The following is a 142,043-nucleotide window of genomic DNA, read 5'->3' on the forward strand; positions in this document are numbered from 1 at the left end:
CTCAGATGATGAAACCTAGCCTATTAGACTCCATTCCCCAGATTTCACTCCATGAGAGTTTCCTCTTTTCAACATTCTCCCAATTCATCCAGCGACCCTGCTTGGCCAGCGCTACGGCTCTGGCACGTCTGGCTGCTTCCTCCTGTCGACGCACCTGCTCCAACACCATAGTTTGATGTTCGGTTACAGACACTTGTTGCCACAGAGGTGTTACCACTCCAAGACCAAACCCTCCTCTGCCCTGTTGGACGTACCACCACTCCAGGCTCTTGATGGACTTCTCTGAGACTGTTGGGATTGGTTCTCCACTGATATAGAACTGCTCGGCTGTCAGTTTTCCTTTTCTGATGGAGATGCTGCGATATTTGCTTGGCTTAAACTCTATTCATGCCCATTGGATGTTTTCCTGGAGCTTCTGTAGTAATCGCCTAGTACATGTTTTTGTTGTTGTAATGATGGTCATGTCGTCCATGTAGGCTCTAATGGGAGGAAGAGGAAGTCCACTCTTGAGTCTCCCACCTCCCACTACCCACCGAGATGCCCACATGACCAAATCCATTGCCATCATAAATGCCAGAGGGGAAATCATGCAGCCTCCCATAACTCCAATTCCCAGGTGCTGCCAGGCTGTGGTGGTGTTCTCAGCTGTGACACAGTTACTGTTACTTAGATCAAACAGCTGCAAATCATGTTTTCCCACAATGGTTATCCTTAATTCTATAGTATTCTTGCATAAATATGTTTGTCTGTTTTTTCTTTTAATATTTACAGCCATCTTTATGAAGTTGTACAAAACCACATTATTAAGATCATATAACACAATTTTCACTTTTGCATGTACTCCAAATGGCCTAAAACACACTTTTCTCACCCAAAAGAAAACATTTCTTCAAGTGTTTTCTTTAGTCTCAGGTGACTGCACGTTTCCCCAGCCTTATAAGAAGTCACCTGGATGAGTGACGAAACGTTTCACTACACTACATCCAGATGAACAGAATCAACCTTTCGGGAAAATGAAAAGTATTTTTTCCAATCATAAAACAAAAAACATCAAGCACCATTGTTTATGCACATGTTGATCATTTGGTTGGTGGATCACAAAACTAACTAAATACTTGCTGTTAATTTTTAAGATAGTGGAATGGCAGGTTTTCACTTTTTATGTCAAGGCCACTCGAGCAGTTTGGACTCAAGTGCAGGACTCTTTACCTAAAGGTTCAACAGGTTTATTTACGGCAAGCAAAGATGAAGAATTCAAACACAATGTCAGTGTTAATAAAAGCCTCAGTTCCAGAAAGGCAGGTTATTCCACAGATGCAATTACTCAACAGAGTCTCTCTCATCAAACTCAAGTTTTCAGATCCTAGTACCTTAAGTAGTGATAGTGGAGTCAAGGATGGGAACTGAGAATAAGTCCTGGCCCTGAACACAGACAACACAAACATAAACGTGAACAGACAGAGGAGAGGAGAGATAAAGGATGTCGTGTAAAATAAATATTTGACCACCTACAACCAGCCAAAGTTCTGGTTCCCACAAACTTGGCACACAGATTGGAGTCGATCAGCCTCACTCACTCTTTTCTGACTTCTGGTTTTTCACTAGTGTTTGCATTGGATCAGAGTCAGTATCACTACTGGTTGCATGAGGTGATACCTGGAGCCTACAGAGGTTGCACAGGTGGTCCAGCTCCTCCAGGAGGAGACATGACTATGTGCCATTGACAGTAGGTTTGTTCACACTTTGTTTCCCAGCAAGATCATGGAGGAGATTCCAGGAGACCTGTAGTCACTCTAGGAGAGCTGGACAGGACTATCGAAGGTCTTGAACCCATCAATATGACCAGTATCTGCTAGAGCCCTACAAAATGACCTCCAGCACGCCGGTTTTGTGAATGTCTCTGACCAAACAATCAGAAACAGATTTTAAGAGAGTGTCCTGAGGGCTCAACATCCTCTAGTGGGTCCTATGCCTGTTACGGTTGAACCTGACTGGCATTTTCCATTAAATACCAAAATTGGCATATGGCGCCAGGTGTTTTTCACAGATGAGATCAAGTTAACCCTGAGGACATGTGACAGACGTTAAACAGTCTGCAGAAGCTGGGGAGAACATCCATCCATCCGAGTCATCCATGGATGTTTGTTTATTTGTTGTTGTCTACAACAACAACAACAAATTCAAAAAGGGTAAACTTGGGTAAACCTCCAGAGTCGTAGCACTCTGTTGGAGAAGTAGGTGGTCAAAATATATTTGAGATTATAAAAGGTCTTATGAGTTGAAACTTTGTATTTAAAAAAGTTCACCTAATGTAGCTGTGATTCAAATGCCAAAATAATTCTATAGACCTATGAACTTTGTACACACCAAAGCTGTTTTTTGCCTTCCGTTCACTATGAACGGGCGTGTATTTCGGGTTTATGCATGCCCAAATGTTTAAAAGAATGTGAAGTATGAGCACAGGCTAACTCACTTTCAGCAGCTATGTTGTTACACTGTGTAAAAACAGCTGTAGTAGGGAAACCAGGGAAGACTTAGTTATGCTCTGCAGTTTGTTGCAGGTCAATACATGTTGGCAAAACAACATGCAGACATTACTCAAACAGCTGATAAGTGACATGTTTGCTTATGTGCCTCCACAATGTTTGCACAATTCAGCTTTCCAGAATTCTTCAATCCAATGGAGTTTGTAGCTGCTGTACAGAGCAAAGTACAGCACAACATAGTAGGTTTTGTAATAGCGTGCCTCTAAATGCCAGGTATTTCAGATGTCAGGGAAAACAGCAGTTGACAGCTATCCGCCATGCCTGCAACACACCGGGCTTTTGCTCTCATCTCTCTGCTGTCCTTCAGCGCAGCAGCACCAACAGTAGACGACTGCAATCAGCTGACCCAGCCTCTGCAAGCTAACGAGCTTCACCAGGTACAGGTCTCTTCACCTCTAACCTCAGCTGTCTTTCTCCCTGACAATATGACAAATAGGCCCAGAGTTGTTTTGTCAGTTACAGAGTTATTCTAACTTTGGCTCTTCACACCTTCCCAATGGATTTAGGTTGAAGAAAAATATCAATTACAGCCTGTTTTAAGAAATACCTTCTTTTCATGGGCTCAAATGTGGTGGGATGATTGATTCAAACCATGTTTTGTGAACACTGGCATTTGAATATGGAAGCTTTGGCTCTAAACAAAATAATGTAGTCAAAGGAACGGTCGCAAAAAACTGAGCTATCAGACTGTGTGGGATGTTTCAGGAAGTGGACCCAAACCCAGATGTTGGGCACAGACTAACAATCAGCAGTTATAGTGACAAGATATTGCTGCAGACAATGATGCCTCTGCACACGGTACATGTGTCAGTGCGATAACACGATTGGTCCCCATGTGCTCAGATGTGGCTAATGATTCGAAGTTTAACCAGATTAACCTAATTTGACAGGCAGCATTTTATTCATGATGATATTGTAGTGTTGTATACATTTGAGACCCAAAAAGTGAGACAATGTAGAAAAGTGGCTGTTATTTCACAACAGCTAATGCAATATCTTTTCCTCTTTTTAATTATTTAATTTCATTAAAAGCAGCTTTTGTTTGCAGTTTCATAAGAAAACAGTTGCAGTGACATACAGAGGTAAAATACCAAAAATTGTATCCATATTCAAACCTTTCTGAACCTAACTGTAAGTTCTTTCACCCTGAACAGATCCTGGGTAGGTGGATCTTTATTCAGGGGCTTGCCAGTAACGGTAGCTTGGGAGACAGTTTGAGGTTTGTGGAAAGTACGTGGATGGTGCTGAATACAACATCAGACAGTCGGACCCTGCAGGCAGAGATAGCTGGCCGAGTGGTTCAACAGCTGGACGAGTCTGTTCAGCCACAGTAAGTATTTTTAAGTATTTTTCCCCATTTTTGCCTATTCTCTAATCTGGAGGGGGAGCCAGTAAATATTCAGACAGCAGTGGTGATCCTGGCAAAAGCAAATGGCCATAGGTCAAAAACTGGTCGAGGCAGACAACTCGATGATGACACTGTTTCAACGGAAACATGAGACACTGGAGAAGAAAATCCAAACCTACATGGGCTTCTTTTAAAAAAGTGATATATCTCCTATATCTATGCCAATACCAATACATTTAACTTACCTATATTTTTAATTTACAGAGACTACAAAGACTAAAATTACATGTTTTTTGCATATTGAGCTAATTCTTTATATTTTGACATTAGAGTTCCAAAGATGGAGGACGCCTCCATCCCGACCAATTCCCAGGGACCTGAGCTTTCTTCAAACCCTAGCTCCCACCATGTCAGCAGTTCCACACCCCATCTGGTCATGAAGTAAGCCATACTTCTAAAATTGATAAGAGAGAATTAAACCCTACATTCATCACTTACTAGTCAAAGAGAACAACAACCACTTTTTATTTATGTACTCTAGTGTGGGATCTCAGGCCAAAGTCTGCTGCACACAGGCAACCACACTCAAAGGAACTGCAATGTTGCCTTTGTCGTTCATCTACATACGTCTGTTCCTTTGTGAATCGCTAACATCTGTTCAGAACTGAATTCCCAGAGTTTTTCATCAATGTCACATTTCTGGAGGGATTTTTTTTAGGGTGTTCTGAGGCAGGTAGGTGATATGTGTCATACACATAGTTGAGTTGTTGTTGTTTGTGCATAGCTTCATCATAGCTACCATAGCCACCACAAGTCAGGAGAAAATTGAGGTAAGACAGCTGTTCTCTTAGTAGACGCAGGTAGCTGAACAGTAGATTGTTTAATTAAAAACCCACTGTGTGCACAGAGGCAAAACTATAAAAACTGTGTCTATTCTTCACCTGTTTCTCAACTCTCACTCAGAGATCTGCATTTACACTGTTTTATTCTGGCTAGTTACTCGCTACCTCGTGCTGCGTCAACAGGTCTGCTGGTTTTTTAACCTCAAATTTCACATCCTCATTTTATGTTTGACAGAGTTTTAGTAGACAAAGCTGAAAGGCTTGGACATGAATTGAGCTGCGGTTTGGGGAAGGCCTCGAAGGGGACTGGCGACGGCTCCCGGGCCTGGCAGATCCCCATGTACTAAATAGAAGAGAAGAAGTTAAAGAATTGAAAAGGCAAGGGAGGGTGTGGCACGTAAACGAGAATGAACAGCTTGTAGAACTGGGGGAACACATTTAGATAAGAACTGGAAGGAGCATGTTTGGAGGTGTGGTCCCACCCCTGAAATTCCAATACTTCCAATTTGCTATACTGTTGGTAGAAAGCTGGTTGATATTGAAATGAACTGATTGCAACTTTATATATAAACTAGTCTACTGTTGTTGCATTAAGCAATTTTTGTATATTCTTCAAAAATTTCATTTAATCAGAAAGTGAAACTCTTGAGATTAACAGTATCTATAGTAAGAGCAGTGGCAGAAGAAACCAGAACTCCCAGTGAACACCCACACAAGCAAACCCTACACAGAGAGGTCTACTCTGGGGGTAACCCAGGAACAGCAACAGCAATGGTGGTCATTGCTGAGCCACCATGCAGCCCTCATTTGTGTTGATTAAAAAATGCCACAGATTACTCTGTTTAGAACTCAGTCTTCTAATATTAAAGTCAAATCGGGTTTGAAAGTGTCGGTCAAGGATGCATTCAGATGGGAAAAACTTCATCGGGCCAGGTGTGCAAGTCAGTATTCCTTTTGGTGTCTCATTATCAATCCAGATGAAATTTTAATGTTGCCATTTTCCACTTCTTCTGCTTGATCATTGTTTTAGGGAGGATCGCTGCCTCAGGAATGTTCAGAACATGTCCCTAGTTGATGGCAAAGACTTAGAGTTCTACAGTAAGTTGCTTCAGTGAATAACATACAGTATGTACACGTGTAATCAGATCAGTTACATCTGTCACTCAGGTCTGTGGGGTTTGTCACAGTACAATTTGCATGCTCAGTTTATCAGAATTGTTATCCTCCCATCATGAATGCTTGTGTTTTGTTGCACAGTGAAAATTGCCAGTTCCTATCACAGGTTCCTGCAGACCTGCCCTGACTGTCTGCTCATGCATACCTACTATAAAGTAGCCAGTCACCAAATGTTCTACTTGTTTGGTAAGTATGAGCAGTGATGGAGCATTTACTAAAAGAACTGACAAGTAAAACAGTAAAATATTTACTTGATGGACTATTAATTGTATATTTTAACTGTAATTAACGAGTGAACAGCATTTCACTGTTGTAGTCATCTGACAATTCTTTGACTATTTTAAAGGGTGGAAGGGTGGACTACTTTGGCATTCAACTCATCATTCCTTTTAGTATCTCGCTGTCATACTTGTGAAGAAGTAAGAAAAGAATATAAAAATCCCCAAACCAATGAGAAATTAGTTGTAGAGCCCAGTATGGATTTTCACAAATGGATTTTTCTACAACAAGGTAATCATTTTAATATTCATCAAATAGAATATAATTGTTTTCCATCTAAATTGTAGCCATGTTTGAATACAAAGTAGCTTGAATTCTGGACTGGACTGGGACAAAAAGTTATCCCGCGCGTTTTGACTAGAGAACCACAAAGCCATAAAACCTCTGAATGAAAACAAACGCTGTTGTGACAGTGATGTACACTGTCTTGTTGGTATATATGTATGATTTCTATACATTTTACATCAGATGATGTAAAAAACAACAAAACAACCATCACTTTGGTTGCTTTGAGAATAATAGATTGCTGAATATACATTAGAGCTAAAGAGACTGTATTTTAGGGTGGCTTGCAAAATTATAATATAGAGCTTGCTAGTGTGTAAGAATACAAACAGAAAAGGCCTGGAATGTGAACAATGAACTGGGAAGAATTAACCCCCACCCCCAGGAAAGAAGCAAGAGTTACTGCAAGAGTTACTGAGGGTGAGGGGCAGACAAATAACAAAAGGGCACTACCTTAAAAGGAGATGGGGGTCAGGGTGTCAGCACCCCTGGCTGCTGTACCAGTGTTTTTCCATTGTGGGGGTGTTTACTATAGAGATTGACAGACCACGTGACTTTCAACCGTTGCTTTGTGGGTACCCGTGGCAACAAAATCAAAACACTGCATCAAGCGCTAGTATTTCCAGCACCGGTAATCATTAATTCTGTGGTTTTAATCCCTACTTGCATTTTACTTGCCCCAAAAACAGTTATGTACAAAACGACAGAGAACACGGCAGGTCCATACAAAGGCAAAAAAAAAAAGGACGAGGAAAAACTCAAAGGAGTAAAAGGGTGAGACCAGGGGTGGGCAATCTCAGTCCTCAGGGCCGGTGTCCCTGCAGGTTTTAGATCTCGCCTTGGGTCAACACACCTGAATCACATGATTAGTTCGTTACCAGGCCTCTGGAGAACTTCAGGACATGTTGAGGAGCTAATTTAGCCATTTAAATCAGCTGTGTTGGTTCGAGGACACATCTAAAACCTGCAGGGACACCGGCCCTCGTGGACTGAGATTGCCCACCCCTGGGTCAGACCCATACGAGCATACAGAGTGGAGTAAGGACGTTAGCGTGCTGCCCAACTTTTATCACGGACATATTTATTATTATATGGTCCTAAGTGTGAGTGCATACACTCACAAGATGTTTATTAACTTCAGATCCCTGCAACAAGCCCAGGTCCAGTTTACTTTGGTGATTTGGACGATTCCATTTCACAGCTGTTGTTACATTTTTTTCCTTTATCTCCTGTACAGGCCAACGCGTCTATTTGTCGTTTCAGGTTGTAGTATTACACAACATTTTCAGATCTAAAAGAAATAAAATGAGTGTTTCGTAATTCATTCAATTTATTGTCTTTATTTTTAACTGGCATTATTGTTTCATTCTATTATAGAATCTTACAAGAAAGAGGCAAAATTGTATTCCATCATGCTTTATTAGCTGCTTTAGTGAAAAACAAATCAACAATGCAAAAAAAAAAACCATTGCAAAACAACATACTGGAAAACAGTTATTCATCACTTGATTGCATCAATACAACCCTTGGGCACATATATGCAGACTTTTCGTGGCTGTTTTGATATCGCTCTCTCTCTTAACCGATCAAATCTGGCTGTGGTAGCAGCTTTAAACTCAGTCTGACCCAGGGTGATAGAGGTGCCCAGTCTGGATCCCATTCCAGCATTTTGTAGGCTGGTTTTCCTACAAAACACAACAAACATTAGCCCACAAAGCCACAGTGAACAAAGCAGCATAGCGCAACAAATTCAATTCAAATCAATATAAGACTTATTTGTAACCTACATCAACAATTATGTTATGATAAATTACGTAATAACTACAACAGAAGACGTACCTTTGTGGAAATGCTTGGAGCAGACTAACATGTGAGCTGGAGTGTTCTGGAACGTTATATTTGGTCTTCGAATGGCTGCAATCCAGGTCATCCGTCGGCTCTTTGTTACTTCGGAAACATGGCTTGAAAAATTTCTCTTCCACGATGTAATCCGATAAAAGCCGATCTCTTTACCCGTCGGCTTCCCATGGCTGTCATGCGACTGGCTATTGCAGTTAATAATACAACACCTTCTTGCCATTTTTTGTGTTTCTTTTTATCGCTGTGTGACTGTTTTCATGTGAAAGCCTGCGTGCGCTTGTACCGCTTGCCACTCGTTCCCAGAATCCTTTGCGGTTTTACCCATGAATGACGTCACATTTTCAATCTCTATAGGAGGAGGATACCAGAGACTAAAACTGTAGCTGTTGTGTTGAATTCTTGAGATCAGCCTTTAGAATAGGACTGCTAACAAAAGGATTGTGTGAAACTTGGAAACATCTCTGCGTGATCTCTACCAAGACAAAAGGATCAGAGAGAGCGGCGTTGTCTCCCACAGAATGAGAATAAGAAATGTACTTCTTTGTTCCCCCCTTTCCCTGTTAATGCCCTACCTGCCCCCCTGGCATAACTTTGCTAGACCCGCCCCTGCACAGTTACCAGCTGTCAGCTACATAGAAAAGGATCCTGGTGTTATTTGTCTCTCAGAAACAGTTCATAACTTCCCTTCAACTCATTCATGTCACCTAAAAGGTAAACCTGTTTCTCCATCACCTGTTCAGCTCTGATGATTCAGTAAGGACATCTCCTGGTTTCATCTGCATGTTTCCCTCCAGCAAACATCAGCTGATACTAGACAGTAATATTAAATCAATTAAATAAATTATTTAATAAATAAATTAAATAAACAACTTATCAAGCTTAAACGTGCTGCTGTTTATCCGCTGGTTTCCTCTTTCTGGCGCAAAGTGGGCGATAAACAAACAAGAGAGACGGGACTTGCGACAGAAAAGCCAATCAGCTGATCATTGATCAGTTTTTGAAGTAGCAGTAATTGAAGTAGCAGCAGGAGAGGAAGAGGAGAGAGTGAGAGAAGAAGAAGCTGTGCAGCGGAAACACAGATTAACTCCAGCTTTGTGTCTTTTTTTCATTCTAGCTGAAGTACTGCTCCTTTTCACCTCAATAGCATTTTCTTCTGTTTGTCTGTGATAAGACTGCTTTCAGAGCCGTTGCCCAAGCAAGGGGGAGGGTGTATCCGACCTCCTCGGCTGTAAATTGTCCAGCCCAGAGTCAATCATGACCAACTGGCCAATCGACCACCTTTCATTGTTTATACCGTTACAAAAACCCATAAAAACTAAAAATGACCATCCCCCTTTGTGCCCAATACTCAGTCACAGTACTTCAAAAACACAATTACATTCCATTTCTTTTAAAAGTTTCCTGTGTCATTTTTTTTTAATTTAGCAAAATTCAATTCACTTTTATTTATATAGCACCAAATTGCAACAATAGTTGTCTCAACGCACTTAAAAGAGTGTGAGAAAAGGACAAACAAAAGGGTTTTTTACACCTGGCCGTGCAGACTGCCCTCCATGTGCTATACAAACTGAGTACTGGCAAATACATTTACCTAACATGTCTTGCTTCTGTTTGTTGTTATTTCATAAAATTGTTATACAACACATCTATGTTAATTGTAGCAGGTTTATATTGTAACAGAAATTGTAACATTTAAGTAACCAGGAGGCTAACTGAAGCTGTCAAATAAGTGCAACATAGAGTAAACTCTTTTAAGTAGTGGAGGTAGTGCTTCAAGGAGGCAGCTGCCCGATCACACAAAACAAACAAAATACACTTTAGGAGTCAACCATCCTCGAACACTAGTGTGAACACAATATATTCTAATGGTGCTTTTCCTGCTGTTGTTCTCTGCAGGGAGGAACAAGACCGTGACAGCTTCTGATTTAGAGACCTTCAGAAAACAAGGTGAATGCCTCAGGTTTCCCACGACACCAAAGTTTAACTACGACCCTAACAATGGTAAGCACCACGTGTCGTCTACATTGAAACAGAATATGAAATGAATCTGCTACATAACTTAAATGCAGTAGATCGCCCAGTGAGTAAGTTACCACACACTGAAAATGGTTATTCCTGAGCTTGTTTGGAAGGTGAGGTGCTGGAAGATGAGGGCCTAATCATTTTTTGGCTGAAAGAAATCATTTCATACATCATGAACAATTTCTCAGTTTGTGATGTAATCTGTCTTCTTGGGTAGGCAGGTGAAGTGTGAGGAAGTAAAACTTAACATAAGGAGGTCTACAATGAAAAAGCCCAATACAATATAAGCTTTGTTAGATTATTCGGTAGCTGTAACTCAGGAAGTACAGCATGTCATCTAATAAGTGGAAGGTTTTTTTTTGGTTCAGACCCTGGTTGCTCTAATCAGTATGCAATGTATCCTTGGTGAAGAAACTAAATGCTCTCCAATACATGAGGGATGCATCCAGTGATGGATATTGTATAAAGGGATATTGTACAAAGTGCTTAAGTAGAGATTATATATAAGAATCTGTCCATGCATTAGGATAATAAATAAAATAATTCTAAACATTTATTGTTGATTTATTGTGATGGGCAGCAGATTCCAGATTCCTCTAGCAGTCCAAAGACATGCTGTCAGTGGGGTTAGTTTAATTGGTGATTCTATATTCCCCATAGGTCTAAATGGTTGTCTTTCTCTAAGCGTTAGCCCTGCGCCAGGCTAGTGATGTGTCCAGGGTCTACCCCACCTCTTGTCCTGTGACAGCTGGAATAGGCTCCCTGTGACCCTGATAAGGATAAGCGGAAGAGAATTGATGGATGATTTATTGTGTTGCAGCTGAAAATAACATGCTAGCCAGTTAGCACATAGGCTTAAGGTTCAATGGGGTAGTTTAGCTCAGGCAGTAGAGCAGGTTATCTACTAATTACAAGGATGGTGGCTTGAGCCATGCCTGCTCCAGTCTGCATCCTTGGACAAGATGCTAACTCTCTGATGGATCCGTTGGTGTTATAAAGTAATTATACAGAAAAAACAGAAAGAAAGCGAATGAGACAAGTTCTATAAAGTGCTTTGAGCGCTCAGGTATAGTAGAAAAGTGCTATATAAAAAACCAGGTACATGATAATAATGTACACTTTTATTGATCCCCGTGGGGAAATTCTTCTCTGCATTTAACCCATTCACTCAGTGAAGCAGTGGGCAGCCACCAGTGCGGCGCCCAGGGAGCAGTGTGTGGGGATGGTGTCTTGCTCAGGGCTACCTCAAGGTAGCCGTTCGGGGGATTCAAACCCCTGACTTTCCGATCATGGGGCAACTGCTTTACCTACTGAGCTATCCCCTGCCCCCATGCCAGCCTGTTGTGGTGGTCTCGACGGAGCAACCAGCCAGAGAGACCAACTCCACCACCTTTAATTGTAGCTAATGACAATAGTCTGCACTCCAACAACTCCAACCAGAGTTGGAGTTCACGGGCAGCAAGAAAGACTTACCAAATAAATTGCTTGCACATGAAAAACATAACATCCCAATTATTTGATCGTTCCCTTGAAATGTGCACACAAACGCATGTTGATCTTTATACCGACCTCCACTGCAAACAGAATGCAAATCTGATAGTTACAGTACATTATAGTGAGTCACTGTGACATCCAGTCGGCCCTCTGGTAAGTCACACATCTTGGGAATCATGTTGAAGGACAGGCAGTGAAAAACACAGTGAATGGAGCTGAAGCTCTCCGGGTAGCAGAATTAATGGCCGACTAGCGAAGATTTGTTTTACTCCCACATTTCTTAATGCACTTCAGTTTTCTCACACACCACTCTGGACCCTGCTTGTCCCCAATCCAAGCCAATATTGCTAATATATGCTGTAGCAGTATCTGGTAATAGAAGATGAAAGTTAAAGAAAAAACATATATAAACGCTTCAGGACACCTACACCAGGAGATGCCAGACTAGAACAGCACAGATACTGAAGGACCCGTCCCATCCTGGCAACAAACTGTTACAAGCTTCTATCCCCAAGCCATCCGGGCCCTAAACCAACCCCCCCCCCCCCCCCCCCCCCCCCCCCCCACACACACACACACACACACACCCGCCCTCTCACATCATCTATAATTGACTGAGACAGGACTCTCTTCCAGACTCTTTAAACCCATTGGCACAATGTACGTTTCAAATTCTTTAATTTTAAATATGTTTATATTGTCTGTTCTGTAAAATAGTCAGATTGTCTATTCCTATTTAATTCACTTTATGTACAGAATTCACTTGCTTGCTGCATACATGCTACTACTGCACATTCACCTAATGTATATATTATATATATAATGTCCTTCCTCTACCCCCCCCCCCCCCCCCCATTTTTGCACAAGTCAAGGAGCGTGTCAGGTTACATTTCACTGTGTGTTATACTTGTATAAGTATGCATGTGACAAATAAAGAACCTTGAACCTTGAACATGAAGTAAGACAGACTACAACAAACTTATCTTTGCACATTTCGCAATGTTAATGACTCCAAAGTTCATCTCATCACAAGAATCTGTGCCGTTGTAGTTAAAGTAAGACAGGATGAGAAACAATAGAATTTACAGCTACTGCCAGCTATTGTGTAAGAACATGGCCCCTTGGAGAGAAAGGTAATCTACATATTTAGCATTTAATGGAGGGTAAAGGACACTTGGAGGTGGGGAGGACCTAAGGATTTGCATTTGATGTCACTTCTCCAGAACGATCAGTTTATCTTACTATTCCTGTTTGTCTGTGAATCTTTCTTCCCTTTACAGAACTGTGTCCTGTGGAGGAAAAGAAGTCAGAATCCACACCTCAACAAAACCTCCACTAACAGAGTTCTTAATAACACTGCCACTGCTATCGTCAAACTTACGCTGTTGATTGGTTTTTACTCATGATTTAATTGAGAGAAATTTGAGAAGTTTGAATGTCCAAACTGTTAAGTGCTTTTCTAAAAAATTTTGGTTCAGGTTTTGACCCGCCTACTAGACTCTATGTGATTCCTGATAGCTTAGCCAACATGAATGGGACAGGAAATTTATGTTTACTTCAGTGTCATATCCATCCATCCACCCATCCGAAGCTTGGATGGTCAGCTTGATATCTAAAAAACTGAGTTAATTATAAACAAGTGTTTATCTTGGTAGATTTTATGCACTGATTAAAGTTTTTTTTTAAAAAAAGGCATTTAATGCTATTTTAACCCAAATTTACACCATTAGTCAACTGCATAAACCACTTTCATAAGGGAGGAATGGTTTGCACACTTGATCAATGCTCACCCATTGGCTGGGAGCCAGAGAGGGATCTACTCTGGTTACTATGACTAGTAACCTGACAATCAAGCTGAAAGCATATGCTGCTTTACTGTCCATTTAGACTGTAATGGGTTATTTTGTTATACATCACAAAATAACCATGATGTAAACTGTCTTCACTAATACCTGAAACCAGAAAATCAAATAATAAACTCCAAATAAATGATAAAATCTGAAAAGTGTTTCTGACATCAGTGGTCATGGAAGCCAAAGGTCAAGACAACTGGCCGTTTCTTTGGAACGACAGCAGTTGCACCACATTGGTCATTACAAATACTTCAAATTTATACATGATTTTTTCCTGATATTCTAACCATGTGTTTGGTCAAAATATTTTGAGACAAGAATCTGTCAGAACTTTTGTAATTATATTTCTCTCTTATTGTGTTTTGTTTCACCAGTGCATGTGTGATTTTTTTCCCCCTGTGCATTTCCAAACCGATGGTTAAAGTGGCCGGTATTGTCAACTAACTCTTCTGGCTCTCTTGCTTCTTTCGTGTTTGGCATTTTTTACCATTATTTTTTAAAAATATCAAGAGCTAATAGAAATCAGATGAGTAAACAGCAGAGAGCAATCAGGATCATCTGTTTATCAAGACACTGGATCATCCTCCAAATTAAGGCCGTTACTGGTGCCGACTGCAGCCCCATCGTATTCAAAGGCCTCGTCTCTTTGAACGCCACAGAACTGACCGTTTGGACTTTGCAAGAGAGAAAGAAAGTTTTATTCTCTGATGAGAAAAAATGTAACCTTGATGGTCCTGATGGTTTCCAATGTTACTGGCATGACAAGTAGATATTTTCTATGCTCCACAGTGGAGGGGGCACCATAATGGTCTGGGGTGCTTTTTCCTTCAGTGGAACAATAAAGTTTAAGGAGGTGCAGGGGCGTCAAACAGCTGCTGGCTATTTTCCAGATGTTGCAGAGAGCATCCGTTATGACTGAGGGCCCTCGTCTGCGTGGTAACGACTGGATGTTTTTTTTAACAGGACAACGCTACACAGTGTTGGGAAAGTTACTTTTAAAATGTACTCCACTACAGATCACAGAATACATGGCCCAAAATATATTTTATAACGTATTCCGTTAGTTACTCAATGAGAGTAACGTATTCTAAATACTTTGGATTACTTAATATATTGTCATGCTTTTTACAACTACTTTTTTCTTAAATAAATCTACTACATCATGTGTATTTTTTATGTCATGTGTAATTTTCATTGCAAAGAGTAATCGCAGTTAAATTAAGAGGGGATAGAGCTGTGATGTCATCAAGTACACTGCCGTTCCAATTGTAGAACGATCGTGCTGCGTTCTCGGGAAGTCTGGACTCCCGTGTGAACTTAGGAAGTCCAGAGTAGTGAGAATATCCTGTGGTATGAGGTCCAGTTAATAGCATTCTCCTGTTCTAACTGCTTCAGACATCTATCACCCTCTTCCTGTAAACCAGGGGTCCCCAATCCCAGTCCGCGAGGGCCGGTGTCCTGCAGGGTTTAGATCTCACCCTGGGTCAACACACGTGAATCAAATGATTAGTTCATTACCAGGCCTCTGGAGAACTTCAAGACATGTTGAGGAGGTAATTTAGCCATTTAAATCAGCTGTGATGGATCAAGGACACATCTAAAACCTGCAGGGACACCGGCCCTTGTGGACTGGGATTGGGGACTCCTGCTGTAAGCACTTCCTGGGTCTCTTTTCAGGGCCTCATAAATATTTTTGTCGTTGAGCAGTGACAAAATTTTCTCATCATAGTCTGTATGTTTTAGCAAAACTGTGCACCTAGCCTTGTCCGCCGGAAGGATGAGAATGCTGTTGCCATTACCAAGCGATGTAATGAAAACCTTTTTTTTCTTGATTTAATGAATTTAAAAAATGAAAGCAAACTAGTGACAAAGATACTTGGACAGGTTGTCATATTATAGAACTATAGAAAATAGAGATGCAGGCTACCCAGGTGAACACTGTGGCCGAATATAGTACTGAAGCAATAGGAATGTAATATCTAAAAGCTCTGTGCTCATCTGAGCCTTACGGCTAACTGAATTAAATGTACAGTCGAGGCATGCAGTATGCTCACAACTTTTATGTATTCAGTATGTGGGTCGGAGTGAATGTGGACAGACAAAAAATACTACTACTGAGTTTACTTTTGTCTGTACGTCATATTTATGATTAAAAACAAATGTAATCAAATTAGATATTGATATTTTCATATGGGAATTGATCCTGCAACATGAAATGCTGATATTGGAAGTATTGATATTTCAGGACCGCTCCTCACATCACTACCTCTCAGTCAGTGAGTGAGACGGTGGACAGCGGTGAGGAGAGTGCAAGTACATTGCAAAAACACATAAATATGACTGACAACTGTAAACGAAGCAGCATCTGGCTGCAGTTTAAAGAAGCAGCAGGTACTCACGAAGAGGAGAAACCGAATCAGCTGAGGCATTTGATTTTTCTGAATGTAGAACTGCACTGAGGACAGACTGTCTGGCTGCTGAGTTTGGTTCTGTTTCTGTTCTGTGGATTTGTTTGCAGATTTGTTTTTCTGTTGAACTGAAATTAAAAGTTTGTTTAAAATACTAAACAAAAGTAAGAATGCCTGCTTTTGTAACAGAACAAATAAACAAAATTAGGCAATTATAAGGCTTCTCATAAAAACACTAAATGCAAAAGGGTTTATCAACACACAAAGTATTCATATTAGCCTAGTAAAGCTAAAATATGAGGCTACAGATGATAATAAATTAGGAGCCATTTGGGAGCCAAAAGAGCCGGATCTCTGAAAAGAGCTAAACTTCCCATCAGTAGTCAGTAAGCCGCAACAACCACATGTCACGTTCGCCACTGACAGAAAATGGGAGTAAACACGTTTTTAAAACTTTAAGAACTTATTTCTTAAATCCAGCTCCCCACACGGTGTTACATCTATGTCAGTTATGTGTAGCATTGCATGTCCCCTTTAACCCTAAGGAGATCCTTAAATATCCTAATGACAAAAACTGGCAGCTTCCCAAAAAGTGCTATAAAAATGTTATATATTAATATTGTTTTCCACTTTAAATGAGTCAGTTTTTTTAAAACTACTTCTGCCTAAGACATTCATATCAAGTATAATTATATTTTGGGGTTTTGACCCTTTGAAGCTGCACATAGCTTCTGTTTACATAGCTGCACTGTTTTTTAACCGAAAACCCCCCAAATAACTAAAATATTTTCCATAAAATACATTTCAAGAAATATTTCATTGCTATTATAGATTGGCACCAACATTGATTTTGATTCAACATTATTTGTTTTCACTTTTTTTGCAGTAAATGTAATAATCATAACCTATAATGGTATATGATGTTTTTCACTTTTTCCACACTAAATGTTTATTACCTTGCGTTCTAAAATAAAATAAAAAATAACGTAAATAAAAATACAAGATCAGTTTGAACTAGAAAAACATTTATTTTAGAAAGACAAACATGAACATTTATGTTGTTGGGGATGGGGAGAAGGCGACAGAGAGAGAGAGAGAGAGAGAGAGAGAGGTAGTATGTGTCTGGGTGTGAGAGTCCTGCTCAGGCGGAGCAGTTGTTGCAAATGGACACACTGTGGTCCTTGCATGTATACTTCTCACATTTGCAGCAGGTGTTGACAATTCTTCTCCTTTTTTCTTTGCAAAGTTCGCACTGCCTCCTGCCCTTACATTTAATGATGGGAGAGGGGCCTGCAGCCGCTGCAGTCATTTGTGTGACTACTGCTGCAGCGGCTGATGAGCGGGGAAGGCGCTCTCTCTTTACAATGTGCGGGTTCACCAGCATTTCTCCCACTTCTTCAATGAAGAGCCTCCGTTTGTATCCTTTCTGCTTCTGCCAGGATGGCTCGATTGATGTCCACAGGACGTAGGCATTGTAAAGTGAAACATCGAGGAGGTTGTGGAAGAGGGCCAGTGGCCAATAATTTGTTCTCCTCCTGCAGGAGTAGGTGCCAACAACCTAACAAAACAAAAAAACATAAAACATAAAACTTACATATATTTCAGACAAGAATATATGAGCAAGAATGAATAAATATGTGCGTAACTGGTGCGTAATGACACCTACCTGATCAAGTTTGTCGACACCTCCTTTGCATTTGTTGTAATCTTGGATTATGACGGGCTTTCTCTTCCCTTCAGTGCTCACGTCTGGACGGCGGTGTTTTGTGCTTAGTAGCAGCACATTCTTGCCTCGTCGGGCCGTGTAAGACACAAGTGTGCGGGTCTTCGTAAAAGCGAAGATGGAGGAGAAGAGCGCTCTCTTTTTTGCCTGGAGCAAATGAGGTGGAAGCTCAGGCTTGTTTTGGCGAATTGTGCCAACCAGGGCCATTTTCCTCTTGAGTAGCTCATCTGCCAGTGCACAGGAAGTGAAAAAATTATCACAGGTGACGACGTGTCCCTGGAGCCCCTCTGTCATGTCCAGGACCACCCTCATCCCCTGGTTGACTTCAACACGATCTGGAGCTGGTTTGCCCGTGTACACCTGCAGTCTCCAGGCGTAGGATGTTTTGACATCACAGGCTGCCCAAATCTTGATACCATATTTGGCTGGCTTTTTTGGCATGTACTGCCTGAAGCTGCACCTGCCTTTGAACGAGACGAGTTGTTCATCCACACAGAGATCTCTGTCTGGGCTGAACAGCATCTCCAGGCGGTGCGTCCACATATTCCAGACTTTGCGGAAGGGAGCCAACTTGTCAACACGGCGTGGGGGGCGGGATAGCTTGTCATCGAACCGCAGTGCTCTGCTGATGTGTTGAAACCTCTTCTGGGACATCGTAGCCCGGAAAATGCTCCGTCCCCATTTCTCACTCCAGAGGCTGATCGTTGATTCATGTTTTGACCTGTAAACACCGGACAAAACGAGCAGCCCCACATAAGCCCGAAATTCCTCTGCGTCTATATCTCGCCAGCCTGGGATTTTGCGTTTCCCATGCAGGTTTGTCATGGACACAATATGCTGCACGATTTCATCCGTTAGCAACAGTGCGAAGCTGGATATGGGGTCAACGATTCGGGAGGTGGCATAGCGTGTAGGTCCCGGGATCAGACCAGTGGCTGCTGGGATGTAGCGGAACGTCTCAGCGTCTGTGGGAGACCAAGATATTTTTCCATTTTTTGAAGTCCATGCTGTTTCATCCATTTCCCGTCCGTTTTCATCTTCAGCCGCTGCTGTTTCATCCATTTTCTCTCCGCTTTCATCTTCATCCGAGTCGGAACTGGACCCCAGCTGCTCTGTTTCTGCCTCCGATACCTCCTCCGCCTCCTCGTCCCAGATTCCACGGGGGATAACGCGGAGCTATCCTCGTACTCAGAGTTCATGATCACTGGATATCACGGATATTTAAATATATTTGCTTATGCAGCCAGGAGATCGTTCCTCTCACATTCACTTTTGCAAGCACATGCAGGACTGAACCGATCCAAAACTCTATCCGGTTAGTGGTGACGCATGGACCCTGCTTCCGGTCAGTCCAACTAACGTAAAGCTACAAACATCTCTACTGTTTAGGCTACGTCCACACGTACACTGGTATTTTTGAAAACGGAGATTTTCCGTTTTCGTTTTTAAAAAAAATCCCGTCCACACGTGCAGTTTTGAAAAAAATATCTCCGTCCACATGTAAACACCCCGCCCCCCCCCAAAAAAACAAAGGCAAACGCTGTAAGGAGCACGCCAAAGCAACAGGTGGCGATATAATCCTAACCGTGTAGAAATATTGGCCAATGAGAAGTCTTGAAGCCAGGGCTTGAACGCATAAACAAAGAGGGCAGAACTTTTTTTTCTTCCAACTTTATTTCAAGAAGAACAATAACAACAAATATAAAACATCAAGGAGAGAATGTGCAATAGACTGCAAAAAAGAGAGAGGGGTGCGAGACATTGAATAATCAAACAAAGACATTAAACATATTACAAATATTGATGGTTTTTAAAGCTTTTTTGGTGTGAGAAGAAAGGATTGTATTCACATAGAGTTCAACTTCTTTCCAGAAGGTGAAAAGTGTGGCTTCTTACTTGAGAACTAAAAAGCATTCGAGTCTTTCCTGCATTCACTTTTGCAAGCACATGCAGGACTGAACCGATCCAAAATTCTATCCGGTTAGTGGTGACGCATGGACCCTGCTTCCGGTCAGTCCAACTAACGTAAAGCTACAAACATCTCTACTGTTTAGGCTACGTCCACACGTACACTGGTATTTTTGAAAACAGAGATTTTCCGTTTTTGTTTTTTTTTAAAAATCCCGTCCACACGTGCAGTTTTGAAAAAAATATCTCCGTCCTTCTTTTTTCTTTGCCTGTCCCGTTTGGTTCTTTTGCCATCAGAATTATTGTCTAAAGGCCAAGAAAGATGCCCAACGGATTTACTTTACCAAATGGACCATCCGAGCCTTGCCGTATTGGTCCATTTGATTGACCTTTGTTTTTATTGTTTATTTTATTTTCACTTGTTACACACGGGACAGACATGACTCGGGGAAAGAAAAGGGAGAAAGAAAGAGAGGTAGGGGAAGAAAAACAGCAGGGAAGAGGAACGGTGATAAAGGGCAAAAATCAAAAACCAAAGAAACAAATAGACAAAAAATACATATATCAATCACCTGGATCACCTGTTGAGAAAGAAAAAAGAGAAAACAAGCAAAAAAACAGAGCAATATAATAAACAACATCATCGTGATAATCTATGTGAATATAACAGTAAATACTAAATATTGAATATTATTGTGCAGCACGTAAGATTTACAGCGCACAGTGTGCTTTGAGGTAGCGGCCAAAAAAGGTGTAGTTTGTGTCTGTGAGCACCCGTGACAATCTGCTAGAGGGTGTGGGGGGCCATAGCCCGTCCTCCAGGGCATGAAGCAGGTATGGAGGAGATCCAGGCTCCAGACATCCAGAGGCCCTCAGAGCACAAGAGACCAAGGAAGACCAATGGAGGGGCAGCCGCGCCACTATCCCGGAAAGAGCTGAGGAGAGCCCCAGATGAGGGGTCACTCAGCAGCCGCGGAGCAGAAGCCAGAGGGAGTTGCAGTGATGTGCCCGTGAGCTCCGCCGGCAGCCAGCTGTGCCAGAGTGGACTGGGCCCCGAAGCCCCAGGCTCCAGGCCCGACAAGCAGCCACCAGGAGTGAGCCGGTGTGTACCTGAACGCCCATCCCCGGACACCGAGAACCACCAATATCATTGTTGGCGATTTCAACATTCATGTGGATGACTCAACAAACAGTACCACTAAGGAGTTCCTGAGCATTATGGACTCTTTCAACTTTGTTCAGCATGTAGCAGGGCCTACTCATAGGGCTGGGCACACTTTGGACTTGGTCTTCACCTGTGGTGTTTCCCTTGACCACATGAACTTAAATGAAGTTGTTTTTAGCGACCATAAGTCAGTCTCTTTTACTGTATCTGTTAATTCAGAGTCCCATCCTCAAGGTTCTATTAGGCGCAGGCGCTTTATTGACGACTCTACAATTTCTGAGTTTTCCTCTCTTTTTAACTTTAAAAGTTCTTCTAATGAGGTTGAGCTTTTAACTAATTCTTTTAATGAACACTGTCTTGCCATTTTAAATCAGGTTGCTCCTTTCAAAAGCAGTTATTGCTCTCTTAATTCCCGCACACCGTGGTTAAATAATCAGACTCGTGGTCTTCGACGCTCCTATCGAAAAGCAGAGCGCCTGTGGAAGTCCACTGGTCTGACTGTCCATCGTGAGCACTTTAAAGAACTACTTTACCTATATAATGAGTCAGTCAAAGAGGCCAGATCCTCTTACTTCAATAATCTTATAAATCGTCATAAAAATAATTCAAGAATTCTATTTGATACCATCAACAGTATTGTTTCTCCTCCAACCCAGCATGCTCTGCTGCTTTCTGATGAAGATTGTAATACTTTTCTTAATTACTTTGTAAATAAGGTGATGGACTTGAAATCCAAAATTTCCTCAAGTGCCTCCCCTTATGAAGACACCCCCTGCTGTCTTGGATCATTTACCTCCTTTTCTCCAATCACACTAAATGACTTAATTATAGTTTTAGGTAAAATGAAATCCTCTTCGTGCTCTGTGGATATATTACCTCACTCTGTCCTGTCTGGGTCTATCACCAGCATTGGTCCCACATTACTATCCATCATCAACAGTTCACTGAGGCAAGGCTGTGTTCCATCTTATTTTAAACATGCTGTGGTAACTCCTCTGTTAAAAAAACAGAACCTTGATCCTAGCTCTGCAAGTAATTACCGACCTATTTCAAAATTGCCATTTTTAAGTAAATTACTTGAAAAAATTGTTGAAAATCAGTTCAGGTCTCTATTATGTAAATTACACATCCTTGACCCTTTTCAGTCTGGCTTTCAAAAGCAGCACTCTACAGAGACCGCTCTCCTAAGAGTCTATAATGATCTATTAATGGCATCTGACGCAGGGAATTGTTCTGTGATCATCTTGCTTGATCTTAGTGCAGCCTTTGACACCATCGATCAAAAAATCCTACTCAACAGGCTCAAGGTTTTGGCTGGTGTATCTGGCTCTGCCCTAGACTGGTTTTCTTCCTACTTATCAGACAGGACCTTTTCTGTTAGGACTGACAGGTTCACCTCTGACATTGCTGCCCTGACCTGTGGTGTCCCACAGGGTTCAGTTTTAGGTCCATTACTATTTTCTTTTTATATGCTTCCTTTAGCTGGTATCATTCAATCTTTTAGCGACCTGTCTTATCATTTTTATGCTGATGACATTCAGCTCCATATGTCCTTTAAGCCTCATCAGCTGGATAGGCTGTCCACCCTAGTCCAGTGCTTAACCCAGGTTTCTGATTGGCTTTCAAGCAACTACCTTGTTCTAAATACTAACAAAACCGAGACCATGATCATAGCTCCTCCTGAGCTACATTCTAAAATCAGTCAGGTTCTTGCCTCCTTCTGTCCATCTGTCAAGTCAAATATTCGAAATCTCGGAGTAATATTTGACTCTTCTCTGGGCCTCGACTCTCATGTAAAATCTTTGTCTCGTTCCTGTTTCTATCATTTAAGAAACATATCTAAACTGCGACATATGGTTTCTTCAGCTGAACTGCAAAAACTAATTCATGCATTTGTGTCATCACGCCTAGATTATTGTAATTCCCTGTTTACTAGCTTGGATAAATCATCTCTCTCTCGCCTTCAGGCAATACAAAACGCAGCAGCCAGACTATTAACTCGTTCTACCAAACGTGTTCACATCACTCCCATCTTATATTCTTTACATTGGCTCCCAATAGAGTTTAGAATTCGCTTTAAAATTCTTGTTTTAACATATAGAGCACTAAATGGCCAGGCCCCAGATTATTTATCCAAGCTTCTTATAAAATACACTGCTGCTCGTCATCTCCGCTCACAGACTCAAAGTCTCTTAGTTGTTCCCCGTACACGACTGAAGACAAAAGGGGACAGAGCCTTTCAGTCTGTTGTACCAAGGCTGTGGAACAGTTTACCACTACAGTTACGTTTGCTTGACTCTGTGGATTGTTTTAAAAAACAGTTAAAAACTTTTCTGTTTAAACAAGCCTTTTGTTGATCTCTTCATATTTTATATTTTTTACATTATTTACATTTGATCTTTTATATTGTGTACATTGTCTATCGATTTTATTGTTTATTTTAATATTTATGTACAGCGCTTTGTGATTGTCTATCTGCGAAAAGCGCTTAATAAATAAAGTTTACTTACTTACTTACTTACTTACTGATGTCTAAGGGCGTCTGCCACTGGCAGGGGGAGTGGTGGGGGGAGATAGTCCTCCATACCTTGGAGTACCTGAGATGTCCCCAGAGAGGTGGCGTCTGATACCCAACCTGACATATAGACACAGACATACAGGCACACACAGATACAAACATCCATTCCCACCCTCATGCTCTCATATGCAATTACTCAACACTCACCCAACATGGAGTCAGACATAAATAGACACTGTACACACAATCACACTCCCCAAGCGTACTCTAAGCCCCAGGTCTAGGTACCCTTGCCCCTAGAGGGGGAAACTGCACCCAGATCTAGGTAGTGTTACCCTTTTCCCTGGGGTGGAGAGAAGCAGACCACCCCGACTCCGCAGCAGCAGGGAGGTCCCACATTCCAGACCCCAATCGGACGGCCAACTCCTCCTCCCAGCCCCCCCACCCCAACAGGCAACAGAGAACGGGGATGTGTGAAGACTCCAAACCTCCCTCCACCCGCTCAATGGTCAATGGTCACTTTATTGTCCCTAACGGGAAATTGATTTGCAGTATGTCCGTACAAACAAACAAACAGACAACCAACACATCACATACACTCACCAAAATAATATAATATAAGCCTGATAAAACAACCTAGATTTTTCATCAAAAAAGTGCAATGTGCAATGGCAACAACACTTATGGTTTAGTGTTATTAACTATGATAATAGCACTAGGTACAAAAGACAGTCTATGTCTCTTTGTCTTCACTGCAGGCACTTTATAACGACGACCCGATGGAAGCAGTTGAAAATCATTAAAGAGACGATGATCTGAACACAACAGGACAGAGTTTGCCTTCCTCAGCACCTGCCTGTTATAAAAGTCCACAAGCTGGACCTGAGGCCTCCCTGAAATTTTACCAGCCACTTTAACCAGGTTGTTAAGTCTGGTCTTATTATTCAGGGACATATTACCGTACCAAGCAATGATACAGAAGGTTAAAACAGATTCAATAAAACTTTTATAAAAAAGAGTCATCATTTCAGATGAAACATTAAAACCTCTCAACCTCCTTAAAAAGTACAATCTTTGTTGAACCTTTTTCACTGTAGCAGCAAGATGTGACTCAAAGGACAGAGCCTTATCAAGAACAACCCCCAAACACTTATAACTGTCCACCAGTTCAATGGCCGCACCATTTACCACTGTTAGCGCAGGATGGGGCGATGTCTTCCTGAAGTCAATAACCATGTCCTTGGTTTTTAAGGTGTTAATCATTAAGAATGACTGATCACACCACGAAACAAACTCATCCACAACAGGCCCATGGGAATCCTCTTCACCATGAAGGAGGCTTACAATGACTGTGTCATCTGCATATTTAATGAAATGCCTGTTGGCCTGTGTACTGCGACAGTCATTAGTGTACAAAATATACAGTAGAGGAGAGAGACAGCAACCTTGTGGTGAGCCAGTAGAAGAGTTCAGCTGTTTGGAAAAACAGCCGTTTACCCTCACACACTGAGATCTGTCAGTTAAAAAGTCTAAAATCCAACCAACGAGATTAAAATCAAGTTTAAACTGGTTAAGAAGCTTATCAACTAAAAGATGTGGCTGGATAGTATTAAAAGCTGAAGAAAAATCAATAAATAAGAGCCGAGCATGAGCTTTGGCGCCATCAAGATGGCGATAAAGGTAGTTCAACAGAGTGACCACTGCATCATCAACACCTCTACAAGGCCTGTATGCAAATTGTAGTGGATCTATAAGCTTCTCTACTTGCTGCAGGATCTCCTTCCTGACAAGTTTTTCAAAGGACTTCATCACTAAGGATGTTCATATGTAGTGTTGATGCATGTGTGTTCTAAGACACATTTAAGTATGCTAACCATGTGTTTGGTCAAAATTAATTTGAGACAAGAATCTGTCAGAACTTTTGTAATTATATTTCTCTCTTATTGTGTTTTGTTTCACCAGTGCATGTGTGATTTTTTTCCCCCTGTGCATTTCCAAACCGATGGTTAAAGTGGCCGGTATTGTCAACTAACTCTTCTGGCTCTCTTGCTTCTTGCCGTAGCGTGTTTGGCATTTTTTACCATTATTTTTTAAAAATATCAAGAGCTAATAGAAATCAGATGATTAAACAGCAGAGAGCAATCAGGAAATCAGGATGGAAAGTAAAACTTAGGACTGATACAAACATTAACACTGAAACCTAAAGAACGATGAAGGAACAGCCTACAGGAACATATCAAACATGACCATAAGAAGACTCGCAACACACGAAGACAGAGATGAAACACTGACAGAAAAACTTAGACAGACAGAACTAACTACAGTCCCGATCAAAAGTTTAAAATCACTTGAAAAATGGCAACAACAAAAAATCATATTTTGTATGGATGGATCTTAACATTTATTGAAAACAACGCTTAAACTGAGACAGGCTGTTTCACAGCGGATCAAAAGTTTAGGACCACGTGCCTTTAAAAGGCCAAATCTTTGCAAACGTGTGGATTCATTGTCATTTTCTGTCAGGTAGTCTCACTGTGGTCAGGTTGTTGAACTGCATAAGCGGTGTCTCTCGCAGCGCACCATCGCTGCTGAGGTGGGACGCAGTAAGACGGTCATTTGGAATGTCTTAAATGATCCTGGAGGTTATGGAACAAGTCAAGTGAAAGACCCCAAAAAATTTTCACCAGCACTGACCCGGAGGATCCAGTTGGCTGTTTACCCTGGGTCAACACACCTGAATCAAATGATTAGTTCATTACCAGGCCTCTGGAGAACTTCAAGACATGTTGGCCATTTCTCAATTCTCAAGTACGCGAGTACGTACTCGCCGAGAACACACGGGAGTACGTACCCGCCGAGAACACACAGGAGTACGTACCCGCCGAGAACGTGAGCACGGACTCGCGATATGTACAATTGGAACACCTGCATACGTGATGATGTCACAGGTCACTGAAACACTGAAATAAACCAAACATTAACATTTAGAAGTGATCTAAGTGACTTATATATCATTTTTAACCTCAGTAGTGAAACCTCTATTAATAAAAATAGTGTACATGTACATACGTGTACATACCTTAATGAAAACAAGCAGGTGAGATGTTAGAACGATGTTATTTCTATTTTAGTGGAAACGATGTGCCGGGAGTCCGCTGTTGAGTTTTGGACGAAATGCATTCTGGGATATATAGCTGTACCAAGTCCACACCGATGCATGCTCGATAAAACGGGCGGAGCGAGAACACATCCGGGACTTTTTTGCGTTCTCGGTTTGATGCGTACTTCGAATTGGAACAGTACTTGGTCTCCGACTGATGACGTATCACGAGTACACGAGAACGCAAGTACGCACAAGTACGCATATTGAGAAACGCCCATGTTGAGGAGGTAATTTAGCCATTTAAATCAGCTGTGATGGTTCAAGGACACATCTAAAACCTGCAGGGACACCGGCCCTTGTGGACTGGGATTGGGGACTCCTGCTGTAAGCACTTCCTGGGTCTCTTTTCAGGGCCTCATAAATATTTTTGTCGTTGAGCAGTGACAAAATTTTCTCATCATAGTCTGTATGTTTTAGCAAAACTGTGCACCTAGCCTTGTCCGCCGGAAGGATGAGAATGCTGTTGCCATTACCAAGCGATGTAATGAAAACCTTTTTTTTCTTGATTTAATGAATTTAAAAAATGAAAGCAAACTAGTGACAAAGATACTTGGACAGGTTGTCATATTATAGAACTATAGAAAATAGAGATGCAGGCTACCCAGGTGAACACTGTGGCCGAATATAGTACTGAAGCAATAGGAATGTAATATCTAAAAGCTCTGTGCTCATCTGAGCCTTACGGCTAACTGAATTAAATGTACAGTCGAGGCATGCAGTATGCTCACAACTTTTATGTATTCAGTATGTGGGTCGGAGTGAATGTGGACAGACAAAAAATACTACTACTGAGTTTACTTTTGTCTGTACGTCATATTTATGATTAAAAACAAATGTAATCAAATTAGATATTGATATTTTCATATGGGAATTGATCCTGCAACATGAAATGCTGATATTGGAAGTATTGATATTTCAGGACCGCTCCTCACATCACTACCTCTCAGTCAGTGAGTGAGACGGTGGACAGCGGTGAGGAGAGTGCAAGTACATTGCAAAAACACATAAATATGACTGACAACTGTAAACGAAGCAGCATCTGGCTGCAGTTTAAAGAAGCAGCAGGTACTCACGAAGAGGAGAAACCGAATCAGCTGAGGCATTTGATTTTTCTGAATGTAGAACTGCACTGAGGACAGACTGTCTGGCTGCTGAGTTTGGTTCTGTTTCTGTTCTGTGGATTTGTTTGCAGATTTGTTTTTCTGTTGAACTGAAATTAAAAGTTTGTTTAAAATACTAAACAAAAGTAAGAATGCCTGCTTTTGTAACAGAACAAATAAACAAAATTAGGCAATTATAAGGCTTCTCATAAAAACACTAAATGCAAAAGGGTTTATCAACACACAAAGTATTCATATTAGCCTAGTAAAGCTAAAATATGAGGCTACAGATGATAATAAATTAGGAGCCATTTGGGAGCCAAAAGAGCCGGATCTCTGAAAAGAGCTAAACTTCCCATCAGTAGTCAGTAAGCCGCAACAACCACATGTCACGTTCGCCACTGACAGAAAATGGCAGTAAACATGTTTTTAAAACTTTAAGAACTTATTTCTTAAATCCAGCTCCCCACACGGTGTTACATCTATGTCAGTTATGTGTAGCATTGCATGTCCCCTTTAACCCTAAGGAGATCCTTAAATATCCTAATGACAAAAACTGGCAGCTTCCCAAAAAGTGCTATAAAAATGTTATATATTAATATTGTTTTCCACTTTAAATGAGTCAGTTTTTTTAAAACTACTTCTGCCTAAGACATTCATATCAAGTATAATTATATTTTGGGGGTTTTGACCCTTTGAAGCTGCACATAGCTTCTGTTTACATAGCTGCACTGTTTTTTAACCGAAAACCCCCCAAATAACTAAAATATTTTCCATAAAATACATTTCAAGAAATATTTCATTGCTATTATAGATTGGCACCAACGTTGATTTTGATTCAACATTATTTGTTTTCACTTTTTTTGCAGTAAATGTAATAATCATAACCTATAATGGTATATGATGTTTTTCACTTTTTCCACACTAAATGTTTATTACCTTGCGTTCTAAAATAAAATAAAAAATAACGTAAATAAAAATACAAGATCAGTTTGAACTAGAAAAACATTTATTTTAGAAAGACAAACATGAACATTTATGTTGTTGGGGATGGGGAGAAGGCGACAGAGAGAGAGAGAGAGAGAGAGAGAGGTAGTATGTGTCTGGGTGTGAGAGTCCTGCTCAGGCGGAGCAGTTGTTGCAAATGGACACACTGTGGTCCTTGCATGTATACTTCTCACATTTGCAGCAGGTGTTGACAATTCTTCTCCTTTTTTCTTTGCAAAGTTCGCACTGCCTCCTGCCCTTACATTTAATGATGGGAGAGGGGCCTGCAGCCGCTGCAGTCATTTGTGTGACTACTGCTGCAGCGGCTGATGAGCGGGGAAGGCGCTCTCTCTTTACAATGTGCGGGTTCACCAGCATTTCTCCCACTTCTTCAATGAAGAGCCTCCGTTTGTATCCTTTCTGCTTCTGCCAGGATGGCTCGATTGATGTCCACAGGACGTAGGCATTGTAAAGTGAAACATCGAGGAGGTTGTGGAAGAGGGCCAGTGGCCAATAATTTGTTCTCCTCCTGCAGGAGTAGGTGCCAACAACCTAACAAAACAAAAAAACATAAAACATAAAACTTACATATATTTCAGACAAGAATATATGAGCAAGAATGAATAAATATGTGCGTAACTGGTGCGTAATGACACCTACCTGATCAAGTTTGTCGACACCTCCTTTGCATTTGTTGTAATCTTGGATTATGACGGGCTTTCTCTTCCCTTCAGTGCTCACGTCTGGACGGCGGTGTTTTGTGCTTAGTAGCAGCACATTCTTGCCTCGTCGGGCCGTGTAAGACACAAGTGTGCGGGTCTTCGTAAAAGCGAAGATGGAGGAGAAGAGCGCTCTCTTTTTTGCCTGGAGCAAATGAGGTGGAAGCTCAGGCTTGTTTTGGCGAATTGTGCCAACCAGGGCCATTTTCCTCTTGAGTAGCTCATCTGCCAGTGCACAGGAAGTGAAAAAATTATCACAGGTGACGACGTGTCCCTGGAGCCCCTCTGTCATGTCCAGGACCACCCTCATCCCCTGGTTGACTTCAACACGATCTGGAGCTGGTTTGCCCGTGTACACCTGCAGTCTCCAGGCGTAGGATGTTTTGACATCACAGGCTGCCCAAATCTTGATACCATATTTGGCTGGCTTTTTTGGCATGTACTGCCTGAAGCTGCACCTGCCTTTGAACGAGACGAGTTGTTCATCCACACAGAGATCTCTGTCTGGGCTGAACAGCATCTCCAGGCGGTGCGTCCACATATTCCAGACTTTGCGGAAGGGAGCCAACTTGTCAACACGGCGTGGGGGGCGGGATAGCTTGTCATCGAACCGCAGTGCTCTGCTGATGTGTTGAAACCTCTTCTGGGACATCGTAGCCCGGAAAATGCTCCGTCCCCATTTCTCACTCCAGAGGCTGATCGTTGATTCATGTTTTGACCTGTAAACACCGGACAAAACGAGCAGCCCCACATAAGCCCGAAATTCCTCTGCGTCTATATCTCGCCAGCCTGGGATTTTGCGTTTCCCATGCAGGTTTGTCATGGACACAATATGCTGCACGATTTCATCCGTTAGCAACAGTGCGAAGCTGGATATGGGGTCAACGATTCGGGAGGTGGCATAGCGTGTAGGTCCCGGGATCAGACCAGTGGCTGCTGGGATGTAGCGGAACGTCTCAGCGTCTGTGGGAGACCAAGATATTTTTCCATTTTTTGAAGTCCATGCTGTTTCATCCATTTCCCGTCCGTTTTCATCTTCAGCCGCTGCTGTTTCATCCATTTTCTCTCCGCTTTCATCTTCATCCGAGTCGGAACTGGACCCCAGCTGCTCTGTTTCTGCCTCCGATACCTCCTCCGCCTCCTCGTCCCCAGATTCCACGGGGGATAACGCGGAGCTATCCTCGTACTCAGAGTTCATGATCACTGGATATCACGGATATTTAAATATATTTGCTTATGCAGCCAGGAGATCGTTCCTCTCACATTCACTTTTGCAAGCACATGCAGGACTGAACCGATCCAAAACTCTATCCGGTTAGTGGTGACGCATGGACCCTGCTTCCGGTCAGTCCAACTAACGTAAAGCTACAAACATCTCTACTGTTTAGGCTACGTCCACACGTACACTGGTATTTTTGAAAACGGAGATTTTCCGTTTTCGTTTTTAAAAAAAATCCCGTCCACACGTGCAGTTTTGAAAAAAATATCTCCGTCCACATGTAAACACCCCCGCCCCCCCCCAAAAAAACAAAGGCAAACGCTGTAAGGAGCACGCCAAAGCAACAGGTGGCGATATAATCCTAACCGTGTAGAAATATTGGCCAATGAGAAGTCTTGAAGCCAGGGCTTGAACGCATAAACAAAGAGGGCAGAACTTTTTTTTCTTCCAACTTTATTTCAAGAAGAACAATAACAACAAATATAAAACATCAAGGAGAGAATGTGCAATAGACTGCAAAAAAGAGAGAGGGGTGCGAGACATTGAATAATCAAACAAAGACATTAAACATATTACAAATATTGATGGTTTTTAAAGCTTTTTTGGTGTGAGAAGAAAGGATTGTATTCACATAGAGTTCAACTTCTTTCCAGAAGGTGAAAAGTGTGGCTTCTTACTTGAGAACTAAAAAGCATTCGAGTCTTTCCTACTAAAGTCAGTATAACCAAATAGCACATTTTGGTAAAAAAGCACAAAATCTGATAAGACATCGCATAGAAGCAGAACTGAGTCGTACATGTGGACAAACAGTGAGGTGGAATCATTCCTCAATATCACACTGGAATATGAAAAAGCAAAAAACAAGAAAACGTGGACTGGGAGACTTGTCAGGGGAAGTAAGGTTAGCCTACCATCAGGGCTGGACTTGGACAAAAAATCGGCCCGGGCATTTTGACTAGAGCCCACCAGGTATTATAAGAAAAACCATAAAGCCTTTGAATGAAAACAAATGCTGTTGTCACAGTGATGTAAACTTTCTTGTTGGTATATATGTATCAGTCTAATAAACTTAAACCTTCACCATCCTCCCTATTCTGGTATTCTAAACAGTACCCGAAAGTAGACTGCTTGGTCGAGTTAACCTCCTGAACTTTCTACAACAAATGGTGAAAACCTGAAATTAAGACAGAGAAGACTAGAGGTGAGACATGATCATTACTGATTACTGATGACAGATTTAGATATATTTTCATAAACCATTCATTTGCCACATCAATAAACAGCATGGCAGGGCAAAATATTTTTTCTAACATAGCAACCTTTAAAAAGTGAAAGGAGACAGAAAGACAGATGAGAAAGAAAAACGTAATTGACTTTTTGATGGCATTTTACACACAGTAGGTACAGTATCTAGAAAATGTGGGAAAATACTGGCATCATATACAGTACTAAACTACTTCTGAAGAAATTATGATGGGACCCTAAAAAAATACTATGTACAATAATGGATTTCTATACATTTTACATCAGATGAAAACGTTTGTTGTAAGATTCAGAGTGATAAACAAACAAGAGAGAAAAGCCGATCAGCTGATCACTGATCAGTTTCATGATTGAAGTAGAAACAGGAGAGAGAGGGGGAGAGACTGAGAGGAGAAGAGGCAGCTGTGCAGCAAAGACACAATAACTCCAGCTTTGTGTCTTTTTCATTGTAGCTGAAATACGGGACAAACTGTGCTCCTTTTCACCTCAATACCAAACGCGCAATATTTTCTCTGTATACGAGACGATTCCGTTTTTTAGGGGACAGTTGGAAACTCTAATAACTAACCTTATAAATAAGATAAAACAAGTTCAACATCAATAAAATCATAGCACCTGCCCAGCAGTATAGAAACGAGTTATTGTAACTGACTGTAAAAAGTCAGCATAACGAAAATAAACTCCACCTAAACTTGGTTTATATCTGACCCAGATAGACTGCAGGTCATAACTTCTTACATGAAGTTCAGTTCACCGCCTCGGGTCTCTGCTCCTCCTGCCTTTCCGTCATCCACCTGCCAGCGTGTTGCATCTGCTGGCCTCCACCACTTGCTAATGTTACTGAATCTGTAGAAGCGCCGCCATAGCCAACACCAAACAATTGAGTTATTTTTACACATCTCCCTTCATCTGGCCAATGCACCACCTTTCAGTGTTTATACCATTACGGAAAAAAACGAAGAAAAAAAACCCCATCGGCCCATGAAAACGAAAAATCACCATCGGCCCACCGGGCATGGCCAGTCCAGCTATGCCTACCATACATGTATAAATGAATGCCCTACTGTATTTCAGTAGCCCAATTATAGATGCCTTTAGCACCTTAAGTTTGACCTAGTAATGATACAGCTCAGCTTCATTTCTTTAACTACTGTGTAGCTTAACCTATACGAAATCATCATAATGACAGATTTATATTCATCTGAATCTGCAGTGTAACTGTGTTGGTGTTGAGTCCCTACCTCAAGAATGTTGTAGAGTTTAAAATATAGGAAAAGAGAACACTTAACCTAAAATATTTAAGTGTAGCACTTAAGTAAATATTAATCTTGGTATTCCACCACTGATTTATTTTTGTCATTTATTGTGGTTAATTTGTTTTTCATTATTTTATTCTACCTTTTGTCAAGGCAAAACTCAAGGGCCACAGACAGGACAGACTTAAAAGAAGACTTTCAACTGAAACACATTTGCATAATGTTGCAGAGGTGAACATACAGATGAAGGGAAGAATTCTGGATATGATGGAGACATCTGAGAGGCGAGCTTCTGAACATCACAGTAAATTACAAGTCACTCTTGAGAGACAAGTTCAGTTGCAGATGGATTTTTACTGATAAGACAAGTCATGCATCCACCACCACAACCTTTCAACCTGCCACCACACCATGGTGGGCACATCTATGCATGTGCACCACCACCACACACTGTACCTGGCTCATTTCCACCCAACAGTACCATAACTGAGCGGCCAAGCAGCACACCCTACCCACCCCTACCTTTGCAGGGGACAGGGCAATTTTCCTTCACACGAGCACTTTTGGAGGATGATATTTGAAATAATCTGCATCATTACTTATGCTGGGCAATAAATAACTTATGTTGGAAGCTTTTTGGGCTGCATCTGTACGTTTAATTTATCATTTAATTTCATTATGCCTTATGTTATAATGTTGAAAATATGTTTTGTTTTTTTGCATTTTAAGAATGCTCAACTGTTGGCATGTTAAATGTTTTCCATTAGCTGTTATGCAGCTCAAATGTTTTCTGTTCAAAACAGCACTTTGACTTTGACTTAAGTGTAAGAGGTCTTCCTTGTGCTCCCACAAAACCTTCTTTTATCCTACTTCTGAGAAGGGTTTTTTTTTTAAACACAGCTACTTTTGTGTAAGTTTTCAAGTGCCTTCTTCATTACAAATGTTAATAACTAAAGACAGTATTTCAGATTTTGTCTCACTGAGTTTATTCAGCAAGGAAATAAACTGAAAATTTTACATGGGTGATAAAATACATACAACACAAAAAAAAAATGTCTTATTCCCTGTAAATAACATTTAGCTTATGCAAGTGTGCCACTGTCTTTTGGAACATGTTCACAGGGGCGTAATTTCCAGGGGGGGTTAGGGGGCTTATGACTCCCCCGAATAATCAGACCAAACCAATATAACCCCTTCAATAAAATTATGAATTATCTTGCATAAATAGGCTGTTGATTTTCTTTACTCATTTCAGTTATTACCAGCAAAATAGTTGCGTGTTTAATCATCTGTGAATTTACCCAAATTTATTTACTTATTTAGACAGAGATCTTGACCCCCGCAATGTTCAGCACAAAGTTACGCCGATGCCTGTTCAGGATCACAGTGCACAGATTGTGAAGTGTCACATACCCTGACTTACAATTTCTGTAGATATGACAGTGTCCTACAATAGAACAGAAACCTTTTTTATGGATGAGGAATTCAGTAAGGACTCTCCTGACCCTCTTCCCTTCTGATGTCATGCAATCAGCTCTGTGGTAAGTCTATGTGGCTAGCTGGTTGTCCTTTTCCTGCTGAATTACTTCAATGGCTGTAATCTATCATGTCCCTGTTGGCCTCACAGTAGTTGTGGAGGACAAAACAGACGTAAATGACAAGGGGAAGGTCATTCAGATTAATGTACGCAATGCTCCAAACTGTGCTTTCAGTCTGCCCAAAGCACATCCAATGAGCATTCGAGCTCGAATGGTCATTAAATAAAATGATCAGCCACAAATTTATCAAAAATGAAAGAATTTAGACAGTTTTTTATTCTCAGTGATGGCGTACTGTGTGTTTGGAGTTTAGATCCGGAAATTAAATCAATTTCTTTTCTATCCTTTTGCAAAACTAATAGAGGTAACAGTTCATATTGCACAAGTGTAGCAGAGTGGCGCAGCGGAAGCGTGCTGGGCCCATAACCCAGAGGTCGATGGATCGAAACCATCCTCTGCTATCTATTTTTTTCCCCTTTTTCTACCTTCAAGGTTTCTTATGTAATTAATTGATCCCAATCTTTATGTTTTTCCCACACAGTTCATGGATGATTCCGTGTCCCTTTTTAGTGATTACAGGTTTCTTATATGAAGTTCATTTTTAGATTATTTCTCACTGGACATGAACCTCACATAAAATACAATCTCGCGAGAGGCCACGTTGTTTGGACTACGTTGAACGTGTCATCGCAGGTAGGCTGCGGATAGGAGTGTTTATAGGGATGCACTCGTTTAGAGACAAAGATCAGTGTGTACATTGACATTTTCTAAAGATGGCTCACGCAGCAGCTGCTCTTCTCGTCCTGTAACCGCCTGAGATCAGACTGAGCAGTAACTGTCACCTAGCTGCAGCTGCAGCGGAGCCTGATAACTGACAGCTAGTGGACACTGAGCCCAGTGTCGTCCAGCTCGTCGCTGTGATATGGCGGAGAGCGGGTCGTCAGCTGAATTCTCCAGCTCCCTGACGAGCTCCAGTCTTCCACCGCCCAGGACCCGCATCTTCAAAATCATCGTGATCGGGGACTCCGGGGTCGGGAAGACCTGTCTCACTTACCGCTTTTGTGCCGGCAAGTTCCCCGAGAAGACCGAGGCCACGATCGGTGTGGACTTCAGGGAGAGACTGGTCGAGATTGACGGCGAAAATATCAAGGTGTGTACTGCAGAGGAGCTTCATTGTTACACATCCAGTTCCTCAGGGTGTCTTGGCTGGACTGCAAGGTTCAAAGACAACACAAAACGGTGTATGCTATATGGTGATTGACAGCTAGTGGCAGGTCTTATCAGTGGGCCTCAGATCAGGTCCACTGCAGCAGCAAAACCAAGACAAAGTCGAGACAAGACCGAGACAAAAAAGTCTTTAAACTGCAGCCAGATGCTGCTTCATTTACGGGTGTCAGGCATATTTATGTGTTTTTGCGATGCACTCGCACAGCCCTCCTCACCGCTGTCTACTGTCTCACTCACTGAGAGGACAGACAGATGCTCCACTTGACTGTCGCGTCTCTCACCCTCTCTGTTTTTCACATAATGATATTATCCTATATCCTCGCATGTGATTGGCCACAATATGGAGGGATTGGAGCATAGCTGAGCCACTGTGTTGTTAGAGCTGATGCTTTTGCGCATTACAGATTATCGAACGTTACATTGTGTGTCATGGATACTGTTGACTCTAAACCACTATGTCGATCTGAGACAGCAAGACTGAGACAGCGAGACCAAGACAAGACCACGTAAAAGTGGTCTCGAGACTAAGTCTGGTCTCGAGACATCCAACTCTACTATAAGGTCATTAAGATAAGATGGGGCCTGATTATTTAAGACCTTGTATGTGAGGAGCAGGATTTTGAATTCAATTCTGGATTTAACAGGAAGCCAATGAAGGGAAGCCAAAACAGGAGAAATCTGCTCTCTCTTTCTAGTCCCTGTCAGGACTCTTGCTGCAGCATTTTGGATCAGCTGAAGGCTTTTCAGGGAGTTTTTAGGACATCCTGATAATAATGAATTACAGTAGTCCAGCCTGGAAGTAATAAATGCATGAACTAGTTTTTCAGCATCACTCTGAGACAGGATATTTCTAACTTTCGAGATGTTGGTGCATATATTACACACATGGAAGAAAGCAGTCTTACGTATTTGTTTAAGGTTTGTTTGAAGGATATATCCTGGTCAAAAATGATTACAAGGTTCCTCAATGTTACTGGAGGCCAAGGTAATGCCATCCAGAGTAAGAATCTGGTTAGATACCATATTTCTAAGATTTTTAGGAGCAAGTACAATAACCTCAGTTTGATCTGATTTTAGAAGTGGTGCCACTGACTAGCCAATATTTGGTATGCAGTCTGTTCAGATCACCTGGGTGGCATGGAACCCAAACTGAGAAGGTACTAAAAAGGTATCTTGTACCGGGTACTACCAGCTAATGGAAAACCCTAACAACAGAGTCGAGTCGAGCCCACCGGAGTAGGTACTAGTGGAAAATGGCTATAGAGAAGCATTACACAGTCACTGACCAGGCAGGAAGACAAGCGTTGCATTGTATTGTTACTTATGGATTTAGCTTGATTTTATGACTTTACCACAGCTTGGGTAAAGTCCCAATTCTGACTACCGAGGTAATGGTGTGTGTGAAACAGAGTGCATTGTTACTCTGAGTCCAGGCTGCAACATGGAAGCATCACAAACATCGAACCAGCTGCACAAATCGATCAGCTGCTCAGTCTGTTCTTTCTGTGTATGGTGTGTATGTATAAAATAATATTAATCGAGTTGAGTAAAATGTTCAGTCAATTGTGATTCTAGTTTTTTTTACTGCACTCTGCTGCCTCAACAGTTTGGTCCACACCATGTTGATTTTTTCTGTACAGCTGTGAGCCTGTAAAGAAGGAAGGTTGCTGTTGCTAGCTTTGCTAACATTAGCCACTCTATACAAACTAATCTGCTTTCAGTAATATTTACAAAGTGCCACTCATTTCTACAACATTTAAAACATGACTTGATTATCAAAGATTTTAATTTCGAAATGGCTCCTAAATCCACTCAAATGTATGTTTGTGTGGCCAATGTTTAACCTCGCCTATTCCACTGCGCTCACTTTAGAACAATGTACCACTTAGTCTGACTTTTTTTGGGGGGGGGTGTCTTAATAAGAGAAAGAACTTTGAACATATTTAGACCAGAGGGTGGAGCACAGGTGTTTCAGTTCACTAGCTGCATCAATGATCTGCACAGATATTTGGATTTCTGTGCTGCATAAATGTAATCATAAAGGGCTTCATTTGTCATGGCTGCACAATTGCAGGCACTGCATTACAGGAGTGCCAGCGACACATACGTCATCATAGGAAATAATACAATAAGAACAGCAGCTGTGGCATCTCCAGTTGGCAGCTAATTCAGTTAACTGGCATTGTACAGTACATTATTAAAATATGAATAATCTGCCCATTAACAGTGACAGCCACATTTCAAGACTGACTCTTCCCTAATCTCTAATACTGATGCACAGATCATGAGACCTGCAACAATGTAGAAACAGTGTGTCAGTGTTGTGTTTGTAATGGTTTTTGGCTGACAGTCGTGACACAATAATATGGATAAAAACACAGTACTAGTTTGGACTGTTCTAACTAAAACCACTTTGAGCGGTCAGTAAGATTAGAAAAACGGTATAATAATAATAATCTTATTATAATAATGAATGCAATTTGTGAGTAAATGTCATCACTGCTTGTCTTCTGGCAGGATTTCACTTCTATATTGTCTCGTACAGATCCAGCTGTGGGACACTGCAGGCCAGGAGCGTTTCAGGAAGTCCATGGTGCAGCACTACTACCGCAACGTGCACGCTGTTGTCTTTGTCTATGACATCACCAACGCTGCCAGCTTCCACAGCCTCCCTGCCTGGATCGAAGAGTGCAAGCAGCACGCACTGGGCACAGAGGTACCCAGGATCTTAGTCGGAAACAAGTGTGACCTCCAAGACTCCGTGCAAGTAAACACAGACTTGGCTCAACAGTTCGCAGACGCCCACTCGATGCCACTGTTTGAGACATCTGCAAAGAATCCCAACAGCCAAGGAGACGGAAACAATGGAAATAGTGACCACGTCGAGGCTATTTTCATGACAGTCGCCCATAAGCTAAAGTCTCAGAAGCCCCTGGTGCTCAGCCAGCCCCCTGAGGCATCAGGGGGAACCATCAACCTAAACAGGGGGCGGGATGATGGGGGGGACGGGACCAGGAGCTGGGGCTGCACCAGCTGCTGAGATAGGCTAACAGAGAGGATAGAAGGAGACGAGCTCGGCCCGAGGCGGCTGATGGCCGATGAGGTTGGAGGCAGATGGTGCAGAGCAAAGAACAGATGTCAAAAAAGAGAAAATTATTCTAAAAAATGGCTTCACAATCAGAAAAACACAGATGAATGTCTCCAGTAGAGGATATATTAGTTCACTGCTTGTGCTTAACTGACTTATAACCATTTGAGGCAGTATGTGACGTCTAGGATTGGCAGGGTTCATGGAAATGAACTGTGCCAATGAATGATTGGAAAACTGGGGCCAAAAATCTGATATTAAATCAGTAATTATTCTTTTAACTCCTTCAGCAGAGGCAGATATGTAGGGTCAAAATAACAGAGCACTTTACAAAGTAATGCACTACGAGCCATTTAATTAGACTGTATGTTAGAAGAGCGGTGTCACTGTGGTATGATGTTTGTAGACTGCATTATGTTAAAGGTGTTGGTCATGTTATCTCTGCCCCCCTCTTGGGTGTAATACTCTGCAGGTGGCTGGTTTTAGTTGTCTCATTAATGGCTCCCTGTGAAGTTTACATCTAAATAGTATTTTCACTCTTTGTTTATGTTGAGTGCAAATATGCAGATGCAGTATTCTGAATATTTCACATGGGATCTGGTCTTCCCAGTCCACGGTCTACGTTTCTGTTCTGGGACACCATCAGACTAACTTTGCTCAAGTAACACTACATTTAATTCTTTATTCCTGGGACTTTGAATTTCCAATGGATCCCCTTTGTTCATACGCTTTCTTCTGATTGGTCGCCCTCCAAAAGCTGAGGGTGTTTTTGCTGAACTGCTTGCTTTCTTAGCTTGTTATCCCCATTAATGCTGAAGTTAATTATAAGAACCAGAAACAGGCGTATGCTAGCTGAGTGTGCAGACCGTTAAAAACAGCAGCTACTACTATGAGTTGAAAACTTCACAGGGTGCCTTTAAATCCTGTTGCTTTTACTCCAGTGATTCAAAAACTGCCAATGGAAGTCCACTTATATTAATATTCTGTGTGTAACTAAGTCATAACGAAATACTAAAGTGGAATGAAATGCATGGAGGGAACAATATCCACATTATTGACTTTTTATGGAAAAAGTTAAGTTTTGTCCACTCACTTTTGGGCTGATGTATTGAGTTATGGACAACCTTTCTTTTTCCTCCCACTATATGAACTTTATTATTATTATTATTATTATTATGCCGATGCATTTGCATCAGTTGAGGGTTTAAAGAAGGACTGACTATAAAGTCGTTAACAAATAATGCAAAAAAACGAGAACATCACTAAACACTGAACAATGGTTACGTGGATTCCTGGTCTGTGGCCTGGAGTTTGTTTAATGTTAAGAGTAGATGGAAACTAAAGAAGTATGATCATTTCAATGACAGTTTTACAGAGTGGTTTCTTAAAGTTAAAGACAAATATTAGCTATTTGTCAATTATTAGGACAACCTGCTCCCAGACCCTCCTGTATCAAGTACTAATCAAGTACATGTACTTGACACATGAGTGATTAGTACAACACTAATGTGTCTATTATGACCATTTCATCACATCTTTTTCAGCCAAACAATAAAAAGCTTTGACATCAAGGTCAGGCCCTGGTACTGGCATCACACCTAGTGAACCACCCTCTGTTTCAGCTCATTTTTCCTTTTACAGCTGAAGCTGTTTCAGAGAAAACGATATTAATCCACTTCCCACTGTTCCTCCTAACCGTGGGAGAAACTGCTAAGGTGTTTTCAGTGGATGTACAGTCATTGCTAAACACAGCTACCAGTAGATATACTTGGTACTTAATGTCCTGATAAATGTCTCAGGAAAGCACAAAAATATTCACATAATTACGAGACAGAACAAATTTGTTTTGAGCAAAATCTTTGCTAATAGATTGTTTGTAGACTTAGCATTAGCGGACAGTTAACGAACGGTATTATCTTTCGCACCTTTACTGAAAAACTGTGCCAATAAAATGCGAGCGTGGAAAAACTGGAAATAAATAAATGATCAAGTCTTTTTCATGTTAGGCCTTAATATAGCTCCTCATAATTGGAGCTAAAATATCCAGGAAATGATGGCTACCATCTAGCTGCTAATCTAGTTTGCTGATTTCCTCTGTTTTTGTTTCACTTCTGAACAGTGGGAGGAACTGGTAAGGTGTTTTCTAGGTATGTACAGTCTGTGTGCAGCAGTTGTTATTATTAGGCCTTCAAACAAACCTTTGTATACTGCAATAGAGTACCACAGGAAACAGTCTCAAAAGCTAGCATCGTTTCACTCTATATTCTCCTGTCTGTTTTTTGTTTTTGAATGGATTTGCTTCCTGAAACAAGATCTGTAGTTTTACTATAACATAAAAACTGGGAGTAAATACCCTGCTCATGAGCACTGACATTGTGGTTTAGCTAAGAAGTGGTTAAATGGCATTGCAGAAGTTGTCAGGATCATAAAATGTAACAGGAGCTAAGCAGTGGGGATGCTAAAATGATTTGCTGATAAATTTTATTAAGATATCGATAACTCTTGAAAAAACCTTTGGCTTTTTGAGACATTTTAGATTGATGCTAATTTTCCAAGATGCCCCACAAAAATATGGCGCTATTGCTTTTCCAATTCCTAATGTTGTCTGTAATTCAGGCGCAATGACATAAGGAATGTGCTCAGTCATTCAAAAGGGAACCTTTAGGGAAATACTGGTTAAAACTTTTTGTTTGCCTGCTTCTTTTTATGTGTAGGGCACAATTCTGCATAGTTGGCCAATCAGATGATTAAAACAAATGCCTCTCATTCAAAAGTAAAAGCTTTCTATTAAGTATGTATCAAGGTGGTGGTGGTGGCCTAAGATGCCAGCCATCATCCACCCACGATGCATTCCACAGATCCCCTCCCAGGTCATTAAGCCCTTACTCACACCTTTGTCTGTGTGACCATAACAACTCACAGGATGGTGGGGAGGTGATGAAGGATTGACACCTTGGCTAGCGTGACCTAGAGGTGTGAATCCACTCTGAAACCACCTCCAAGAGGACAGTTCATCAAAGGGTTAAATACCCGGGACACTCAATTTTTAAATAGTTTTTTCTTTACAAAAAAAGGAAAAAGTCACTATCAGGCAAATTGTTATTGTAGACATTGCACTGACCTTGGATTTCCCTACTTCATAGTGTGTCGCTCAGGTGTCTTTCACATGTGGAGTGATGTCTACATCCGCTACTTAGATTACACGTAAGCTTGTGATACAATATTAAGCATGTCTGGCAGCATTCTACAATAAATGCCATCTTTCCCTCCACAAGCAGCGACGGCCCCTTGGCTGGTGTCCATAGAGTAATTTTGTGGCTTTGTCTGAGTTTGTGCATGTCTGACCACAGCTGGTCCTGTGGCTATTCTGCCAATCACCTACAGGTTTTCCTTAAGGCGTCTTAATACACAGACAGTAAATGAAAACACCGCTTTCTCTCAGGACTTGCTGTTCACAGCCCAAGCATCTGTGGAGCCTGTCAGCGATGTGACTGGAATGGAGGGTGGGCACTGTGTGGGTTTTAATTGTTGTGGGCTCGGCTGCAGCTTTTTTCTGTTCGCAAAGTGTCCTTTGTTTTTATTTCAAGTCCGCCTTCACACTGGGCTCTACTGTAACTTCCTTTGGTTTACCTTTGTTCTTTTAAGCCGCTGGACAGGATTGCTGTATAACTTACTGTAAATGGGCCGAAAGAAATGAATAAATTAAATCCATTAAACTGTGGTGGAGAAAAAGGGAGATCCTGGCAGTGGTTTTATGTGTAACCTTGCAATAAACTACCCACAGTGTTTCAATATGTGGAGTCAGCTCTCCAACAGCTCAGTCCAGTTTTTATTTAATGCATACATATTACATAAATTAAGTCAGAGCAAAAGTCATTCACACAGAGTAAAAAGAATTAAACATGAAAGTACTGACACGATGCACACACAGGTATTCAGGCTTTGGCAAGTTTAAATGAGTCTGACTGTAGGGGCCATTAACCAAAAGACACTGTAAAAAGTCCAGTTTTTCAAGACTTGGCAGCTTGAGCTTCACCGGAATTATGTAATTCCTCCTCTGTCTGTGCTCAGAAGTAAACCCATAGACTTTAGCTTTAAATATAATGAACCTGCAGTCAGAAGGAAGCAAGCAGGAGTATTAAGTCCCCAACAGGCATGCGTCTCAGGTCAGTCTGCTGTATGGGGGCAGGTTGGAGGAACATTCCTCTTCTGGATCGTCTTTGTGAGTTGTTTGAGCTGGAGAGTTAAACAGCCTGTTGTCTCCTCCTGCTGGACACATATGAGAACTACATTACAGGACTGCTGAGAGTTGGACAACAAAAAACAGAAATATGGGCGAGACTTGGGTCCCCTGACTTTGTGGTGCATAAAGGCACAACTAGCTAAGTGGTGGGATGTTTATTAGAAGTCTCTGGATCATAATGGTGGCCCACTCGGCCTATGTTGTTTGGCATCAGACAAAAAGATGCTGTTGTTTTGGAGATTAGACTCAAGCCCCTCCCACAATGCTTCATGTGACAAGTACAAGAAAACAGATTAATGAATGTGTTTCAGAGGAAGAGTGCTCATGCTACTTCCTTTTAACACTAGAGACCAATCAGCCACACTGCTACACAAACTTGACAGAGCAGCACACTAACGTGGATGACCTGTGAACTTTGAACCTGCTGCTTCATTGTACATGATTGTCTCATTCTCTGTGTCAGAGGCTTCATGGTGAGATTATCACCAAACAATGATAACAAAGAAAGGAATTTCAGACACTACTCAGGAAAAATACCAACACACACTTTACTTAATATGGTGGATTTCACCATATTAAACTTATACTTTATATGCTGGGTTTACCTTGAATATTATTGAGAAAATCACGGGATCCACGGGAGGACCAGTTTTCGACTGACATTTAACATTTAAAACTTACTCTGCAAGGTGCACATCTCAGTGTCCCCGGGATCACACTGAGGAACCAGGCTCTCCTGAAAACAAACACACACACACACACACACACACACACACACACAGCTTCATTTGATTTTTGTAAACACGCAGCGGCATGTGTGCATCTCGTTTGCAGATAATGTCATTGTTACCACCTAGGATACTTTGGAAAAAGTCGTGAACAGAGCGAAGTGAAATCGGAACATCCAGGTGTGGCCTCATGAGAACACCCACTGTGATTGTGTCACACTGGTTAGTAAAGTTTGTTTTTTTTAAAGACGTCATCAGCTTAGTTTTATGAAACTGGACCCAACTAAGAAATGAAGACACACTGCATTTATATATCGCAGCAACCTGACAACCACAAGGCCCGCCCTTAATCATATCTGGCCTTAATTGCCTTGTTTACTCCAACTGGAACCATTATTTTGAAAATAATCATGAGATAAGATAGGCTTTATTAGTCCCACAGTTAGGAAATTCACAGCACTTAAACTAAGACGTTAAACTAATCAGAGAGCGCTTGTTGACGTCGCACAATCAATAAACCAGCTCAGACAGCTGGGCCATTTTCCTATAAATATTTACGATCACTGACCGCTTCATTAGGTACACCTGTGCAAAGCCCTTTTGATGTAAATGTAAAGTGAGCTGCACTTCCTTGTTGATGCCAGAGATCAGAGCCAGACTATTTCAATCTGATACTCAAATAAGCACTCGTTATGACCAAGGTGTGGAGAAGTGAATCTCAGAAGGCACAGCCTTGTTGAACTTTGAATCAAATGAGCTAAAGCAGAAGACGACACTTGGTGCTACTCCTGTGAGCTGATCAGGTCACAGTGACTCACCAAAATGTTATCAACTGTGGTCTGATGGTCTCTATTTCTGCTGCAGCGTTCAGATGGTAGGCATAAACAGCATAAAGCACGGCTCCATCCTGGCATTCAGCAGCACCTCAGGATGCTGGTGGCACTTGTTATGGTGGAGACACTTTTGGAGACTTGTTATAAATGAAGCTGACCATGTCGTCTTTCAGTGTGCTCATCTTCTGATGGCTGCACAGCGTCACAAAGCTCAAATCTATAGCAACTGCTGCAACTGTCAGTACGGACCAAAATCTGCAGCATCTAGTCTGGAAACATGCTGAGCCATGAACAACTGGGGGTCCAACCTGGTACTAGCAAGCTGTAACTAACTTTTTAGGCTAATGTTAGCAGCTCCTTACTGAATGTGGACAAATTTCCGATCCTACGAAAACAACTAGAAGTAGCTTTTATTTGTTTGTTTGTTTAAATCTGTGTGCCAAACACATTTAGTCCTGAGCTCCAGACCTGTTCCTTTGTCCAAGTATGTTTGCACCATAAAAATCTTCTGCACGTGTTATATGTTCATATTTTCTTTATCATAGTTTAAAAACCAGAGTCATCTTCCTCTAATACTCAGATTTTTAATCCAAGGGTTATCATGTTGCTTTAATCTTTGCATTCTCAAATGAAATCAGGACTTTCATGGTTCTTGTTCTTGCAAGAGGCAGCGTTCTTTTCACTTAGAGTTAATTTGACCTTTACGTGTTTTTTGTTCATTCTAAATAAATAATTTGAGATGAAATCATGTTATGCTTTTTTACTATGCTGTCCTTACCAGTCCAGTTCTGGCATCATAGCAGGCACACAAGGGGATGCTGCGACAGCCCATGTAGCCGATGACAGAGGAGAAAACCAGGCTGATGGCGCAGGTTAGCAGGATTGTGGCGTTGGCGCCCTTCACCATCCGATGAAGCACAAACGTCTGTGCATGGAGAGGAAAAATGTTACAGCCATGAATGTTAAAAAGTAGTGTAATAAAAAAAATTAAAAAAAAACATGGGGGGAGATCAGAGTGAAAAACTCCAATTTGTAAAATTGAAAGAGTAGTTGTCAAACAGCTAACAGATCATCTGCAGAGGAATGGCTTATTTGAAGAGTTTCAGTCAGGTTTCAGAGCTCATCACAGCACAGAAACAGCTTTAGTGAAGGTTACAAATGATCTTCTTATGGCCTCTGACAGTGGACTCATCTCTGTGCTTGTCCTGCTAGACCTCAGTGCTGGGTTCGATACTGTCGACCATAATATCCTATTAGAGCGATTAGAACATGCTGTAGGTATTACAGGTACTGTGCTGCAGTGGTTTGTATCATATCTATCTAATAGACTCCAATTTGTTCAAGTAAATGGAGAGTCCTCTTCACACACTAAGGTCAATTATGGTGTTCCACAGGGTTCAGTGCTAGGACCAATTCTTTTTACATTATACATGCTTCCCTTAGGCAGCATCATTAGAAGACATAGTATAAATTTTCACTGCTATGCAGATGACACCCACCCAAATCTTAGAAATATGGTATCTAACCAGATTCTTACTCTGGATGGCATTACCTTGGCCTTCAGTAACACTGTGAGGAACCTTGGAGTCATTTTTGACCAGGACATGTCCTTCAGCGCACATATTAAACAAATATGTAAGACTGCTTTCTTCCATTAGCACTTCGCTCTCACTCTGCAGGCCTACTTGTTGTTCCTAGAGTATTTAAAAGTAGAATGGGAGGCAGAGCCTTCAGTTTTCAGGCCCCTCTTCTGTGGAACCAGCTTCCAGTTTGGATTCAGGAGACAGACACTATCTCCACTTTCAAGATTAGGCTTCAAACTTTCCTTTTTGCTAAAGCATATAGTTAGGGCTGGACCAGGTGACCCTGAATCCTCCCTTAGTTATGCTGCAATAGACGTAGGCTGCCGGGGATTCCCATGATGCATTGAGTTTTTCCCTTTCCAGTCACCTTTCTCACTCACTATGTGTTAATAGACCTCTCTGCATCGAATCATATCTGTTATTAATCTCTGTCTCTCTTCCACAGCATGTCTTTATCCTGTTTTCTTCTTTCACCCCAACCAATCACAGCAGATGGCCCCGCCCCTCCCTGAGCCTGGTTCTGCCGGAGGTTTCTTCCTGTTAAAAGGGAGTTTTTCCTTCCCACTGTCGCCAAAGTGCTTGCTCATAGGGGGTCATATGATTCTTGGGTTTTTCTCTGTATCTACTGTACAATATAAAGCGCCTTGAGGCGACTGCTGTTGTGATTTGGCGCTATATAAATAAAATTGAATCTCAGCAAACTACCAAAAACAAATAGAAAACTGGAAAGCCACAAGACATTTTTGTGTGTCATCAACTTCCATAACTGTGGATAAGTCTGCATATATACAGTCGTACAAGGAGGGCGCATAAAAAAACATCAGGATGTGACAGACAGGCAGCAGTGACGTCCCACATCCTTTGCAGCAACACCAGCTCACACATCAATGCTTCATCCTAATGTTCGCAATACTGTGAATCAGCTGGCCAGAAGTGCTGCAGATGTGAGTCGATGTCTGATCAGGACAACACATAGCAAGCTTTCCCTCCCTCTCTCTAATAGACAATGTTGGAAATCACACTAACAGACCAGAGATGACCACATCCTCGGTAACGATTGTCGATGAGGGATGACGAAGTGTGAACTGGTGCTGCGGTTTGGGGGGGCATGAAAATGAGAACAGCAGATATTGGAGAAGGGGGGGGCTTAGCCTGAGACCGGAGGGGGCGTGAAGGAGGAGTGGTCCCGCTCCTGAAATTCAGATGATATCTCCACAACATTGGAATTTGATTCGTTTGTCCTGTTGAACAACATTAATGTGTCAGGACATTCAGAAAGGTTATGCTAGGTTCCTGCACAAGTAACTGTGCAGGAGATGCATGTGAGCAGTGTCAAATCTACAATAATTTGAGACCTGTTACTTCTTATTTACTACAACTGACTTTGTCAGGAAGTGAGTCACTGATAAAAATAGCGATCGTGTGTGTGCTGGTTACCACTTGAGGACTGTTGTGGTGATGGAAGACCTCTTTATCCTCCTGCCCATAGGTGAGGGTCAGACAGGAGTAACTTGATATGATGATTGCAGCCAAAACAGACAGGCCTGAGGCCACCACCATCACACTCACCTGAGGACAGACACACAAGTTCAGCCAAAGAAAGAAGACTCCGTGCATATGTGTGTACAACTACCTTTTAATGAAGCCCAGTTTGAGTTTCAAACCATTGGAGAAAGGACATTTTTAGAAAGTGAATACAGTTCGTACACCGCTCCAAAGAGCTGTATGAGTTTTGTATTGGTTTAGAATTAGGTGTAGGGTGGGGTATCGGTTTGTTAGAGTTAGATTAGAGAACATGTTGTGTGAAGAGGAAAATAAATTAAGTACAGCTTTCTCTATCCATAATAAACTTTCTTCTTCCACAGAGGATCATCTGCCTCTACCTCACCTGGTGCCTTGCATCCTTGACCATCATAATCCAAATAATTTATTTTTAGTCCAAAGCCCTGATGATGGACTGAATAGGAACCTGCTGGTGGCAGATTTAATATGTAAACATTAGCAGGTTGGGAGGTGAGGAAAGGCCCAAATCCAAGTTTTAACCAGGGGTCCTTAAAAGGTTATTCATTCACAGGGATGCTAAAGTAAGATCTGTCACACACACAGTTGTATGTGTGTAAAGTTTCATGGGCCTTATTCAGAGCGCAGTGTGTGGGGGACAAACATAAAAATTGTGGCCAGGCGTCAAATAACAGATTAGTCCAGCAAAGGTGCACGCTGGCCTTTAATGTGAATGTGAGGGATGCACCAATACCTGCCTTTATTCATGAAATTTTTTAAATTGTGATCCCAATTCTGAATTTACTCCTCCTAGTTTGCGGATTTTTTTTTTAAATTTTCTTGTTAGTTGTGTTCCTTATTATTTTTGTTTGTTTTTGTTTGTTTTTTCAGAGAAACAGACATGTTCATTCTAAAAGTACTGCTGATGTCACTATCATTTAAGAATAAATGGCAACCATCACACTGACCAGTACTGGTTTCTTCCTCTGGGAGGCAAACAGCGCCAGCACACCTGGAGAGGCCATGATCTAAAAAGAGTGACACAGTTTAAAATGCAGAGAGAAAGTCTTCAACCGACTGTTCATGCGGGAATCCCCCGTGTATTTCTCACGGAGAGAACTCCAGCCTCGTTGCCTAAATCTTTGATGAAAACAGTGCTTAGTATTAAGAAAAGTGATGGCAAAACAATGATCCTAGCAGACTGCGGGACATCTAAGTGACGAAACCCGTTTAGTTTCCCTTATACCCGAACAGTCAGGTGTCCGTATGGGTTTGTGTTATACTGAATGCCCGTTAGTCTCACCAGTCCTCCCCACAGCGGCGTCCTGGTGGTACTCAGCGGAGTGTCCTTGCGAAAAACAGCGTCCATGAACCCACAGACCACACAGAGACCAGCACAAGCCACCTGGAGGATACCGAGGCCGAGCACGCCCTTCTGGTTAAAGATAAAGTACCTGTATCGGTCCATGTCCGAGTGCTAACCCGACGCAAAGCCCCCTGAAGTCCTTCGTGTGCCAACTGTGGTCAGAAGAAAAGTGGAGCTGTGTTACGGTGGAAACCTGAAGTTACTTTTATGCTCGCAGCGGTTTTCTTAGATTTTCGTGTCAGAAACATGAGTCCCGTTACCGACACCTGTGTGTGAACATTAAAACGTCGTTGTTGTTATCGTCCAACGGCCCTTTTATCGGGTAAAGTGAATCTTCCGGGCAGCTGACGGATCTCGATGTTGGTTCAGCAGGTAGGAAGTTTATCCATTAACCTGTGCCCGGCGGCAGGTGGAGAGCAGGAAGGGATTTCCGAGTCCAGAGTCTGACCGTGGGCAGCCAAGTCCCACCCCTCACTGCAGGTTTAACACTCACACTGTGGAAGCTCCTGACCTTAAATCCAGCCCGGTCCCTTCTGCGTGGAGTGTCCGTGCTCTCCACAGTCCAAGACTTTCGTGGTTTCAGGCTAAATGGTGATACTAACCTGTTAGCCCTGCGACCCGCCCGCAACGATGGGCAAAACAAGGAACGAAAATGGATGGACTCTGAAAACAGCGAACCTCTCAGCTGTGTGGATTTTTGAGCCATGATAATCAATTAAGTCGAAAACACATGTTGCATAGAAGCAGCTAGGTTTCCCCCTGAAATAAAACTTTCCTGATTTACCCTTTTCTGTTCAAAAAAAAAAAAAAAAAAGGCAACATCTTGATCTATGCCTCATCTCTGTCAGGTTAAATGTGTATTAAGTATTTGTTATTGCACAAGTGGATTTGTGGAGAGAAGTTTACAGAACATTGTTTTGCTGTAAAAAGCTGTTCTTGTACAGCGTGAGTGCGGGTTTACAAGTAAACCTTAGTTATCTCTAAGATCGCGATCTTAGAGATTTTGCTTCGTGTTAGGATATGTACACCTAATCCACACGAACCAAACGTTTAGGATTCAAACGGTCTTTCTATTCTTGCGTCTGTATGTCAGGTACACCGCTCTTATTACAAGTACAGAAGTAAACTGAATCACACAAACCTAGAGTACAGGAATGAAAATATGGAGCTGGATATGACGAGAATATTGAAGCTATGATTTACTTTCAAGTTTACCAAGTAGCCTCCTTGACATCTGAAACCAGACCTCTGAAAACTTTTCTTTAATGACTGTATTTGTGTTTTTCTAAACAATAAAAATATTAATGATAGTGCTGTTTTGGGCTGATGAGATAAATCAGGACAATAGGAATGCTGTCTATGAGCTCAAGCTTAGTAGAAGACGGCTGACACAGGATAATGAGCACATGAGTAAAAAGAGGATAAGAACTCGTCATTAGTCTATCCTCATCATTTTATAAATCAGCAGCGATGTTATGAGGGTTGTTGCTGCTACAGGAGATTCTGCCAATTAAAAATCAAAACAAAAACAGTCAAAACTTTCCATTCTTATGTGATAAGATGATGATGCATGCAGACTGGGTTTCCTTACCTTGTACTTTTATTTCTGAGAGCATATGCACACAGATAGTTTGGTTAGAAAAGTGAAACAAGCTCACAGGTGAGTAATGGCAGACATTCCATTATTTTCTCCCAAAGTTCTTAGATTAGAAACTCCCTTTACAAAGCTCAGGGAATACAGTACCTAACCACTTTCAGATCTTAGAAATAAATTAGCCACTGCAATGTTTATCCTGTATGGCAAGTAAACAGATCTGTCAAGTTACACTTTATGAAATGTTTGGATTGGGATAGGTAAATTAGTGCAAATGAAGTGTGGGCTGAACAGTTTGAAACAGATGACACAAATACTGTGGGGTGCAAATAGTGGTGTTTGGAGGGGAGCTCTGTTGGGTAAACAGCAGCTAGAAGACACGTAGAGATGAGTGAGGATTCAGATAGTGGAAACTGAAGGAAGTCATCATTGCACAGAAATCTTGACTTTAGTGATGGTGTGTGTGATGAAGAGGATGTCAGACAGCGCGGCAACTCCAGCCACAGATGCGTCTCCTCTAATATCATTTGGTTTCTTGCATAGTTCTTGTGTTTCTTTGGCCTGAGAGAGGCCTCCAATCATCCTGAATTGCTCAAGTAGTATTCCATTTGAATACTAAACTTGGTAACTTTGCAAATATTTCTCTAATATCAATTGCCACAATGCTCCAGCAGTCTTGTAAGGTGGTAGCACAGGTAGAGGGGAACGTTTTCATTGTCCAGAGGTATTCATCTGCAATCTCACTGTCCAGTAGGAGCCCCTCCTCTCTGCTCAAATGCCTCTAGCTCTCGCTTGTACCAATCAGGAGCCTCTGGACCATTTTTTCCCGTTGGCTGGTGATCGTAACCGTAGGCGACCGTTAGCTCCTCATCTTTTTGCACAGCCCTCAAGGTTCGGATGCACTTGATTGGCCCGAAACGAGGATGGACAAACCTGTGCACACCCAGGATAAACACACATGCGCAAAGTCAGGCAAGAAACACTACTTTGTGATTTCATTGTGAGATATGCTACAGTGAGGTCTGTCATGGTACCACAAGTTACATGCTTAGTATATAACTGGGTCTTGGGACAAATCTTTGGAACATTTTTGGTGTAGGAAAGGTGATATAAGACAGGGCCAGAGGCAGGGTGTACCATAGTCCTATTAGAATCACCCACTGCTCTAAGTGGCAGTGACTGAAAGTGTTGTTTAAAATAGTTTAACATCTTACAAATTTACTAAAGCTATCAAGTTAACTAATAGGGCTCAGCCATATTATACCGTTCACGGTAATACCGGTACAATGTTAGGCAATGATAAGAAAATGAAACATCGCGATAGAATGAAACGTGCATGCGCAGTGCCTTTGTTTTCATACGCACATGGCCGAAAAAGCATGGCAGCGACGGAGAATGAGAAGGGGGAAAGCGGATTGTTGAGTGAAACGGATGAACCAGAATTGGTTTGTAAAAATGGTGCCACTTCAGTGATGTGGAACTGGTTTGGTGTTTGTCCATCAGATACACAACAAAACACTTTTTTTTTTTGTAGAACATGCAAGCTGGTGTTCCAGATCAACTGGCGTTTAGATCAACTGGCGTTGGTCGAACAGATGTGTGGCAGTCTTGCGTTTCAGGAGCTGCTACCGACAAACCAGCAAAAAAACCGCCAAATGTGTCATCTGTGACACTTGTGAGGTTATCTCACAAGTGTAAAAAAACAAAACAAAAAACAACTATTTTCTTTAGAGCAAAAAAGAGCAAAAAAATTCTAAAGGGAACATTTATTTATTTTTATTTTATTTTATTGGTATTTTCCTTAAATGTGTCAAATATATATTTTCTCATCTAAATGTCCACTGAGCTTTGAGCCAGGGGGCGGTAAAGCGCCTTAACATTGGTTGCCAACCAAGAAGAAGAAGAAGAAGCTGTGAGCCAGGAGGGAGGGGGTGAGTGAGTGAGTGATTCGTTCAACTCGTTTGAGCTGTGAGCCAGGAGGGAGGGGGTTAGTGAGTCCTGAGTGATTCGCTTATGCTATGATTCAGCACAGCAAGGGAGGGGGTGAGTAACTCAAATGTGCTGTTAGCATGCTAGCTGAACGATGCTACTGTGAACTGAGGAGCTAATATCTTGATGTGAGCTTCTTCTCAGGGTTTTTTCTTCCAGTTCAGAGCAGAAATGTTTTTGTTAAGAAACTGGCTGTTGTTTTTTTCCCCACAATTTTGATTATAAGCTAGATCTATTTCTACTAATGGAATTAGTTTGCTAACAGCAACAGGGATGAGTCAGTGAGTCAGTTGTGCTTGTGAATCATGATTCACGAGTCAGTAAAGTGATTCTCGAGTATTGTACGATTCGTTCACGAATCGAACATCACTAGTCCTAAACTCCATCCTCTTCAGGTCCCAAAGTCAAACAAACACTGCGGCATCACTGAGAGTTTAAAACTGTCTAAATTCTTTCATCTTTAATAAAACGATCAGCATTGCTGCTTTACCAGGTGTAACTATGAGGTTTAACATCCAGGCATCCATGAAAACAGAATTTATTACATTTAACGGAGTTAGAAGTTAGCAGGAAGTTAGCGAGAGTTAGCTCACTAGTTTCGCTAGTTACCTAAGCATGATATAGCATGTTCTGACTGAGAGATTTCCGAAAACAATTCAAACGTACAGCTCTGCTATCACTTCCAACATAAATGAAGACAGAAAACTAAACAGCAGTGACGTTTGTAGGGTTACTGAAGTTGGGCTAGCTGGTATATAATGATGTGCTACGTGATCGCTAGCGACACAGCTATGTTAGCATAACATAAACAGTGAAGCTGGAGGATGAACGCTAACACTTTTCTACTCGATTAAAGTTAATGTGAAGGTTCCTGATGGTTAGGGACAAATGCAATCGCATGGCAGGATGCTGTAAACGGACCAAACTTCAGTCAGGAGAACAACTGAGGTAATCCATCCACAATACGAGGTTAGTCATTAATATACTGCAACAACATGGGAATAGAGCAGCTGTGATGGAATACAGCATTAATGAATCAGTGGTACAGAAGTGGAGGAAGCAAGAAAAATGAGTTGAATAAAGTTTGATTTATCTGACTGCTTTGTTTCACTTAATGTGTCTTATAATCCCGTGCACCTTATGGTCCGAAAAATACGTATTTGACTTTTTTATTTGGCACACTGCTGTTTAATGTTGCAAAGCACCTCTTTTGAACTTCAGTGGATATTATACATGGTTATGCTCAGGATATGTCAGCCCATTTCTACTGGAAATGCCTTTTGGTTAAACTTTCAGCAAGGAATTTGCATTTGCACTGTTAAATTTTTATATAGCTTTAATGCACATAAAAAACAGCTGCTTGTTGAAGTGAAAATAAATGGATGGGCTTTTTTGTGCTAGTAAAGTTGTGGAGTTGTATTTTTTCTCGCAGAAATTATATCCTCAGTTATATCGTTATCATATTTTCAAATGTATATCGTGATATATATTTTTGGCCATATCGCCCTGCTCTATTAACTAAAGTAAACAGGTGCCTGAATTTATTCTCAAAGCATCTAACTTTGTGTTTTAGAGACTTCTACATTGTGCTCTCAGATGGTGCAGCAGGCTAACGCAGGCTAATACAAGGATAGAATAGATGGAGCTTCCACATGAATTGTACAACAGTTATTCTATTGAATGGGATGGCAAACAATGCTGTAAGCACCTGCTCCTGGAAAGAAACCTTGCTGCTTTACAAAGAAAAACATGTAAATAAATAAATAAATGTGTGCATGATGAGAGTAATGATGGTTGATTGATGATCCTGAACACAGTGTTTACTCTACACAGATGAGATAATAGCTGCTAATGCTAATATTTGCCAGGTACTTTATAGAGCTTATAAAAACAGCTACTGGTTTAACTTTGCAACTTGACAGCGCTCACATGCTAAGTTAGCTTTTTGTCATTTGAAGCTCAGTAAAATAAAATAAACAAAAGCGCAATCAAATCACTACATGTCGCTAGTTCAGTCTAGCTCAGTGGTTCTCAGTTCTGACAGGTGGGGCACAAGTTACCTGGCAGAAAAGTCATGCTGAACTAACTTTTATGGCAGAACAAAGAAATTTGCAGCAGTTATGTTAATAATATGCGCATCCACTGAAAGCTGCAGCCGCGTGTGCAAGTCGACAGCCGCCTTACACACACGGCTGCAGCTTTTCGGCTGCAGCCTGCACACATCAACAACAACAGGACCCAGTTCATTCTGTTTTAAGCCAGCTAGGTGTGATTGGGGATTGGGGTGATAGGCGTGATCAGGTGTGTCCACCTCCCCCGCAGCCGCAGACCATGCCCCACCACAGCCCTGCAGACAAAAACAGGCTCACTGCAGCCACTAAGAGTGAATAGTATTAAACTCTCCATAAATTATATATTTTTCATCTTTGCTCACAAGTTTCTGGATTTCCTTTTAATAAGACTAAGACTGAACTTTATTTTTCCATGTTTGGCAACGTTCACATCCTGTTTAACTTGTTGCTTTTTTGAAGAAGTGCTGCAGACTAATGAAGCAGTCTAGTGACAAAAGTCACAAATAGTTGTTTGAAATGAAAGTTGTTTGTTTAAAACAAAAATTACTGAAGGATTCATTGTGAATGAGTTTATTATATAAATAAAGTTGCAGCTTTCAGCTTTCTGTCACTGTTTTGCTTCGATGGGACATGAAGATTTTTCTTCGTGCCATGAGGGGAATGATGTAAAAAGTTTGAGAACCACTGATCTAGCTGAGGATAAAAACATTCTATTAAGAATAATTCCCTTTTGTATACCTCATCAAAGATTGCTGGATGTCTTCGGGAACAGTAACAACTAGGGCTGGGTATCGTCACTGATTTCAAGAATCGATTCGTTTCCGATTCACAAGGTCCCGATTCGATTCGATTAAATTCAATTTGAATCTGGGAAATTTTGACAGTCAGAAATATTATAATTCAGATCAGTACATTTACATATTTTTGTATCTATAAAAAGGAAGCTGACACATGCAAGACTTTATCAAAGGTGTGAGCGTCACAGCAGATGCCTTTGTGTCAAAGTAGCTGAAGATAAAACACAGAAAAACATGAAGGTGGTTTTCCTGGCCTGGGATTTTATAAAAACATTCTGCAGTACATCAAAAACAAAAGAAAACCATTAATCAACATATGAACGTTACCTCTGACGTTACAGCGGTGTTATTAGAGACACGGCTAAGCGTTTTGCATTTTGCATAATTTTAAAAAGTTTAAATTTGTTCAGTATTGAACGGCAGAAATTAGGTTTTCCTTTCGGAAGTATGTAAAACGAAAAAAAAAAACAAAAACCAGCGGCCGACAGCGCTGTAAACAACAGTAGAGTTGTGCGTAACAAGCAAGCGAATAATGCAGAAAACAGATTTTTAGACGGGAAACTGTTCTTGAAGTACAGAGAGAGAGAGAGAGAGAGAGAGAGAGAGAGAGAGAGCTGTGCATGAAGTGTGATTTTATCGTGGTGGAAGCAAAACAGTAAAAGTCAGAGTGATTTCATGACGATGTTTATGTGAAGCGTAGTTTGGATCTTCTTTTGCTGCTGGTTCGGTCAGTATTGTTTGGAGAGAGATCAAACTAACAGCTTTAGAATCAGCGCAAAAAGGGCGTGAACACAAAGCGCGGACCCGCCGAAACATCAGAATCAGCGAGCTGTCGGCTTTCAGCCCCGACCGTGTCCGTGCAGTTGTTGTGCCAAAAAGTGATTGTCTGCCAGAAAGTGATTGCCGTCCGCGGGAGCGCGCGCAGCCGCCTAAAGCTGCAGCGCCCGTCGGGTGAGAAAGGCGACATCTCACTGATTCTCCGCGCTGTGTTTACGTCCTTGTGCAGAATCCGTGTACCTGCTCTCATTTACTGTCTGAGCTGTTTGGTGGTTGTTGAAATTTTGTGAGGTTTCACCTGAGATTCTGGCGTTTCGGGCAAAATAAATTTATATTAAAAAAATCGATTCAGGATTTTAATGAATCGATTTCACGTTATCCAAGCCAGAATCGATTTTAATCGATGAATCGATTATTAAAACCCACCCCTAGTAACAACATTGGTGGTGCATGACTATAGAAAGTCTTCAGCTGGTCACTTTGTAATCACATCGGGTTTCTTTCTTTTTTTAAATGTCAGACTCTGCTGGTCAACCTGTCAGCTTATACTCACGGGTCATATTTGCAGTTGGGGATGAAGGAGTGGTTTGCTTTATGACCCAGAGACGCACAGTATCTGTCCGTCTGGTCAAATGGCTGAGGGACATCAATCACGGTATCCTCATCGAGTGAAATTGTGTTTCCATTCAGTGCCCAGTCCCTGCTGTCCACCTGATGAGTCACAGATAAAAACAAAAAGAAAACACAAATGCATTTAATGGGGATAATACTACATACATGCAAAAACATAGCATTCAACACAATTGATTATCAAAAGAAGCCTCATGTTAATCTATGATTTTTTTGGAGAGACTTAACACCTAACCAGTGGAATTCTGCCAGGGCAAGCAGAGGAGCACTGCTCGCCCAATGAAATCTAGAAATCGACATCAGTTTAAACCAAACTGAACGTTATCTTTCTCCCTGCATTTTAGTATTAGTAAATGGTAAATGTATTTGTATAGCGCTTTTCTAGTCCCTAAGGACCCCAAAGCACTTTACACCACCAGTCATCCACCCATTCACACACACATTCACACACTGGTGATGGCAGCTACATTGTAGCCACAGCCACCCTGGGGCGCACTGACAGAGGCGAGGCTGCCGGACACTGGCGCCACCGGGCCCTCTGACCACCACCAGTAGGCAACAGGTGAAGTGTCTTGCCCAAGGACACAACGACCGAGACTGTCCAAGCCGGGGCTCGAACCGGAAACCTTCCGATTACACGGCGAACTCCCAACTCTTGAACCACGATCGCCCCCAATACTTAGTATTCATAAGTATTCGCAGTTTTTTGTTTAGCATCAACTTTTAATTATTTTAATCATTAGTCCATAAATGTTAGAAGAATGTGAGCTGAGATTCAAATAAATTAAGATATTGAAACTTTTATTTTTTAAAATTAGTTTACTTTCACTACCTAACTACTCTTAATAACCTTGGTGCATTGTTTGTGGTCTGCGTTTCATACCTCAGAGTGGGTGATGCGTACTCCATTGTAAAAAGCCATCACAGTGTTGGCCTCAGCATCTGTCTTGGCGAAAAGGCCCTGTCCTGCTCCTTCGATTGTAGAGTCTGCCACAAACACTCTGACAAACAGGGGGGTAAGAGTATGAAATACTGACCATGAATTCAAGAGGAACAATCTGGTTGGTCAGGATTCCTATAAAATGTATCTACCTTTGGCTCTCATAAGGATCTGGAAGCAGAGTATGGGTGGCGATACAGGTGGATGTGGATTTGTCATACGAGTACACAGGACCTTTAAAAGAAGATTGTCACATTAGTGGGATTCTTTACCCACAGGCCTTTCTCCGTGAAATACAGGTGGAACCACATTAACCGGGGCCAGAGGAAATGACACGAGCATGGGTGGTGGACAGGACAAGCAAGGCAACCATTGGCTAACGAGTGAAATGTAAAAAAAACCAATCAAACTTCAATTAGAATGATATCAAAGTGACAGTAATTCCTCTACATACATCTCAGAACTGTTCAGTCACATTAGCCATCTTAAATAAACAGTTGCATCCATGGCTCCTGCTGGCTTTTGGCTCTTGAAGCTAGCCTAAATATTAATAGTTGTTGTGTCTCACGTTTCAGCAGTTTTCATGGCTGGACACTGACCAGCTGAGAGAGGAGCAGCACTTAGTTCCTACACATGTACATTCTGGACAAACCTGTGCTCACCAATGGCAGTGAAACAGAAGACTAGCTACAGACAAGTTTGCCAATCAAGCTGCCCTAGGCTCACTTTTACATCTGTCCATATTACAGACATGCAAAAAGGTAGTGGCAGCAAGTAAACAGTTAAATCACACTGATGTATCATTTGGACAGCATATGTGATCATGTGATGTGAAGAAGTTAGTGTACAACTTAAAGCAGTTTTAATAAATCCTTTAGAACTTTAAGAGGGCAGCTTTCAAGAACATAAGATCAACTCTTGGAGGTTTAACACAGTTTCACAATTTGGCTCGACCGAAAACTTTCATATTAGCATAAATGAAACATGAACTTGATTATATGTTAATCTTTTTAAACCTGGTAGGAGCAGAAAGTAAAGCTGTCCAGGCAGAGAGCAGCAAAATGCAAAGGAGAGACTTTCACACAGGAAGTAAAAATTATGAAATGAGATGTTTTAGTCTGGTCCATTTGTCAAGCTGGCAAGCTATTAAACTGCTAAACAATTTAACAGCTTGTCCATGTGCACGATTGAGGTTTCTACTGTGGGATTCATTAAGTTTCCAGTATATTACATTGCATTGAAATAATCCATGTCATCATGCATTATAGCATAGCACAGTTTCTTGATAATAAATTTATTATTATTTATTTACATCTATGCTTTATCCTTTTGCATCTTGAAAATCTTGAAAAGGTCAATTTCTTATTAAATACATTAACTCCTGAACCATGTACCCATAAACAAAAGTCTCTACAAACAAATACCAACTCAGCCTAAGTGGATGTTCGCGTCACTCCTTACTATTGGGGCTGATTTCGAAGCGTGGTCTCCCAGTCTGGTTGGAGATGACAGCAGCAAGTCGAGCCTCAATCAGCTCCCCATCCACAAAGCTTCCATATAGAGCCGTTCGACCATCAGGGTAGATATACGCTACGGAGTCACCAGTCATTTCCCCGTCCTCATTTACCTCCCCAAACACACAGCCTCTGTCCTAGACGCACCACAGTACACGCCAACATGCACAATACACATGGTTAGAAATACTTCTGCTATGTTCTGTATAAGCAAAAGTTAGACAGTAAGCTGACTCACAGGGTAGTAGACCCAGCATTCCCCACAGCGGTTGTTGTCTTTGTACTGGCCCTTGAACACCAGGTGACCCTCGCCATCGAACTCCTGAGCAGGCCCATTAAGCTCTCCGTCCACATATGTCCCATTGAGGACGCCCCCATCTTCGTAGGTGTACACTCCCTGGCCCTGCAGAGCATCATCTACATAGAACCCCTCTAAAGTGCTGTGGGAGGGAAAAGAAGGGCAGCTGCGATTAAGATTTTTAAATTTAAAGTCTAAATTCAAACTTCAAGGTGACAAAGGTTCTTAGTGTCTCGAGTATTTCTTTCTGAGGTTTGTCTAACTATTCCCTCTTATTCAGGATTTAGTCCTGAACAAAACCAGTGCTGAAATTCTAAAAAGTACAACATAATATAATATCATTATATCAGCCATATAATATCACTTATTAAAAAACAACAAACAAAACTTTTTCAAATTTCTGTGGTATTATTTTGAGAGAGGTAGTGGTAGTATGGCATAAAATAACTCATATTCTACAATTAAAACTAATTTGGAAATAAATCTGACGTAAAGTTATAAAAGCTATAATATTCTATAATTCAAGAGAGCATTTTTAACAAAACTGGCAATATATTTCAAAACAAAGTCTGAGTCTACTTAACAGAAATACAAAAAAAGGTTAATGGTTACAATGTATACTGCAAGACAATTTTAGGGGTTGTTTCAAAAGGAAATGACATCAGTTATGATTTTATGATTAAATTGGACAGGTTTGGTCACAGGTGTTCTGACAGCCCACAAACAGAATGTGTTGGTATATCTGAAATCTGGAATGGTGCCATTAATAATCTATTCCATCTACGGGGCAAGCCGCTCAATCATGTGTCGTACTGTATGTTTGGACTTAAAGGAGGAGAGCAGTTGTTTTCTTGTTTACTTGTGATTCCACTGCCTGTAATCCAGTAATGTTTGTAACTGTAATGCTCAAGAAGTTTACTCCGTTTTTCTACTGAAAAGCACACATGCATTAACACAATATTAACAAGTAGGGCAATAACACGATATGAACAGAGCAAATGTACTCACAGTAAGAATACTTTGACATGTTTGTATGATGCAGAGAAGAACAATCACAAGGATTTCAAAGTCTCAAAATCTTCTATTGGCAAATAAATAAATATGTAGCTTTGGAAAGGTGCCATTACAAAGGTTTTGGCCACAGCTGTATTAACACAGATGTTCACTTATCACACAGCACACTATCACAGTGTCTGAGTCTGACTGCTCCTGCAGTGTTACACTCATCTGCTTGGAGGAAACTGGCCGCTGCTTAAAGCCATGTCCTCTGCTGCCACTTGCATAATGTTAATTTTCTTTTATTATTTCCAGTATATCCACAATAATAAGATGTTTGTCAGATAAATGCAGAACATACATCTTCCATATCTGATAGTGACAGCGGTCAGATATAGTAAATGTTTTTAATTCATCCCCATCAGTGATCCTAACAGATCATTTAAGTACTTAGTTTGTAATGTTTACAGTACCTTCCATCAAAGAAGAAGAACTTGCCCTTTCCATTTTTCTCTCCGTGGGTGAAATGTCCTTCAAAGCGATCACTGGACGAGTAGGTCACAGTGCAGAAACCATGGGGCTGACCATCTTCATCCAATGGACCTGAAAATTTCATGCAGAAAATATGTTTCAGTATGATGAGGATGTGTTTTTATAATGAATTCAGGTTATCTGAAATAGATCCCAGATAGGCCCATCCATTTGTTTTCATGGATCTACCACAAAATACTCAACAAAGCATGTTCAGCTGATTTAAACGTGTACTACAAATAAAGCCTGTAAAGGTTGAGGTTGAGGTCCTCGAGCCCCTTTCTTAAAAGCCTAAACCACTTCCTGTATCTATTGTTACATTTTATGCACGTCCTTCATGGAGCAGCAACAAGACCCATCAATGTATACAGAGGCACCTGGCTAAAAGGTCATGTCAGTCTAGAGCTCCAATAATTAGTTTTGCTAATAAAACGAAATAGTGACATCTCTATTTTTTACTCTGGCTTGGTCTGCTCCAACAACTCATAGAAAAACTCTTGCTTTAACCATTACGTGTAACCAAAACATCAGGTGTGATTTGTAAAGTATGAACCAAAGTCTATTTAGCGTAGCTAGGTCATTATTTTCAAAATTCTCACAATAAACAAAGTATCCTTGAATGTTCCAGAAGTACAGTGTAGGTTACATCAGGTGGTTTCTGCAGTGGTGCTGACATAGCTCAGCAGAAACACTGGATCATTACATATGGCGATACAAATTAGAGCCCAACTGATACAGGGTTTGTTTTTTTAAAGACTGATACTCATATTTGGTGATTTAGTAACCTGGGTTTCCAGTATCACAGGTTTTATTTTCTCTCAGACAAATCAAACAGAAACAGATTTCCTGACATTTGTTACTTGTAGTTATTTAATAAGATCGTGACAATGCAAATTAAAAAGCAATGAAGTTGAAGAGTGCCCTCTGATGGACAAACTGCAACATCAACACTCAAAGTTGTTGAGTGCATCTCCCATCTCTCCTTTTTTATTGAATTTATAGGTCGGCCAATAGCAAATATTATCCCATAATAACCGCCTGCTGATAAATCAGTCAGGCTCTAATGCAATTAAAAATCAAACACTGTTGTTCCTCTATGTTTAATTACACTAAAGTTTCCTTCAAAGAAAACTCGAACAGAAGAATAATTCAATCAGTTCCCATTAGTTAGTAATGAGACACTGAACCAGTTACAATATTTTACTTCAGTCAGGAAATGAAACGGCAATGCTGGTGACAATACACCAACTAAAATCTATTTTATCTATTTGTAAAATCTATTTTTAAATAATAACAACAACAATAATACTTTTAACCAACCACCAATAATCGTGTATTCAAGTAACAATAATATTTCTTAATATTCGTTGTGTTGGTTTGGTTGACAGCATATTTGTACATATTTATTACAGCCATCTTTCACTCAGAGTACAGATAACTGAGATTCCACCAAATGAAACTAAGTTACAGCTAGAATATATAAAAGTAAAAAAAACAGCAGTGCAACACGATACTATTGTATTTGCAGAATTCAGTAGGCCAGACTTCCAACGTGCAAAGCAGTGCTGAGTCAGGGAAACGGGTTAAACCGTTTCAACCACCGAGTCAAGGGACAGTTATTTACTCGGGGTGGGTAGAAACCCGTTACGACGGTGTTGGGGCTTTTAAACAACCCCCTGACTTCCTAAAGCGTGTCCAGTGGATTTCCTTTGAAAGAGCACTGTGATTAGCTCTGTGACGGGCTGTGTGCTAACGGGGGCTCAGAGTAGGGTCCGTAGCTTTCAGCACTGTGTGCAGCACAGCGGGGTTTCTATTAGCCCGGGTCTCCTAACGCGACAGCACTACTTTACTCCGACACAGTGAAATCTCAGTCCAGCCTGTGAACGAGGGAGAAAGAAGCACCACGTCACCCGCGTGTAACGGTGGTGCTAGTTTTAACAAAAAGCGCAGTAACGAGTGCAGCACTAAAATAAAAAGTAACATTTTGTGTCATTCTGCACTTCCTGCCCTGCTGACTAAACACAGCAGCCACGCTGGCAGCGGAGCACACAATACCCCACGTACCGCCCTCACGCGCCTGTCCGCGGATCTCCTTGTCAAACAGAGGGCCTGGCGCTCCGAGCTGCCGAGCAGGCCCGCCGACAGATCCACTCATGAAGATTTGTTTAAAGAGAATCGACAGCACACAGCCAAAGTGCTGAGAATACCTTCTCCACCGTGCAAATGCAGTCATTCACGGGTACACGCCACTAATGGCAGAGGTTACGTACCTTCTACAACCTCTTCTACATTTTCATCATCGCTGTCCATGCTGCAGGAGACCGCTGTGACCACACCACGGCTTCGACTGCTTTTCCTGCCACCCATGTGGCGTCGTTTGGGGACGGTAACATGACAACCAGCGACACGTTTTTCACATGCCACACGTTTAATGGGCATTTTCACTGAGCAGTAACTTGCACGGAAATATAGCGTGTTTATATAAAACTAGTAGGTCTTTATTTAAAACGTCAAACTTTATTAAGAATTTATTATTAAAAATAAGAGATCTCAGCGAGCTTTCTTTTAGAAAATCATAATAGTAAGTAAACTGACAGTGCAAGTAGATTTCCCCCAGTAGAGTAGAATTTATGTAAACATTTAATGGCATTTCTTAGCTCTCTCTGCTCAAAGTGTTTTTTCCTACAAAAAACAGTGTTTTGAAATAACCATTATATAAGGTCACATTTCTCCTTCTTTCAGCATTAAGAAGAAGAAAAGGTCATCTCACCCTAACCTTGTCTTTCACACCAGCATGTCCTCCTCCACTATCTGTGAACGTCCCGTGTGGTCTTCCTCTTTTCCTCATGCCGGGCGGCTTCATTTTCAACATCCACGTGCAAACTTGGTCAGCTTCATCACCAAAGCAGTCCACCTGAGCTGTCCCTCTGATGTGGTCATTTCTAATGTTGTCCATGCTGGTCACTCCCAGGGAAAATCTTAGCCCCTTCAGCTCTGCCACCTGTCTTTTTGTCAGTGACATCACTTCCAAACCAAACATTATAACAGGTCCTAATGTTATTTTGTAAACCCACCCATTCACTCTTACTGCTATCCTTCTGTAACACTCTCTGCTTCACCTCTCTAGGAAATGTATGCCTCTTTAGATGGTTGACTCCTGGTATTTCAACCTTTCCTCCTTCCCTACATCTACTCCTTGCAGCTTCAGTGTTACACCTGCCTTCTTTGTATGTCTTCATGAGCACTCTCAACAAACTGCTGCTTACTGACCATCATCTCTCTAGCTTCTACTTCATGTTATGGCTCATCAGCTTTATCTTCCTATAGCTGCTACAGCTCTGCACATCATCCTTGTTGAAGATCAGTCCCAGAACACTTCTTCTTTTCCAAAACTGTGTTAAATAATCTGGTTTAAAAGTCCACTGCCCTCTTTCCCAGACATCTCTATACCGCCACATATAAATCATCAGTACTGACTACCTTTCCACAGCCTCTTCATAACTGCCCTCACTTCCTCCTTATACTTCCTGATTCATTAACATTCCTTTATATGTCATCCTCTTACTCTCATTTTCTTCAATCATCACTTTCTCAAAGTACTTTCATTTCCCCAACACACTCCCTTCACTTGTTAGTAGATTTCCATGCTGTATTCTTAATCACTCTAAACTCCTGCACATTCTTTTCAGCTTAGTCGAAGCAATCAGTACAAGTCTCTTTCTCCTTTTGTGGTGTCCATCCCCACATACAACCCATTATGTGCCTTTTCCTTTGTCTTTGTCACCTTCCAGTACTCCTGTCTACTTTTGCCCTCCTTAACACCATACCTACCCAACACCTTCTCATTATCAATTTTCCTTCACCTACAAATCCACTAAATCAACCAATCACCACTATCTCAAAAAAAAAAAATCAGTGGTGAAAGCTTCCATACAGATGTAATCATTACTTTCTCAAAGATTAAATACATACATTATATTTTGTCGTTGCGTTCACATACAATTGCAGTTTGTACAGCATTGTACTAAATGACTATGTTCATGCAATCTAAGACATACCCCACAGCATCAGGCCTGCAGAATAAACTCACACTGATAACAGTGCATGGTATACAGTGGCATGATAAATGAAGCTAGAGCTGCTGTAGTTAAGGACCATCACATTTTATTGTTCAGTTCTGTGGATGCATTTATACATATATGCCTATATGATACGCTGATGATAAATTAACAGCAGGTATTAATGTTTTAACCAGTCTTTTTTTCTTGTGGAGTGTTAGTGATAGATTTCATAGAGAGCCCTTCCCACCCATGGCAGAGCTTTAGTTGCACAAGAGTCACGGGACTTGCTTACTTGCAGAACTTGTGGGATGTGCTAAAGTCCCTTTGCCCCAGGAAGTACCTCCTATTTGTTATGTAAAGCTGACTTTGTTTTTAGGAGCAAACTGTGAGGACGGCTGTGTTTTTTCCTAACAGTGCGATGGAAACAGACTCCCCTCTTTTGTTGGCTGCAGTGTCCCTGCTGTCAGCTCTGCACATGGGTAAGTAAAACACGGCAGCTTAATGGATGTTGTGCAGGTCAAAATATTGTCCCAATTTAATAATAATGTGGGTGTGTTTTGCCACTCCTGTGGTAGGTACTGTGCAACAGCAAGACTAGGCAAGTTTTACACTTAGCACTCCACTTATTTAGTGATCATCAGATCACGTCTGAGATGTGGATTTCCTCTTGTCAGCAGCTTGAACATGCTTTCCCACACAGAAAAGCACATACATTCTAAATGCAAACAATATCCTTATTATTTTAAATGTGTGGATTTAACTTTATACTACTTTATTGATTTATACTGAGCGATCTGCTCTTTTTGCACATATGTTGAGCAGTATAGGTTGCCATCTTTTATATTATTTTGACACTTTGATTCTTCCTTACAGCATTTCTCTGCCCAAAAAATTGTGTGCAGGTTCTTCTATCACCAGGCCAGTGTTAACCGGAATTCTTGATCATGGCTGTTGTTGAGATGTTTGATGCATTTTCTAATGTGGAATGATTCTGAGGAGAATCTCAAAAACATGATAATGCGAACATCACGGCTCACTGTGAAGCTCAGAATATCCTTCTGGGTAGAATCTAGACTCTGCAGAGCATTTGGACAACTATGAATCTGCTTTGAGATAGAGGAGCTGAGAAGTACCTGCTGTTCAACGGACACTTTGTGGAGTTCTGCTCAGTTTTATCATGATGGTCTACAGAGAGAAGTTCATAGCTTGGATTTTGTTCCGATGTGCAATTTTATCCCTTGAAAACAAAATCTACAATTTATTAAACTGTGCAAAAAAATTAGGCAGCTAAAATAGGAAATATACTTGTGAATTGTACAAAGAAAAATGTAAATAAACCTCTGTCACTGTCTCCTCTCAGGCTACCTGACTCGGCAGGTAGGAAGATCCAGGATGGCTCACAACATCTTACCTCCTGTTGTCACTGGACCTCCAGAATTTGAGAGGACATTTCGTGCACAGTAAGAAGACCTGATTGTAATGCTGTAGTCAAATGAACACAAGGGTAAAACTAGTTTAAACAGACTACTTTAAACTAGTAGTCTGATTACAGAGTGATATGGGAGAGAGGGCAGTGGAGCTTAACATAGTTAAGGAGAGTCAGAGGAATGGCTGAGGAATGGAGAAACAGTTTACTGGTACCATACCATGAAGTTATTCAAAGGAGTTTCTGAAGCTAGGATAAGAAGAGAGCTGACGATCGGTGAGCAGCAGTATGGCTGAAGGAGCAGTGAGAGTAGTGACAAGGTGGAGCTCCAAGGATGTCCTAACATTACCTGTGTTTGTTCTCAGCCAGAACTGTGTGGAGTTCTACCCTCTCTTCCTGGTGTCGCTGTGGACCTGCGGTACCTTCTTCAGTGAGGTGTTTGCAGCTGCAGGAGGGCTGGTCTACATGCTCGCTCGACAGATGTATTTCAGCGGATATGTCACATCCGCCAAGAAAAGGTCTTTCATGATACTGAAATACCAAATACTTAAAAGCACATGGTGGCAGCACTGACTTTAAAGTATTTGATGTGTGACCTTTTACAGCACGCTGACTGAGTACTCTCTGGTTTGCAGGTTACCTGGCTTTATTCTGAATTTGGTTGTCATCGGCATTCTGTCTCTGCTGGGTTCGATTGGAGTACTGCACGGAATACTATATAAATACTTTCTTATCTAACTTTGAAAAATGTCATCAAACTGTGCAAACCAACAAATAAAGTTCTTTGTATTTGGCAGAAGTTTTTATAAAATTATTTTCCAATGTTCATATTTTCAATTCTTTATAGTTTAGAGTAGGTTTACATGTTCAGTTGTTGTTGTTGTTTTTTAACTTGATTCAGTGCTGTATATTTTTCCTTATTAATATACTACGTTTGCTATTTACGATTAACTTTTGAATTTTATTGAGAGTTAACTAATTTTTTCTCTGTATACTTTTAGCTTCGTTTTAGTTCATTAATATAATCTTGGAACAAAGACATATAATAGTATAGATATTTGTTATATTAAACTGTGTGACCGTAGCCTGCAACGCTTATCTAAAACAACTCTCCGTAGCGTTTTGTAACGCTACGTCCAGATGAACAGAATCAACTTTTGGAGATTTACTTTCCTGGATGATTGAGAATGCATCAAGATATCTAAAACAACATTTTCCAAGTTCTAAAAAGGAGTGGCTTTAAGCAATTTAGCTTCAAGTGTGTAACACCTTAAGTGTTGTTTACGGCAAAAAATGTATACATTGAAATAACTGCAAACAGTGGAAAAAAGAAAAAAAAAAACTATTCTGATGTCGTTTGTCCCAGCGAGTTGTACGTCGCCTCCTGGCGGCAGTGGCGTGCAACTGCATGATCATAGCCAACGAATTCTAGCACTGCTGAGAACTCAAGCAGTGCTAAATTACGCTTGTCTTTAATTTTCCTCTTCACATTTAGCACAGCAACGTTTGTTTTTCACATCGCCGGGTATGGGTCCTTTCATTTTACAGCTTATACCTAACTACGTGTGGCAGCTAATTTTAAACAGCATCTGGCTAACAGTTATTAGCATAGCAGCAGCTAGTTAGCAGCACACCGTTAGCACGGTGTGGTTTACTTTGGCCAGCTGGTCTCTTTGGTCAGTTTTAAAAATACCCGTGGTTCACGTGACCTTTAGAAGGGTCCGATACCAGACAAACCTGCGGTCTTAGGGTTTAGCTATCAGTGTTATTAACGCTGTTGTAGGTTAACACATTTGTGGGGTACTGTCTCTCAGTCACGGCGCTGCACTCGTGTGCTGAGAATAATAAACTCTTGTTAAAATGTGTTGTTATTATTATAGGTGTGGCAAAAATGATGATTAAAAAGAATTGTGTGCACCGCATGACAACAAAATGTAAGCGTTTACTGCCGAGCGACAGCAGAGGCAGCTGCCCAGAGCAGTTTTGGTAAACAGCATTTCATCCTGTTGTGTAACATAGGTGTGAAAAGCTGTACGGTCGTTTTCAAGCAAGCCTTTTCTACAGAGGACAACCTAACTTACAGATATTTAACTGTCAGATGTTCCTGCAGTGTCCCCGAGAGTCGCAGCCCTGCATTCCAAAAGGGAAGACGAGTACTTCACCATGAGCTCAGAGGATGGTGAGACAGCGCGCGCGCGCGCACACACACACACACACAGTGTGCATGTTCACTCTTCTCTCTGTGCCTGACGGCTCCGTTCGCCTGCTGCAGGTGACATGGAGAACCAGGCTGAGCTGGAAGAGAAGACCAGGCTCATCAACCAGGTGTTGGAGCTTCAGCACACTTTAGAGGGTAGGCACGTGCAGCCTCACAGCTGTTACTTGCTAAAATGGAAAATGAATGTTTTAAATATAAACTGTAAGGTTTACTGTGGGGTGGCTTACACTCGTGTTGGACTGTTAAACGTGATGCAGCTCTGCAGCTTCATGTCACGCTGGGATTTTACAGTCTGTAGATGAATCAGAATACTTTATTAATCCCGAAGGAAATTAGGGTTACAGCAGGCAGCACGCTAATGGCGCATGCGCAGTTACAAAGGAACCTTCTGACCAAACTTACACAAACAACACATTGGGAAGACATGTCAGAGGGGTAGGCTGATAGGAAAAAAACAACGAAAATACATAACATGAGGTGAGAGGAGGAGAGAAAAAAACTCCACTCAGACTGAGCTCCTAATGGGAGAACAGTTTGAGAACAGAAAAAAACACCTCAGCACAAAAAGCACATGACTATCAATACACCATAGACAATCAATACACAAGACAAGCAACAGGGGTGGGTAAAGGGTAAGAGAGAGCCGGTGTAGACAGCGCATCCGGTCCTGCAGCATGTCTGCGCTGGTCCAGTCGACCGCCATCTTCCCCGGGAGGGTACAAGCATCGAAGGCGTAATGAAATGAATGTAATGTAATGAAATTGTGCATTCACATTTTTAAAAGTTGCTCCTAACTTTACACACTGCAGATGGGCTTTTAGTGGGAAACATCAAACTGTTGATTTGTCTATGTGAAGGTTACTCATAAATGTATGTGTACCAGCAGAATGTTCACAGATTGATAACACACAGGAACACTACATCACTCAGAGTGGATTTGAGCTGAAGTGCAGGCAGTTTAGCATCATTCTTTCTAAACCAGCGTAGTTTGGCCTGTTGAACTCTACACCGTCTGGCTGATGGTAGAAAGTCATTCTGAGAGTTCTGGAGGGATTCACTCTCCCTCTTTAACTGACAGAAAGCTGACTGTAAGGACTTTTCAGACTCATAGTTTTCATCACAATCTGAACCAAACGTGGTAACTTTAATTTGAATGACACAGGATGGTTCAGAAACTGTGCTCCTATTAAAGTGTGGCAAATAGGTTTTCACAGCAGGGACGTGGTGCATATGTGGTCATAGAAAAGTTCCCAAAAATTGTATTAAATGTATGTACTAAATAATCAATAATCAGAAAAACAAAAGATTTTGCACAGTGCTTGAACATCAGTGGGGCAAGCTGACCAACCCTATTATGGTTAAATATAATTTCCCCGTTGCACATGCAACACTGAGATGTGTTGTGTGAACACACACACACACCTTTATTTTATGTGTTTGGGGAGTAATGATGATGTTTTAAACTGTAATAAATTAGTTTCCTACCCATGTAGTTTCCACACTCCTGTATGGTTGACTGATGTTTTTGTTGACGTGTTCAGACCTGTCTGCCCGAGTCGATGCTGTAAAGGAAGAGAACCTGAAGCTGAAGTCAGAGAACCAGGTCCTGGGTCAGTACATTGAGAACCTCATGTCGGCTTCCAGTGTCTTTCAGACCACTGACACCAAGAGCAAACGAAAGTAAGGAGACCGTCAGAGAGGCCTGACCTAAATCCACCCTTCCACCGTCCCTTAACAGAGCCCAGACCGTACCAGAGGACTGGACTCACGGACCCTTTAATACTGCTGAAACCCGAAACCCGTTTCTCTCTCTAACGTGTGCAAATAAGGGAATTTGTTGTTTTTGTAATGTGGCCGCAGTGGCCAGTGTTGCATTCATCAAAAGAGAATGTACAGAGGAAAAAGAAGAAAGGGAGACCTGATCCAGAGCTGCACATTAATATTAAACCTAACTCACGAGCAGACACACACTTCAGCTCTGTGTGAGGTAGGACAGCTGGCCTGAATCCTCTTCTTATATCTGAGTGCCTGAAATCTGTGCAAGTCATCAGACCTACAGAAGGAAAACATGCTTTGCTATGTTTTTCCCACATAATGAGTCCTATTTCATAAAGTACAATTCTGTGAAAAGGTGTTCAGCACTTTACTAATTTCTCATTTTCTTTGCATATTTGTTACAGATCATCAAAATTTAGACTTTGAAATTAGTAAAATGCAATTTTTAAATTATTATTACAAATGTTAAAGCTATTCAAACCAACCTATGTGGGAACAGTAATCCTGACTTGATCCGACTGAGTGACGTGAGAGACTCGCTGCCAGTTAACACAAATGATTGACAGCAGTTTTTGCACAACCACTTATTTGGTCTTTGGGGATAACAACAATAGGTAGGGACAGAAAGGTAGGTTTGGATAGTTTATTTCCCTTAAATAATCAAATCATCATTTAAAAACTACATTTTATATTTGCTCCGGTTATCTTTGTCTAAGATTAAAGTTTGATCTGAAACATGTAAGTGTGACAAATATGTAAAAGAACAAGACCTCAGGAAGTGGGAGGAACATTTTTACACAACACTGTCAATCCCATTTGATCTTCTGGAAAATCCAAATGATGAGATACGACTGAAGCAGCTCTCACCTGCTTAACTGTAACACCAACTCTGTGACATCACAGTTAGTCGGTTCAGCTATGTTTGCAAACTCGTGGCACACAAACAGGAAACCGGTGAGAAACCTGGAACTAGACTTTCTAGAATCCTGTTGTGCAATCTGTTGATGTAAACAAAGAAACCAGACCTAATCAGTGTGTAAGATGGGCTTCCTGTTTAAGTGAGGTTGAGTGCTTTGAGTTTCAGAAAAGGCATCTGGTAGGAAGACGTAAGAGCTCAGCTTTTGTGCCATGTTCATATATTCAGACTTTGTTTTTTGGCTTTTTGCACACAAAGACAGAAGTGCAATGTTACACTGGCCCTTTGTGTATGAGCTCTGAAACAAGCTGTTTGAACTCGTGGTTAGGTTTCTTCCTTCAGGAAACCTGCCGAGGGGCAGCACACAGGTCTTGTGAGCTGTACTGCATGTACGTTTCAGAGTGATTAAATAAATAATGGTTTGATTTTATATGACTATCCTGTGAGTGTGACAAAAAGAGACTAAAGTCTCAATGTTGCCATGCACTGAGTGCTCACAGATGCAAATCAGCAGAAGCAAGAATATTAGATTAGCTTCCAGTCAGTGTGGTTAGTGTTACAGATCTTCTGATACACAGGAAGGCATCACCGAAGACTGAAACTGGATTAAAATTGTCACAGGTCAGATGATGCTTTGACATTACTGCTCCTCAGCGCTGCACACAGGCCTTACAAAAAGAAAACTTCCACACCACAGATGTTGAAGCGTTTACATTCTGTCTTCTGCTCTCGATACTTGTTAGTGAGGAGCATGGCTTGATCTAAAAGGGGTTTGAAACACCTGAGTCAGTATTGCTGCCGTTGCTACAGCTCCAGTAGATCTTTGAATGGCTACTTTAGTTCCAAACTCCTGGTCTTTGTCATTTCAGCCTGATGTCACTGCTTGTCTCAGGCTGGGATTAAACAACACTAGTGGCACTGTTTGAGTTCACAGCTAAAACCATGATGTGTCATTTTGATTTGAGCCTGTGTGCACTGATTGATGAAGCTTCTCTCTAACCATGCTGTGTATTGTTTACATTTTGTTCGATTGCCAGTTTGACTTGGCAAGTCTTAGTTAAATAAAGTTACGATCTTTTCATGACGTTTCTAAGTGTATTTCTTGAGCTAACAATCTCTTTGTTTTTATATTTGCTGCTCACGGGGTCAACTAAAGGTGCTCACCAGGACCTGATATCATCCATTATGCATTTAACAGCTGGTACATGAATAAGAACACACAGAAAGGTGGTCAAATAAAAAAAACAAGGAAAGAAATTTTGGTACATTCAACTATATAATAAGACGAATAGGTGCAAATGATGTATTTTAGCAGCAGGGTTCTAGTAACAAAATAACCAAAGATGCAATTTAAAATAGTTTCTTTGCTACAGTGTTACTTCTAGACAACACTGGATCGTCTATTGAGTTTGGTGCCTTTCTCATGCTTGAATGGTTCATAGATTTACAGTATGCTAAGTGGCTTAACAAGAAAAAGATTCCTCTGGAAATGGTCAGTTACAAGGACTAGAGTGAAACTGACCAGTATCATACGCTACTATCCAAAGAAAGGCCTGGAGAACTACTGCTCAAGACCAAAAAATAAATAAATACAGTAAATTCTGGTTCATTGGAAGCAAAATATTAAGAAGTTCAGTGCTTTTGCACAGCACTCGCCATCAGATCTCATGAAAAGAGTGCTGACATTGTGTTTAGCCCATTTTAGCCACTTAAAATGAAAACAGCTGCCAAAGGCACATTTGAATGTAGAAATATTTTGCTCTGTTATATTTATATCAGCGGTGCTCGTGTATCATTGAGTCAGAGGAAACTACAGTGTGTGTATAGCTCTTGGAACTGATGCAGCTGCAATGTGCTAACCTTCTGTGCATCTATAGCATCAGACTGTGGATACAAACACACTACATCAGAATCCTCTGCATGCTTTAATGCTGAATTTTGTTTGCTTCAAGTGAAATATAGAGCGTCACCATACTTGGACAGCCTATAGCAATGGCCTATATCAGATGAAACTTGAGAACCCTGAGCATCAAACTAAAGAGTGCTGTCGCTGCAGGGGATTATTTGGACTTTGAAGAACCTGTTTTGCGTTTTTTTCATGTAAACAAAGAGCTGAAATGAAATCCTTACAAGACAACTTGATACCAGATATATTTCTTTATTTGTAACAAAAATAGAATAATGCAGTAATTTACTCACTGAATAGCTCTGGTGTTACATCAGTGAAATGTTTGGGTGGAGTGAATTTAAGCAGCTAATATGAGCCACCACTGTGGCCAATTTGGTCACCTCCATCCATCCTTATTCACATAACAGTCAGTTTAGGCACATGTAAGCCTTTTATTGGATGCCCATGTAGACAAAGTCTTTGTCCAGCAGGTGGCACACTAATCAGCCTGAGAGTTTCCTTCTTGTCTGTGGTCTTCAAATTTTAATGAGTATCTGACAGACAGAAAAAAAAGTGTTAAGCAAACCATAGCTGAAGAAAACCACACACAACATCCACTGACGCTACCACCTGTCACTTCCTGGCTTATCGTTTAGGTTAACGAGTAACACAAAGAAAAACTGAGCTTTGTAGATTTTCACAGACCGAGTCATTGCAGGCAAAACTGCACGCATGCATGTGGTATATGTGCCGTTGGAACAACTTGGTGCACCTCAGAATAACTTCAGTTGGACTAGCTGCTGTGTGACTGAGCGTCTGCATGCCACCACAAGCCCAGGTGTGAAAGTAACAGCGGAGCTCGATGAGGGACGTTTCGTCATAATGATTTTCTTCTATTATTTCTGTTCTTTCCGGTCTGACTTCATACTTGTCACTGGAAGAGTGTAAGAGGTCAGACCAGTTGTTCAACAAGCTTGAATGCATGTCTGGTTTTCTACCTGACCTGATTTTAATGTATGATCCTGTTTGATCTAAAGGTGCATCTTAAGAATGAGGAACTTCTATGACAGAAATCCAACAAGATACTTTGATCACATACGTTTCATCACATCATGTGACATCAGAACAGGGAAGAACTTTTCATTTGATGGCTGCTTGCTTTTAGTTGATTAGATTTTTGTGCATTTCTGTTTTGACTTGTTGTTTTACAGAAGATTGTTTTAAGTGCATAAAAACACAATTAACACAAGTATTTGGGTCAGACCTCACTCAGCAGAGCCCAGACATCAGAGTCGGAGTGGACCACCAGGCGCAGTGCAGAGACCGGCTGCAGTGCTGCTTCAATCTTTCCTTCAGCTAATCCATTCACAAATTCACCTGGAAACACACAGCAGTAGGTTGGTTGGTTGTGTGTGTGTGTGTGTGTGTGTGTGTGTGTGTGTGTGTGTGTGTGTGCAAAATACTTAGTGCTGTGAACATGTTTAATGGTAATAAGAAAAAACTAAGAACAACTGCTCGGAGTTCTGGTAAAGTACTCGACCAGAACAAGAACATCACAGGGGGAGTGGCTAACAGAGGGCAGAACAATCCTAATTATGAAGGATCCCTTCAAGGCTGTGACACCATCAAACTACTGGCCAATTACCTGCCGCTCCACAACAGGGAAGCTCCACTCAGCCATCACAGCAGAGGTTCAGTGCACCAGCTGCTGGTGCACCAGGCAGAGCAACCTGAGCAGCAGCTAACTGTACAATAATATTTCCTTTTTGGAATAATAAGTAACTCCTTCATCCTTGGCCATACAGTGTTTAATAGGATCACAATAAAACCTGTTGGCATGCTTTTCCTTGTTCATTAGTTTTAACACAACTGGCTGATGAATAACTCCAACTGTTCCCAAAATGCTTGTGCTTGTGTGATTTCTGCTAAATGTACAATAAATGAGTGTTTTTGAGAGCTGCTCGTACGTGCTGGAAGCTGCTTCCTTTGTGTTATGTACTTACCAACAATGATGAAGCCATTACCTGACTCCCTGTAATGAGGATTGGCCAGTTTGTGTCTCGCCAGCACCTGAAAGAAGAAAACAAGTATCTCAAGTGTAAAAGACAAAACACTGACATTTGCTTATCATTTTGATTTCAGCATTATCAACAGGAGCTGTGGTATTCCAGAGACAGCGGGTAACGTATCCCCCACAGAAGCAAACATGGATGATTATATTTTAAAAACTGTGCCAAAGACAAACAACAGACCTCAGACCAGCTACATCGATATACAACTTCCTGTATTTCTGCATGTATACTGAATGGTTCCCTTTTTTTTCTGGTAATGTGGGGCAGCTCAGGAGGTAGAGAGGGTTGTCTGCTGATGGAGGGTTGGTGGTAGCCTTGATCAGGACACTGAACACTGAGTTACCCCAGATACAACCATCAGAGTGTGTGTGGACGTTAATTTTAAATCACTCGGCCAGAGAAAAAATCAATGACGGAACGCAGAGACCACAGCTCATCTGTCATACCCACAGTAACGCTTTGATTACACCACATCTCCCTGAACCAGTTTGATCTCTGCCACCATAAGTTGTGCTAGACCACATTTCATATTCAGTATCTTAAAATGAGCCTGAACAGACGAGGTAGCATTTTATTTATTCAGGTCAAACTGAAACTCCAGGCTGCTGCGTGGTTAATAAACCCGGATGCTGTCGGTCACACTGAAGATGAAAGACAGTGTGCTGAGTAAACATGCAGGCTCACAGCATACAGCCCACTCTGGACCTCTCTGCTGTCAGTGTGTAGTGAGGAAATGCTCACATTACATTATTATGGTTTGTAGTTATGAACTTGTACATTTACTTAACAACCACACATGTTGTCTTTTTGTTTACCTTACTGCTTTGGCATTTTTACAGGTTTTTATGTAAAAGTACAAGCCCGTCCTAGGGCTTGTACTTTTACATAAAAACCTGTATGTAAAAGTCTCCAAATTGAAGGTCAAGGTCCATACGAAGGAGGGTGTCACAGACAGGTGTGCCAAGAAGACGTCACCACAAGAAGACTGAGGAAGCGTAGGCAGTCTTCTGCAGAGTTTAAGTCAGTTTTAAGCTGAGGTTTGCGGGATGATGTGCCCGACAGCTGTCTACCTATACGATCAGAATAGACTGCACGCAGTCCATCTCTGGTGTCATAGGGCTGCCAGGATGCCTGACTGCACTTCAAAATGAGAGATGGCTCAGGGTCATGTGATTTAGCCCCAACTGTAAGGTTTATCAAAAAGCTTTGACTCTAATCTTGAAAGCAGAGAGGCTGTCTGTCTCCCAAATCCAAACTGAGAGTTGGTTCCACAGGACAGGGCTCTGCCTCCATCAGTGAGTAAATCTGCAGTCTGAGAGCAACATGCTCTTGAGATGTTTAAGATTTATATAAAAATTCTGGACTTAACAGTGAAGAGATCGTAGTATTAGAGAAATACACTGTCTTTGTGCTCCCACTGCAGCATTTTGAATTAACTGGAGACTTTTCAGGAACTTTTAGAACAACCTCCTAATCCTGTTCTACAGTAGTCCAGCCCGAAGCATCGGCATCACTCAGAGACAGGATATAATGATAGCGATACTGTGGACAAAAGCAGCACTACATATTTGCTTAATTTGAACCCTGAAGGACACGATTTCTCTCAGTGTTGCTGAAAGACAAGCTAATGCCATCCTGGTTAGAAACAATGTTAATAAGAGTGTTCAGGGCGAGTACAATAATATCAGTTTTGTCTGAGTTCAGAAGCCTTTATGTCTTTAAGACATGACTTTACTTTAAATCAGCGGTCCCCAACCGTTTTTGTGCCACGGACCGGTTTAAATTTCAGACAATATTTTCACGGACCGGCCTTTAAGGTGTCGCACATAAATACAACCAAATAAAATGATTCGACCGAGACAAAAACTGTTTACAAATACTTTTTAAATATAATAATAAACGCAAATTCACTGTGTAATTGTGTAACTTCATTAGCAGCGTCCTCCTGAAATGCGCTAACATCCTCCTCTCTGCCCCTTAATGCGCCCTGGTCGCTATGGTAACGTGTAAATATTTCTTTCAAAATAAGACACACAACTACAACACGGGAAAAGACCGAGTTAACAATAAAAACCCTGAAAACCACAAATTTCACACCCGAGCCTCAACTCTCGCGGCCCGGTACCAAACGACTCACGGCCTGGTACCGGTCCGTGGCCCAGGGGTTGGGGCACGCTGCTTTCAATAACAGTCGGCTGTCATCCAGCTTCATAGCTCAATATATTTGGGTATGATCTGCAGGAATAAAATGTATACGTGTGCAATAAAATGTACGTGTTTTTTTCTTTGTGACTGGAACATTTTATTCGTGGCTACAGTGCTGAAAAGAAGCCTGGGGTTATGCTCATTTTACTACATCAGTGGCCAGTAGGAAAATGTCCTAATTTATGGGAGGATTTTTACATTTTTATAGAGCTGCACACTATCTTTCTGTGCAAAACAAAGTTCTTTTAAATGAGTGCAATGTCATTTCCTCTCCAGCTTACAAGTTGTCTGCTTTAAGGTGTGTGTTTGTGTCTTATATCAGGGGATCAAACCTCTGATTTCAAGCTTTTTTCAGAGGAACCACTATTTCCTGCAACGTATGCAATGTGCAGGCAAACCATACAGACTTGGTGTAATTTCCCCGGGTACATTCTGTGCTATGGGGGCTGATCAGTATCAGTGCCCTATTCTAATTCCTCTTAATCTGTCTATCACCATTTTTCCTAATATTTGTATTGCTGAGACATCCACAATTAATTTGCTTCCACATCTGCAGTGTTATTGTTTGAAACAGCGGATTTTATGGCTGTGATCAGTTCCACTAGTGGGATTGGTCTGTGCGTGACCGTGACTGAAAAACTTGTTGTGAGTGCTGCTAGTTTCAATCATTATGTAATTTTACTGTTGGTGAGATTGGAGAAACCTGCAGTCAGCTAAAACTGAACAAGCCACTTGGATGAGTGACAAAACGTTCCTCCCACTGACACTGCTGTGTGCAGATGAACACAATCACCTGTCCTGGCCTTTAAGGAACCACATCCATCACCGGACATCTCAGAATAAAAAACAAAACAGCAATCTGGTTCCAACCCTTTGTTTGTTTGTTTTTGTGAATTGAAAAGCTTTTGGACCTGAACTAAGCAATGAGGTTTCCCTCTTATCTTCCTCACAGGGATTCCATGTCTGTCTAACTTTACTCAAAGGCCACCGCTGGCCTGACCACTTTTCCCCTTCAGCGTGACAGAGTGACATACGTGTCAACTGACACGCACACACACACACACACACACACACACACACACACACACACACACACAGCTAAACAGAGGCAGCAGGCTGACAGCAGATAGCTTGTTGTGGTAGATGTTTCCTGTTGCCTTGCTGCTCTTTTCATCAACACCCGAGATGAAAACCAAGACCTACTCAACCGCAACATTAGAACTAAAGAATACACGCCCAGAAAACAAACACACGCACGCACACGTTACTCACACTGCTAGGCAGCACTTCCACTGTTGTATTGAAGAATTTATCTCCATTAGTCTCGATATTTCCACTGCGAAACAGGTACCTGCATCGTTAAAGAAAAGAGCACAGGTGGAATATAAATATGCCAAACTGGTAACATCTACGCACAAAGATGCTCCTGGGCTACAATACTGCACCAAACATTATTATCACATGTCATTTCAGTTTCATTTCTAAATTAAATTTTCCTTTAAACCGGCGTTCATGTTCATTTGTGCACTGAAAAAAAACAACAACAAACTTTAACCTATCACTTTAAACTTTATTGCTCTAACATACAGACGTTATTCTGAATAACTGAAACCTGTGTAAAGATGTTTTAAACTGCCACAGTATCACTTGACAGGAGAAAAATATTTAAAATTGAGCAAAGAAACTGTCATTTTTCTAGTTTTCGTCTTGATGCATTTTTCTAGTTGCTTCATATTATGGAGGGAAGTCATTCTTTGTAACTGTGTGACTACACGTAGTGTAGTGTGACTACCAGACAGTCATGTCAGCATAGGATCACAGTCTGGCACATGCACTGTACAGGAAAAGTCATGAAGCTCATACAGATAGAATGTTGACTTTCCAGAAAGATGTGCTGCAACCAGTCGTCGCTTTTTGTTTGACCATAACAGCGCGACTTTCACAAAACGACTGTTGGAGTCATACTGACTTTGATGCTACAGTTTCTCTTTATTTAGTAGCACAAGGAGATTTAAACATTCTTAGGAAATATATCACAAACTATTAAATGGTGAGGAGAAAATAATCAATTCTTATCAAATTTGGTAGAGAATATGAGTGCTAACATTTTTTTTAAAAGATTCCCAGATACTAATCTGAGTGACAGTAGGGATTGTTGCTAATGCTGCATTCACATCTTCTAGTAGGCTTTCAGAGGGTACTTCACGTAGTCGGCCAGGTTTCCAGCTTAGCCATCATCTTCACTTTCGGGTCAGCTGCTCTCACATTCCACGCCTTCAACGCACCAGTTGCTCTTAGGGCTTGGTACCCAGTCTCTGAGGGTGGGGATAAGGACATCTCCCCCTGACCCGACATCCTGGCTCTGCCTTGCCGCAGCATTTGTGCTGTACCTTGTCATCCTCTAGCTGTTGCTTGTTTCATGCATGTGTATGTTAAACTTGTAGAGTCAAGCAGGATGCAAATGAAAGCCGTTTGTAAAGCAGTTGTAACGTGCAGACTGGGTCACCATCATCTGTCTAGATGAATTTGATTGAGCAGCACTTGTTTTTTTCCTCCTCTTTTTTTTTTAAATAGAAAACATTAATTTGCAAAATTTTCAGAATGTATGGAAAATAACTAAACAAACTAACCCAGAAGCGTAAAGTGGCTGGGAGAAGTTGAAGAGGATGTAGTCACCCTGGAGGGGAGTTATTGCCCAGAAGAAATCTCGTCCCTCGTAAGCACTTTTCAAACTGTGCGTCTGGTAGTGTTTCAAAGTGCTGCTCACCTCTGCAGGTGGGTTATTGTGAGCCTTGAACAGTGTCTGCTTCCCAAAGTCTTTATCCTGAAGTGGATAAGAGAAAGAAGAGAACAATATATTTGCACATCCACAGGCGAGAACACTAAACAACATAAATGAATGATTCTGGGTTTGCAGTCAATTCAAAACACATACAGTTAAAATGCTAAAGCTGCACATTCACATTATAGGCCAGTGTTCATGTTAAATGTTTTCACTCATCGGGCTGTGCTGTCATCTACTCCATGACAAACACCGTCATTTTTTTGCCCCGATCTCAGTCGCTTTCTCTTGTCTTCAACTCTACTGTCAGCGAAGCAAACAGCAAATTCACAACATTTTTCTGCTCAGGTTAAACTGTATGGCTGATCCTACCGAAGTGTTTCACAGGAATGCTTTTCATCGCTCAGCTGTCACGCCTTCTCTACTAGTTTTACAGGTAGTTCAGAGAGATTTTTTTTTACCATCCCGTTCACCTTTAGCCTTCTTCTATTGTTTAAGTCACATATGACACATTTCCTGGTTCATATTTGTGAAACATCTTTTAAATATTTAAATCTGAAAAATGTTTTTCGAGTCCTCAACAAAGGCCTACTGAATTTAACAGAAGAAAGGATGAAAAGCTCCTGCTCTTTTACTCCCACTCAGGTGTCCTGCCACCATTACCACCAGGTCCTAGTAACATGCAGCCCCTGCACAGGTGACCCTTGAACCTCATTACCAAAGCTCTTTTTAACAAATGAACTGTAGAAAATGTTCAGCAGGGGATGTTAACATCAGCCATGCTCTTACTAATGAACTGATTGGTTTAGGAGAGAGTGCTGCCCGAGTAATGCTCGAAGACTGAATTTAATCTGCACAAATTGGTTTGTGTCGAGACATTTGCATTCTCACCTCAACCTCCACTGAACAGAAAAGCTCAGGGCTCAACTGCATGCATGTAAATGGCCATTTACAGGGTCAAACACATTTTATTTACTCACTGTCATTTTACAAGATGTCATCTGGTTGATAAAGTCCAAAGACAGCAATGAAACTGTTGGAGCAACTTTACCCTTACATTTGGTTTTAAGTGTCATAAAGAGTAAACCAGACTCCTGCTGGACTTTGACTGGGCTATTCCAACACCCTGAATCTTTGCTTTTTCAGCCGTTCAGTTTGTTTCTGTGCTTGGTGCCGTTGTCCTGTTGCACTACCCAGATTAGCCCAGGTGTTATCTGTGCAACTGGCCTTAGATTTGATTGGAATATACTTTGGTACTGGGAGGAGTTAATGGTCGACTTAGTGGTTTCACAGATAGTATGAGGAATTCATGCGGATGAGCTGCGTTTTGTTTTCACCAAATATCCCCAATGTTCTCTGACAGATAAACCTTCATATCCATCATGAAACAAGCTTTCTGGGAGTCAAAGGAACGCTCACCTTCAGATGCTGCAGTTTCCCGGGCAGAGAAGAGTGGAGACCAACATGCTGAAAGAGGGAAGGCTTGTACCTCTGCTTGAGTAGTGCCTTCTGCTCTCTGCAGTGTTTCTATATAAAATATGAGAACATGTGAGTTTGAAACACGCTGTAAAAGCTGCTGTTTTGTTCAATGCTTTCTCAGTACTGGACATAGCTTTGCTGCTTTGTTTAGACCAGCGGTCCCCAACCTCTTTTTGCTCCACGGACCGGTTTAATGTCAGACAAAAGTTTCACGGACCGGCCTTTAAGGTGTCGCGCATAAATACAACAAAATAAAATGATACGACCAAGACAAAAACTGTGGTATTTTGTAAATATAAAAGCGAATTCACTGTGTAATTATGTAACTTTTATTAGCAGTGTGATGGCTGCACTTACAGCCACACAGTGGTAATATCCACCATATTAGTGTAGAGCATAGGTGTCAAACTCTGGCCCGCGGGCCAAATTTGGCCCGCAGCCTAATTACATTTGGCCCGCGAAGCCATACCAAATTACTATTAGAGCTGGCCTACTGGTATTATACAGCTAATATATATATTGTTTAGTATTAAGCTTTGCTTGTTCCATATTCAGTTTTTCAGCAAAATGTGTTTGAGTCCATAAGAAAAGATTCATTCTTATATCTGGAGGAATAAATATATTTCAATAAATATTAACGTTAGCCCGCGACTTTGTTCCAGTTTTGAATTTTGGCCCACTGTGTATTTGAGTTTGACACCCCTGGTGTAGAGGCTTATAAATAACATTGCATTCACATTTGTCTTTAAATATAGGAATTAATTTACAGAGCAATAAATAACTGGTTTTGGTTTAAAATTAATTCACATACCCACATGACACTGTAGTCTAAAATAAGTGCGCACAGTTTAGTTTACACTGTTATATATGATTTATCTTTCTTTTCTGAGTTACCTTAGTTGCAGCTGCTCCAGTCCCTTGATTCAGAAGCCAAGAGGTGGAAAAGGGGCGGAGCGAGCCTTGATGGAAAACTGCAAATTGGCTCATTCCATAATTTGGGACCATGGGGGGGAATTGGAGTTCATCATGTTAGTTTCAGTTAGGTTTTGTGTGTTTTACCCCTTTGTGTTTTTGTGAGCTGATCAGCCACTATTTAAGTTTCCCCTTTGTCTTGTTAAGGAAGGTCAGTTTGTTTGAGTTAACAGCAGTGTTTGTTGTTAACTTTGAGTAGAGTTCTGTTATTTTGACCTCTTTTATGGGCCCAAGATTTTGATTCTTTTTGCATGATTTAACCAATTGTGTTTTTGGGTTAAATAAAAAAATCCTTTCTTGGACTTTAACCTGTGCCTAAGTTTCCTTTGCTGCTCGGTCTATCACAAGCAGCGTCCTCCTGAAATGCACCAACAACATTGAGAGTAACATCCTCCTCTCTGCCCCTAATGCTCTTTAAATATTTCTTTCAAAATAAGACAACTACAACACGGGAAAAGACCCAGGGAAACCGAGTTAACGCTAAAAACCCTGAAAAGAACAAATTTCACACCAGAGCCTCAACTCTCACGGCCTGGTCCGTGGCCCAGAGGTTGGGGAGCGCTTGATTAGACAAAAGGTGTCATCTACATAGAGTACGTAGAGACTGAGTCCCAGATCTATTTAACCACAGATCTATTTAGAGATTTTTGATAAATCTGTAAACACTTGTGAAAAAAAAAAACTGATGGGAAAAACTGCCCACTTTATCCATTTTAACAAAAATCTACAACAACAGTGTAAAAAATGAAGTGGTCTGACTTTTTCCCGAAACACAAATGAATCTATACGTCACGTTTCCTGACTCTTGGTATAACTGACTCACATCATCTTTCTCGGGGTTGCAAACCTTCACCCACAGAATGTGATCCAGCAGCCAGTCAATAGGTTTGTCTCTGTGAAACATGAGGAAGAACTCGGTGATCATTGGGAGGTCACGGGTCCGAAACATCTTGCCTGGAGAATCACACACACACACACACACACAAATGCATTCATATATTATTACCTGAAAAAATCCACCCCCCCCCCCCCACACACACAAAAAAAATCACCTCAGTATTTTACACAGAAACCCACCTATAAATCCAAGCTGGGAGAACTCAAGGTAGAGCCATGGCTTTGAAGCTTCGTTTATGGCGTAGGCCTTCATCTCGTCATAGTAGCCCGACTTAGCAACAACATCATCCTCTAACTGGAAATCAACAGAAAGCAAATAATTTTGCCCCTTTATCCTTTTGTTTTGGAAAAGTTTCTTTTGTTTCCTTCTTATTTATCCTAAACTAAACAGGACCCTGTGCTGCAGTTAGGCATTCGACCACACATTTTAGATCTGCTTAGTTTGTTAAAAACAGTTGTGTCAGGAAGTACACACTATTTATAAAAAGTTTAAACATAAGCACAGCTACAGCCCAATCAGACCACTCCTGGTTTACAATACAGTATCATTTCAGACTTTTGTATTTCACGTTTCTGTGATGTCATCTTTGGGTCTTCTGTAAGCATTTATAGTCTGAGCTCAGTGCCTCTACCCAGACAGGCTATGTGAAAGCCAAACATAAATAAGGAAGAATTATAACATGCAAAGCTACTGTGGCTGATACCACAAACAGATAAATAGTCCTAAAAATAGGTTTCCTGAAACATGATGTGCAAAAACAATATAAATAAGGTGTTTAATAAATGATAACTAAAGTCTGACCCTAACCTGAACATAAAAGGTTCCTTTGTCTTGAGCGTAGAGCATGAGGAAGCTGAAGTCCAGATTCTGCTTTGTCCGCCATCTAAAAACAAACAAGGAGCACAAATATAACCAGAGCACAAATTCACTCACCTTTTTGGTTTTGGTACTTCACTGTGTGTTTATACACCTCTCTGCATTCAATAAATCAAAGTTTATTGTTTAACACACCAGACACATTATAAGTCTCCTACTCTTCATCATTTCCTTATTAGGTTATATAGTGTATATGCTGGTTTTGTGTCCTCTGCAGTACCGTTTTTTCCACACTATAAGGCGCACTTAAAATCCTTTCATTTTCACAAAAATCGACAGCGCGCCTTATGTATGAATTCTGGCTGTGCTTACTGACCTCGAACCGATTTTATGTGGTACACGGCGCTCACAAATCTGTCAAAAATGTTTTAGTACGACTTTGCTAAGCTACGAAGCCGCAGTGCTTGATGGATTGTTGGAGCATTACGGCTACCGTAGTCAGGAGCCTCGCGGAGCAATCTGGGTCCTAAACTCCGTCCGCTTCAGGTCCCAAAGTCAAACAAACACTGCAGCATCACTGAGAGTTAAAAACTGTCTAAATTCTTTCATCTTTAATAAAATGATCAGCGTTGCTGCTTTACCAGGTGTAACAATTAATTTTAACATCCAGGCATCCATGAAAACAGAATTTATTACATTTAACAGAGTTAGAAGTTAGCAGGAAGTTAGCTCGCTAGCTTCCACCTAAACATGATATAGCATGTTCTGACTGAGAGATTCCTGAAACATTCAAACGTACAGCTCTGCTATCACTTCCAACATAAATGAAGACAGAAAACTAAACATCAGTGACGTTTGTAGGGTTACTGAAGTTGGGCTAGCTGGTATATAATGATGTGCTACGTGACTGCTAGCCACACAGCTATGATAGGATAGCATAAACACAGTGAAGCTGGAGGATGAACGCTAACTTTTGTCCACTCGATAAAAGTTAACGTGAGGGTTCCTGATGGTTAGGGACAAATGCAGTCGCATGGGAGGATGCTGTAATGTGTAATCCAGTGCGCCTTATGGTCCGAAAAATACGGTAAAACGGTAAAAAAGACTTCAGAATTACCATCACTGACAAAACATTTGTAGCATTTTGAGACTGCATCATGTGATTTTGTATATGCACTGTACTTGACTCTTTCTTTGGAGTCTCCAAAGGTCTCCTTAAGGCTGGTGAAGTTGGGGTAGTAATACTGCGAAGGAGAGATGACCTCCAGCAATCCAGACTGCACCTCGTTGGGAAAACTGCAAAGAGTGAGCTCGTTAACTACAGAGATCAACATCAAGATACAAAGGAAACAGTGACATTTAAAGAAATATACTTGTTTGCTGTTGTTGCTTTTTATTAGTGCTCCAATTTGACTCTAGAATCCATTACATTCTTACAGGTTTTATGATCTGGAGTAGTTGTATATAGTTTACATCACAAGTTCTGTCAAGACGAGCCACAGCATGTTCATCGGAAACAGTAAAACTAAGGGGGATCAATAACTCACTTGGTGAACATCATCGATACAGTTAAAGCTACGCTGCTCCATTGTCATAAAGGGTCACAACAACAGGTAGCTCATCATGTTAGATTTAGCCATGTTTATACAATGGATGCTGGCCCTGAGACCGCTCAGTGGGAGTCGTATTTCCAAGTGGAATCAAACCAGCAACTTTTCACTTGCCAAGCAAATGTATTTCCTACTATACTATGAAGCCACTATCTAAAATTCTACATTTTGTGGCTCTGCATGGCATTTAAAAAGGAACACTGATAAAATGTTTCACATCACGAGAAAGGTTCTTTATTTGCACAGATTGGGGAAAGTCATAGTAAAGCTGATAGGACTGTTTCCCTTCTATACCACTTGCTTGTTAGTTTTTGTTTGAATCATATTTTAAAGAGGGCTTTTATTTATTCAATATGGAAGTCTGAAACAGTCTACAGTAAGGTGAACAGCTTTAAACCACTAAGTCTAGTGAAATCAAAGCCTTTAGCTTTTTTTCAGAAATAATAGAAATGCTTTGTTAGTATTCAGAGGTTAATCAAACAGTTATGTGTATGCTAACAAAATAAGGAATAACAAGTCTTATGAATTGTAGGGCATTTCATTCTCATACTTTACCTAGCAGTCCTGAAAAGTTCTTCCTGAATCACAGATCAAACACTGCATTTGACCAACAGGCGTTCAGGTTAATAAGAGAACAAATTCCTGAAAAATATGCTGTGAACCAACTTTCACACTTCCCCGTTGCCACGGAAGAGCAGCAACAACATTAAAAACCTGTTTTGTGACAGCTTGTGTTGGCATGTAGTATAGGCTAATGCAAGGCATCAGTGCACGTAGACTACACTGAAGCATTTGTGTACACAAAAATGTAATCAGGCTTTTCCAGTTACATTTTACCAGAACACTTAAATGAGTTTAAAAGAAAGAATGAATGAATGAAGACAAGTTCTATAAACTTCAGTGATACAGTCATTTAATATTTGGACATTTCTTCTGTTCTTTTTGCATAAAACTACATGCTAATGTGTAAACAGGATCGCTACGAGTTAAAGTGATACATAAAACAGACCATGTTGATGTTACTGATAAAGAGAAATACTTCCCCAGGAGAATTAAATCTCACACATATGACCATCAGCCATAGTTAGTCCATGGCTGACTAAAAAAAAAAACTGGCGAATGCCCACATGCAATACAATCCTACTGTAATAATAAACATCTTGTTTTTTATACACTTACAGACAGAAACAGCAGTCTGCTGCTGGTACTGCAAGTAATAAAGGGCATGAAACTTAAGTCTAACATGAACACTGATACAACAGAGAAACTGCCCCATGGGAGGCAATCTAGCTCACTTACTTCTTCATGATGGTCTCTGCTACACCGTTCACATAGTCTGAGTTTGTCTGAAAGACAGAGAGAGAGACAGGACTGGGTCAGTGATGGGGGGGCGCGGCATATTTGACTGAGTTAATATTAAACTTGAGCTCCTTGAGGCTTTTGCAACAATGAATACACGTTGGTGCTCTTACAGAATGAGACTGTAACTGTATGAGTCCTTTGAAGGCCAGATATGTTATCAGTTTCAGTTTTAGGGTTGATAAAACCTCGTTCTGTTCCTGTTTATAGTTTTTGTTACTCACAACAAAAAAGCCAAACAAAAGAAAACCCCAAAGATGGGGAAGGTATAAAAGTAGTTAGGTGTTTATGTGTCCTTTCTCTCAGATGTCTAGCAAACGGGACATTATCCATATGTGAGAGCACTCTCAGTGAGTCAGACTGAATTCTTAATCCATTTACGTAAATCAGCATGTGGGAGCAAAGGTCATTCTGGACCTTAATACTTATACTTATTTATGGTATTTATTTATGATTTATTTTAATTTATGACATGCAATCTAAATTTATTATACACTGGTTTGCAGTAAGGAACAATTTATCTTGTACTGACTGGAAAAGCCCAAGAGGTGGTAGCTGCGCTTCCCTTAAAAGACAGTTTGGAGTATTCTTGTGTTAAATCAGCTGTGTTGCACGCATATGAATTGGTTCCAGAAGCATACAGGCAGAAATTTCGGCTACAGAGGAAACTTCCCTCCCAAACGTATGTGGAGTTTGCCAGGGAAAAAGGTATCCTCTTTGACAATTCAATTCAATTCAATTTTATTTATATAGCGCCAAATCACAACAAAAGTCGCCTCAAGGCGCTTTATATTGTACAGTAGATTGCACAATAATAAATACAGAGAAAACCCCAACAATCATATGACCCCCTATGAGCAAGCACTTTGGCGACAGTGGGAAGGAAAAACTCCCTTTTAACAGGAAGTAACCTCCGGCAGAACCAGGCTCAGGGAGGGGCGGGGCCATCTGCTGTGATTGGTTGGGGTGAGAGAAGGAAGACAGGATAAAGACATGCTGTGGAAGAGAGACAGAGATTAATAACAGATATGATTCGATGCAGAGAGGTCTGTTAACACATAGTGAGTGAGAAAGGTGACTGGAAAGGAAAAACTCAATGCATCATGGGAATCCCCGGCAGCCTACGTCTATTGCAGCATAACTAAGGGAGGATTCAGGGTCACCTGGTCCAGCCCTAACTATATGCTTTAGCAAAAAGGAAAGTTTGAAGCCTAATCTTGAAAGTAGAGATAGTGTCTGTCTCCTGAATCCAAACTGGAAGCTGGTTCCACAGAAGAGGGGCCTGAAAACTGAAGGCTCTGCCTCCCATTCTACTTTTAAATACTCTAGGAACAACAAGTAGGCCTGCAGAGCGAGAGCGAAGTGCTCTAATAGGGTGATATGGTACTACAAGGTCATTAAGATAAGATGGGGCCTGATTATTTAAGACCTTGTATGTGAGGAGCAGGATTTTGAATTCTGGATTTAACAGGAAGCCAATGAAGGGAAGCCAAAACAGGAGAAATCTGCTCTCTCTTTCTAGTCCCTGTCAGGACTCTTGCTGCAGCATTTTGGATCAGCTGAAGGCTTTTCAGCGAGTTTTTAGGACATCCTGATAATAAAGAATTACAGTAGTCCAGCCTGGAAGTAATAAATGCCACCACATGACAAGTGGTGCTCTGCGGCAAAAGCCAGTGATTATGATTCATTGCGTGAATTGATGCTGCTGGAAGACTTTAAAAAGTGTCTTCCTGAGAGTATAGTGTTATACCTGAATGAGCAGAAAGTAACCACTTTAGCGACTGCAGGAGTTCTCGCAGATGAGTATGTGCTCACCCATAAGTCCTCTTTTCTGGTTAAAGAGAAGTCACAGTTTAGTGCCGCGCAGCAGGCTCGCACTGTTAAACCCTTAGGCTCTAAAGAGAGTCGGGAGTGTTTTTACTGTCATAAACTGGGACCTGTCATTGCGGACTGTTTGGCCCTGAAACGCAAAACAGTGAATTCTCAGCAACCCAAAGGTGTTGCCTTTGTGAAAGCAGCGTCCCATCCTGAGGTGCTTGATTGTGGTGGCAAGGTGTCAGACCCTTGTTTTGACCCATATGTCTTTGATGGTTTTGTGTCGCTAACTGATAAATCCACTGATCTAAAATCTGTGCCCATATTGCGAGACACTGGAGGGTCTCAGACCTTAATCCTTTCTAGTGCTTTACCTTTCTCGGCAGACAGTGCATGCGGATTTAATGTTGTGCTGCGTGGAATAGAGATGGGTTATGCTCCCAGACCCGTTCACCAGGTCTATATCAAATCAGAACTCGTTACAGGATTTTTCCCCGTCACAGTATGCCCGACCTTACCCATAGAGGGGGTGGCCATGTTGCTAGGAAATGATACTGCGGGCGGATTAGTGCGTCCTAGTCTGGAGGTGCTGGGTAAGCCCCTCAGTTGTGATGCCCCAGAGATTTCTGTGACCCCAAAGCTGTACCCAGCCTGTGTGGTTACTCGTGCCCAAGCCCGTAAAGATGGCGACGTTACCCTCGCTGAGTCTGTGCTGATGACCTCATTTTTTGAAGAGGGTGCTATGTTACCTAAAGAAAACAATGTTTTGTCTCCCCCAGACTTTGTAATCTGTGTATACAAAATGTTGTCTTGTATTTTAAGGGGAGGGGTGTTACGGCCCTGGGCCTTGGAGAGAGTGAGACTACCCTTTTGTGTTCATGCAAATCCCAGTGTGCCATGACTTGTGGGTGATTGGCTGCTGGGAGTCTTGTGCCAGCCTTCTTTTATGCAGATCACAGTGTGCCAGACCTCGCGGACGATTGGCTGCCTGGAGATCACATGACCACTCCAAGACCAATTGACTGGCTGATTGTCTGCACCTGGGAGTATAAAAGGCTGAAGAGCCTTCACACTATGGGGAACTGCTGCGCCGAAGTGAACATGCAGTGTCCTCCTCGTCTGCTTTGCATGTGAAGCTTGTTTGGTAAACCTGTTCGCTGTGTTGCTCTTTGTTTAAACCTGACATACAGCTGAACTTAGTTTCATTAGAGTTTTGTGATGCTGGCTTGCCTTAGTTAACCTTTAGCTTGTACTCTTAACTGTTTTTTCTTTATATAGTAATTGTTTGCCCAGTGGTCTGTTGAACAGCCCTGTCGGTTTTCTGTTTAAAGTTTGAAATTAAAACCTTTACTTTACTCAGTTTTGTGTGGGGGGGGGGGGGGGGGGGGGGGGGGGCTTGTGTATGTTACTCCTCCCCTGACGCCTAGCAGAGGGAGTCGTAACAACCACCAAATTATGATGTTTGAGTTCTGGAGTATTAGGATAGGCTAACAAACACTGATGTGCCTTAGGTAAGCCAAGCCAGCTGCTACACTGCATATCAAGGAATTTATTGCAGGTAAGCTAAAATTAGCTAGCATATGCCGGAAAGGGAAAAACCCCAAATTTAATCCAATGAAGCCCGTCTGAGTGAGAGGGGAGAACAACGTGAAACGTTTACCACCATGCTTGATATTTGGTGGTTGTTTTTTTTTTAAAGTTATCAGCTAACTTTATAAATTAACCACCACCAAATGAATGCACCGTAGCTAGGTTACATGAAGCTGGCTAACTATACCTTACCATAATTGTATCGAAACCGAAAACAAAGTGATATAGCATGACAAATGACTTCACCAGCTAACATAACTCATCTTAGTAACTTGTGTTTAATATGAAACTACACTGAGTGTAGCAGGAAATAATCCAATGATTCAAAGCAAAGATATGAATAACTTAGATTTGTTTTCTAAAGTAACAGCTAATTTGTGGGCAGTTAGCCAGCTAGATTTTAACTACACCACACACTGGTAGCTTCATTACATTAGTGTCAACTCTGGCATAATACTAATATTCAGTATGTGTGTTTTATAATAGTGGTCCATGACATGTAGCATAATACAGAACTACACAGAATCTCATATCTGTTGTGGCTAATGCTAGCTTGCATGAGCACTGACTACGTGTGTGTGTGTGTGTGTGTGTGTGTGACCTCAGCAACAAAGACGATGATGAGGAGATCCTGGCACTGTGACGCAGTCAGGCCAAATAGCAGAGAGCTAAGCGTGTTGACCAGGTAACTTTGCTTGTCACGCTTCACAGTGGGAATGCCAAGCACCATGGACACTGAGAGATGACAGGATAGAGAACCAGAGAAAAACTATAGTCACTGTCTGCTTCCATTAGCATAGCAGATGTAAAACAGACCATCCCTCATTTGACTCTTGCATTCATTTTCCCCACACAATTTACAATACATTTTCACATGAGCTCAAAGTGTAGGAGGGGCATCTAAAGTACACCTTATGGAAACTTCTGAAATACAATCTTGAAAACTAAAGCTTATATATATAAAAAAATGTATCCTACCAAGAATCATTGAATAGTAGGGCTGTGCATTTTTACTAAATGTGAGGGCTTCATACCTCCACGACGTCCCTGTCCCAGCACTACATTAGGTACAAGGCTGCCCGGATGGTGTCTGAGGTGGGGCATGAAAACGTAAATGTTGGGCTGAAGGAATGTTTGCATGCCTGTAGGTTGCTTCTCTGTTTCTGTAAACACAAGGAAAAAGGAATAGAGGCATGTGGTGTTATAGTTAGCACACAACATGCTAATAGGCCAGGTAAAAATATATGATTAACTTTCGAATTTATTTAGTTTCCTGTACATACAGGAAACTAAATAAATATGAATTATGGCAGACAGACAAAATATGACACCTGTGCTCCTGTGTCAACCATCAACTGCAACTTCTGTGGATAAACTGCCCATGATACATTAAACAGAGAGAAACCTGGGCGATCTCCTTTTATTTTGCAAGTCAAATTACTCAGGTCCGCAGTTTTGTTTTGTTTTTTTGATTGTGTGGAAATGCTTAAAGTACAGTTTCAGCTAGAAGTCTCTGTTATGACTTTTTTTTCATTAAGCCAAAAAATGCCACTGTTTAATTAACCAAATTCAGAGAAATCCTAGAAATACTGTGTCCACCATTGAATGAACACTGACATTTTCAGAAAAATCCACAAAGTTTCAACAGGGTTGAGGTCATTGCTGTGCAAAGACCATTCTGAAAGAATTATGTTAGCCTGCTTCCTCCATTCCAAAAGCAGCTTTGGCGTGTGTTTGTCATTGTCTTGTTTGAATGTTTAATTGTGTCCAAGTTTCAATCAGCTAGCTGTTCATCTGAGGTTGCGTTAAAGTATTTACAGATAGTCCTCCTTCATTATTCCGTCCACTTTGTGCACTGTTCCACTACCACTGGTGGCAAAAAAGCCCCAGAACATGAAACTGTCACCACCATGCCTGACATTTGGCTTTAGTGTTCTTAGTTTTGAAAGCCTCACCTTTACTCCTCCAAACAAACCTTTGTCATTACAGCCAGATAGCGCAAGCTGCAAATTCCAATCAAGCTCGAAGGCATCAGTTTTAGAGCAGAGGCCTTTTTTCTTGGTTGGCACGCCCTCAGTCTACAGCGATATAAAACTAACCTCAGTTTGGCAGGCTTGAGCCTTGTTGGTCTCTGGGTTGTTCTGAACCAATTTCCCCTGATCTGAGAGTGACACTTTGGGTCTTCTTCCAACTGAATAACCTGTACCTACTTACAGTTGGTTGGATTCATGATCTTGGAATCTCCAGTTGCTTAAAAATGTCTCTAAGACATCTTTTTTTTTTTTCTTCCAGTTGCTTAAACAATGTCCTTCACTAGATTACTGAACTATATTATGAATTGTTGGGTCCAGTGAGTGCCATCAAACAGTGCAGTCGAACAAACCGCCAGTTTGAGTCAATCGTGATCACTAATAAGAAATTAACAGGCGTTGGCAAGTTCAAAGACGTTGTCGAACTTTAGCACCACGATTGTCTTTTTTATTGTTTTTTATAATTCTTATTAACAAAGTATAGAAATCTGTGTTTAAAGTCAAGTCCAGTGTTGCCTTATACATAACAGAATGATTCCCAGTGAGTGGTGAATAGCATTGGTCAGTACATGCCCAGCCCATGGACTGTGTTCAGTGTTTTCAGTTTTAGGTGTGTTGATGCTGTTTAGTGTATCCATGTACGTCTCTTTTTTGTTTCTAATATCTTGCTTTTATGGTGCATTTCCAAAGACATTTGCCTTTATTCAAAGTCATAAAAACAACTAGTGCTGGGTTCTCTGCTACCCACCTTTAAAGCCTGTCCTGTTGCGGACAGAGTAAAGATAGGTGTCGTTGCCAGTTTTGGAAAAGTTCTTTAGCTGTTCCAGGATGCTGCTGAGATCCTGACTGACCTTTCCCCCCAGCTCCTCGGCCACCAGCAGACGCTTGTACAGGATCTGCAGGTCAGGCATCACTGTTGAACCTGGATGCATATGGCAAAGTTTAAAGTGTTAAGACAAACTAGTTTTATTCAGCAAACCTCTGACTGCTTATTTATAGGCTTAAATTCTGGCATTAGTCACATGTTCCATAATAACCGTCCACCATAAGCAGATATGTCCCTTCAGATGGTGGAAAGCCTAACTTGAGTCAACTTTCCTTATTTTGTCTGAATGACCACATAAAAAAAAAAAGCCAATCTTTAAAGAAGTTGGAATCAGTAAGTTTTTGTCATCTTTGCTTGGCAGCTGGCATTTCAGCATCTTCCCATATTTTGTTTTCCCAATGACATTCATGTCTCTAACAGACGCTGTTTATACACCAGGCAGCTCTATTTATAGTGCAGACACTGTCTGCAGCACTTGAAGAGATTCTTGTTTTCAATCACTCAAATCTCTTCGTTCGACTGCTTTCAACTCTCCAACATCAACGTTCACTCACAGAACATTTTAATGCAATCGGTTCACATTTTGTGCTTTTATCTGAGACTTTTATAAATGACCGGGCCCTCGCGCCAGTGTCCGGCAGCCTCGCCTCTGTCAGTGCGCCCCAGGCCAGCTGTGGCTACAATGTAGCTTGCCATCACCAGTGTGTGAATGTGTGTGTGAATGGGTGAATGACTGAATGTAGTGTAAAGCGCTTTGGGGTCCTTGGGGACTGAGTAAAGCGCTATACAAATGCAGGCCATTTACCATTTACTTGTGAAAGGACATGTTACACGTTCAACAATCAATGTGATCAAGATGTTCTTATGCATGAATGACTGAGTTTTCCTAAGCCGCAGAGGCTCTTGGGGTCACATTAGTATCCCTACAGGAGCTCAGCTTCACTGATAAAAATCTTATATAAGACTTTGTTTAGGCACTGTTGTAATGCAGGCTTGTAGTAAGAAAGCACATCAGGTGCTCAAATTGATTAGAAGAGCACTCTGCATGTACCTGTCCATTTAGCTTTTCTATAGCTAGCCATATAGGTCTGCTTTTCTGTGGGCGGGTTTTGTCTACACAATACCTTCACAACAATGTAAAATGCAGCTACCCAACTTCACAGGTGTGGCTCTGGCATTAAGATTAAAGGTGTGGTACGAGAGCTCACTAGTACTGCAGCAGATTTGGTGGTTTCTACAGTTATTGGAGTATTTATGATAGAACATTTATCTGCACAGGTTGAAAGTGTCAAAAAAAAAATCCTCAAATAACTCAAAATATAGCAAATTAAAGTTCTAGTATTAGCTTCCGGTTTTTAACTATTATCCCACTATTAATATAACTTTTTCAAGGTAAGGAGGAAAAAGGACAAGCCTAATGACAATGGCTCATTTCCATCAAGCCTCCCAATAAGCCACGACGGCAGCCCAGCTGTGAAGATACCTGTGCTTTCCCTGTTATCATATTAAAATGTCTGTTGTCTGCAGTGCCTTATTAATCATGTAAATATTATAAATTCAATAAAACTGTTGGCTTCATTCAAACGGTGTTTCAGCTTACCAGGCCTTTACTCCCTTCTCTTTACCAACTACAATAAGTATTTGTACTTTAAAGATAAACAAAGTCATTCGCAATAAAATACTAGAGCTCGGAAAGAGGCTGATAAAGAAGAACAGAGTGAAAAAGCAACAGCAGAAAGCGTTTGTCCCCTTGAATACCGGGCTAAAACGAAAACGGAAAATCTCCGTTTGCAAAAATACCCGTGTACGTGTGGACGTAGCCGATCAGGTTGGCAGACCGACATAAACTTTTACCCTACATCAGAATTGTGTGTTGGCTTACTACTAAAACTCACACGGTGATGTTATGACGTTAGAGAAAGAATTTATAACCGGTATAACTTTCACATTTTCCTTAGGAAACAATATTTCGAACAGCCTCTTCAATAAGACGTTTTTACTCCATGTGAAACAGGTAGTGTTGTATACAGAGGGACTATCGAGAAGCTTATGCTAATAATTTGTAAAAAATTAATTAATTATTTAAAACCATAAAAATACCATGTTTAAAAGTTGCCCATGCTACGCTGTGATGCGAACGTTAACCCTGCGGTATTTTCTGTTTCCATGAGAATAAACAGAATTATAAAGTTTCCCTTTGAGTCAGCATGTGAAAAGTAAACGCAGGTACACTCACCTTCATCACTGGGAATCGATTTAATCCAAATAACCGACACAAAACACCCGAACGTCAAGAGACATGCAAACTTATAGGGGTAAAACCTCATTTCATTTCTCACTCACAGTCCCACAGTCTTTGTGTGCCTACTTGCCGCCGATGGGACAACAGGTGGATGTGAGCGGTAAAGGTAAAATGCGGGTAAGTTAGTTAAACGCTTAGTGGCTGGTCACAACTGTGATTCTAGCCTACGTCAAAACCAAACATTACCAAAGCGTGTCCGCTTTCATGCTTTTCCGCATGTTGAAAACGGTACGCGGTCGCATGATGACAGTTCCTGAGAAAACGCTGTGAAATTCTCGGGGAGCACAATCTAACGTGTTGTAGGCACGCACGGCCAACAGCGACACCTACTGGTCGATGCAATGCTGGTCGTGTCATGGCGTTCACAGCCTCGGACGAACCGGTCCATGACAGGAACTCACAGTACAATAAAATAAATAGTTACAATCGATAAGCCTTACTACCTCTCCACGTAATATTTCAGGGTTAGCATGAGAAATAAAGTTTAGTCCAATTTTTAGTAGGAAGTACATTTTTAGCAGCACGTGTTATTTCGTAGTTCGCAGTATGGTTAAAGAAACGTGTACTTCAAGGTAGCCGCTGTAAGTCTTTTGAAGTGACCGCTACGAAATGTTACTACTAACAACCAATACTTAAATTTAGAATATAATAGTACGAAACGTACCATGTGTTTATAGGCTACAGTGAGCGCTTCCGCTCGTGTGGGGATGTAGCTCAGTGGTAGAGCGCATGCTTTGCATGTATGAGGCCCCGGGTTCAATCCCCGGCATCTCCACTTTTTTATTTATTTATTTTTTTTTAATTAATAAATTGGCCGTTAGGTTATTTTCCATTGAATCACTCTTCTTTTTGACTACCCTTCTGTATCCAAGTCAAATTTTTTGATTTAAAAAAGTAGCAATTAGTAATATATATCTTTTGTTTCATAGTTAAGCTACTAGTTTGCGAAATGCGCTAGTTACTCTGTGTTTGAAAGCACTGTTAGTATGATGTTCAAAACAAAAGCAGGAAAAATTCAAAGTAAAATTAAGTTAATTATTTATTTTAAAGTATACATTTTAATTGATGTCTGAGACAAAATACAGATTGCCTGACACAAACTGCAACTCCAGGAAGTGACTGTTTCAGTTAGATGACATATCCCCGTATTCCCATTTTTTAAGACCATTTTAGGTTGTAGAGAACATTATATTTTTGTCATTGTTTAAAATGTCCCACCTGCTAAATCCAATTCCTTTGAGACTTCTTTCCTTCCATCCATTTATTCTAACTGGGAGGACTCTGGTTGCTAATCTGTGGCAGGGCTAAGAGCACAACTATTCAGGCTTATGGCCAATTTAGAATCACCAATTAACCGAACCCTGTGCATGTCTTTGGACTGCCAGAGGAAGACGGATTACCTGGAAAGAAGGACCACTCTGCACAGAGAGGGCATGGAGCAAAACCCAGAATCTTCTTGCTCTGAGTCAGCAGTACAAACAACCACACCACTACCCACTTTACATATCATGAGATCCACCTGTGTAAGAAATTCAGAACAAAATGATTTGCCAGAAAAAGGTTCCCGTAGTCTTCATCACCATCATCACCTCTGCTGAAACAGAGAGGTGCAATAGAAAATGCATCTGCAGCCAAATGCATTCAAGATTGGTAATACAGCATGTGCTATTGTATTATTCCAGCTGACAGTAGTGTCGTTGGTGAACCAAGTAATGATTTTATCCTGATATGAATTTAAGAAAACAGTGATGTAAAACATCAAGTTAACTTTGTTATGAGTTTCATAAAGTCTGATGATCTCAGTTCTGACATGTACATTAGTAATCACTCTTCACACTGCTTCCTTTGTGGTCATGACCTCTGCTTCACCCACAGCTCTGTTTGGGGTTTGCCACCATCAGATCACCAGTCACCATAGGTCAGCTCCATCAGACCAGTGGTAGGGCTGGCCATTCTTAGCGCCATAGTGTAGCCTAGTGACCTCAGGCTAATGGCATATTCTATCATAAGGTAATCAGCTGCAGACACCCTGACTTCATGTCTGTTAAAATGATGGATACTGAAACAATATATTGTCTTTTAACAACTTGAGCTTCAAAATAACCACGCGGCCTTTAGAACATCAGTCCCACTGAAGCACAGACGTGTTCAGAGCGATCCCATGTGTGCAGCACTTCAGAAAGGCTCATTCAGACGAGTTAACAGAGACACCATGCACACCAAAAAGGGCCATTTCTGTCACTACGGGTAACAGCAAGATGAACCACACACAGCCCCATTCACATATTTCCCAAGATCCCCCCACCCGTCATCCATCACCCATTACCCCAGCGTGACCTTTGACACCTCCCAGCAGCTGCATTTATCGGGAAATAGGCTGTTGTCACGGTGACTGAGGAGCAGTTTTATTTTTATTTACCCATTAAACAGTGAACAAAAACACACAAGGAATAAAAAGTTCTCAAATATGACTTTTTTTGTAAATTATCCACGTTTATCCCTGTATGAAAATATATACTGTAATATTTCTGACAGCAGAAGTGTTTTAAGCTGGAGTACAATATGCGATAGCTAACCAGGACTAGAACAGTTGTTGCCTTTCCTAATGTGTTAGAATAGTTGTTGTACTATAATCTTAGCTTTTTAGAAGTGGATATCACAGACAGTTCAATTCAATTCAATTCAGTTTTATTTATATCGCGCCAAATCACAACAAAAGTCGCCTCAAGGTGCTTCATAGGTACAGAGAAAAACCCAACAATCATATGACCCCCTATGAGCAAGCACTCTGGCGACAGTGGGAAGGAAAAACTCCCTTTTAACAGGAAGAAACCTCCGGCAGAACCAGGCTCAGGGAGGGGCGGGGCCATCTGCTGCGACCGGTTGGGGTGAGAGAAGGAAGACAGGATAAAGACATGCTGTGGAAGAGAGACAGAGATTAATAACAGATATGATTCGATGCAGAGAGGTCTATTAACACATAGTGAGTGAGAAAGGTGACTGGAAAGGAAAAACTCAATGCATCATGGGAATCCCCGGCAGCCTACGTCTATTGCAGCATAACTAAGGGAGGATTCAGGGTCACCTGGTCCAGCCCTAACTATATGCTTTAGCAAAAAGGAAAGTTTGAAGCCTAATCTTGAAAGTAGAGATAGTGTCTGTCTCCTGAATCCAAACTGGAAGCTGGTTCCACAGAAGAGGGGCCTGAAAACTGAAGGCTCTGCCTCCCATTCTACTTTTAAATACTCTAGGAACAACAAGTAGGCCTGCAGTGTGAGAGCGAAGTGCTCTAATAGGGTGATATGGTACTACAAGGTCATTAAGATAAGATGGGGCCTGATTATTTAAGACCTTGTATGTGAGGAGCAGGATTTTGAATTCAATTCTGGATTTAACAGGAAGCCAATGAAGGGAAGCCAAAACAGGAGAAATCTGCTCTCTCTTTCTAGTCCCTGTCAGGACTCTTGCTGCAGCATTTTGGATCAGCTGAAGGCTTTTCAGCGAGTTTTTAGGACATCCTGATAATAATGAATTACTGTAGTCCAGCCTGGAAGTAATAAATGCATGAACTAGTTTTTCAGCGTCACTCTGAGACAGGATATTTCTAATTTTAGAGATGTTGCGCAAATGGAAGAAAGCAGTCTTACATATTTGTTTAATATGTGCGTTGAAGGACATGTCCTGGTCAAAAATGACTCCAAGGTTCCTCACAGTGTTACTGGAGGCCAAGGTAATGCCATCCAGAGTAAGAATCTGCTTAGATACCATATTTCTAAGATTTTCAGGGCCGAGTACAATAACCTCAGTTTGATCTGAATTAAGAAGCAGAAAGTTAGCGGCCATCCAGGTCTTTATGTCTTTAAGACATTCCTGCAGTTTAACTAATTGGTGTGTGTTACCTGGCTTCATGGATAGATAGAGCTGCGTGTCATCTGCATAGCAGTGAAAATTTATGCTATGTCTTCTAATGATGCTGCCTAAGGGAAGCATGTATAATGTAAACAGAATTGGTCCTAGCACCGAACCCTGTGGAACTCCATAATTGACCTTAGTGTGTGAAGAGGACTCTCCATTTACATGTACAAATTGGAGTCTATTAGATAGATATGATACAAACCACTGCAGTGCAGTACCTGTAATACCTACAGCATGTTCTAATCGCTCTAATAGGATATTATGGTCAACAGTATCAAACGCAGCACTGAGGTCTAGCAGGACAAGCACAGAGATGAGTCCACTGTCAGAGGCCATAAGAAGATCATTTGTAACCTTCACTAAAGCTGTTTCTGTGCTGTGATGAGCTCTGAAACCTGACTGAAACTCTTCAAATAAGCCATTCCTCTGCAGATGATCTGTTAGCTGTTTGACAACTACTCTTTCAAGGATGTTTGGTATGAAAGGAAGGTTGGAGATTGGCCTATAATGAGCTAAGACAGCTGGGTCTAGAGAAGGTTTAACTACAGCCAGCTTGAAGGCCTGTGGTACATAGCCGATTATTAGAGATAGGTTGATCATATTTAAGATTGAAGCATTAATTAATGGCAGGACTTCTTTGAGCAGTTTTGTAGGAATGGGGTCTAAAAGACACGTTGATGGTTTGGAGGAAGTAATTATTGAAGTTAACTCAGAAAGATCAATTGGAGAAAAAGAGTCTAACTTAACATCAATGGTACTAAGAGTGGCTGTAGACCATATTACATCTGTGTGATGATTATTGGTAATTTTTTCTCTAATGATAAGAATTTTATTAGTGAAGAAGTTCATGAAGTCATTACTAGTTAACGTTAAAGGGATGGTTGGCTCAGTAGAGCTCTGACTTTTTGTCAGCCTGGCTACAGTGCTGAAGAGAAACCTGGGGTTGTTCTTATTTTCTTCAATCAGTGACGAATAGTAAGATGTTCTGGCTTTGCGGAGGGCTTTCTTATAAAGCAGCAAACTATTTCTCCAGGCTAAATGATGATCCTCTAAATTTGTGACACGCCATTTTCTCTCCAGCTTACGAGTTATCTGCTTTAGGCTACGTGTTTGAGAATTATACCACGGAGTCAGGTACTTCGGATTTGAGGCCTTAGTTTTCACAGGAGCTACAGTATCCAGAGTCGTACGTAGTGAGGAGGTAAAATTATCAACAAGATAATCGACCTCTGTTGGAGTAGCGTTCAGGTAGCTGCTCTGCTCTATGTTGGTACAGGGCATTGAAGATGATAACAGTGGGTGGATTATATTCTTAAACTTAGTTACAGCACTTTCAGAAAGACATCTACTGTGATAAAGTCTACTCTCCACTGCTGTGTAATCAATTACTGTAAATGTAAATGTTATCAGGAAATGATCAGACAGCAGAGGGTTTTCAGGAAACACTGTTAAATGTTCAGTTTCTATGCCATATGTTAAAACAAGATCTAGAGTGTGATTAAAGTGGTGGGTGGGTTCTTTTACATTTTGAGAGAAGCCAATTGAGTCTAATAACAGATTAAATGCCATGTTGAGGCTGTCATTTTTAGCATCTACATGGATGTTAAAATCACCCACAATAATTATTTTATCTGAGCTGAGCACTAAATCAGATAAAAAGTCTGAGAAATCAGAGAGAAACTCTGTGTAAGACCCAGGTGGACGATAGATGATAACAAGTAAGACTGGTTTCTGAGTTTTACAGCTGGGGTGGACGAGGCTAAGCATCAGGCTTTCAAATGAATTAAAAGTCTGTCTGGGTCTTTGGTTGATTAATAGGCTGGTGTGAAAAATTGCTGCCACACCGCCCCCTCGGCCTGTGCTTCGAATTTTCTGGTAGTTAGAATGACTCGGGGGTGTTGATTCATTTAAACTAACATAATCATCCTGCTGCAACCAGGTTTCTGTAAGGCAGAGTAAATCGATTTGTTGATCAATTATTGCCTAATAATTGACCTAATATTTAATAATCCACATTTCACTGTTTTACTCTTTGGTTCAGATGTGGATACTGTTTTGTTCTTTCTTTGTGATTTTTTATGTTTAAGTTGTTTATTGCTGGTTTTTGGTTTGTTTTTTGTCTGTTTGGGAGCTGACACAGTCTCAGTGGAGATGGGTTTTTGGGGGGTAGCAGGAGGAGAGAAGCTGCAGAGAGGCGTGTAAGACTGCAACTCTGCTTCCTGGTCCCAACTCTGGATAGTCATATTTTGGGGGGTTTAATAAATTTGTCCATATTTCTTGAAATGAGAGCTGCTCCATCCAAAGTGGGATGGATGCCGTCTCTCCTAACAAGACCAGGTTTCCTCCAGAAGGTTTGCCAATTATCTATGAAGCCCACATCGTTTCTGGGACACCACTCAGACAGCCAGCAATTTAAGGAGAACATGCGGCTAAACATGTCACTCCTGGTCTGATTGGGGAGGGGACCAGAGAAAACTACAGAGTCCAACATTGTTTTGGCAAAGTTACACACCGATTCAATATTGATTTTAGTGACCTCTCATATACTGTAGCAGCTAATAGGGACCATATTTTATAAAATCAGCTTCATGATGTACTCAGTAACCCTTGACCCTTCCTCTACTCCCTCTTCACCCACGACTGCAGACCTGCTGATGGTTCTAACACCATCATTAAGTTTGCAGATGACACCAAGGTGATTGGCCTCATCAGTGACAACGATGAGACAGCCTACAGGGAGGAGGTGGATCGTCTGGCTGAGTGGTGCAACAGAAACAACCTGCTGCTTAACACTGAGAAGACCAAGGAGCTCATCGTGGACTACAGGAGGAATGCTGACCCACATCCACCCATCTACATTAAAGGGACGGCTGTGGAGCGTGTGAACAGCTTCAAGTTCCTGGGAGTCCACATCTCCGAGGATCTCATCTGGATGACCAACTGCTCCAAGCTGGTCAAGAAGGCTCACCAGCGCCTCTTCTTCTTGAGGACTCTGAGGAAGAACCACCTGTCCTCAGACATCCTGGTGAACTTCTATCGCTGCACCATCGAGAGCATCCTGACCAACTGTATAACAGTCTGGTACGGGAACTGCTCCGCCTCGGATCGGAAAGCATTGCAGAGGGTCGTGAAAACTGCCCAGTGCATCACCGGAGCACCACTTCCTGCCATAAAGGACATCTACTGGAAGCGGTGTCTGAAAAGGGCTGGGAAAATCATCAGAGACCCCAGTCACCCATCACATGGACTCTTCACCCTCCTGCCCTCTGGGAGGCGCTACAGGAGCCTCCGGGCTAAGACCACCAGGTACCGGAACAGCTTCTTCCCCACAGCTGTCAGACTCCTGAACTCTGCCTCCTGACATCTGACCAACATTAAACTCATGGACTGAACATACACACACCCACAGCCACCTACACACACACACAATGGACAACCGTACCCTCAAACACACAATAATAACATGGACTGAACCACCACTCACAACCACTAGCACTTTATACAGCCTCTGTAGAAATTATCCACATATCTCACTTATCTTAACTGCACTACTGTATAGTTCTGTGTAAATAATCATTCTGTACATACGATAATTTTTAATCCTACAACTGTTTATAACTTGCATAGTTCACATTTCTGTATAACTGTATATCTCATATTTCTGTATAGTTTTGTTATTTCATATTTATATCCTGTTCATAGCCTGTACATAGCTTGTACTCACTACAGCCTGTACATACTTATAGTTATAGAATATTCATAACATACTTCATACCATGTACATTATAACATACCATAATAGACCCATTTCTGTAATATACATAACATTCCTAATGGATGCTAAGTTGTCTCTGTTTTAAATTGTAGACAGCTTCTGGCTTTGAAAAGTTGCCTTGAACCTGCATTCTTTTTAATTACCAGCAGGGGTTAGCTTCTGTGGCAGCCAAAAGAATTTTGCTTGTATAGACCTCCAGGGGAAAACAACGCAAGGCTCCTTTATTCTATGATCTCAGTTACTTTCCTGGTGGGCTTGTGGCCTTAGTTGCTCTGTTAGAATAGAATAGAATAGAATAGAATAGAATTCAACTTTATTGTCATTGCACATGCACAGGTACAGGGCAACGAAATGCAGTTTGCATCCATCCAGAAGTGCTTTAGCCATGATATAGATATATTACAATATATATTAGCAATAATATAGATATTAAGTTTTGTCCTCTCCTGACGGTGTTGACTTCAATTTAAATATCTTCTTGTTCTGTCCTAAAAACAACTGCATTCCTCTGCATGTCTTACATGCATTTGCATTCTTATTTGCAGTTTACACAAAATTTGCATCACACCAGATTTCCTGGTCGAGAAGGACATTTTGTAGAGCAAAGGAGGAAAAATAATTAGTAAAACATTTTACTATCTTCTTTCTCATAATGAGAGGTAAAGCTCTTTGAAAGAGGATTCATTGTTGGGGCAGAACGTCACAAAAACTGGTTGACTGGCCACTGTTTGAACAGGAATACTGTCTGAGTTGACATTGCTCAATGTGCTCATTGATGGCTGCGATCCTTGAGCTTTAGTGAGATAACATAGGTGTGGGAGGATGCGAGCAGAGGTTGAACCCATGGAAGTGCAGAAGTGTGATGAGTTAAACCACATTAAAGTACAGAGACTCCTTTGTCATGACAAACATGAATACATACTTGCGAGGAGGGAGTGACTTGGTTCACTGAGTTCATGAGTCATGTTCTTAGTGTACTTGTACACCAGAAGGACGATACACTCAGCCTTTGCTGCAATTGTGTCACATAGTGGAAATTTGTGTTTTTATGTTTTATCAATATGTGTATTGGTACATTATGTTGATTTTATTTGCATGATTCTATTGTGATATTTATATTGCATGTTTGTTTATTGATATTTATATTTCATGGTTTTATCCTCATATTTTATGTATTTTAGTGTTGTTGCACAATGTTGGAGGAACTGCTGCCTGACTGTGGGGTGCCACGAGTCGTTCTGCGATCCAGTCCCAACGCCAGCAACAGCAACAGTGGGTGGCGATGGCCGCAATTCACAGCAGGGCAGGGGTGCCCCTCTGCCTGCATCTGACGGTGCTGCGAGGGAGGCCGTGTTCAGGTGTGGAGTGGGGCGGGACTGTGCAGCGACATGCAGTCAGGAGGGGACAGGTCTGCGACAAGAGCCCCCTCCTTCTTCTTCTGGCCGGTGTGGTTTCCATCCCAGAAGAGAAATTCATCTCCTGTTTTAGATAAGGAACATTTGCCCGCGTGTTGCTGGACTGTGGGAATATAGGACTTAGGGGGGAAGTTTTTAGCATATGGGAGACATTTGTTTAGCTTTGTTGTAATAGTGTATAGGTATTTCTGCCAGCAGGGTTTTTAGCGGGTTGTGAACACTCTTTTTATTGTATATGGGGGATTTTAACTTGTATTTGTGATTCTGGCTGGTTTTTTTTAATTTTTTTTTTTTTTTTTTTTAAGTAAAATAAGTGGTGTGTGTTCAAAGCCAGCTTAGTTTCTGTGCCCTGCGCACTGACCCACTCACTCCCCTTCCTCTTGTATGTGAACAGACTTGGAGGTGAAGGTTTAGGTCCGCCAGTCTTAGTGGCTACAATTGTTATAATTAAATACCCAGAAAAATGACACACACACATATAACCCAAGACCCACGAAGACCCACGAGTTCTGGTGAAGACAGACATGAAAAGTTGTTACAGTAATTCATCAGTAGCTGTCTTTTTAAATTACTTAATGTTTCCCATTGAAAACACTGCTTGACTTTACTGTGAAGTAAGCACAGAAAGCAACATAAAGCAAGTATAACAATTTACACGAGACGCTTCAAAATTAGCCTGAAATGAGCATCTGACTAATGCTAGTTAGGCCTGAACATTTGGCCCCTACAGCGAGGGCATCTGTAGACTCGTTTACTGGTTTTGACCAGTTTGTCCCCTCACAGGGATAGGCTACTAATGATGTCCATGAACATCACGAATGACATGTGCCATCACTGCTGGATAGGCATCCTGTGTGTCAGCACACACGACAAATGTACTTCAGTCTAAGAAACTGAAGTCAAAGAGCAGAGAACTGTCAGTCCTGAGCATCAGTCAGTCACTGGATCTGCCTGTTCTGCTACAGACACACATAACAGCAATCAGGTTTCCTGAAAACACTGCATTAGTCCTACATGTGTTTCTACTTGCAGCATTTTTCTCTCAGCAGAGAAAGAGCAGATTAGATGGAGCTTAAAGATCCCAGCAGGATGTTGCAGGGTTAATATGAAGGGGACTCACCAATGGAAGAAATAACATTAGCATTGACAAGAATATGGAGAATATGGCTTAGTGCATGCATGCACATAGTTCATGCTTTTTTTTCATTGACATGAACGTCTTAATCAAGAGGATATCAGTTGTATTTAAAGAAAGAGGCCGACATGAGACCACCCCTCCCACCAGTTAGTTCAGTGGATTAAACACAAAGAAGAAACACAAGGAAAAAGCTGCAGCAGAACGAGAGGGAGCCACAAATCTGCCTGTCTTGGTTTTGTTTTAATCCTCATGTTAAGAGGATTGTGTGTAAAAATGTCATCATGAGAGAAGATACACATGAACATGCAGATGTTGCACACAAGCAAAGGCACACGCACGCACGCACACGCATATGTGTCTAAACCCATCTTTACTGTGCATCACTAATCCTCCACCAGTCAAATGTTGGATTCTGGACTCGCAGAGTATCGTGCCACAACTAACTGTTTTCAAATCAGATTTTCTTTGTTCATAAATCGTGTACTGTGGGCAAAGAACTGACTGATAGGAGGAAAAACAAGCTGGGAAAAACCAAGGCACAATCTTGGGATAAAAGAAGGAGGATATTTCTGCAAAGACGCAACTCTCCATTTGTCAGGGTGCTGTGGCAGTGGGTGGGGTAGAGGGTGGGGGTTAGGAGTCGGGCTTTGAGGAAACGAGCAGGAGAATAGAAAGGACCCATCTGTTCCCATTGTGGCAAATGAGGAGAGAGAGCATGGAGAAGCAGAGGAGGAGGAAGGTAAGCGTTAAAAGCACTTTTCTCATCTTTAACTTGCTTTGATTCAGTTTTCAGACTAAATTTGGACTTAGTGTAAGTTCATGTGATGAATGAATGTGTTGTGGTCAGTGGTGTGAGATGTTAGGTTTCACTGTCAGATGGTGACAGTAATGCATGTGCAGGGATCAATACACAACCTGAATTACTGTACAGCTGTGCCAATACTACTGCTTGAATTCCTTCAAACTATCTCTTTTTTTCATTTAAAGCTTGACTTCAGTCAGGATTACAAACAAGTCTACTCAGAAGATTTTCATCAGCTACTAAAAATTAGGCCTCTAAACAAAAAAGATTATTCTGTTTTTAAAGTCTTCTGAAATGCTCCCTAACCCTTTCCTAAATATAAAAATGAGGGGAAAAATCCTGTGAGTCGATCCTCTGCACCGTCTGTGACAGTGAGTGCTGACCCAAAGAGAGCCGAATTCACTGCTTAAAATCACAGTTACAATCGTAATTTCCAGTAATATAATAAGTTAAAACTGACCTGATGCGCGCAGACAGAAATGAAATATTGGTAGAGGCAGATATTTGTATAGCTGGACTCAGCCAGGTGGCCAGAAATAGAACTCCAAGTAAATGCTACTGTGTGCTTGTCCCTGCAAGAGGCTGGAATGACACCACTTTTTTCACCTTTATTATGACAACTTGATTTGTTGCCCCCAAGAGACCAAATAAGAAACATAAAAAGTCCTGAATGCAGCTTTAAGTAGTCAAACGTTGTGAAAATCAAAAATAAGTCAGCTTTGGGGTTAAGACAAAAATGTATGGACTTTTTAGAGCATGAACTTTACCTGATCGACTGCTTTTAGCTAATGCAACGTGATTTGCCACCAAAGCAGTTCCTCTAGTGTTCAATCCAGCTTGTTTAATTCACAATGTTCTTTCTGACAGTCTGCTCCTTTGGCCTTCGCCCTCTACTCTTGTGGCTGTTTTAATCTCATTACTTTAGCGCTGCCCTTGTCCTCCATTCATCCTCCCTCCCCTCCTTCTCTGCCCCAGTGCTCTAACTGAAATGGTATACCCTCTAACTTAATTAATTGAGGCATCTTCTGACTGACATAGGCACACACACATCTAGCAGTGTCCTACGGCAGGGCACAATGCCCTCCCCCCTGTATTTTATGGTAATTCTCGTCCATCTCATGATTGAAACTGGTAGGTTTCTCCACCCTGTGGGAATATACTACGGACGTTTCCCATCAGCTTCTTTTACTCACTGCTTTAACGCATTCGTGCTATTGTGACATGGAGTGTCACGGTGTTCTTCCTGTTTATTATGTGACACACTGGTGTTTTTGCACTTTACTTTCTAGCAGTGGCCATTCTCTCTTTATCAGCCACTTCTTTCACACTAAACTCTTATCTGGGACGTGCATCACCACACAGGGAAGGTAGGGAAGATTTGATTGGATAATCTAGTGTCAGCGGTGAAAATGAACGGATGGGCTGCTGTCAGTGCTCGTAGGGCCGGTGCACAGCAGACCTTCAATCCTGTCTGCAGCCTGTGTAACTATATCGACCAAAAAATCATATTGACACATCTGCACACCGGGCATGCCAGATTACTAATAACTCTTTAGTGGATCTGTTAGACTGGAGTGCAAATAGCACAGGGTCCAGAGAGGTGCCATGAATAACCTTGATGATGACTGAGCACCACGGGCAGTTGTCATGCAGGCACATAACAGCTGTCTTCTTTGGGACTGTGATGATGGTGTTGGATATGAAGCACACTGGGACAGGCATTATTCTGTTACCCTGTTACATTTTATTCCATTGCAAGTGCAAATGTAATGTACTCACATTTAGTTGGTCTCTGGTCATTAATGCAGCCTTGTTGCATCACCTTCCAGAGGACATTCTTTCTTTCTCATCCGAGACATAAAGATGACTCGTGACTTTGATCGACTGCCAAATGTTGAGTTATACACTGGGTCCTAGCTATAACTAGGACCCAAGATAATCTGAGTCATGTCACATATATAGATATGCTGAATAATGTTTTCAATTTTAAGAGATGAGCGCCTCCCTCTGGTTTGTAGTTCTGTTTTCTCATTAAAAAGTCTTTCTACCCAATTTCAAAAGAGTTGAACACAACTGGAAAAGCTCCTATTTTCCCTTTTATATATTGTAATGAAAAACTTTGGAGGCTTAGCTTACACATTGCTTCTTATCCACAATGGAAGGTGAGTGCAGTCACTTTGTCAAAGAACATACCAGTGTGTCCTCTGACCTTTCACCATCCCTGGACAGCTATTCGTCTGACTCCCTGTCTACAAACTGGGTGAAATCCTTTAAAATCTCATTCACAAATCACAGTTAGTATTTCCTCTGTCCACTACAAAGGACACTGAATAAAAGTTCTGTTTCAAAAGTGTTAACATTACTGTACATTTCTGAAATCCTACTAAACAAATAACAATCTAATATTGAAGAAACAATTTGAGGTTTCATCATAAGATCATATCACTTAACCTAAAATGTGGAACCTTCCAGTGCTAATCATTTGTTATTACTCTATTAGCCCAATCCCCAGAAATGTGGCATCAATAAAAGCCCAGGACACTACAGTAGGACTCAGATTGCATAGATTCTGGTTGATGTAAAGGTCTCCGATTCATGTCCCTCACAGAGGACACAAATGAATTGTGGCCTATTAGGAGAATCTAGTGGTTTTCTAGCCTTACTGACTGCAAAGAATGCAAACGTCTGTGACTGCTGTGAGGTGACAGCACTAACCGCTGCACCAGACCGCATGTCTGTGTCAAGTATTGTACAAAATGTTAAAATATTTTCATTTTTGTTTATTTTGGATCATTCTAGGAAAACTCTTCAAATGTCAGGGTTAAAGGATTGCATTTAGGATATTTTTTGCTGTCCTGTATTTCTGCCAGTATCTTTGTCTTTAATGGTTTAAAATGACTTTGCTTCGTTTCCAGTAGATTTCCACACACTGAAAATACATCTTCAATACAAGATGAAGATGTATATGACTTTCCTCTGCTTGAGCTGTGGATGGATGCAAACAACTTGTGCTGTTAGTGTGACTCTGTCACCATCCTCTGCACCAGTGACACCCACTGAAGATGAGAGCTCCAAACTTGTGGTAATAGAAATCATACAACCACTGATGGGAAATGAATAATATCTTTACCAACTCTCTCATACATTATATCGGTAGAGCTTGATATATAATATAGATACAGGACTGCAGGATAGAAATGGAAGAAGAACACCCTGTTAAAGAGATCATTTTTGATTTTTTTAGGATTGGTTGATGAAGTATGGTTACCTCCCACCCTCAGACCCTTCCACTGGTCAGCTGCAGGCTTGGACAGGTGTCACCAATGCTGTGAGGGCCATGCAAAGGTTTGCAGGCCTAAAAGACAGCGGAGTTGTAGGTGAGGAGTACAGATGACGTTTATGCTGCTTCTCAAATCTAGTGTTCTGTATGTGATTTGAGAAAGTCTGTTCTCTGGTGTGCAGATGAGGAGACAATGGCGGTGATGAACACTCCACGCTGCTCACTACCAGACCAGGAGGAATCATCCATACTATCAGCCAACCAAGAGAAAAGAAATATGAGGAGACGGAGAAGCTGGGCTGTCTCCATGTGGACACGCAGGAACATTAACTGGAGGTGGGATAAGATTTGTGAGGAGACTGTGATCAGTTCGATGCAGTAATTCACAGTGGTTTCCTGTTGTCAGTAAGCTGTGATTGGTGAAGTATCTGCCACTAGGCGAGGTCTTTACATCTATCTTACCTCGTCAGGTTGCAATCATATCCCTCCTCCTCGCATCTGTCTCGGGAAACAATTCGCTCACTTATCTTCTACGCTTTAAGAGTGTGGGCCGAGCCAACACCACTGGAGTTCCATGAGGTTTGTCAGATGCCACTTTTGACTAGAACTAGCCAAAGTCGCACAGCCCTGATGATGAGTTTCATTCATTCTGCTTCCAGGTGGGCAGTCCGGATGCAGCTGACCTGCAGGTAGACTTCTTCCATGGTTACCATGGTGATGACTATCCCTTTGATGGGGCAGGTGGAGCAGTAGGCCATGCTTTCTTCCCCTCAGACCCAGCCCGGGCAGGACTAGTTCATTTGGATGCGGAGGAAGAGTGGGCATTCAGACAGCCAGGTGCAACAACACTTCAGAAACATAAAAGTCTAACCCTTTATTAGTCTTTTGTCTTGTGTCTTCCCATGGAGTTGATTAATGCAGCTTGCTGACCAAGCTTGTCAGCACCAGGTGGTAACTCAGTGCTCCACACTTCTGTCAAATTATGGTCACTTCTTGCTCCAAAGTTGCCAAATGGCAGTGGACAAAACAATAACACTGAGTCCAAACCAGTGAGTCATCACAATGCTACCTCCATACAGTCTATGGCCATACTATAGCAGTGAACCATAACATGTTTATCTTCTTCTTCTAATCAGGTCATCATGTTGTCATCTGTTCCTCTCCCTCTGTTTCCTTCCCAGTCTCTGAGGGTACCGACCTCTTCACAGTGCTGGTCCATGAGTTTGGCCACGCACTGGGCCTTCCTCATTCCTCGTCCCGTCACTCAGTCATGAGGCCATACTACCTGGGTCCTGTCGGAGACCCTCTCCACTACCGCCTGGGACCCCAAGACCTGGACCACATCACTCAGCTCTATGGTGAAGCTTCTCATAGCCATACAGGTCTCTGACCAGTGTCCACCATGATTTAATCATTAAAATTGATTATAGTTGATGTGTGAGGATGTGTAAACTGGACTGAATGTAACATTTCAGTATTAGCACACATAGGATAATATAAAGTTTCAATATTAAGACTTTAACATAGTTTAAAAATGATGTAAAAGGATAAAAACTGAAGTGCAGTTTAAAGGATGAATGAGGACAGCTGTGAAAAAGCTCCCTGGTCTGACCTCTGGTGTGTTTATTGAGGAAGGGCAGAATTTAGTTTCTTCACAGCTTTAGCCACACTCCGCACAGATCCTCATGAAAGCCTCATACTGTAAAAAATCAAAACGAGGAAATGTCTGACTGCGCTGTTGCTCGGAAACCTTTCTTGACTTTCTCAGTTCATTTTGCTTCTGCATAATGTCATGAACACTTTACAGGCAAACCACTGTGTGTGTGGATATTCAAGCATCTGCCCACATGTTAAAAAAAAATACATCCTTCCACTCAGTGTCATTCTGGGTTCATTTACTGTATTTGCATCTCCATTTTAACAATTTGTCATTGTGAAAATTTCAATTCTGATCAACAACCATGATCCATTTTTTATGTTTGGTACGTAAACTAATGAACATGTAAAAGAGTTCATATTTTGATCCATCAGTCCATAATACCTTCTTCCAGTCTTCAGTAGTCCAGTGTCGGTGTTTCATGACCCAGACAAACCTCTTTGTCTTATTCTGACGTCTGGCTTTCTTGCTGCAACTCGTCCTGTCAAACCTGCAGCTTGAAGTCTTCTCTTCACAGCTGAAACTGAGACTTGCTACGACCACTATTAAGCTGCTTGAAGCTGTTGTCCTGTGAGCTGCCGATCGCACAAGCTGTTAACTCTCAGAAACTTGTCCTCTGGTTCAGTCGTGTCTTTGGGTCTGCAGACCTCTTCCTGTCACAGTTTGTTTCTGAGCCTTTGATGCTGAAGGAAACTGTGCTCACTGACACCGTGACTTTCTTTGTAATTTCTCTGTGGACAGACCTACATTTATAAGTGTTATGATGGTGTGTGTCCCTTCCATTGTTAATATCCTTTTTCTTGCCATGTTTGTAGCAACACTCTACTTTCTGCAGTACAGCACTGTTCAACTGATGCTCACGGGGGTATGGTACCACAGTGTGTTCAATGGTGATGGCTGACCAACCAGGCATACTAGTGGTAGACAAGCAGAGGAAGACAGCTGTAGTAATAGACGTAGCAATACTGAATGACAGCAACATTAGGAAGAAGGAACATGAGAAGCTGGAGAGGGCCCGAAGAGAAGAGCCCTTGGTACTTCTCCACAAGGGCAAAAGGGGAATTTAGGGTTTTTTTGTTTGTTTTTTTATAGCTTTTTCATTTAAATTGTTGTAATTTTTGCTTTAGGTCAAATGAACAAGCTGCTGTCTACAGAGGCTCCTCGGACCACCACCGAGTTGCACTACAGAGGCCATCATCATCATCGTCGTCAGCATCATCATAGGCACGGGTATCACTTACTGAGAGATTTTTCTGTTAATAACAATCATATTAATATTATCATTATTAATAATAATACATTTAAGAATAAATAAAACGATAAGAATATTAAAAATATAAAGCAGAGGATTCATGTGACAGGTGGAAGACAGCCGAGTAATTAAGACAATTTAAAGGGGTGTGTTTTGAAATGAGATGTGAAGATGGAGGGAGTCAGTGTTCTGAATGTCTGGTGAGATGGAATTCCAGAGGCAAGGAGCAGAGCAGCCGAAGGTCCAGATCCCATGGAAGCCAAACAGGGGGAAGGGATGTTCACACGGACAAGACAAAAACTCTTTGTCATAAATATGCTAGATGGCTACAAGAATTGTTACTGTGTGCCTCTTTTCTTCCATATTTTTGCAAAATCATCTAATATCAGTGTTAAGATTTTAAATTTAATTCCAGCCAGCAAAGATAGATACATAAACAAGCTAGATAAACAATAGATAGATTTTGTCAAAAGGAAAATGTTTACAGTGCTAATTTAACAGCTAATGCTAGCAAGTTCTGTTAACAATCTGAAACAGTACAGTTGCAACAGACAGACATTAGTTACCACCGGAGGACAAAGAGGATGGCTGTGCTGTCTACTTCTGCTATACAAATGAAAGCATGACATTCCTTTAATAAGTATCCCTGTGTGTTTCCGGCCTTCAGCCCCTCCATAGATCGCTGCAACACCAGTTTTGATGCTGTGGCAAAGATTCGAGGAGAGACTTTCTTCTTCAAAGGTCTGTAAACAGATTTTTAGAAACGTAGACAATGAGAAACAGTTTAACGTTATGGAAGATGTTTCTATAGTAACAGGATACCACAATTCATTATTTTCATTGGGTTGTCATCGCTTCAGGTCAGATGATGTGGAGGGTCAATGGCGGAGGTTTGGTGTCACGTCATGGGTCTTCAGTGAGGAGGTTGTGGAGGGGTCTACCCCCTGACCTGCTTCGTCTTCAAGCTGTGCTGGAGAGGCGCTTGGATCATGCTATCATCTTTATCAGTGGTACAGTACAGTAACCTAGAGGAGGGGTAAAAATGGTGTAAAGGCCACAACAGTCAGTGCAGATTACGCACCATAATTATTAAAACTATTAAAATCGTTACTAAAACTGTTTAAAAAATCAAAGAAGATTCCTTATTTCTTTATTTCTGTAACAATTGATTGAGTGAGGTTTTTTTTAGCTCATATCTCTTCTAGTCTTTACATTTTGCACACTGAAGTACATCAAAACTGATGTGTCCAGTTATTAAACTTCATCTGGCCTTGGATGTGGATTCAGGTTTTCAAACCTTTCTTTCCTTCTTATTTCTTTGGCAACATTGATCCACTGCCTAGAACATGCATGTAATGATAAAATAAATGAGAGTGTAAATATAAAATAATACAAATGTATCAAAGCGGTCACAGTCACAAGCTTAAACCTTTTTTAAACAATCAATGGTGTTTCGCTGCGAATCATCAAACTGACTTACAAACCTTTTCATGTGACATCTCACTGCAGGTCACCAGTTCTGGCTCTTCAAGGACCTGTCTCTGCAGGAAGGTTACCCTCAGCCCCTGTCTGCTCTCAGGACGGGTGTCAGCTTAGATTTAGTAGACACTGATAACGATGATGATGACGAGCAGGCAGCAGGAGGATTAGAGAGATGGGGCCTGGTCTGGGACCCGGAGGAGGGGGCTGTGTGGGGAAAAATTGGAGATGCCAAACAAGAGAATGAGGGAGACACCTGGACACAACTACTTAAAGAGGGTGTGAATGGAATCACTACAGACGCTAATGGTGAGGATCTGATTCATGTGTGAGATCCTTCTATTGAAGGATCAAATAAAGGGGCAAAGTTGACTTAATGTATCAGTTTACAACTAGAATCAGACTAAATTCAGTGAAGTTTCTTTTCTTTCTCTCTAGGCTCTGTCTATCTCTTTAAAGGAGAGTCCTACTGGAAGTTTATGTTTCCAGGTTCATCACTGCATGATGGATACCCACGCTCCTCTGCTGCAGACTGGCTGGGCTGCACTGACTCATCCTCACCCGGGATGCAGGACCTCTCCTTTTCACTGTCATCACCTGGAGGAAGAGAGGAGCTCAGAGAGAGTTGGAGATATCGGGGAGAGGAGGAGGAAGTGATAAAAAGAAAGCGGGACAGGGACAGAACTAAACACAAAGAGGTGCTGGACAGAGGTTCACACATCTGGACAAAATGCACGTGCCGAAATGGAGCCCTGGGTGGCAGGACGACATTTTTGATAGCTGCCTTGCTGCAGGTTACATGGGCAATGTTAGTTGTTTAAAGGTGCACAATGAAAGAAAAACTGAGGTTTTACTGGACTAAATAGAGTGTGTGTACAACTTTTCCACGTGCACTCACATCCTCGCCCTGTACTGAGTGTGCTGCTCGGGTCGGGAAGTAGCGGTGCTAATTACCAGCGCTATTTTATTACGAGGCATATTTATTTACCTGTCCACCAGTCATACTGGTCATATTGTGAGTTATGACCAGAAACTGGTTCCATCTGTGAAGGACTGAAGTTGCCAAAATCAAATAACGATAATAACAACAATAAAAATAATAAATCGCGCAGACACTAACTGACTGATAATTTGACATGTTTGTATTTACAGATATCAGTGTTTTAAATGTATGTGTGGATCTCTGTATTACCTTTCTTTTACATTCCTACTTTACAGCAATAGTAATCTATCCCAGGCATCACAGACACTCACCACACATGAAGTGGTTAGGGGAAATTAAAATGAAAAGGGAGATCATTTTTATTATCATTTTTTATATATTTTATAACATTTTCATTTCAATTTGACCAGTTTCACCTGCATAGTTCACCCCAAATCCACCTTAGTTTCTCTTTATACAGACAAAAAGTGGAGTAGTGGTTTTATTCTGAATATCTGATTGAGTCATTTCAACTTCCTGGTTAGTCGGTCTTATTGCCGTCCCATAGGTGACAGTCTGCAAGCACACGCTGTTTAAAAATAAAGATTTAAATCTCTGAAGAAAGACAATAAATTACATTATTTTCTTTTATCAAAGCCTGTGTTTACTGAACACCACCTCCAACAGGGCAGTCAGTGATGGATGCAGCCTTCAGGATACAGCAGAGGTGAACAGTGTAAATGTACACCAACCAATTAGTACTTTTTAATAACTCACAGATCAGCTGACCCTGACTCAGGAGGCATCACTTCAGGACAGCTATCAAATTTAAAAACATTATCCTGCCACATATTTACACTTCTGAACACATAATAACACATGAGAGAAATAGTTTGAGCTCCATTTTCTGACATTTTTTTTTTTACCCATTTTCCATTTATGTTAACACATTTACGTAAACTATGCATTTTAATGGTGTCGTTTTTGGCATGTATGAAGTACTGTCCTAGAAAAAGCACTTCTTACTGCATCTTCAATCCTCTGTCCTTTGTTGTTAGAGGTTGTTGTTCTGACCTGCTGCTGGTATTTCACATGCTTTTTACTTAGTTGGATGTGCTGATGATTCCTTCTGTTATTTAAAGACTGACTGCTTGTTGTGAACTCAGTTAAGATTATGATTGTGATATTCCTGTAAATAGGTTTGAAATGAAGTGACTGAAATATGTCAACTTTTGTCAAAGCATTCTGCAGCTGCTGCTTCCACTCCATAATCCACACCAAATGGGGAATATAGTAGAAAGAAATGATCAATAACTCTAAATATGTTTTATATTTGAGATTATTGAAAGTAGCTGCCCTTTGCTTTGTTGACAGATCTGCAAACCGTCCGCCTTCTCTCACTGAGCTTCATGATGTCGTCATCTGAAATGGTTTCACCTCACAGGTGAGCCTGTCAGGGTCCATCTGTGGAATTTCTTGCCTTCTTAATGATGTTGGGACCATCAGTGCAGAAGTCAGGTTGGTGCACAGCTGACAGCCCTATTTGACAACTGTTAGAATTCATTTTATGGCAAGAACCAATCAGCTAAGTAAAGAGAAATGACAGCCCATCATTACTTTAAGAACTGAAGGTCAGTCAGTCCAGAACATTGCTAAAACTTTGAATGTGTCCCCAAGTGCAGCCACAAAAACCAGCACTATGGAATTGTTTGGGATGAGATGGACCGCAGAGTGAAGGCAAAGGGCCAACAAATGCTCAGCATCTCTGGGAACTCTCTTGAAGGAGTTCCCAGAGGAGTACATGTTGGCCCTTTTGCACGTGAACTTCCTTCCATAAATTTCCAACCCATTCATTTGGAAAAGGACTGTTGGAAAACCATTTCAGGTGACGACCTCATGAAGCTCATGGAGAGAATGCCAAGAGTGAGCAAAGCAGCAATCAAAGCAAAGGGCGGATATTAGGAAGAATCTAAAATATAAAACATGATTTGAGTCATTTCACACTTTTATGTTTACTACATAATTCTATGTGTTCAGTGTGCTCATTCATAGTTTTGATGCATTCAGTGAGAATCTACACTGTAAATAAACATGACATTTTAGATAAAATATATAACATGAATCATTCAGTGGTGAAAAAATGTTAGTATATTAGACCACAATGCCCATTTGGGAACTCTCTGTAATGCTCCTCTATGCTACTCCTTTGCCCTTTACTTTTCTAACACTCACAACTGATATCTGCTTCTTTTTGCCAGGGTGTGGTGAAGAATGACCCAGGATTGTAGACACAGAGGCAGCAGGAGGTTAAACTAAAGGTGAGCCTTTTAATGATGCTGAACTGGCCAAACACCAGCCATCCCCACCCAAGGAACATGTATGGGTGCAGGGCCAGGCTGGGTCCTGGGTGCCCACCCTAGGAACAGAGACTAGCCGGACACCAACAGACCCCAGCTGATGAAAATGTACATGTGGAGGAGTGGGAAGCAGGAGCTAATTAGCCAGACAACAAGTCCTCAAAACCTTTCAGAGTCTAGTTCTGCCGGTGTTCTATCCCTGTTTAAAAAAATGAGTTCTTTCTCCCAAACATATATATAATTCAGTATTATTCATAGTGAAAGTGCTGCTGAGCCTGCACTTGGTCAACATTACCTTTTTATTAAGATAAGATAAGATAACCTTTATTAGTCCCACACGTGGGAAATTTGTTAGACCGGACATGTTCAGTGCTGCCTCTTCATCATCATCAGAGCTCTCCTTGCTAATGGGCTAAAGGAGTTAACAACTTTTTCAGTCCATCTGCTGACCAAGGTGGTTAGTAAGAGGAAGCCTTTCTGTTACAGTCATACATTTGAAGCTTGTTTACTTGCTAATGCTAGCTGTGTGTCCACAAAAAGTGCAGATTGGAACTGATCTCAGAGCAGTGAAAGCAGAGCCAGCATCACCTTGCCTTGCATGCTGTTTCTTATGAAAGCTTCCAGCAACAATAGCCATCTGCAGCCACAAGATGGCAAGTATGAAAAGAATGGATGCAAACAGACGAGGAGCTTTATGATGCTGAAATGAAAGGCGAGAGATCATTTTGACTGGGGTACATTTTAGTTTATGTCTATTATGTCTATCTGTTTAGATTTGATAAGGCAGTCAGTGCTCACCTTGCTTGTCTTAACAGAGTGCTGTATCTTGTTCCTAGGACTGGTCAGAGTCCTCTGATGTTGTACCTGAAATCTGCAGGACCCACTCTTCCAGTTTGGGGGTTACAGCTAGTATTACCATTGGGACTGCTATTTCCCCTGGTACTTCTCCATTTTCTCATGAACATTTTTCCTGATGTTGCTGCCATAATGCTTGAATGGGCTGGAAGATTCTGGCATCGAGTTAAAAGGGGTTTCAGGTTACATCGTAAGCTACAACATAGAGGTCTAAATCAAGCATTCCAGTGTCTATGGATGGGAACATAAAATACCTTTCCAAAGAAACACACAACATATATACATATATATATGTATGCCCTCAGAGTATATATACCCAAAGTATATATAACCTCTGACACCACTGACATCAAGACCAGGAAGCTCCTGACCATTCATGGAGGGTTTCACCCCAAGTCCAGCACCCTGAGGCTGTACGCTAAGCGGAAGGAAGGAAGGACTAGTGAGTGTCAGCACCACGGTCCAGGATGAGACAACAAACGTCCATGAATACATCAGGAAGATGGCCCCAATCGACCGCGTGCTCAGTGAATACCTCAGGCACCAGAAACCCAAGAATGAGGAGGAACCATCATGGAAGGACAGGCCCCTGCACAGTATGTACCAGCAGGAGGTAGAGGAAGTCGCTGACATCCAGAAGTCCTACCAGTGGTTGGACAAAGCTGGACTGAAAGACAGCACAGAGGCACTAATCATGGCAGCACAGGAACAAGCTCTGAGGACGAGATCCATCGAGGCTGGGGTCTATCACACCAGGCAAGACCCCAGGTGCAGGCTGTGTAAAGATGCCCCTGAGACAATCCAGCAGCACATACAGTGGCTTGCAAAAGTATTGTAGGCTTAGGCTACAAAAAGATTTCCCAAGCCTTGAACATCCCACGGAGCACTGTTCAAGCCATCATTCAGAAATGGAAGGAGTATGGCACAACTGTAAACCTACCAAGACAAGGCCGTCCACCTAAACTCACAGGCCGAACAAGGAGAGCGCTGATCAGAAATGCAGCCAAGAGGCCCATGGTGACTCTGGACGAGCTGCAGAGATCTACAGCTCAGGTGGGGGAATCTGTCCATAGGACAACTGTTAGTCGTGCACTGCACAAAGTTGGCCTTTATGGAAGAGTGGCAAGAAGAAAGACATTGTTAACAGAAAACCATAAGAAGTCCCGTTTGCAGTTTGCCACAAGCCATGTGGGGGACACAGCAAACATGTGGAAGAAGGTGCTCTGGTCAGATGAGACCAAAATGCAAAACGCTATGTGTGGCGGAAAACTAACACTGCACATCACTCTGAACACACCATCCCCACTGTCAAATATGGTGGTGGCAGCATCATGCTCTGGGGGTGCTTCTCTTCAGCAGGGACAGGGAAGCTGGTCAGAGTTGATGGGAAGATGGATGGAGCCAAATACAGGGCAATCTTGGAAGAAAACCTCTTGGAGTCTGCAAAAGACTTGAGACTGGGGCGGAGGTTCACCTTCCAGCAGGACAACGACCCTAAACATAAAGCCAGGGCAACAATGGAATGGTTTAAAACAAAACATATCCATGTGTTAGAATGGCCCAGTCAAAGTCCAGATCTAAATCCAATCCAGAATCTGTGGCAAGATCTGAAAACTGCTGTTCACAAACGCTGTCCATCTAATCTGACTGAGCTGGAGCTGTTTTGCAAAGAAGAATGGGCAAAGATTTCAGTCTGTAGATGTGCAAAGCTGGTAGAGACATACCCTAAAAGACTGGCAGCTGTAACTGCAGCAAAAGGTGGTTCTACAAAGTATTGACTCAGGGGGCTGAATAATTACGCACACCTCACTTTGCAGTTATTTATTTGTAAAAAATGTTTGGAATCATGTATGATTTTCGTTCCACTTCTCACATGTACACCACTTTGTATTGGTCTTTCACCTGGAATAAAATTGATTCATGTTTGTGGCTGTAATGTGACAAAATGTGGAAAAGTTCAAGGGGACCGAATACTTTTGCAAGCCACTGTAACAGCAGGGTGCAAGATGCTAGCAGGCAAGGCATACATGGAACGCCATAACCAAGTGGCTGGCATAGTATACAGAAACGTCTGTGCCGAGTATGGCCTGGAAGCTCCGAGGTCAAGATGGGAGACGCCCCCAAGGGTGGTGGATGTAGTATCAGGTAAATGTTAAGAGGTAAGAATGTTTGTGCTGGGTTGTTGTGACAAGGGGATGAAAAAATAATAAAGGACGCTCATTGGAGTAATGGTGAGTCTCGTGTGTCTGTGAGTTATGGCTCCAGTTAGATGACACCCTGTGGTATGACTTGACTTAAGTGGCCAAAGAAGTGCAGGAGACTGATGCTGTCCAGTGTAGCAAGTGATTTATTCATCATTTTGTAGTGATGGGTCCAGCAACACTGACGCACCGGCGCATGTATCAAGTTCACAGAGCGAAACCTGTATCAGTGCGTGTGTCGCTTTAAGAAAAAGTCACGTGAACGATATCGCCAAACTGTGTTTAAAAGGTACTGCATCCGCATCTGTCAACGTAATGAGTCGCCACCAAAAAAAACAAAATTACTCTCGCAAAGAAAACCCCCCACATATCTGTCTTCAACAAAATGGAGCCCGAAAGAAAAAGAAAAGTTTCTGCTGTGTGGGATCATTTCGATCTTTTAACTGCAAATAAGGTGACTGTTTTTCTGTCTTTGTTTCAGTGTAATCTATCAGAATAGGAAAAACAGCAATGTGACCTGCAGTGTAAATTATTTATTTCATTTTATGCAGGTTAAATGTCGCATCTGTTCTGCGGAGCTTTCGTACACAAACAAAAGCACCTCCTCGATGTTCAGGCATTACAGAGCCAAACATGAAAATGAGGAGACAAACACACTGAGAATGAACACAGGTAGGCCTATATAGACACTGAGTAGCTTTATCATTTTTTTTTATTAATATGTGTTTTATTATTTTGAAATCAAGCATCTAGGAAGATTGCTCTGGACCAGGCAGTCCTGAATTTTATTATAAAAGACTGCCAACCCCTTAGTATTGTGGAGAGTGAGGGGTTCAGGGAGCTGGTTCAGGTCCTTGATCCATCATATGTTTTGCCAACCAGAAAGGTTTGTATAGACAATGTTTCATCAGGTGCATACTGATTTAATTTTGTTTCATCTTCAGACCATCAAGGAATTGATATCCAAAAAACATGCGGAGGAACTCAAACGAGTGAAAATGGAAGTACAGCAAGCTGTGGCAGTGAGTATAACAGCTGACATGTAGACCTCTTTGAACATGGAGGCTTACTTGGCTCTTACCTGTCACTACATTAATGAGAATATGCAGTTGTGTATATCTGTGTTGGGTGTGAAACACTTTCCACAAAGTCACACTGCAGACAATTTGGCCCAATTCAAAAAGGGCATGACGGATGACTGGGCTATCACAAATAAGGTAAGGTGTCTTGTGACCGACACAGCACCAAACATGATTGCAGCAACAAGAACTCTCCAAATTCGACATTCTGTTTGCATTGCACACAAACTCAATTTATTAGTCAAGAAATCATGTGATCAAATCCCTGAACTTTCATCTATAAGAGACAAATCCAGCACTACAGCCAAAGAAAAGCTTGCTCAAGTGCAGCAGCAGATGGGACAGCCCATCTTGAAACTTGTCAACGAGGTACCAACACGTTGGAACAGCACATATGTGCTGTATGCTGTCACGGCTTCATGATGAGAAAGAAGCGGTCTGGGTATCTGTTGCTTCTCTTCCAACAGATTTAACTCCACTTACAGCTGATGAGTGTGACATCGTAAGGGAAGCACTTCCTGTGCTGGCCCCTTTCCATCAGGCCACAGTGGAGTTGTCTGAGGAGAGTTTCAGGATCAAAGGTGATGATGATGAGGAAAATGCTATATTGTGCACTTGAGCAGAACTCTTTACATCTACACAGACAAGCAGCCACCCATCTCCATGACCAACTGAGGCGTCGTGTCACAGACACTGCTTCTAATCTGGAGTCATTAAGTGTGTTGACCCTATCAACACTTTTAGACCCCAGATTTAAAACACTCGGATTCCGTAGTTCCTCCAAGTGTAGTGAGGCAGTCAATCGCCTGAAAATGGAGTGTGCTGCAGTAATTGCCCGCACAACATCTGAGCCACAGCCTGGACCTTCATCAGAGCAGTCACCTGTTCCAGGCAAGTTCAGTATTATCAGCTTATTCGTACATTTATTTTGATGCTAATGTGTACTAATTTGGAGTAGATGACAAAAACTAAGACGGCCATGCATTTTTTATTATTTAAGAAAACCTGTGGCAGCGGCTCGATGAAGAAGTTTTCGGCAGACAAACCAACAATGCAACAGCGGACTCCATCATTGAGGTCCAGCGCTACTTGGCAGAGAGAAACATTCCACGATCAGAGGATCCTTTAACGTACTGGGGGAATACGAAGACATCTTATCCGAACCTTTTCCACCTGGTATTACAGTTTTTGTGTACCCCAGCTTCATCTGTGCCCTGTGAGCGTGTGTTTTCCAAAGCCGGGGAAATAGTGTCAAAAAAAAAAACGCAATAGACTGAATGCAAAAACATTGGATAAACTTATTTTTCTGAATAAAAATTTATAATAAACTCTGAGTCAATTACATTTAAATGGATAATATTACATTCACAATACTTTCATTCTAATTTTCACTTAATGTCATTCACAATATATTTTAAAGATGTCTACAATATTTGAAATGTAAAATATATAAAATGATTCCATGGAAAGTACATACCTTACAGTGTATACAAGTACGACTAGGTCATTGAATCAGTGTCTGTTGTGAGTCTCAAGTAAGTTGCCTGCAATGATATTTAAGGTCCAGCAGGTGTCAGTATGGAGCGAAACAGCAATACAGTATCGATACAGTTTGGGGAATGTGCTGAAACGCCTCACGAGGCCTCATCTACCCATCACTACCATTTTGTGACCCAAACAATATTTACAAAAAATAAATAGGAAACTCAATTCCATAATTAACTCAGTTCAAATAAACATAACTGAACTTAAATCAACAGAAATTAAGGTCAAAATGCACACAGCTACACTGTAAAATCTAATTAGTTCCCAGAACTCAAAAAAATTATGGAAACTCGTTGCCTCAAAAAAATTGAGTAAAGCTTAGCTAAAAATGACTAAGTTAGGACAACTTATTTACTTTGAGTACTCTGTACAAGCTCATTTGTTCCCAGAACTCAAAAAAATTGGATCAAGTTTACGTAAGATGACCAAGTTAGGGCAACTTACTCATTTTGAGTACACTGTACAGCCTTGTTAGTTCCCAGAACTCAAAAAAATTATGGAAACTCGTTGCCTCAAAAAAAACTAAGTAAAGCTTACTTAAGATGACTGTTAGGACAACTTATACATTGCAAGTCTGCAGTATTAACAATAACTTGATATTTCTGACTGTACAATACTAATTGTTTACCTACTGACAAACATGTTAAGTTCAACTAAATGAAAAAACAATTTGTGGTAACCTGAATATGATTAAAAATAATTAACAACACTTTTTGTAATGATGTTAAAATCAGCCCAACTTTTATTTTCAAACACAACAAAGTATAACAGCCAACATACTGGACACTGTTCTGCTGAACAACAAACAATTATATTGCCATCACTGTTATAATCTTACAATGAAACAAAGTCTCAGATGCAATTATTCTGAAAATAAGTTTAGGCCTACCACAAGTTTGTTTTGTACTTACTTATATAATCAAAATAAAAATATTTATTGTTCTGTCACAAGTGCAGTCTCTAATTTAAACAACACATTTGTTTTTCATTCCAACACATGAGCTGGAATGTTGTATTATTTTAAGGATGTCTTTTTTCCAGTCCAGGCATTACTGCCTGAATGACTGTCATGGATCGAGGTGATCCAAATGTAGGTGCAGAAGAAAGTCTTTAACTTCCCTTAAGTACAGTGGCAGTGGATGTGGGTTGGAGATGCAATGAAGCTTGAACCTGCAGGTGACCATCTTCACTGACCACACCATCTGTGACGGAGGACTCATCTCTCCTGTTGTCCTGCAAGCAAACAATCATATTTTTTGGAACATGAACTTAATTGCTTTATTAAAACATTTTTTTCTGCATTTGGTATAAAACAGACTCCAATTTAGACAATCTCAGGCCCCCTCCCCACCGGAGAGGTGACATTCAATGTCCCAAATTGTCAGTCTGCATAGCCCTGACCACCACCCAACACACAATAATGTCATGAAAGCATCATTTTAAAAAGGGCTATGCAAACATGGCCAATAACTTTCATTCTAATGATGTGCAAAATGATTTTGGGCACAAAACAGATTTTGCTGTTAGAAAACTTGCAGACTTCACTATATACAGTGTAGACCCTCTAAACTAAGTTTGGGGGATGTGATCTTTCAAGAAATGCAGACCAAACTGTTGTTGTTTGTTTACTTACACAGCATGTCTTGTAGAATTAACTGTGGTCACCAGCAACAGCATAGTGCAGTCATATCTCAAGTCTAATAACAGAAGACAGGAAAAGATCAGTAAAGAAACAACTTCCCCAAACCAAAGCACAAATAAAACAATAAGTAAAACAGGCTGATCTAAAGTATGATTAAAGTTCAGCCTGATTAATATAAATATCACTGACAGTTGCTAATATATTGGAAAACCAAAATACTTACTGATGTCTTTCTGTCCAACAGCAGGAGTGCTGGTCCCGAGCCTCAAAGACAGTAAGAAGCAAGCAGAGGGAGAAAAAACAGAACATTTTTCAGAAACTGATTTGATCCTTAATGGCTGTGCAATCATTGTAACATAGAGTTTGCTTATGTTGTTAAATAAAGGCTAGATTTGACATTAATAGATGCCACAGATGTTCTAAAGCTGCCACAAAGCATGAAAAAAAAAATAGACGTCTCCGAAAACGTCGGAGCATTTTTGCAAATATGTGATGTCTTGATAAATCGAGCAGATATTTGAAATTTACACAGCTACATTCTCGCCTGAAAATATCTTAAAAGTTTATTTTTTGACCCAGAAAAAGTAATAAGTTTTTCAGCGGCGCTCCTCCGCCATTGCCGCGCTTACAAGTACGCACAGGCTCCGACAACCGTGGCGACAAATGCGATCCTCCTTTTCCCCAGACTACCCTTTCTGGGTCACAAAATAACCTTTTAAGATATTTTCAGGCGACAATGTAGCTGTGTAATGCTCAAATATCTACTTAATTTATCAAAATATCACATATTTGCAAAAGTGCTTCCACGTTTTCGGAGAGCTCTGTTATCCACCCCAGGGGCGATTCTAGGATTAGAGCTTTGGGGGTGCTGAGCACCCAGAGAGCTGCCCAGCCAGGCAAGATAAACTTTACACGTCACGATGAGACTTCTTCCCCGTCTCTGTCAGTCCCTGCATCCTTAAATGTCTCCAGTTGTCCCAAGTTCTCTCTGACTGTCTCCTTGGTGCATTTAAACCCCTGTTCCTCCCTGTCCTCATCGTCTGTTGTCTTCATCTCCGTTATCAGTCATCATAATTTACCATCTCTGTGCAAGTCTGCAAATTTCTTTCTTAAATCATAAGATTCTTAAATTCAACAAGTCTCTCTGTGCCTGGGTCCTCGTCACAAAACATGACATCACTGTTTTGTACATTTTAACACAATTTAATCCCCACATTTGAGAAAGAAAAGCAAAACACTTTTTTTGAAAAGTCTGTAACAAAACCATCAAATCTGATCAAGGTTATTTAAATGCTGCTAAAGAAGAATGGATTGGGATAAAAAAAAAATACATATCCTAACCTTAATTACTGGGGGAGGATAATGAATGATGCTCATAGTGAGTAAGAAGTAAACTGAGTGCATTTGGACAGAGATTCACTTTTAATGTGTGTGTATAATATAATACAGATACATAAAAAACACTCCCAAAACAGAATAAATTATTACAAATAAAAATCTTTACTGCAGATACTAATTTTACTAATTTAATAATACTAATTTTGTGTTGTAAGATTTATGAGTTTCATGCTTTCATAGTGGTACTTGGGAGAGCTTGACATTTTTCTCAGGTGGTACACACTGTAAAAAGTTTGAGAAACACTGATAAGTGTATGTGTGCTTTTGGAAAACATTTAAAGCTGCAGTACAGAATCTTTGAAACAAGCTTAAAACACTTTTAGAATATAAACAGAGCACTCTGCTTCTCTCTACAGCTCCTCACTCCACCAGGGCTGTTTGGCACTTTCTGATACTGTACTGCAGCAGTCATACAGACAACTGGACGGTCCAAAAGTTGGCCTACCTATTACTGGCTGAGGTTTTAGTAGAGTTGTGGCTGAACCACATAAAAATATATCATTAATTTTAATCTCCCCAATCAATGATAATGTTATGTTGGAATGTTGTTAAAGAGGGTCAAAAATGTTTCAACCCAGTTTGTTTTGCAGCTTCTGTATAGCAGCTTTAATATAGGGAGGACACAACTTCCTGACTGTGTGAGTAAAATCAGGTTTTTTCTCTTTGTCAGTTTAATAGTTTCAGTTTTGCCTGTCACTGTTCCCTGTCTGTTTTCTTACCTGGTTCTTCCTGACCTTGTACTTTCTCCTGACGTTCCCTCTTCCCTCTCTCCCTCTTTGGACTGACAATCATACACAAATAGATTGGATTCAATTAGATGAAAAATTACATTAATATGAAAAAATACTATTAAGATCACTAACAAAAAGTCCTCTCTCAGTGTACTTTCAACCAAAAGGCAAATAACCAAACCACATGAACATCTAATAAAAGATATAAATATTGAAACACTGATCCAACATTATCCTTTATTGATGGATCATTTGTTCTTACACTTTTACCTGAATGTTGCTCCTTTTTTTGAAAAAACTTCCTTATATCCCTTATGAACCTGGCTGTCTCTCTGTACACAAACACATACACACATACACACACACACACACGCGCACACACACACACACACACACACACACACACACACACACACACACAACCGTAGTTTTAAGGTTAATGGGCATCCAGTCAGTTAGCTAGTTAGTATCCATTTCAAACAGGACAGTGGTAACAACAGTAGGCTACGGACAATTTTTAGTTTTAGATTTTAAATATGCTGTATACATTTCAGCGGGAGCAACAGGACGGTCAAATGTCGCTGATTTTACTACAGAGTAGGACGGATTGTAGGGCAGCAAACATTGTCGGAAAACATGTTTTCAACACTGCAGGTTACCTGGTGTAATGTTTTTCAGCTAAAAAGAAACATGGCCTGACTGCTACCTAACTATATAAAGAGTAACTGAAGGTTAAATGCAGCTAATATGTCCTGTTTTAAGCCAGGTACTCACACCTCCGCTCCGCTGCGTCTGCTGCCGCTCTGGCAGCAACAGAGCTAGAGCCAGAGTAAGGGAGAGCCGAGCTGGAACAAACCATTTTGGGAGGGGGGGGGTATCTATACTTTTGTTGTTAAAATGTTATGTTTCAACCAAGTACTGTATGGTTTTTATATTTTTAGCAGTGTGTCACACAGACAGCAAATATTGTCCAAAAAAAGTAAGAAATCTTTGGGGGTGCTTTGATTCATTTTGGGGGTGCTGAAGCACCCCCAAAAATGGGCTAAAATCGCCCCTGATCCACCCCCCACCCCTAACGGCTGCACCTCCCGAAGAATTTTGTCTGGGCTCTTATCTCACTTATTTATTTCAAACAATCAACAGAAAATTTCACAGACATAGTTTTATGTAAGGTTTTTAAGGCTGTGGTGTTAATTTTTAAGTAACATGAGCCCAGCGGCAGCAGCAACGCTAGGCTAACACTAACTAGCTAGCAAGATTTTAAACCTGGTGCTAAACTAAGAGAAGCCACAAAATCAGTTTGAATAAGAGTAAACATTTACTCACCAAGTCAGTGTATCAGGTAAAGATCCACAGCAATGACAACAATAATATCTTGAGCTGACGCTTCTCCAGGTTTGCTCAACATATTCCATGAAAAATGCACCGTGAACATGCGGACTGATCCGAGAGGGAGGAGGACGGTAGTCACGTGGCATTTTCAAAACACATCTTTCATCCTTCCGCACTGAGAAGCAAAACTTCCAGCTTACTTAGTTTTTCTAAGTTAAGACAACTCAAATAAATGGAGTTTATCAGCGTTTTTGCATAAAAAGTACTGGTAACTTATTTAAATTGAGTTCTAATAACAAATTGATAAAAATTGAGTTCAGCCTATTTAATATTTTTAATTAAACACAATATTACATTTTACAGTGTACACTGAAAAACAGGCCATGTTGGATTTACTTGATTCAATAGTGGACATCGGTTGCACACAAATGTTTTGCTTTGGCAGAAACTTAAACAATTGAGTTCAATCAGCACAACTTATTCATATTCAATAAACCTGTGCATTTTGTGTTCATAAAACGCGATTGAAACATGTTTAGATGAAGTAAGTTGAGCTCTTGGAATATTTTAATCCTTCACAATTTTGTCATTTTATTTCAACACTATTCAATAACTTTTACCCCAATACTACTTGGTCACTTAAATACTACATGTTCTCTTCATATTATGTAATGTTCAACAAAGTCTAGATCCTGGTTACCATAAAAATTGAATGGATGTACAACAACTACCATCCTCCTATCTTTATCCTGGTTGCAGGGGGGCTGGGAAATAACCCTGAAGTGATAGGTTACAAGGCAGGGCACACCCTGGACAACTCATAAGTCTATCACAAACAACCATTTGCACTTACATTGACAGGTAATTTAGAATCACCAATTAACCTAGCTCTAACGACTGCATGGCTTTTAACTGTGGGAAGAAACCAGAATACCCAGAGAGAAACCAGTGCAAACTAGCCAGACTGTGGATTTGAACCCAGAATCTTCTTACTGTGAAGCAACAGCACTAACCACCACGCCACCAATCCAGACTTAACAAAAGCAGGAAAGCTATGATTTCAAGGCTTGATGCAGAATTTTTTTGTACGTTTTTGTCCTTGACAGGTTAATCCACAATAAATAGCAATAGCATACACGTGGTGTGTGTGTAGTTGTCTGCCTCTTATAACTCCAGTGATTTTCCTGCAGTTTGACATCTCGTGCGATCTTGTGAATTTCATGAGTTCAGCAACTAACCACTCTTACTAGATTGTATCAGGTCATCTCAACAAGAACAAATTAAGTTGTTGAATTTCATACAGATCCTTCATGATTTAATTACGTTTATAGAAACATGATATTATTGTGTTTAAATTACAAGTTAGACTTTTTTAATGTAACAACCACCCAATTTGCTCGATTTGACTGAGATCGAAGCCTTCCTGAAACCACGATCCAAAGCGTACGAGACTGAAAGTTATTGACTTACTTCACTCGAACATGATATGAACAATTTAATCTAGCCTCTCTGCATATCATGTAGTTTCTACACTATATAGTTACACTTAACTTTAAAGCATGAGGCACTTATGTTAAATACACGCAAAATGCTTACGTAAATCCAAGAGTTGGCCAATCCCTTTTTTTCAGTGTACACTGACCTGATCCTTCCTCCCCAAACACCTGAGTTCTTCTGCTTAAATAGTCCACTTAACCAAACAATTTCTCTTCTGGACTATTCCATTCAGTAGGCAAGATGAACATTATCATACTCAAACCCCTACTGCTACTCTTTACTAGCAACATAAACTCTGTGGTGTAATCAATACATATTACAACAATAAATCTATTTCTCCATAAACCCTCTGAAATCAACTTTATTAAATTACAAGAATTCTTCCCCTCCTGCACTTGGTCTCTTCCTGTGACCTCAGATTAACCCAGAAGCTATAAAGTAGGAAGGTATACTACATTTCCTCCTTTTGTTTCTGGAAGACAGGTAATAACATGTTAACTTAACAAACTTGTAGGAATTGATTTAAACCAAGATGTTATGTTACACAATCTGTGAAAGTGCAAAACATAAACAAACCCGGGATGTTTGCCTATTGCAGACTACATGTGAAATATGGTTAAATCAAAAGAAGAATGTTAACTAAGAATATGGACAAATGGTGTTCTCACCCACTTTGTCACACACCCATAGCCTCCAATAACGGAACAGTAGAGAATAACCCAGCTAAGATCCCGTGGGACTTCCAGATACAGACGGACAAAATGGTTGATGGATGACCAACCGGACATAGTGGTGGTAGACAAACAGGAGAAGACGTCCGTAGTGAAAGTTATAATGATACTGAATGACAGTAACATCAGAAAGAAGGAACACGAGAAGCTGGAAAATTACCAAGGGCTCAGAGAAGAGCTCAAAAAAATGTGGAGGGTGAAGGTAACGGTGGTCCCCGTGGTAATCGGAGCACTAGGTGCGGTGACTCCCAAACTAGGCGAGTGGCTCCAGCAGATCCCGGGAACAACATCGGAGATCTCTGTCCAGAAGAGCGCAGTCCTGGGAACAGCTAAGATACTGCGCAGGACCCTCAAGCTCCCAGGCCTCTGGTAGAGGACCCGAATCACCTGCAGGTGCGAAAGGGGAAACTTTTTTTTGTTGTTCTTTTTATAGAGTTTCAGTTGGATTCAGGTCAGGTGATTGCCTGGGCCATTCTAGCAGCTTTATTTTTTATTTCTCTGAAACCATTTAAGAGTTTTCCTGGCTGTGTTGGGTCATAATTTTGCTGAAATGTCCTTGTTTCATCTTCATCATCCTGGTAGATGGCAGCAGATTTTTTTTTATCAAGAATGTCTCTGTATTTTCTGTTCATCCTTCCTTCAGTCACATGAAGTGTGCTTTTGCCACGCGCTTCAACATGTTCTTTCTACAGAGTCTTGAGTGGTGAGCACACATACACTGCAAAATCTAATTTTGGGGAAAAAATTATACCAAAAGTAAAGCTTAAAACGTAAACTTAAAATAACTAAGTTAGGGCAACTTATTCATTGTGAGTAAACAGTACTGAGAATAACTTGATTTTTCTGAGTGAGCAAAACTAAATGTTTATTCACTGACAAACATTTCAAGATCAACAAAATTAAAAAACTATTTGTGGTAGCTTACTATTTTTAATTTTGCTTTAGGTTTTATCATCCTTTAAGGATTTAAAGACTGTCATGGTTCAAAAATAACAATTAAAAACACTTTTTGTAATGCAGCTAAAACCAGCCCAACCTTTATTTTCAAATGTAAAAAAAAAAAGTATATCAGCCAACATACCTGACACTGTTCTGCGGAACAACAAACAAGCATGTTGCCACTATTCTAACTGGTGTAATTTAATAACTTTTAAATTATTATCAAATTTAAATTTTTTATTTATTTCTTACACAATTTAATATTTTAAACTTACAATGAAACAAAGTATCAGATTTAATTATTCTGAAACTAAGTTTAAGCTTCCCATGACTTAGTTACATTATTTATATTATACATTGTCACAAGTGCAGTCTCTAGCTCAAACAACACATTTGTTTTACATTCTTGTTACGTTGTAACGTTGTAAGGATGGTTTGTTTCTCAGTCCTGGCATTATTGCCTGAACGGCTGTCATGGATTTAGGTGATCCAAATGCAACTGCCTGAAGAAAAGATCTTTGCTTTTCCACTCAGCTTTCTCTTCACCGTGATGACTGGTCAGCGTCCACGTGACTGCAGCTGTGGCACCAATCCTGTCAATCAATCATTCCCCTCTCTGCTCACCCATGAACAAGACCCTGAGATACTTAAACTTCTCCACTTGGAGGCAACGACTTGGAGGGGGCACTCCACCGTTTTCCAGCTGAGAAAAAGGTGGAGCTCAAACACTCCAGCTGAGGACCATGGCCACAGATTTGGAGATGGTGATTCTCATTCCCGCCTTTTCACACTCACCTGTGAACTGCTCCATCGCAAGCTGGAGCCACCACCTGATCGCTAACCAAGTCCGATTGGACTCCTCCTTCTGGAACTACGACCACGACAGGCACCAACTTTCTTGGGGCCGCAGCTCCTTGCACCAGCCTCGGCTATGGCGGTGCAGAACATTGTCCATTCTGACTCAGTGTACCAGCCTCCCTCTGAATGCTGACAAATTGGGAGTTGAAGATCTCCTGATCCAGGGCCTCTGACAGGTGTCCCCAGTGCCCACTTAAACTTGAAACAATTGTACCTGCTGATTCCAGGTCTGTTTTTGGTTCTCCACAAGTGTTCCCTGGCTCGTGGACAGCTCTTCGGATAATTCTTTTCACTCCTGTGTGAAATCGTACAGGGAGCACCTGGGTGTGGCCGGTTTATGATGTTGAATGCTATTCTTTATACTTTCAGATTATGGCTCCAACAGTGCTCATTGGAACCTTCAGTAGTTTAAAAATTCTTCTGTAACCAATGCAATCAGTATGTTTTACAACAGCAAGGCTGTGAGAGAGCTCATTGGTTTTACCCATCGTAAGATGTTTCTTGTGATAAACGTGCGTAATGAGACACTGGGTGGGACTGAACCAGCTGATATTAATTTGATATTAAAGTGGCAGGATTGCTTATGTCATGACGATTAGTGCCTTTTTGCACTGAGTATATATATTTATATATACAACATCGGAGATCTCTGTCCAGAAGAGCGCAGTCCTAGGAACAGCTAAGATACTGTGCAGGACCCTCAAGCTCCCAGGCCTCTGGTAGAGGACCCGAGCTTGAAGGGTTGACCGCCCGTAGGGGCGAGCGGGGATTTTTTTAAAAATTATTTATTTATTTATATATATTGTACAGATATTTATCTTTTCAAATGTATACATATTCATTTTTAGTATCAACCCTGTGATGTCTCACACTGGAACTCCCCCAGCTGGATAAGTTACACACTGAAAAGGGGAATCTTAAGATTCCACATCATCAACGGTCTTTACTGCAAGTTCAGCAGTGAGGCTGTCCCATTACACTCATAGAAAGAGCAGCGATAAGATAAGCTGCACTGCTTCTCATTCAAGTCAACAAGAGTAGTTCCTGATAAGATTATGGAAAATTATATGCATCTAAACCCGGAACATACTTTAACTCAGTGACATCACTAAAATCAAAGCGTTTCATTAGGAACACCTCGCAGCCCTCAGATATCTGAGTTTAGTTATTAATGTATGTACAACTACTGAGAGACACAAAGAAGGCAGTAAAAAAACCTAAAACCTCAAGAAGTGCAAACATCTTGAGAAACATTGTTCTTGTGAAAAGAATTCACTGAATTGTGGATTGTTCAGAGAAACATTGTGATTTTTCACTTTCATAAACAGACTGGTGGAAAACCTTGTGCTTCTGCATTCAAACCAAACAAGATAAGACAGCCCAGCGGCTCTTCTCTCTCCCTATCGCCATCATCACGTTGGTCAGGCCACACAGATCCCTTTCCACCAATAAATTAGTCAACATTTCAGAACTGAGAAATAAAGACCTTTCTCACTTTTCAGATTGACTGACAGGTTTTTCTGCGATGTTCCATGGAAGCTCAAATCATGGAACAAGTCAGGCCTCCAGAGAAACAAAAAAGAAATGGAGAGAAGATTGAAATTCAGTGAACGGAAGTAGGTTCGTTATCATGAATCTACTCTATACTGCCAGAATGAATGATGACATTTAATGAGGTGTCATTTAAACCACAACCTCTGAGCAAATGAGACAAACAAAAAAAACAACCTTATCCAAAAGTCTTCAAATGTTTAAGCAGGTGAGTCAAACTCTGTATTACTAAGGGCCACTGTGGAAACCTGTCACATCAAGGGTCAGACACATATCATTTATTGACATGCTTTAATTCATCAAAATCTAAAATCCAATACAAATATCCTAGATTACAGTGTTATATATGCATTCATAAATCTGGAAGCTGGACAGGCTCAAATGGATGGAAAATAATTAATAAGTGTGACATTGATCTACATAAAAACTCACAAATTAACAACCTGAATTGAGAGATAAAATATGGATAGCGCTGGTTAAAAACAACGATGTATTTGGTCTTGCCAAATGGAAACGATATGTGTGAGAAACAGTCAGTAGTCACTGAGATATACTTGAAGAAATATTCTCATTCTCTCACTTGTCAAAGGTTCGTGCAATGCAGGTCTGAACAAGTCTCGATTTCTGCTGTGACATCTCGATCACTTAGAATTCGCTGTAAGCAACATCCCTTTATTACCACAGTGCACCCATTGGTCATGCATCATCGTCACAGCTGTTGCTAGTTATTGGCTCCATATCCATGACTTATATCTCATGTTCCACTATATCCCAAAGGTGCTCTGTTGGGCTGGCAAAGACTCGCAAGACACTAGAGACAAGTAATTACCAAAACAATGAGAACCATATCTAAATAGGAAAATGCAGGCACATGAATGAACTTAGGGAATAAGACTGGTCAAGAAAAGACACAAAGACACCAGATGAATGTGTAAACAACAGTGAAACAATGAAACATTTGATGATTAAATATTCGCATGCATGTGGTTCAGAAAGCCGCATAGCTGCAGCCAACTTCCCAGAAGAGAGTAACCTCTCCCAGTATTTCACAGAGTTATATATGAGAATGTGCATCCATCTAAGCAGTCAAAACTGGTGGTGGTGACCGATATCAGGCGCCATTTATTGTGTCTCCATCTGCCATCGCACATTCTGTTACACTGATATGTCTGCAGGTTTCTAATTAATTATTCAATTAGCAAAAAACTACAGATTCTACTAATCCCAAATAAAAATCAAACCCACAGGTGTTATCCTTCAACATGCTGGGGTGAAATAAGCACTGTGAGCAGATGACCGTCCCTGGTGTTATTGCATTGGTTAGATTAGTTTGTGAGCAGAATGAACTTTATGACCTATCATCAAAATACAGTATAGTTTCTGAGGTTTATCATCACACACCAAAGTGCTGAGAAGGATGAGCTATCTTAAGCGCTGCAATTAGCCTTTACATTATTTTTCTTCTAACTCACCCAGTTAGGAGACAATTCTAACCACGTATCCTTGACTGGTGACTTTGCTTCCACAAGTCTCCATCTTCCAGTCCTTAGCAACGATTATTACCAGTTGCTAATTAGTCCAGGAACTTTGCAGATATCTCTCTGCCAGCCAACGCAGCACATGTCGTACAGTCCTGTACAATTTGTCTCTTACGATTTGCATCATTATAAAGCCATACTGGATCAGTTCTGCAGTTGTGTCATTTCAAGTTAAGTTTCTTGAAACCTGCCAAAAACAGAGCCAATTTTTCCTAACATTGTTTTCTAAAGTCAAAGACCCTCAGAAAGACAGCTGAGGCAGGGAGAACAGTGCAGGCTGTGGAAACCATGTGGAGCAAAGCATGAATAGAGCCTGATACAGAGTTTGGTTCACATCATTCACAGTAACGTCTTCAATTTAAATAAATACTAAAAGGTTACTTTAATCTCAGAGGCTCATCATAAAGACATGATATTGGTGCTATCTATATTCACATGTAACAGCTTATATAAAAATAGAATAAAATAGAAAAAAATATAAAAATAAAAAATAAAAACAGAAGTCTGGGCACACATAATTTGATGTACAACATAATTCAACTTAACCGCTTCAAAGCAGTCAGATACATGCAGTTAAATATTTGTTTAAAAGTAACAGCAGGCCCACTACTGCAGGCACGGAGATATTTCAGAAGGAAATGTGTTGTGTCTCCCATTAGCGATAGTATAGCAGACATTATTAACACAGAGAGAGATATTAGTAAAAGTAAACACAGGAAATAACGCAAACCTTTAAGTGTTTTTGTCAGATATGATGCTTTTGTGTTGGATGAGCCATGACTCAAAGTGTGCAATCAAAAGGGGAACTTTATATCAACACCAAGTGAAATATATACATTTACAGTGATCTGGGGAAGGGGGCTCCAGGTTCTTCGTCCGGTCTGTGGCAAAAGCACACTTCATCCACTCCACGCAGAGACTCACTCACACAAATCCAAGAAGGGTCCAAGGAAAACAGGCAAGGGTCCATGGAGATCTGTACAAGGAGACGGAGAAACAGCCGTTAGAAGAAAACCAGACAAGGGAAGAGCCAGGCTGCACCAACTGAGGTAAGTACAACGATCCAGCGAGGAACAGTACGCCGCCGAGGTCTTAAGTACAGGTTGGATGATGAGTCAGCAGAAGGCGCTGCCCTGGCAGGAGGGGTGAACCATGACAGATGTTCTTTAGCTTGTGTTAAAGTGTTTTCTTCTTTGGCTGAACCAGTTTTTTTGTCTGAAGGTGCTTCTGGGTCTGGGGTGCGCTCAGACGTTATGTTTGGAGTTTCTCTGGCAAACTTACTGGTTCTGTTTCTCCGTGGTTGATGTCTTCTTCCTTTCTTTATTTTTGTGTTTTTACTACTTTTGTTCCCTTTTGCCTTTTTTTCTGCCCGGTGGTGCAGGGTCCTGATGAACCCAAGTTTGTGCTCCAGTGGAGCGGATGGACCACAACCGGAAGTGTGCTTAGGAAAATGAACCAAACAGCACTCCACAACAGCTCACACAGTTCAAACACAGCCCAAGGAGGCAAGTACAGATTTGTATATTACGCTTTGCTATAAACAAAAATAGTTAATTAAGAAATAATTTATTGTTGTAGCCTTCTATGTTATGAATGTCCTACCGATGTGATATAGTATTTATCAGTTTAGTGAGTCGGCTACATCACATTTTTGCAGAATATATTTTTATTTTACTTTCATCAGCCATAGATAAAGGTGAAAATCACAAAATCACATAGAAAATCAACTCCTCCATTCAGCAAATACTTTTCAGCTTTCAATGTTTTTCTGAGGAAAGGGTTAGCGTGCACTCAGCTTTTGAAACTTTGGACAGATGGCCTCAGATTATCTTCATAGTTTCATACTTCAAAGTTTCCCGGACCTCGAGGCACAAAAGAAACCCCAAACCACAAACATACTCAGAGATGGTGTGAGGTTGTTCCCCTAGAAAGCTGTGTTGGTATATTCTAATGTCCTGCAGCCAGAAAAAAAAATGGATTACATGTTGATGACCACACACACGCCAAAAGCACGTTTTTGATGCCAGATGTGTAAAAATCTAAGTAGGTTTTTTTTTTTTTTTTTTACTTTTTTTACTAATCTCCTTTATCTCAAAGTCAAATGTGAGGTAATTCCAGGATTTGTAAATTAGAGTTTTGGGGGGGGGTTTTGTCGTTTTTATCTGTTGCTGCCATTTCAAAGAGGATCACGCAAATTATCATGGTGTGTTCTCTTTACATTCCAAACGTTTGCATTTCCAAATAGGAAGTAAAACTCCAAGATGCCTCGTAAGAATTTAAAATTAAATGGATGGTGGAAAGACAAAAAGACCATTAAATGTTAACTATAACAGTACATGTCCTGCTCTGTTTGCTGGGTAAAGTTATGTCATAGGATTCAATATTCAAGTTCTGTGGAAGTAAATGTGATGATATCTTCATGGGATTAAACTGATAAAATGTTTTTTAAGGTGTTTGAATGCTAGAAATGGGTCACTAAAGCCTGTGGTAGGTAGTTGCTGGGCAACTTGATGATGTCAGAATACGTGATAAAGCTTAAAGGTCTCAGGAGCCTGGGCTCCTTGTGTTCGGAAAAGGATGTCAGTTATTATATCAAGGTACAGCATTCCCATTACCACCACAACGAATGCTCCAAATATATATGTGTGTGTTTATAATACATTTCTTGAGTTTGTGAAATGTTATTGAAACAAGTGTAAAATATTGAAATTTCATCAGCAGTAATCGCAGAGTAAGGGCCTCGTATTTCTGCTGCCAAACCACAGCAGAAAGGGCAACTCTGCTTTGTGTTTGCCACTTCCACTGTAGATCCGCTTACTGGTGAAGTAACACAAACCCCACCTCCTCTGATGGACATCACCTACTGAGATGAACAGGTCTGATACTATCTGGGCAAGAAGTGAAACAAGTATTTTCCCCAAAATGTCTAAACAGAGAATGCCGACTGCCTCTTACTCATTTCACATCCTTCTGTGTTTATTTAGTAACACTTTCATATTTGCAGAGTGGTTAACCTCAGTGAGCTGACAAACGAGGTGTGAGTCACTCATCGGATTGTTTACAACGCGTTTCTACAACATGATAAATAATTTTGATGACCCCTTGACAAGTTTGTGTCTTGGTGTTTTTGGTGGCCTTTCTTATATCAGCAACCTCAGATGAAAACGTCTTACAGAACATTTAGAGTGAACTTTGGTCTGAATGAAAGGCTCCACAAATCAAAGATTTACAAAGACGTTTACAATAGAAAACATGACTATTGGTGAATCAGAAACAAAACTCATTGTTACATCCACGAGTCCAACTACTGCTGTAAATGTAAATGTATATAAATATGGCCTGAGTTCTCATCAAGTCCCTAAAGAAGAAAACATCCATAAAGTTAAAGAAACATTAGACAGGGTGATTTATTTATTAAAATCACAAAAAAGCAAAAACAAGTTCAGTTATGGAGATTGTATTTGAATTTCCCAACTCCTATTGCAAAAGCAATAAGTAAAGCTGAGAGCTGAAGTTTGTCTTTAAAGTCTCAGTATATGCATTTGATTACAACTCTTTACTAACGAGGAGAAGAAGGGGTCTCAAACTCGTGGCCCGGGGGCCACTTGCGGCTCACGTCACCCATACTTGTGACCCCGTATATTGACGTGAATAAATATAAAGCAGTTTGACCCTTGAAGTTACTTTTTCTGTTCGTTGTTGAGTGCAATGTTAAAATAAGTTTTTTGAAAAGCAAAACATGATTTAATATGTAGAGCAGAGAGTACAGACGTGTGAGAGAGCGAAACAATTTTCACTAGCAGTCAAAAACTAATGTGTACACTTATGTCTGCATTTAATTTCGTCAAATAGGAACAAAATCATAGCAGAGGTGCTGCCACGCCTCCGGACAGAAAAAGAGTGTTTAACTGGTAGTTCAATGAAAGGCTTCAGTTAGTTGTCTTGTTATACAATATTTGAAATTTTAAAAAACAACAAAACATTACATTTTCGGAAATATTTGTGTTTTTCTCATTTGTTTTTGTTTTTTTTGTACTACTGAACACTAAAGTGGCCCACAGCTCATTTAAGCTTGAGACCCCTGCTTTAAATAAACCAAATAAACCTGATATTTTAAGAATCTTTGAAGAAAAAAGGAAGGTTGGAGAGTGACCTATAATCAGCTAGCATAGCTGGTTAAAGTGATGCTTCCATGTTAAAGACCTGTCAGGCCGGCAAGGTCCATAATTCAATTCAATTCAATCTTTATTGGCAGACTTCATGTCCATAAAAACAAGACAGAAACACACACACAACACCCCCCCCCCCCCCCCCCCCAACACAAGGTATAAACCATTAAATATATATATATATATGTAGATAAATAAGCATTTGTAAAAATATAAAACCTTAATATACATAAAACACAATTACTTAAAATAAATCAATAAATACATAAACACTTTAACCAGTGCTTTCTCAGACTGGATGAGTAACGGGAACCACTCACTGTCGGATCTGTAAGTGCTAAAATTATACTGTTACTCGAACCATCCAGTCGTTCTCTAAAATTGTACATTAACTTTCTTAAAAGTGCTTTAAAAGTCCAAACACCCACAGCTACAACATAAATATACACCTAAACCTTGTTGAATGTCTTGCCAGAGGAAGCTGTTATAGCTGCAAAGGGTGGGCCGACATCATGCAGCAAAATGGTGTAGATACACAAAACTTTACAAGGAACCCTTTTTAAAACATGTTGGTGGAATGAAGATGAAAAAGTGTTCTGCTTCTTCTTTGTAGTTTGTTTTGTTTTTTAAACATATGAGATCATTTAGCAAAGCAAAATGAATTACATAACACAAATCAGTTCAAACGGAGATTTACGAGTATAAAATTATAATAAGTTTAATTCATTTACACTGGAAACTAGCTCGATACTAAAGCGACGTGCACCTCTGTGCACCCTTACTTCCTCAACTCTTCCATTTCGTATCCCTCTGATAAAGCAGCACGTCTCAGATGTGGCGAGGTGGTTTTACTTTCTAAGAATCGCTGCTGAGTTCATCTGCGTCACAAACTAACAATAAGTTAGACTTTTAATGTGAATATGTGCTAGATTTTGTTTTGTTTGTCACTTCTTTAAGAAAATGATCTTTTAACTTTTTGTCTTCTTTCTTTCACAAGGCAGCTTGCAAACCTTCAAAGCAAAATTAGTTTTGCAGAGGAAAACAAAGCCACATTTTTATCATTTTAATTCATCAGTGGAATTCTGTGTGAGGTTTGCACCCACATTGACACCAACATTAACTAGGTTGGTAATTCCAGGGGAATGTAATGGAATAATTGAGCAAGATGGTGTCTAATGACTAAAATAAAGATGACAAGCAATCGACCAGTATGGAAGAGGAATATTTCCCTCATGTCCCTCCAGTCTGTTCAAAACTTTTATCAAAGACTGCATATCCCTCCTACCCTTGCTACGCTACACTGGCTACCAGATACCAAAACCAGTTAAAATCAGTTTAGGATACCAAACTGATTTGAACTTTTATTTATGACTTTGACCTAATCCCATCTCTCCTAACTGTTCCCTCAGCCCGCCTCATTGCAAGCTTTATGCTTTTAAATCACTCCTCAAAACTTGTTTTTACAAAAACATCAATGTTTATTTAGTGTTTATTTTAATAGAATCATTTATTCTCTTGTGTTTATTTCTTATTTTAACTACTTTAACATGTTCAAAGGTATGATAT

The 142,043-nt window shown here is 41.0% G+C and overlaps 10 protein-coding genes and 1 non-coding gene across 19 annotated transcripts; 6 read left to right on the forward strand and 5 right to left on the reverse strand.

Annotated features, from left to right (window-relative positions):
- The first annotated feature begins 2,737 nt into the window (after positions 1-2,737).
- Positions 2,738-14,491, forward strand: LOC102081643 (uncharacterized). The gene is made up of 7 exons (XM_005458861.3): positions 2,738-2,923; positions 3,701-3,876; positions 4,225-4,335; positions 5,767-5,834; positions 5,994-6,098; positions 10,233-10,337; positions 13,133-14,491. Exons 1-7 carry the CDS (start codon positions 2,804-2,806, stop codon positions 13,189-13,191), a joined length of 744 nt encoding a protein of 247 aa, XP_005458918.1. The 5' UTR covers positions 2,738-2,803; the 3' UTR covers positions 13,192-14,491.
- Positions 14,492-17,121: 2,630 nt separating this feature from the next.
- Positions 17,122-20,917, reverse strand: LOC109202965 (piggyBac transposable element-derived protein 4). Its single transcript, XM_019361968.2, has 3 exons — positions 20,855-20,917; positions 17,780-19,012; positions 17,122-17,671 (listed from the first exon to the last, which is right to left on the reverse strand). The coding sequence occupies exons 1-3, from the start codon at positions 20,915-20,917 to the stop codon at positions 17,255-17,257; spliced, it is 1,713 nt and encodes a 570-aa protein (XP_019217513.1). The 3' UTR covers positions 17,122-17,254.
- A 7,771-nt stretch (positions 20,918-28,688) lies between these two features.
- On the reverse strand, positions 28,689-30,896 carry LOC102081737 (piggyBac transposable element-derived protein 4). Its single transcript, XM_005458862.4, has 2 exons — positions 29,338-30,896; positions 28,689-29,229 (listed from the first exon to the last, which is right to left on the reverse strand). Exons 1-2 carry the CDS (start codon positions 30,592-30,594, stop codon positions 28,813-28,815), a joined length of 1,674 nt encoding a protein of 557 aa, XP_005458919.1. The 5' UTR covers positions 30,595-30,896; the 3' UTR covers positions 28,689-28,812.
- Positions 30,897-35,322: 4,426 nt separating this feature from the next.
- rab33ba (RAB33B, member RAS oncogene family a) lies at positions 35,323-42,241 on the forward strand. Its single transcript, XM_003454290.4, has 2 exons — positions 35,323-35,822; positions 38,445-42,241. The coding sequence occupies exons 1-2, from the start codon at positions 35,595-35,597 to the stop codon at positions 38,937-38,939; spliced, it is 723 nt and encodes a 240-aa protein (XP_003454338.1). The 5' UTR covers positions 35,323-35,594; the 3' UTR covers positions 38,940-42,241.
- Positions 42,242-42,773: 532 nt separating this feature from the next.
- zgc:113425 (uncharacterized) lies at positions 42,774-50,013 on the reverse strand. 3 transcript variants are annotated; one of them, XR_003221260.1, is made up of 6 exons: positions 49,178-50,011; positions 48,843-48,902; positions 47,812-47,943; positions 45,570-45,716; positions 43,836-43,966; positions 42,774-43,253 (listed from the first exon to the last, which is right to left on the reverse strand). XR_003221260.1 is itself a non-coding variant. In XM_013276934.3 (6 exons), the coding sequence occupies exons 1-6, from the start codon at positions 49,340-49,342 to the stop codon at positions 43,150-43,152; spliced, it is 663 nt and encodes a 220-aa protein (XP_013132388.1). In that variant the 5' UTR covers positions 49,343-50,013; the 3' UTR covers positions 42,774-43,149. The 3 variants fall into 3 exon arrangements, 2 of the variants coding, with proteins under 2 accessions (XP_013132388.1, XP_003454362.1); XM_013276934.3 differs by having other exon boundaries at positions 43,912-43,966; positions 49,178-50,013; XM_003454314.5 differs by having other exon boundaries at positions 42,774-43,256; positions 43,912-43,966; positions 49,178-50,007.
- A 979-nt stretch (positions 50,014-50,992) lies between these two features.
- setd7 (SET domain containing 7, histone lysine methyltransferase) lies at positions 50,993-63,851 on the reverse strand. Of its 3 annotated transcripts, none has more exons than XM_003454293.3 (8): positions 63,649-63,822; positions 61,321-61,450; positions 59,792-59,993; positions 59,501-59,690; positions 58,192-58,273; positions 57,983-58,100; positions 57,023-57,180; positions 50,993-51,767 (listed from the first exon to the last, which is right to left on the reverse strand). In XM_003454293.3, exons 1-8 carry the CDS (start codon positions 63,815-63,817, stop codon positions 51,575-51,577), a joined length of 1,242 nt encoding a protein of 413 aa, XP_003454341.3. In that variant the 5' UTR covers positions 63,818-63,822; the 3' UTR covers positions 50,993-51,574. The 3 variants fall into 3 exon arrangements, with proteins under 3 accessions (XP_003454341.3, XP_025765284.1, XP_013132387.2); XM_025909499.1 differs by lacking the exon at positions 63,649-63,822 and adding an exon at positions 63,443-63,622; XM_013276933.3 differs by lacking the exons at positions 50,993-51,767; positions 57,023-57,180; positions 57,983-58,100; positions 58,192-58,273 and having other exon boundaries at positions 59,536-59,712; positions 63,649-63,851.
- A 1,911-nt stretch (positions 63,852-65,762) lies between these two features.
- mgst2 (microsomal glutathione S-transferase 2) lies at positions 65,763-67,664 on the forward strand. The gene is made up of 4 exons (XM_025909508.1): positions 65,763-65,918; positions 66,800-66,899; positions 67,231-67,383; positions 67,501-67,664. The coding sequence occupies exons 1-4, from the start codon at positions 65,858-65,860 to the stop codon at positions 67,601-67,603; spliced, it is 417 nt and encodes a 138-aa protein (XP_025765293.1). The 5' UTR covers positions 65,763-65,857; the 3' UTR covers positions 67,604-67,664.
- A 569-nt stretch (positions 67,665-68,233) lies between these two features.
- LOC100697283 (short coiled-coil protein B) lies at positions 68,234-72,856 on the forward strand. Of its 3 annotated transcripts, none has more exons than XM_003454317.4 (4): positions 68,234-68,390; positions 68,976-69,044; positions 69,138-69,218; positions 70,625-72,856. In XM_003454317.4, exons 2-4 carry the CDS (start codon positions 69,029-69,031, stop codon positions 70,765-70,767), a joined length of 240 nt encoding a protein of 79 aa, XP_003454365.1. In that variant the 5' UTR covers positions 68,234-68,390; positions 68,976-69,028; the 3' UTR covers positions 70,768-72,856. The 3 variants fall into 3 exon arrangements, with proteins under 3 accessions (XP_003454365.1, XP_005458925.1, XP_005458926.1); XM_005458868.3 differs by having other exon boundaries at positions 68,240-68,390; positions 68,964-69,044; XM_005458869.4 differs by lacking the exon at positions 68,234-68,390 and adding an exon at positions 68,424-68,851.
- Positions 72,857-73,913: 1,057 nt separating this feature from the next.
- On the reverse strand, positions 73,914-96,728 carry zgc:154054 (Alpha-1,3-mannosyl-glycoprotein 4-beta-N-acetylglucosaminyltransferase B-like). Of its 3 annotated transcripts, none has more exons than XM_005458873.4 (15): positions 96,461-96,726; positions 94,040-94,213; positions 92,296-92,424; positions 91,863-91,996; positions 87,797-87,843; positions 86,070-86,183; positions 84,879-84,954; positions 84,251-84,365; positions 83,997-84,127; positions 82,142-82,249; positions 80,571-80,764; positions 79,213-79,291; positions 75,667-75,733; positions 74,928-75,040; positions 73,914-74,217 (listed from the first exon to the last, which is right to left on the reverse strand). In XM_005458873.4, the coding sequence occupies exons 2-15, from the start codon at positions 94,200-94,202 to the stop codon at positions 74,200-74,202; spliced, it is 1,488 nt and encodes a 495-aa protein (XP_005458930.2). In that variant the 5' UTR covers positions 94,203-94,213; positions 96,461-96,726; the 3' UTR covers positions 73,914-74,199. The 3 variants fall into 3 exon arrangements, with proteins under 3 accessions (XP_005458930.2, XP_005458928.1, XP_005458933.1); XM_005458871.4 differs by having other exon boundaries at positions 96,354-96,726; XM_005458876.4 differs by lacking the exons at positions 73,914-74,217; positions 74,928-75,040; positions 75,667-75,733; positions 79,213-79,291 and adding an exon at positions 79,407-80,456 and having other exon boundaries at positions 96,354-96,728.
- Positions 96,729-97,122: 394 nt separating this feature from the next.
- On the forward strand, positions 97,123-97,194 carry trnaa-ugc (transfer RNA alanine (anticodon UGC)). Its single transcript has one exon. It is a non-coding gene; the product is annotated as a tRNA-Ala (tRNA).
- A 10,171-nt stretch (positions 97,195-107,365) lies between these two features.
- On the forward strand, positions 107,366-116,871 carry mmp17b (matrix metallopeptidase 17b). Its single transcript, XM_013276932.3, has 12 exons — positions 107,366-107,401; positions 110,380-110,546; positions 110,709-110,841; positions 110,927-111,080; positions 111,215-111,323; positions 111,404-111,581; positions 111,926-112,102; positions 113,529-113,631; positions 114,321-114,394; positions 114,514-114,663; positions 115,163-115,441; positions 115,571-116,871. Exons 2-12 carry the CDS (start codon positions 110,418-110,420, stop codon positions 115,951-115,953), a joined length of 1,869 nt encoding a protein of 622 aa, XP_013132386.2. The 5' UTR covers positions 107,366-107,401; positions 110,380-110,417; the 3' UTR covers positions 115,954-116,871.
- The last annotated feature ends 25,172 nt before the right edge of the window (positions 116,872-142,043 follow it).

Source organism: Oreochromis niloticus, linkage group LG2 (assembly GCF_001858045.2).
Source record: "Oreochromis niloticus isolate F11D_XX linkage group LG2, O_niloticus_UMD_NMBU, whole genome shotgun sequence".
Taxonomy (NCBI): Eukaryota; Metazoa; Chordata; class Actinopteri; order Cichliformes; family Cichlidae; genus Oreochromis; species Oreochromis niloticus.

Excerpts from the sequence above, each read along its gene's own strand:
- LOC102081643 (XM_005458861.3), top strand. The coding sequence starts at position 2,804 with ATGCCTGCAACACACCGGGCTTTTGCTCTCATCTCTCTGCTGTCCTTC. Across the intron at positions 2,924-3,700 it reads AAGCTAACGAGCTTCACCAG|ATCCTGGGTAGGTGGATCTT; the intron begins GTACAGGTCTCT and ends CACCCTGAACAG. Across the intron at positions 10,338-13,132 it reads TAACTACGACCCTAACAATG|AACTGTGTCCTGTGGAGGAA; the intron begins GTAAGCACCACG and ends TTCCCTTTACAG.
- LOC109202965 (XM_019361968.2), bottom strand. The coding sequence starts at position 20,917 with ATGAATGTTGAAATCGCCAACAATGATATTGGTGGTTCTCGGTGTCCG. Across the intron at positions 19,013-20,854 it reads GTCCGGGGATGGGCGTTCAG|CTCCGCGTTATCCCCCGTGG; the intron begins GTACACACCGGC and ends GTACGAGGATAG. Across the intron at positions 17,672-17,779 it reads GTGTCGACAAACTTGATCAG|GTTGTTGGCACCTACTCCTG; the intron begins GTAGGTGTCATT and ends TTGTTTTGTTAG.
- LOC102081737 (XM_005458862.4), bottom strand. The coding sequence starts at position 30,594 with ATGAACTCTGAGTACGAGGATAGCTCCGCGTTATCCCCCGTGGAATCT. Across the intron at positions 29,230-29,337 it reads GTGTCGACAAACTTGATCAG|GTTGTTGGCACCTACTCCTG; the intron begins GTAGGTGTCATT and ends TTGTTTTGTTAG.
- rab33ba (XM_003454290.4), top strand. The coding sequence starts at position 35,595 with ATGGCGGAGAGCGGGTCGTCAGCTGAATTCTCCAGCTCCCTGACGAGC. Across the intron at positions 35,823-38,444 it reads TTGACGGCGAAAATATCAAG|ATCCAGCTGTGGGACACTGC; the intron begins GTGTGTACTGCA and ends TGTCTCGTACAG.
- zgc:113425 (XM_003454314.5), bottom strand. The coding sequence starts at position 49,342 with ATGGACCGATACAGGTACTTTATCTTTAACCAGAAGGGCGTGCTCGGC. Across the intron at positions 45,717-47,811 it reads ACCACAACAGTCCTCAAGTG|ACGTTTGTGCTTCATCGGAT; the intron begins GTAACCAGCACA and ends CTCCATGCACAG. Across the intron at positions 43,257-43,911 it reads TGAGATGTGCACCTTGCAGA|CAGGAGGAGACAACAGGCTG; the intron begins GTAAGTTTTAAA and ends ATATGTGTCCAG.
- setd7 (XM_003454293.3), bottom strand. The coding sequence starts at position 63,817 with ATGCCCATTAAACGTGTGGCATGTGAAAAACGTGTCGCTGGTTGTCAT. Across the intron at positions 59,691-59,791 it reads AATGCTGGGTCTACTACCCT|GACAGAGGCTGTGTGTTTGG; the intron begins GTGAGTCAGCTT and ends TGGTGCGTCTAG. Across the intron at positions 58,101-58,191 it reads GATCCTTATGAGAGCCAAAG|AGTGTTTGTGGCAGACTCTA; the intron begins GTAGATACATTT and ends CCTGTTTGTCAG.
- mgst2 (XM_025909508.1), top strand. The coding sequence starts at position 65,858 with ATGGAAACAGACTCCCCTCTTTTGTTGGCTGCAGTGTCCCTGCTGTCA. Across the intron at positions 65,919-66,799 it reads GCTGTCAGCTCTGCACATGG|GCTACCTGACTCGGCAGGTA; the intron begins GTAAGTAAAACA and ends GTCTCCTCTCAG. Across the intron at positions 66,900-67,230 it reads GAGAGGACATTTCGTGCACA|CCAGAACTGTGTGGAGTTCT; the intron begins GTAAGAAGACCT and ends GTTTGTTCTCAG.
- LOC100697283 (XM_003454317.4), top strand. Across the intron at positions 69,219-70,624 it reads GCTTCAGCACACTTTAGAGG|ACCTGTCTGCCCGAGTCGAT; the intron begins GTAGGCACGTGC and ends TGACGTGTTCAG.
- zgc:154054 (XM_005458871.4), bottom strand. The coding sequence starts at position 96,444 with ATGAGGTTTTACCCCTATAAGTTTGCATGTCTCTTGACGTTCGGGTGT. Across the intron at positions 94,214-96,353 it reads ATCGATTCCCAGTGATGAAG|GTTCAACAGTGATGCCTGAC; the intron begins GTGAGTGTACCT and ends ATATGCATCCAG. Across the intron at positions 84,128-84,250 it reads CTCCCAGCTTGGATTTATAG|GCAAGATGTTTCGGACCCGT; the intron begins GTGGGTTTCTGT and ends GTGATTCTCCAG.
- mmp17b (XM_013276932.3), top strand. The coding sequence starts at position 110,418 with ATGAAGATGTATATGACTTTCCTCTGCTTGAGCTGTGGATGGATGCAA. Across the intron at positions 111,324-111,403 it reads CACCACTGGAGTTCCATGAG|GTGGGCAGTCCGGATGCAGC; the intron begins GTTTGTCAGATG and ends TTCTGCTTCCAG. Across the intron at positions 112,103-113,528 it reads CCACATCACTCAGCTCTATG|GTCAAATGAACAAGCTGCTG; the intron begins GTGAAGCTTCTC and ends TTTTTGCTTTAG.